Raw genomic sequence first — 138,022 nt, forward strand, 5'->3', positions numbered from 1 at the left:
CTTTCAAGTCGACAGGATTTAATTCCTCACTATCTCAGATGCCTCCCTACCCTTCTTGTCTCACAATTTTGAGTTTGGATCTATCTGTATCAGTAGATCAATGAACAGGAACAAGAAGCAAGAGCCATAAGGGACTGAGCTAAGTCTTGGATGCGAAGCTAGGTCAAAAGCTGTGAAGAAATTCCCAACCCATTTTATCAACTTAAGTCCTCAGGATTATTGGAGGCATCCTTTTTCTTCTGGATACCACTAAAGTATCTGACAGGCAACCCAGAGTAAAACCACATGCATTTCTCCACCAAAATGGAGAAAGGAGGAGTGGCTACCTGAGTCACCCCACATTCCCTGGACCAGTTACATCCAGTCAGATCTTCTACTTGTTATCCATAGATCTGAAATGACACTCAGATACTATGTTCAGCATCCCCAGGAGGCAAATCACTCCTACATCAAAGCCAAAGATCAAAAGCTTGTCAACACAAGAAAGGTGTAAACTGCTGCAAAAAGCTGGGTGATGGTATCTGCCACCCCTGGTATTTCACGTCATTTTGGCATGACATCATAAAAGCTACCATGAGCTTTGATTTATTTCCAGACAAAGTAGATCCTCAGGTGTCAGAAGATCCTTTATACCTATGTCTGTATTTCCTGCCATAACTGAAGAAAAAAAAAAAAGAAAAAAGAAAAAAAGGATTACACTTATTTTCCTTTTTCTGTTTTTGTTTGTTGTTTTTTTTTCCCCTGAAATGAGGAAAGCTACAGGTAATTTAACCAGTAGAACTCTGGACTACTCAAAATATTTCATCTAATATAACTTAGGTTCACATATCATATTTATGAGACAGGTTGGTGAATTCAGTCATAATGTCAACAAATATTCCCAGCTCTCTCTTCTCTATCATTTCTAACCTATAAACTTCCACTGTTCAGAAGTAGCTATAAATTTTTAATTTCCAGCCTTGTGCTTTGTATTACATCCAATCTCTAACACTTGGTACTACAAAACTCAAACACTGCATGTCGCCCATGCTTCCCAAATTTGTCACACCGGAAAACCCAGACAGTGCATGGCAGTTCTTGTGTCACGATCATTAGCAAACACACCCAAAATAATCTGTTTCCAAAATTAATCTTCAATCAACTGTACCACCCTGGCCCAAAAATTTGCACTTAGCGCCATCTATTGACGTCATTTAGGTGTAGTAGAAGGTAACACCCTGGGTTGTTCACCATGTGGCCCTGAACTGTATAATACACTTTACTGAACTTTTTAAATAGAAGCAACACTGGGATAGGCATTAAAAAAAACATTTGCTTAGTGTTAAATTCTACCTCAGTTTCTAAATAGCACTATTCTACTTTCCCACTGAAGTAAGGATGAAATAGTGAGTTGTCCAGACAGTGACTGTTGTCATTTCTTAATATCCTAGAGATCCTGAAGCTCTTCTCCATACAGCACACTAGCACTAGAGGGTTTTTTGCTGGTGGTTTTAAATCCTTATTAGGAGATCTGCAGCTTGGCATGTTACAATTCCCATTCATTTGGGATTATTACTTTAAATTTCAAATTAAGATCACTTAGCTCTTAGATTTTGCTTCCTTTTTCTTTATGGAAATTCACTTTTCTACATACCCACTCCTGATAAACATGCTTCTTGCTCAGATTTCTACAATGCAAAGGGGTAGCTCTGGTCTAGACAGATATCATCTAGAGTTATTTTAGGTAGAAACTAGGCTAATGTTAACTTCCAAATCTTAACTCTTAAAAAAGCAAATGGTTGAAGAAACCCAAAAAAAATCCCATATAAAACTGAGGCTTTAGGCAGCAAGTTCATATGTCAGGTACAAAGATGTTCTACAAGAGGCATCCTATCACCAAAACCCAGCTGTAGCCTGTGCCCATTACTTTAACAAATTGTATCAGAAATACATGGCTGATCTTCTAGTAAGAAACCTTGGTTAAAATGTTAAAAATATTTTGTCCAAAAGATCTGTTGCAGACACAAGCTGTTCATACATTTCCTTAAGGAATCTCCTACTGCCAAGAACAAATGACAGACTTATGTCATCCAAAACAGGCAAGGCACCTCCAGGACAGAAACCTATGCAGTGTGTCAGAAGGAAATCTAAGAACCAAACCAAATTTAATACAAGTTAATGTCCTGGAAGCAAAGAAAACCTAAAGTCATCTGAAGATGATTTTGGGAAAGCTCAGCTGCAACAGTTTTCTGGCTGTGAATTTGAGGTTCAGTAAGTAGTCAGTATTGTCATTGCAACACCATTTTCTGTTATAGGTGAAGTAAACAACATGTACTGGGTCCGAATACTGAGGTTTACTTACAAACGAACAAGATCAGCACTTTTATCCCAGATGATTATTTCATACACTCATCCACTCCAAAGCATTCCACTTGCTAGGGTCTCAACACCTTTTCCAGCATGGAGGCTTGCTGCTGGTGTGTCAAGGTCAAGCAGAAAACAGTGTCCCTTCATGCTGTACAATTAGCCACTGTTACCAGCCCAAGGCAGTATCAGCCAAGTTCCCAGGGAATCCCCTGGTGTTTTTCTCCGTATGTCTTCCTGATCCCCAAGATCTTTACTTTTAGGCGTCCCTTCCTTCTAAGGCTATTTTCCAAATCCTTCTTTTTTGGCACTACATCTACATTATAGAACCTCCAAGACCAAATCAAAGTAGCTTATGTGCCGAAGTACAAGACATGCTCAGACACCTAATTGATGGCTCTGTTAAGTCTCTTCATTAAGGAATTCAAGACATAACTTTGATTTAGTCCAGGAGTTATTAAATGTATAACCAGATTATACTGGCATCAGCCAGCAAGCAGGCTTGTTGTCCTGGAGAGCTCAGAAACTGACACATTCATCCCCACGTACATACACACTGAGTTATCTGTTGCCCATTAGCATTTACAATTTTAAGTTTTTCTTTTTGCCATCAGATTATAAAGAGGCCTTATTGTTTGAAGGTCTACTATATTTCAAAACAGCTCTTTGCCAGACTGTTGCTATCCCCATTGTCAACATGCTTTCCTACAGCTGCTCCTGTGGAAAGCAACACTACTGACCCAGAAACACTGTACCAGCAGCCACAGTTGTCTCTTCTTACCAGGCCCCACTGCATGGGCGAAGCGGAGTTACAGAAAAAGTCCAACATAACACCAGCACTGGCATCTCCTGGAAACGGCAACAGATAGTAACTGAGCTCTTTCTGTGAGGTACTGCTCATCCATTTAATCTGTAATCTCCTCCTTCCACATCTAATGTCCATGGCTAATTTTGCCTATGAACAGTGCACAAAATACTCAGTAGGGTTGGGATACAGATCAGGTGGATACCCAAGATTATTATCAGAGAACAGGTTCAAAGGAAAAAAGTGAGACTCCTAATGCATTAAAAGGAGACTACTAACAAAGATAATTAGCTCAGCAGAATCTGTGGGAAGAATAAAGCCAAGTCACCATCTGGACAGGAAAAGGGAAAAGGTGGTGTCCTGGTTTAGGCCAGGATGAGGTCACTTTTCCTTTTGCTGATTTATTTTTTTCCTTCAGCGAGCTTTAACTAGTAGCCCAAACCAGGACAGGTGGGGCCCAGTAAAACTGAAGATCCAAGACCAATGATGTTGCACCATCCGCTCTCCAAGCTCCTTCTGACTGTTCTGCACAGGCAATTTAAAGCAGATGTTTAAAGCATAGATCAGACAAGAGGATAAGGTCAAGTATTAATTAATCCATTAAGTTTCTCATAAAAATGTACAGAAGAGTGACTGGTCTCCAAAGTTTATTAAAAATCAAAGAATAGAAAACTTTACATAAAAATATGTCAATTTTAGCTTCCACATAGTTGTCCACACAAAAAATTTAAACGTGTTTTTTTAAACCTGTAGCACATAACCACAGTGATAGCCAGGCCAATTTATTTGGTTCACCATGACTGAAGTGTTACATGATACCACTTTTCAAATGAGTTTTGCTTTAAAATGGACACTAGTATAAGACACCAACTAAAGCCTTTGAAGGCTCTTTAATGTATTTATGCTCAATATTGCTAGTGTGTGAAGACTAAGCAGTACAGGCTCATGTAACAGCCCTTAGATATTATTTATGAATCAGCTCACAATTTTGAAAACTTTTTAATTGTGATAAGTTTGGAGCATTAAGACAAACTTTTTGCTAACAGATATGCACTACTCTACTTTGGAATGTTGCCCTCTCTCCCCTTAAGGACCTGTTTGTGTTTGACAGATTCAGTAATAACATGAACTACTTCTGCTTCAAAGGCATACAGCATATTAAAAAGCTTCATGCTTCACACCTCATTTTAATGCTCAGGTATCAGTTTTAAAACCTTCTATATCTGTACACAATATAGATGTCCTGTTAAGCAGGATTCTTCAGCTTTCTCTGCTACTGGACTTGTAGAACTCATCTGTAGTTTTCTTTATAGCTTAAGAACTCTCATTAAAAAAAAAAACACGGGAAGTCAGAGGGCATGAGATGTGACCTACTCCCAGGACAACTGTGGTGCTTTAAAAACTCAGGGTTAGGCAGGATGTACATTTTTCAAAAAGTTAAAGACAGTGTTTGTCATGGCAATACACACTTGCATAGTATACCTGTATGCATCTGTAAATTAAGTGCCAGCCACTCATACTGTGTACAACACTGGGCTGTGCTCTCCTGCAATACATTAAAAGATACTTCTCGTAATGCTTAGAGCAGCTGAAGTACTTTTATATATTTGCTCTTAACAGAACTAATGCATACTGCTATACAGATTCCTGAATGGAATCAACATATTTCCTTTCTCCACATTCCTTAAGCCGGGTACCTCTGTTTAATAATGTTGTTTGAACCCAAACATTAACAGGTTACGTTACTAAAATGCATCAAAGCATGTAGTTCACAGCTTTTTAATTTCCTATCAGGACTCAAACCAATCTTTTTCCCCTTCCTCTCAAAAGTTTTACTTCTGGTACTACAAATGCTGGATTTGTTGTCTAGTTAAAGGAATAAAATTAAAACTCATTGGTCAGAGCAAGACGACTGATAGAGGCCAGAAAATGAGCTAAAAAACACAGGGTCAAAATGCTTTGGAGCTCGATAACTTCTTAAAACCGTAAGCCAAATCGCACTTTCATTGTGAATCGAGAAGCCTCAAATATTACCAAATGTCATATTTGTAACACCGCTCAGACAACCTGCCAAAACTATGAACCCAACTTAGATAATGCAACCTGGGAAAGGATCTGTAAATTAAAAAACCTCTTCCCCTTAAATATAACTTATGTGACAGTATGAAATTAAATTAAAAATTCCAAGTTATTGCACAAATTATACTTCCAATATTTACAGAGCAAAAAATTCTGAACTTCGAAACAAAAACAGGAGAGCAGCAAATTTACTTTTGTGAATTCCCAACTTGATTTGCTGCAAAGAAAAAAAATAATTCCAAGGGGCTGAAGTTTCCTTCACTTCTAAAATAAAAAAAAACAGAACCCACAAAGGAATGGATGTAGCCACAGCATTTGTAAATGTCCTTGCAGTTCTACTGTCAGAGCTGCTTCGGCACTGTATGAACCATTGTGGGAAGGCAGAAAACAAACTTCCACATTTAATAAGGCTTCACAGATAAGCACAACTACTTCTTGAAGATGGACTGAACCACCACACAAAGAAACATGCAAAGAAGTCAGCTGCAGATATTTGGCAACACCAATAAAACGATGTGCTGGACGCTGGTCTCCATCCCTCAAGTCGAGTGGCGCTCACTCAGTTTGTCTGAACAGGGAAGGTCATTTTGGCATCTGCCATTATCTGCTCAGACTAATAGGCAAACACTCTCTATGTTTTTTTCTTCTCCATATATTACGATTGTACTGGTGGTGTCCTCGGTTACCAATTGGTTGTCTCATGCCTCCACTGCTGACAGGGCTGTAGCTGTTGCCTTGGTTATGAGTTCCTTTCATGGAAAACTTCATTCCACTGTGCTGCTAAAAAACACAAGATAAGCACTAGTTTAGACACACAAACAGCTAAAGCAAAGCACATATTACCAGTGGTATTTCCTCCACATACAAGTCATTCCCACAGAACACTGTCTGAAGCAACTGCTTTTTTCAAGTTTGTCTAATTTTAGCTGTGCAAGTCCAGTGGCACTAACAGCTTAAGAAGTGTTTTCTGAAGTAAATGTCCTGCAAATGAAATGGTGTAGATTTCCGTGTGTCCTTAATTAAGCCCTTGGTTCTCATTATGAAATACACTCACCATGCAGAACACTTACAAAAAGAGAAACTTTCCACATTAAATACTAATTATGAATGTCATGTCAATTTTAGAAGAACTTAAGAAGAGCATGACCAAGTGAGAGACTTTCAGAAGCATCATAGAGAAATATAAAGGTGTGATCATATGACCTGATAGATAGAAAGCTCAAGTTTGCTCTGTCCACAGTCTCACTGAGCTACAGGTAAACTAGCTATGGGCTTCTAGCTAAGGGCTTGCTTGTAAGGAAATTGTAAATTCTACTGGTTTGATCATAGGGCTACATGGCTCCAAGAACAAACCTCACATCCAGGCCTAGGCAAAACAAATCATAAGGAATGTAGCATGACACTTTCTTTGGGGGGAATCTCCAGTACCTTGGAAGAGAAACTACCAGAAAGGTTTAGTGGCAGCCTGAGTAAATCTATCACACACCAAAGTTAGTACAGGCATCCCAATCACTTAACAGAATACATTAAGTTGGTTTAATGTGTACATACTTAAAATAGGTAAGAGTTTCAAAAGATGAAATTGAAACAGACTTCCCAAGTACTGATAACTTCAATGCAAGCAACCTTTTCTGATGCCTGACAGTAATAACTGTCAGATAACTGCCTTCAACAAAAAATAATACATAAGTTTGCCTACCATAAGTGGCTAAACAGGAACACCAGAAAGCTAATGTTAGAGGCAACTGCTTAGAATTAAATATCTGCAGCTACTTTACTAACTTATATTTCCAAACAAGTTTGGAGTAGAATGCAATGTGCAGACAGCTAGCCATTGTTGCACTTGTGTGCACAAAACCAAAGCGATTATTGAAGGTATAATTCCATAAGCAACATTTTATTGTCAAATTATATTCAGACAAGACACTGAGCATGCAGGAGAGCAAACTGGTGAAGACTGATATTGAGAAATAATTAAAGTGAACAGCAAGGTGGTAAAACCCCTTAAACTGTTTGGTTTTTTATTTAAGTGTGTCCTACAGCAACCTTACCAACCTTCAATGTGTAACTTCTAGACTCCCAAGACAGACATGCTAATTCTGTCCTCAGACTATCAATGATAAAATATTCAAGGAGAAACTGAAAAAGGGAATGGAGCTGAAAATCCTTCATTCTTAAGAGGCACAACCACCTAAACCCTATTTATTGACATATATTGCTGAAACATGTACGAGAAGCTATTCATTAAAGTCAACATGAAGCTAAAAAAATCTGTAATACTTTTATATTTTTGGAAAGTGGTCCTTCAAGCAAACACACCATCTTGTCATTCTTGTGCAGTAGTCTCTTACTCAAGTCTCAAGTCTCTTACATCTGAGTCTCAATTATATAAACAGACAATTACTCATCTACACTAAATGAGATCAAAATATGCTGAAAAAAAACAGAAAAAAAACCTAGTTTTGCTGCTGTAGAACACGAACAAAACTCTGACCAAGGAGAATACAAAGTCTCAGAAAACCTATTCCCTTCAGCCGGAAATGTGAAAAATCTGGCAAGTTCATCCTCAGTTTGAGAATTCAGCACAAAAATAATTGGAGGCAGGTAGGTAGGTCACCGCAAGACTAGACAAGCACCACAGTAATTATGACATGACAATTAAGCCTATCTACCTGTATTGTAAAAGAAGTCACAACCCTGGTTTGTTCAAAACTGGCATAACCAAACTTCCAAATGATGAATAAATTAGCCAGTGATTTCTAGCTTGGCGTGAAGCATTTTGCATATTTACTTTTTTTAGGCATCAAGATAGACTATCAAACTATCAGAGCAGAACCCGGATCCATGAGCAAGTGCTTAAGGAAGCTGACTCAGGGACCTCTTAAATCAGAGACGATGCCTTCATATTTACTAGTTCTCAAGTAGATAGTTTGCTAGTTTTTTCAGATTTTTGAAACTGTAAATTTCTAAACATCCTGCATCCTGTGCACTTAGGACAAGTTGAGGGAAGGAGGAGGGGGTGTGGCGTGGAATTCTGTATCATAACCCAGGTTTGAGTTTCCAAGTATTTTATCAGAAATTTAAGAAAAGGATACTTCTGGCCACATACCAAGTAATTATTTGCTAAGGAAATGAAATTTTTATTCTTAATTATTGGTGACTTTACTATATAAAACTGTATACACGGAAAGACTGTCATTATTCAAAAAGAAAATATATAGGCAAAAAAAAATCACCTATAATTTGAAATAACACAAGTAATGTAACAGAGCTGATGTCCACGCTGGGTTTCTGAATTGTTTTGTTGTTTGGGATTTTTTGCCTGTTAGCATCTCCAAAGTAAGGAGAAAAATGCAGACAAGCATTAGTAATGAAAATGAAGCATCAGTACTCTTAACTTTAAAATAAAAGAGATCATAAACACAGCACTCAAAAATAATCAGTAAGGATGTACACAGTTAAAGAAAAAGTTTAGAAAAAGCATATGACAGTTTAGAAAAAGCACCTGCTTACTGTTTTGTTGTTCAGACTACAGGACTAATAGCCATGATTAAATCTAATCTGTGGTTCATTTGAATTGCAATCATACACTTCAAAATCATTCCATGTGAAATATCATGGACCAGTATTCAGAAGAACTTTACTGAACCATTAACATTTTAAGTATCCCCTTAAATAACTTTATATATCTGCAAAAAATTCAGAGCTTTTTTCAATTTCTCACTATATTTCCAAATTCTCTATTTCAGGCTTGCAGCAAAACAAACACACACACCCCTTTTTTAAGGACTTATGTTCTCTTTTCCACTTTGAGCTTACCAATATCTGGAAATATACTAAAAAAATGCATCTTGCATGTAAGCAAAATTTAACTTCTTGCTCTTTATGAGATAAATTCACTGTTTGCAGAGAAATAATAGGCCTAATCAACAGTTTAGCCATTACTGGAAAATAAAGATATCAAGTATTATGTAATGGTTCAACCTAGCCCAGTTACTTTAAATTACCTAACACGGTTCTACAAGGTATTTGGACCAGCTACCCCGACATACTCTTAACCTCGTAAGATTTTTAAGTAGTTTAGATTTCTAAGCTGAAGTATAGCAAGACCAAAAAAATTTCTTATTCAAGCTGTTTAAAACTGGCTATCTGGGAAAATAAGGCCCAAAGCACTGCAAATATCAAAGACACTTCACTTCCCCTCATTCTCCTTCTGGGCCCCTTGCTTATACCTACTGGCTACTTTCAGCTACAACTGAAAAGGATCTTGAGTCCTGAACAGATTTTATAAAACCTATTTCTGCTCCCATTGGAACAAGAAAACAGCATTTATGCAATCAGCTGTGATAGCAGCAAAGAAAAAAAATAATTACTGAGACTAGAAAGAGCTCAAAATGAAGAAAAGCTTTAAAAGTTTCTTATCTTCTAACTCTAGAGAACTGAAACACTCAATGCAGGTTATATATATATATATAAAGGTAGCAGGTTATATCTACATCAGCCCTTCATATCGTATCTTAGTGTGGCAGCCCTGCCAGTATCCTGTAACAAAATGCTCTTCACCTTTAACAAAAGGTTAGGCAACTATTAGTCCGGCCAGTTCAAAGATCACCTAGTGTTAGAGAGAGATCAGAGGGCCTAGTCCTCAGAATGAGTGACTGACAGTAGAGACTGCCATCTTAATCTGAGCATATATTGAACTACCTTACAGTAAAGAAAGTAGAATCTGACACAGGAAATAAATATCCTTTTTGATCTTGTCACAAGTCAAGTTTCAAAAATGAGAGGACAGAGTCAAAACAACACTACTAGATGACAGAACTCATAGTACCACTCAGCTACTGTTACGACATGGGCCATGAAGTGTTATCTGCACAGTTGTCATTAAGGAGAACAAGAGATAATAGCTTCTCTAGCATAAAGCTGATAATTTTAGACCTTAAAGAAAATCTTACTGAGATTTCCCACCTTTCTATTTGGAACAAAAAAGTACAGCAGAACCAAAACACCTTCCAGTTGATAAGCTGGTATCAATACAGTACATGTGAAAATCAGTAGAGGAAATGCAGATCTGAATATACAAATCAATCTCAGCTTGTGAGCAACAATCTGATTACAGTGACATTGGAAGATAAACAAACTACGCAAACAAAAAGCAGGTTCTAAACTTCCAGATCTTCCACATTCCCATAAGTCTGTCTTTCGTTTATGGTGGATTTATGTTCCTAGAAACTACTATTTAGACTTTGTGTCTTTCCTGTAACTCAAAAAGCACTCAGGAAGAAACCATCAAGGTGGCCAGAGGCTTTCATACAGTCATATAACAATACCCCCACATAAAGTCTGTCCACATAAATATTGTGCTCTGCATTCTTTAGGAAAGAAAATAAAATACTATGTTCTGTCATACAAAGAAGATGGGAGTCTGACATTGAGAATCAAAACTGATTCCAAAGTATAAAGCAGTATTCTCCTTCCTTTACCTAAGAAAATGCATAGACACTGAAAAAGTATTCCACTCTAATGACATAGCTCTAAATAAAAGCTAAGAAAAATAGTATTTAGTTGACTGAAGAAACTTTCAGTACCTGAACAGCTTAATAAGACCATTGAAGAAAAAAATCAGGTCACTTCTAGATTGAAGTTCACAGACTAAGATCTCTGAAGCATCACACTATACTAAGGGAAATTAGAATGTCTGTGCATCTGACTAGTTGATGACACCTGCATTCTCAGAAACATCTGGTAAAGTGGGCTAGAGTTCAGACCTGACATGAATTAAAATGAATTTTTACAAATGTATCCTTCATCAAAGTGAACAACACCTGCTTGCACTCATCAAAAAAATATTTTTTTTACTCAAGCCTCTGAACAGTGTAGGTTTTGTTCCCAATGTTAACTTCTCAGGAATCATTCCTGAGATACTAGCAGCATCAGCACTACCAGTGAGACAGACCAACACCATTAGCAATTGTGAAGCAAAGTATTTTAGCCATTGAAGTGCTGATAAAGCAATATAAACAAGCGGTTTATGTAAGTTGAAGTGTCTGGTCTTATATGGCCAAACACACAAATCTGAAGTAGTAGCTACTTCTTTAAGTTCTTTTAAGAGTTCTTTAGACTGTGGTATTTCAGCACTCAAATTAAGGTTGCATTTCTTAGTTGCCTCCTGTGCTTCACAACTGACCACTGAATGGTGCCATTGAATTTGCCATTAACATAATGACGACCAGGCACCATTCATCTAAAGGATGTTCAGTGGAGGTTTTCTTAGACACACTGGAGGCCAGAGAAGCAAGAGAACTGGTGCTTAGTGGCTTTAGGTATCTTTGAAACAAAAGACCATTCTTTGCGGGGGGGGGGGGGGGGGGGGGCGGGGGGATGGGAAATGCAACTTAAAAAGTAAAAGAAGGTATTAAATACTTTTCACCTAAGAATGTGAAGTTTATTCTGTCTTCACTGGGGACTAAGTAACCAGCAATCCAAGGAATGAAACAGGGGTTATTTAATCCCAAAACAACAACATGCATAGTAGTCCTTTCTTCTCCAAGCAATTTCTTCCCCCTCCATTCACCAGGACATGTGTGCCAATATCTGGTTTTCTGCTTATTCCAGCAGGCAGCACTGGTTCATAAACTGTTTTGCTCTCCCAAGTGAAATTTCAAACTGCTTGTCAGCAAAGCAGAATAATAATTACCATGGATAAATTATGATGATGATCCCAAAAAGCATGCAGATGTGTATCAGGATTTTAATCGGTCCCTGAACTACTTGGAAATTCTCCAATTAATTATACAGTATGTAAATAAAATCGTTAATTGCACCAAAGCTGTTTCAAAAAAAGAAAGTATCAGGAAGCTCTAATAGCAAAGAATTTGCCTGGGCTGCAAGTTGTTAAAAACACAGTTTGTGCTCTTGACGTTGGCACCTCCTGCTTTTGGGGGTAGTACTGGACACCTATGTATGGCTTCCAAGCTGAAATGAGGCAGAGAAGGTTGCAGAGAAGGCTGAAGACACCATACAAATTAATCCCTTTTGAAGTGTTTTTGAATATGAAGAACACTTGCTGTTAAGGAAAAGCCTTGCACATGTTCAAATCTATCAGGACTCCTCTTGAGCTCGTAATACGTGCCCCTTAAAAGTTATAAACTAGCATGGTCTCCAGTGACTTCAACTGTGAAAGCCATCAACTTTCACTAGTTCAGTCATGCTCCAGAAAGCTGCAAATGAAAAGGAAACATTTACAGTATTCTGCATAAAATTATTTCATTTCCCACTTTTGACTTGGTCATAATCTTTATCAAAAAAGAATGTTTCTATTTCATAATGAATAAGTTTTTGGTCAACTCGATGCAGAAAAACCATAATTCCATTTCTGAACTGCAGATAGCAAGAAATTCCTCTGATTTAAGATGAATCAAGCAAAAGCCACAGAAAAAGTTCCAATGTTAAAAATGCAAGTATTGTACAAATCACTAGAAGAACAGCTAACAAATACTGGAAAGGACAGCCAAGAAACAGAAAGCCAGAAAAAGTGCTATAAAACAGTTGTTTTCCAAGATTCAAAATTCCAGCAGAGATCCAAGATTCATGCAACACATTGCGTCTTCACAACTGAGGCAAAAAGTCCAGATGCCAACTTGTTTTGTACCAACAGCTCCACGTCTCAAAACCGGAGGTGTTTTTGTGTGTGTAATTTTGATGAAGCTCCAGGTTCCTTCTTCAGAAAGACAGTTGTTAAGGAAAAGAATAAACTAGACTAAGTCTGTATTTTAGATTAAGTTTAATTTAAAACCACTCAAGTTTTATTTTAAACTTCCAAAGTTTTAGATAGCACACGTCAATTGCAGCCACTAAAATAGGACTATACAGTTTCTCACTAAAAGAAAACATCTGTGCAGATAAGCTGTTTTACCGAGATAAGATTCAGCAGTGGGGGAGGGCAAGTAAAGGGGGGAAGAGGCGGGGAGGAATCTGTGTAATCACTTAGATTAAAACAAAAGGCACACCCCGAGATAGAAGCAGGGCTTGGTAGATGACAGAGGATTGCAGAGGTAGTGGGAAGAGCATCTGGTAACAGTTTCGAGAGATGGTGCCCCTTTCTACGTTAACCTGCCTGCAAGGAAATAGTAGAGCACCTACAGTATGCAAAGGGAAAAGTAGCCTGGTCTAAAGGAAAGAGGGTGAAAAAATTTTAGTGAAGCGCCTAAAACAAACACTTGTGTAGTAAGTATGAAGAATTTGGCCATCAATTTATAACATACCTCGACTCAATTACTGAACATCGAAAATCCTGTCCAGATGAAATTTCTTCATTAGTCATCTAAAAGTTTCAAAATTTAAAGCACTATCATTTTTTTAATTGTTTTTTGTTCTGTAGTAAGTGGCAGTTACCACCTCTAGACATATAGGCTGAATGAAAAATACTCCCTTATATGCCAGGGTCGAAGTATTTTGAGCAGCAAAAAGTCCAACTGGAGGTCCACAGCTAGTGGTATAACCCAAAGGCTGATACTAGTTAGCATCTTTGTTAACGACCTCAATGATGAGAGAGAGAGTGACCCTCATCAAGGTTGCAGATTATACAAAATTGGAAGGAGTGGCTGATCATTGAGTCACCATTAAGAGGGACCTTGTCAGGCTGAAGAAACAGGCTGACAGGGATCTCACAAAGTTTGCAAAAGGGAAATTCTGAACTCTGCCCTTGGGAAGGAATAATCCCCCACACCAGTACACACTGGGCACTGATCAGCTGGAAAGCAGCTCGGCATAACAAGATGAGGGATTCCCAGTGGACAAGCTGAACAGCCAGCAATGTACCTTTGCATCAATGAAGCCCAACAGCATCCTCAGCTGTATTAGGAAGAGTATCTCTAGCAAGCCAAGGGAGCTGATAATTTCTCCTCTACTCAGTGCTGGTGAGGCCACAGATGCAGTGCTGGGGCCAGGTTTGGGCTGACCAGTAAGAGAGACACATGGACAGAAGTTGAGTCCAATGAAGGTCCATGAAAATAAGTAAGAGACTGGAAAATTTGTCATACATGGAAAAGATGACAGAGCTTGAACTATTTAATCTCAAGAAAAGCTAGTTTGAGAAAAGTCTTGTTGATGGGTCTAACTAACAAGAGAGTGTAAAAAAGATGGAGCCAGGCTTTTCACATCGGTGCCCAGTAAAAGGACAAGGAGCAATAAGCATAAGCTGAAATACAGAAATCACCACTTATTTTTAAGAAAATAACTTTTTTACTGGAACAAGTTGCTCAGAGTGGTTAGAGAGTCTCCAACCTTGGAGATACTCAAAACCTGACTGGACAGCAACCTTCAGCAACCTGCCGTAGCTAACCCTGTTTTGGGCAAGAGGGTTGGCCTATGTAATTTTCAGAGGCCTCCACCAACCTCAACTATTTTGTGACTCTGCAAAACACTTATCTCAAGCAGAAACTGAAGCAATACATGCTGTGCCATGCCCAAAATGTCAAGAAGTGCTGAATCAAATAAAAAAAGACAATGTTATTAAAAATATCCTGGTCCTAGATTCCCAAGAACTGTGACAGAAGGATTGAGAGAAGTAAAACATTGCAAGAATCTGACCAAAATCAGGTTTCAAAGAAACCAGCTCATTATTTTGTTATCAAAGGCAAACTACAACTTGCATTAAAGCTCATGTGACACAGTTGTTTTGACTAAGAGTTTTAATACCGAAGATTGAGGGAGTATTTTCCATCAGATAGAGGCACTGAGGCTGTAAGAAAAACTGAATATTTTTCTTCTTGTTCTATAATGGATACATTAACTAAAATACTTCAGGCTCATTCACTAACATACAGCTTCCCTACATGTTCACCTCTCAGAACATTCAAGCACACATTTAATATTTTGGTAAAAATTCTTGCACACATGCTCATCATTAATTTCCTGTTCCTTAAGATGTACTGCAGAAAGTGACAAGTGTAGCCAGATCTAATAATTCAAAATCAAGACAACTGAAAAAGCCTAGACAGGTCAGTACTGTTCCTTCGGATTCAAAAACTAGCTTACAGATACACCACCTACATGAAGTTTTTGTTTTAAGAACAAGAAGCTAAATAGCTTAAGATCTGCCAGTATCCCACTGGTCAGGCACCAAGAGTCTTGAATACAACTGGAGAAGTCAGACATCCGATACTCTCTCTTCAACTTATTCCTAGGTGTCAGTGTGCTGTGGAAGGGCTCTTAAATTTCGATCTGGATGCATCTCAAACATCGAACCCTTTCCCACCCATTCTTCTTCCCACACTTCTGACATGGCAAATAAGTACTTTTATGATGACATGAAGTTCAGCACATGCTATATGAAAGTTATCTTCAGAGGTTTTTAGACTGACAGCCCAGCGCAAAAGATCTACGCTTCCATTTTGATCGCTTTCTCATGAAAAAGTTGCTCCACTTAGCTGGCTCATACCTGATTACTGGCGGCCATTACCAAGGCTCTCGTAGGCGCAGATTGGGGTTTACCACTTGGCATAGGCAATACGGGTGGTAAACTGGCCATAAGCCGAGTCGGTGCTTGCAGACTGAACTGGTAAACATTAGGAGCTGTGCAAGGTGGTGTATCAGAATCCTTTTGGCAGAGAAAAAGGGGAAAAGAAAAGCAACTTTACAGAAAGTACAGCATATACAGGCTATGCATGTGAAAATGCACCCAAATATCAACTCGTGAATACTGTAAAATTTGTATTTTTATGGTAAAAAATAAAATAAAAGCCAGCACTATGTTTATTTTACATGTCTAGCAAACGTTTAATTGAACCTGCACCAAGGAGACAATGTCAACAAGTCTATGGCAATCATAGATCAATTCCAGTCAGCACAACCTAAAGCCCTACTTGTAACTCTACCAACTTTGAATTAAAAGATGGGAACTATAGTTGGGAAAAAAAAAAGAATAAGAACAGCAACACTGTTAGTAAAACATGCCTAAAATTTTAGGTGTCTTGACAGAATCATTCCTCTACACAGTGTTTTGGATTGTACTTATCTGTATGGCAAAGTTACTCACTGTAATTGTTACAGTCTTCTCCCATTCTAACCAGCAACAGCAAAGTTAGGGCTCCACCTACCAAGAAACAAGGAGACGGTCTGCCAGTCAAGGCTAGTAGTATATGCACAACAGTCACCTACTTCACTGCTCTGTTCCACTCGCTTTCCATTTGAAATCTGAGTCACAGTTCTTCAGGGAAAACCAGATGGATGCAGGATTACAGAAAAAAAAAATAAATTGTGATGGAACTGGTATCACTGATTACCATTCCTCCTCCTTCTAGCCTGACCAATGGCAATTACAGTTGCATCATAACCAGTTATACCGCTGATGCTAAAACAACATAAGCCTGGAGCACTTAACAGACATAAACAAGGAGGCAAGCACAGATGCAGGGGCTTATAGCTAATACTTAGATCTGAAAACACCCAATTAACTGCCTTAATTCATAAATGACCAAGTATTTTCTAAGTTGAGAAAGCTGAAAAGCAATCTACAACCTTTTAAAACAACTTTGAATTTTGTAAATCAATCTTGTAAAACTTGGTTTGCAGCCATAACATAGTGGCAACAGTTAAGTAGCTTTCTCAACATTTTATTGCTGCTTTTACCTTGCCCTTAACTCCAAACTATTCTGAACTTCAAAATAATGGAAAAAAATCTTATTTGTCCAAAATCACTAGTGTTTCTTCCATTCCTATCCATCTGGCTCAAAGTATAGTAAGAGATGGGTCTTGGCCAATTAGTAGTTTAGGAGTTACCAAATTAAAATACATTACTGGCTCAGACAATTAAGAATTTTTACTGTAATTTCTGTAATATTTTGTTGCTCTTTCTCTGAAGATTGGAAGCAAAAACTCTTCACATAAATCAAGCAAACTTCAACCAGACTTCTACTACTACTACTTGCCCTCACATGGTCTTGCTTTCCAAATTATCTCCTTCAGTTAGAAAATAGGCTGTCTGAGAAACATTTTCAAGAACAGAAACAAGAATATATTTTAAAGCTTTTATTGGAGAAAGAGGAAGCTCATCCAGGAGAGAGTGACAGTTGTGAATATCAAGCAGCCCAAGCAATGATTTACTAGAAAGCAAAATTTGCAGCCCAGCTGAAGTGCATACCCCACAGTAGAAAAAGCCCTCAACAACATGGTCAGTTATTATAACAATCACTCCTTTTTCGGTCCACATAAAGTTGTGCCTACTGAAAACTAAGTTCTGGAAAGAAAGGAGCCCCTTCTTCTGCTAGGTCAACTAGTGGTAAAATGTACAGTATGCCTTTGTAAAGCAGTTTCAGATACTTGCATCACAAATTCATGACAGACCAACCATACTGGTAACAAGAATCTGTGCAGAAACCTAAGTCTTATAAGATCAGATGTTTACCACTTAATAAATACATTCACAGAGGGCAGCCACATGCTGTAGCAGTGATCAAAAAAACTTAGCTGACTGCCTGGATGAGATGGCATTTTCCTCCTTTGCCAAATCATACACAATATTAGCCACAGGAGCAGGATAATATCAATACAAAGATGAAGCTGATTTGTTCTTAACTGAGTAGGTGGTAGAGTCAGGTACAAGGGCAAAAAGTTGGATTTCTAAGCTGGTTTCCTTAAACACTATTGGTCATGGAATTTTAAAAAAGCTTATAAGAAGAGCTGTCTATTTGTACAGACAACTCCTGAGCATGCTCACAAGTAACCATGAACAGGCAGATGGGAGGGAAAAGGGGATCTTAACTGTCTATTTAATAGATTATCTTCTGTGATGCTGCCTCCACAAATCTGTTGAAATAATTTTAATTTCTCCACACAAAGAACCTCCCTTTCTTTTCTGCTTAAATACAGTTAGACCACCTGAAGATTCACATATCAAATGCAGATGGGACACTTCCTATTTATAAGATTTCCAAGAGGTTTTGTGCAAGACAAAGTTAACTCCAATATGGAAGCAGCAGCAGATGGAAATGGTAGCCATATGGTTTAACTGACACTAGATAAATTTCAACACTTCAATATTATTTACTGTTACACATCTCATACAAGTAGATTGTGTCCATCTTCTAAGGAAATCTGGGATTGCTAACAGGCTTACTGTATGGAGCTGATATACTGACTTCTCATCAGCATCAAAATCCTTTCTTCCTCGAACTGAAAGGTGAACCTCAGCAATCAGAAAATTGAGTCTAACATGAACAGTACTTATTTTCCAGAAGTACTGACTACACTGAAGGACTAAGTCTTACTTGGCCTTCTGAACAGGATTCTTAAGTGTAATGTGCAAACTTGAAGCATTACAGAAGCTCAGAAGACCTATAAGTAAGTAAATGCATAGAGGCAATACTCTGACACCTTAGATCCGTGTCTGGAAGACAACAGCTCTGACCCTTACTTGGGTTAGGGCTACAAAGGTCAAATAATCCAGCTAAAATCACTGCACTAAGATCCACTATGATGTCAGATGATCCTGATCTCTTCAATAATAATACTATGAATGCCAATCATATAGTCCCTCATTCTGCATGGACAGTATCTTCTAAAGAGATGCTTTTGGAACAGAGAGACCACCACATACAGGTTTATCCTATTGGGAAGATTCCATTTTTAAAACACACTCTTTAAACCAGTATCAACTTCCTAAGTACCTGGAAGAAAGATTTCTGCTATTCATAGCCTTGATTACTGAGGACTCTTCAATTTACCTTAATGTTGGAAAGAAACTGTGGAAGAAACAATGGTTGCTACTGATGCACTCTCATCTAACTCCAAATTTGGCTTGAGAAATGGGAATCCCTAGCCTTCTGTCTAGACAGAAACAGTGAAACACTGTAGCCATATGAAAGATGAAGAGCTGAAGCAATCTTACAATCCAAGCTTTCCTTCCTGACATCAGATGAGAATAAAAATCCTTCTGCAAAATGCATCTGTCATTATAAAAAGTCATTATAAAAGTAGAAGGAGTATAATTTACTCACCAGAAGCTCCTTACTAACTAGGTCTGATGATAAGAGTTTAATTCAAATCCATTAATAACTCAAGGCTAAAGATATAAGGTAAACTGTAGTGGTACATTCATCCATCAAGACAACAGTTAAGTTTCCACTAATTTCATGGGCACTCAATTATACTCATAGGCTTCCTTTTCATGACTCTAGATGCATTAAACAGTGGTGCCTTCTGTCTTGTTTCATGAGGTAGTCAGTTGAGCATTTCAACGTACTAACAATGGCTACTATTTTAGAGCTTTCAACTTCCAAGACAGAATTATTTAATTTTTTTTAAAGCTGGAGTGGCCTATGATTATTAACTCACCATCTCTAAGTTTTGGCCCAGTAGTAAACAAATCCAACTACCCTAGAATCAGTATTCAGAACACTAAACTTAAACAATAGAATGCAAGTTTATTGCTAATGTGCAGATTTCTTAAACTCCATTCCCCAACACCAGAAAATTAACTACAGAGGTCTTGGCAAAAAGGTTCTTATTGTATCCATCCTCCAAACTTCTCCCACTAATTTTTTTTTTTTTTTCTTCTACCCCACAACATTCAGGAGCTGGAAGCTCTGAAAGAACACTGACCACTTCAGTCAAATATTGTGCTCCATCTTTGAAAGCAAAGAACATAGTGAGAAAACTGATGTTTATAGTTAACACTTTACACTGTACAGATGTTTTCATGTAATTTCTTACAATTAAACTGATTTAACAGATTACTACCAGTCTTAATACTTTTTCCTCTATTCCTGTCCTGGCCTTCTCTCACTATACCTGCATTAGCATTTGACATTATTAGAAGCCAATTAATGGAGGTGAACCACAGAAACAGTAATCCCCTTTTTACTAGCTTCACCACCTCAATCAGCTCACCACAGAACTCAGGTGAACATCAGAGCAGAAAAGCAGAAGCAGCTAGTGAACAGAAACATCCCTGCCAAGAACATCTAAACCACATTCTTTGGAACCTAAGCCAACATCAGAAAATTTCACACATTTCATAGTTTGGGGGCATGTGCAGGAGCAGAACTTCAATGCATGCTCTCACTTGAATGGTTTTAGACCCAGCATACTTCACTCTGATAAAGCAACATACTTCAAAGGTGATTTAATGGATTTACACCCCCCATCTCATTTCTTTCACATCAGCTTGTGCCATTTCCCTCTTTGGTAGGTGGAGCCATATCTTTAACTATGGTGCAAATAAAGAAAAATTGAGATAAACAAAATTTCTGCTTCTATGGGAAGTCACAGGGTGGAGAATCTGCATCAATACAATAGCACCATCTCCATTTGCCAGCCTATAAACAACACAACACTCTTGAGTAAGACAACTGATTGGTTTTTGTGCCTTTAGGTCAACTGCATTACAAAAGGAAAATATCTTGATCATTATGCTTACAGGAGTGGAAAAGAAGAGATACAGGATACCCAAGAAAACTGAAAAATACACATCCTCCAAAAGTATTAGTGTTCATTTTACAGAAAGACAACTTAAAATGTAATCTAACTAGTATTTGCCAAGATTAAATACAAGGACAATACCCGTTGAACCTCACATCATTATATCCTGCCAGGCCTGTGGGCTGGAACACATCCCGCCTGTACCTTTTGCTGCTTAGAATAACTTGTTATTAAAGAAAATTACTTCATAATTTTGTGTTCAAAATTGTGCCTCCCACAGCTTTGCAGAAATTTATTCTTACTTCAAGTGGCTATAGGCAAAAGACTGCTCAAGCAACTGAGAAGAACTGAAGGGGAGCATGAGACAATATAAAACAGCATATGGTCAGAGACATGGGATAAAAAAAAGAAAACCAAATGTGGGACAATCTGGTGAAAGAGGAAAAAAAATGCTCTACTCTAGTCCACAAACTGTCAGTAACCTACACAGAAAAACAGGAGAAGCGAGTTTTAAAGGATTTGGGACTTAAACTCTTAATTGTCCCAAATCAAATGTCAATCAAATGCTTCTCCCTGGTAACATCAGGTTGTGTCTGCATGCTCAGGATTGCCCACTGATTTATTTGGAGACAAATGGGTTGCAAGCCAGCACATACATCTTGCCTAAAAGACTAAAGATTAAGAAGCCTACTTTTTAGAGCACTTGCCTCTATTTGTTCATGAAGGGCAAAGAGTAAGATAGACTCTGCATTCTTCTACAAAAAGATTACCAACATACACATATTTGAATTGTTACTTGCATTAGGACATGAAAATATTCAGGCACATGGAAAGAAGGGAGAAAATCTGTATAGCTCTCTCTCAGACTGAAAATTTTGTTGGGCCACTCCTCTCCTTACAGCAAACTGCAAATTATTCACAGTCATTTAAACAGATTTAACAAGGCTATAAGAGCCGTTACAGTAACTATTCTGAAGTGTCTGTTCCTCTACTGCACAGAAGCACATGCCCTACACTTGTAAATTCAATCACCTTAAAAAAAGCAACTTTTATCAGGACAAGATATATCATATACTCTATCACCTCTATCTGTGAGCAGGAAGTACAACAGTTTCTGCTAATAAGCTGAAATTCAGTCTTTGACTAACAGGAAGGAAGGGGAGATGATGGTAACTTCATTAAGCATGTTAAGTTCAAGTACTAAGCCACAATTACTGCAGAGCAAGTAACAATTCCAAAAGCAGTGTAGATCTTGTATGCATTCAGCAGAATGATAGGAATAATGAGTATTAGTCTTATGGTTATATCCTACTCCCAAAATGAAAGCATCTGTTCAAAGAACTAAGAACATGTAATACCTGAAGATAGTTAAAAGACATGTTTCATGAAACACTTAAGATACTGCTCAGCATATCCCCTATCTGATGATGGCAGAAGGGCAGGTAGATCAAGCATTGACATGTGATGAAAAGTTGTTATAAAAGCCTGAACAGTAACGGCGAGAGCTAAGATGGCAAGAACAGCCTGAAAGAACATCTTGTAAATGCAAAAAAAAGTTAGAGGCAAAGATTCTGTTCTCCCCCAAACTAGACTACACAGATACTTCATTCTCTGAAATTTCAACCACCTTGACAGAACTGCATGATCTTGAGACATCAGAAAATAATTTTGATGTAGAAGCCCAAAGAACATTATCACCAGAAATGCTGAGATAAGGCACATGAAAGATCTTGGATTCAAACTGCTAACCAACAACTTTGAGATTCTGTGCTGGACTGGATACAAGATTATACATCATTAGGTAACAGAAAAGAGTTATAAAACTTTCCCTAGAGCCATTACATCTATTACTGGTATGCAAATATCACTGTCACATAAAATGCTATGCTTTATTTAGCATAACAGCATCAAAACTGCAGAGCATACTTAATACCAGGAATTATACCAGACCAAAATGAGATTGCAAAAACACCTAGGATTATTTTTTACTTGGCAGAGACTGTTGATTAGGCAGCAGATATTCTCCAGCAATACTTTAGGACTTCCTGAGCTAATAAAAAAGTTTTCCACAACGCTTTAGCAACAAGAAAACCAGATCATAAGTTACAGAGTGCAGGTCCAGAATAAAAAAAACACCCAGGAAAAAAGGCATTTTCAAGAGGAAGTTGGTTACTGCTTAGATTCTCAGACTGATATCTGCAACCAGCCAGAACAAGCAGAGAGCTGGAAGTGAATACAGCTCATTCCATCTGGTCTCATAACAAACAATTAACTCAGTATGAAGGCTAAAGTGAGATTTCCTAATGCAAAAGTTTATCTTCTATTTTGGAACAGTTTGAATTTTGCTCCCATAGAGTAAAAAATAATACACTTTGCTCTGTCCTTGATGACAAAGATATTTATAAAGCATCTTCCATTCTTCACTTCAACATTTGTTGGATCATGTGGGAATGCGCAGTATTTTACAACTTACCTGTTAACATAAATAAGTGAAACATACTGCCTCTTTGTTAGGGCAGCAAATGATATTGTTACTAACTGAACAGAATAATACTTCATTGAGAAAAGACTTACTACACATATCAGTTTGATAATTAACAGAATCCAGAAAAATGTATGTGCAGTCAAAAACAGTCTGATGACCAGATTGCTTGTATCCACAGGCTTATTTCCATGTGTTCCTCAGTTTGCTCCGGATCACTAATATTTATATTCTTCACAGAACCAGGTAAACAAGTACTCAGTATTTTGCAAAGAACTTAATTAGAAGTGCCAGTGAGAGAGTCAGAGCTCTGTATTGACATGCACAGTAAGACAAACCAACAACTATACAGATATCTCACCAACAGTAATACCAAAAGTCAGACTTCTCTTCTATGCAGTCTCTGATCAGGAATCTACAGGTCTTTACAAAAGTTTTCTTTTGGGACTAAGATTTTGCAACTTCCTAGGACACTTGTAAAAAGACAGCAAAATTACGAGTTTCATCAGCCAGACAGTGCTAAACATAAGGCATTTTGTAAATAGCTTTACTGCCTTGGAAAATCCATAAAAGGATACTTTTTGTACAAGTTATGATTTGGTCTCATTAGATCCAGTTCTTGGCTTCTGGGCCGTGTAGACAGCTGGACCTACAGAGATGAATTTGCTCCTGAATTTGGGGAAGTGTACTGAGGAAAAGCATATACATCTAAAACATATGGGGGAAAAAAGAAGGCTGTCCTGGAAGAAGGCAGTTCTCTTGTTCCTCAGTGGTACACAAGTTCTCAAGATTACGACCAGCATGGTCCCCAAAGAAAGGAAAGTAGTAATAGGAATGGAAAGAACTCAGGGTAGTAACTTTAAGCTCTTATATCCCTACGCTTCCATTTTTCTAAACATGTACAAAAGCTGAGAGGCTGACTTCTAAATGTTAGCTCTTGTTAATGACAATCCAGTCTCTAAAACAACTTACTCTTTTTTATTGTTCTATTCCAACACCTGTTCTCTTGCTGCTGGAACAAATCTATAACCATTACTAACTGAAGTGCCCATAAGTCCAAGACACCAGGAGCCTTGTCTGTTCAGCTGCTGAGCCATATTTACAGAATGAGGCAAAACCTGTAATGCTGCCAGAACTTCAGTGAAGCAAATCTTTAAAAACAGTACAGGATGCTGTGCTACAACCAATTAAACTAACTAGTGCTACAGCCAACTGTTAAACTACAGTGTTTAATAAAAATTCCAGAATGCCAATGAGTGATGCTGCACTGCTTTGATAATGCTTGAATATTTAACTTATATTGCCAATATTGCTGCCAGGACATATTGACAAATTGCAAGGCCTCCAGACTTATGGCTGGAGTACAGCGAGGTGATGACTTCAGAACACAGCTTCCTCTGTGCTAGAATGCCTGGATGCAATATTTAACCCTCAATAAACATATAGATGTGGTGCTTAGCAACATGGTTTAGTGGTGTACCTGGCAGTGCTGTGTTAAAGGTTGGACTTTACAATCTTTAAGGTCTTTTCCAACCAAAATGCTTCTATGAAGTTCAGAGAGGGGCAATATGACCAAGTAAAGTCACAAGTTGCCAAGCCTATTTCCTCTTCGCAGACATATGTACATTGATGTCTATTATGTTGGTAGTCAAATCACAGAAAGGTCAAGGTGTAGCTGATCACTATTACCACTGAAATTTTAGCAGTACATTGAAAAGCAAATACACTATCAAGTCTCTATAATTTGACAGCTAGTATCTTGTAGCTGATACACAGCAAAAGATATTCTGCAGTCACACAAAATACATCTCCAGAAAGAGACACAGATGTTGCACTCAAGATTAACAGTGCCATAGTAGGGAGGAATATTTTACTATTAAAATAAAACCTTGATTATTGCTAAGAGATCAGCAAACTATCATTCTGGAATATCTCTGTCTCCTGCATTTCCTTTATAATCTGTAACTTGTTTTCAGTCTTCAGTATCAGAGAAGTTCAGAAGATTTGACTTTAAATGAATACAGAATCATTCCTAAAGAACAATCCTTCCACAGGATTAGAGCTAATACTCCATATAACTCTACAGTGACAAGATGCATCATATTCATATCCACTTTTCTGAAACTAATACCAAAGTTCACTGCACCCATTTGCTGAGCACTAGAAGTTTTGGCACAAGTACCAGTTGTCACACATGCTAGATGTTCATTTGTTGGAACCTGTGTACAACACAAATAGCCTCTGACTCCAGAACAGACTTCTCTTCCTGAATCAGGTGCAGTTCTCCACCAGAACTGTCTCATCCTCACATATCCAAGTGTCAGGAGGATGAAATTAAATTATTTGTCAGAAGCCATTCCAAATTAAAATACCTTGCTGGCAGTCTACTAAGAACATAATAACAAACAATGACCAGGGCTTAAGCTAAGGTCTGTCACAAGCACATAGGCACAAGGCCTTTTAGTCCGCTAAAACGGGTAGCGTTTCCATTCACTTTTTGGATGTCCAAACAGCCTGCAGGTCTTTCTTGTTGAGAGCTTCCTTTTCACTTTTCATTAATTTCTCTGGCATCAGACAATGAAGTTTCATCTTCAAGGTCAGGAAAAAAAGGGACTAAGGGAAGGTCACAACCACTTGCCACCAATCATATTGGGAATGCACAATATTATGTAAATACTTGCATTTTCTCATAAAACTTATTACAGCAATATCTTTCTCACCAACATACTCAAACCAGGAGTGTGGCTAGCAGTACCACTGGAAAGCATCATGCTGTTCTTTTTTCAGTAAGCCAGACAGTATAACTAAAGCATTTACCATATTTACTGGAGGTGGAGTGAAAAGACAATTCAACACAGAAAATTCTTAAGTGGAAAGGAATTACAGGAAGTAACCAGAACATATAAAAATGTATTTGCCCCTCAAAAGTTATCAAATTCTTATTGAATGCAATTCATAACTTTTAATTCCATATCTGACTAGTTTTTGAAAGCAGTCGAGAAACAGGTACTTGAACCTCTCTTGGCATCATCCAGTTACTCACCATCATAGTGAACTGGATATTACATCTTGCTCCAGTCAATCCTTCTACCTAGCTCAGAATGCTTCAGTAGATTTATAACGAGCACCTCACGCCATGCAATGCGATTTTGTGCTTTATAATCTGCACTGGCCGATTCTGTGTTAACTCCATACCCAAAAAACCCACCTTATAGACTCTTACGAGTCTGGGAACATACCTAAAGAAGCTACAGTTGTCTCCCCCAGGAAGATAAAAGAGAGCCCAGCAATTACTTTCAAAATGGCACTTTCAAAAAAGGAAGCTGACAAGCAAAACTTGACACACGAGGGCCCCATTACATTATATTATTCACCTTCAAAGAATGACATGATGTTCCCGTCAAATTTGGGGTGTGGGAAAAAAGGAGCAGAATTTGACAATGTACTATTTCAGCTTCATGGGAATATTTATGAAGAAATATTTCTACTCTTCCAGTTAGCAACTGTTAACTTGGGTTTTTACATTTTATTACACCTAACTACCACCACAAAGAGTAAAAAAAAATTAAGATGGAATTAAGACCTATTTAAGTTAATGGAAAAATATTTTATTTCAGTAATTTTTCTGAGCAAGGCAAGCCATTAATTTGCTGTAGCTGTTTACGGATAGTATCAGATTAATTTCTGTTGTATCAGCTGAGACTTAAAGGAGTATGATAAACCCTGCATCTTATTAGTTGAACCCATTAAAAGAAAAAGCTTACAATGTCACTGCTGGAGAGTGATGATACAGAAGAGGCAGATGAGCCAGAGGATAACTGTTGTGTACTAGTCAATGACAAAGCCAAGCGTTGGTTGTAAGGTGGTTCAGAGTCTCTGTTCTGTTGCTGTTCTCCATTGCACGGAGCTATCGGGTCTCTCATTTTCAACCTATTATCTGTTAACAGAAAACAAACATCATTTAACAGCACAGAACACAAACACATGGGCCTTGAAGCCTACGAAGACCTGCAGTTTAAAAAGCTAACTGAAAAACAGACTCAAAACTCACAGCAGGTTAAAAAGTCTTAAAATCCTTTTATTTTTTCCTATGTACCTGAAAGTGATTAATTTCAAGGCATGACCATTTTGAATTACATCAAATTCAAGAAAAAAAAAAGTTTGTTTTAAAGAGTCCTGCTATACCTACCAAGTTCAGGTGATAAATTAATTTTGCTCCCCCACTTCTTTTTAATCCAGGCCCTGTAGTCAATCACTTCTTGGGTCACTTTGATGATTCTACCTAATGTGCTAAAAAAATTTTTCAATTAAGTATTAAACAAAGACTGTTGGTTACATATTTGCAAGCATTTCGACAAGCAATCAATTACGCTAAAAGTCAGTTTAAGAGATCCCTACTCAAAGAATCCTTTTGAACTTCTATTTCATTAGCATACTGTTTAATCCACCGAAGCATCTCAGTTTTTAAATTATTACTTCATCTTCTAACATACTAACATGCAAACACTGACAGGTAGGTAAAATTTTTAGTTCTAAATGGAGTGCATCTTTAATTATCAAGAATATACATGCAGATACCAGTGTACTGGATAAAAACAATACATAGACTCTTGAATTTCTCTTTATATAAAATTTTCCACAGAATCTGGATTAGAACAGTTATCGGATGCACTGAAGATACTGATCTCAACCCTCTTGCTGACCTTCATGCTGAAGACAGACCTTCACTAGTCCTTCCTTACAAATTTACAATACAACTTAAAAGGTGCAAGATCCCCCAAATTATAAAGGAAGTACCATGGATCGTGAGGTAGTGGAAACAGGGAACAGACTGGCTCCAAGTCCAGAATAAGTTACAATTTTTAAAAAATTTGTAACAGTAGTTGGTTCAGAGAAAAAGCCTATCTGGTCCTGCTGAACAGTGACTAGTTATCAAGTATGAAGTAATTTTTCCAACATCCTTTCCCAGCATTCAGCTGGTTGAATTATGCTTTTTGAGCAGGAGTTGTGTACTTGTTTGAGATCTAAACTTTCAGCTTTCCTTTTATCAGGGACTAGTGGCTGAAACACTAACTATAAAGGTACATGAAGTACTGAATATTGTATAAAAATGGAGAAGGTAACGTTATTTTTTAAAAGCTTCAAAGGCTACAATAAAGCTTATTTTGTATTTCACATCATAAAATTACATTGTACCTGTATGGGAATTTTCTTTTTGTTTAGGTGTATAATAGGAAGGGAGGACATGCATAGCCTAAATGTATTTACACTATCTTTATTAGGTCATTTCATTGTAACACTTTAAAAAGGAGCAGTAATTCTCCTATTGGCTTAGGGATGACTATTTCATGCAAGATCAAATACCACAGATTTCATGTTTAGTCTTCCAACTTTATAGTGTGTTATTACTGAAAATGGCAAACCAGCATTCTAAGCCAACATTGAACCTAATATAATAATTTAAGTTACAAGTCCAATAGCTGCAGAAAGGACTTGGGACAGAATTAATGTCATCCATCATTCTGTTTATGTAATGTGGATAAAATTATGCATGTGGAAAATAAAATCGTGACATTTACATGCAGAATTAAAGGCATGATTGTCATCACACGGCAACTAAAGATCTTATAATTTGGAAATTATAGATCTGGCTTTGGAAATAACAATTCAATAGCTAAATGGAGCACATTAAGAAAGGAAAAAATAAAACAGAGGGTAGTATTTTGTCAGTGTTCATTTCCATGTTGTAAAGGCATTTTAAATACTCAAATTCTGGTTTCTCAGTCTCAAAAAGAAAGTTAAGCCAAGGGAGACAGAATGAAGACAGAGATGACCAACACTGCAAAGAATCAGCTGTGATCCTGAAGTTGGAGCTCCCAAGACAGCAATGCCAGTATGGGACTCCGACATACACACATGGTGGGCCTCTTCAGCACTGGGACAGAGGAAGACATCTTGCGGCTAAAAAGTTTAATCTGAGAATGCCTTCAGAGAGATTTGAACTTTTACTTCAGGATAACCTATAAATTTCACAATTATTACCAGCTGTGGTCTTAGAACCAGAACATGAACATGGACTGAATAACACAAGCTGCTATGGAGTTTGTCAGGTCTGAAGATTCTTGGAGTATTTTTCCAGAAGCAAATCAGTATTCATGCTTTCATATACCAAAAGGAAATTATATAGGATGACATTTTTATCAGCCTCAGTGACTAATCAAATAGATATAAAGGGTGAAACTACTGCTACACCAACTATGACAGAGTTGCACATACAGAACCTAGGAATCTCTTCTCTCACTTGCTTCTTTCACAGAGAATAGAGACCAAAGCCTCAGACTCTCATTTTCAGTAGAAAGGTAGGAAAAAAGAAATCTATTAATTTATCAGGTTGAAAGGCAGATCATTGCTATATTGCTCGCATGCCAAAATTGAAAACATTCATTACAAGACATCAGAAACTGAAGGGTGATTAAGGCTATGCTGCCATATACTTATTATAGCAGCAAAGAAAGAGGAAGCAAGCGTTACCAAACTAGATACTGCTCTCAAAAACACCACTTCGTATATATGGAACTCAAGAAATCTCATAGGATCAGAGAACAACTTTTTAAAATAAACATTTAAAAACTGTGCTTATATCTGTTCTCAACACTGAAAAGGAAGCATTAGGAACAAAAAAAACAACCCACAAAACACCACCATTGAAATCTGCCTTGCCTTTAGTAGGAGGAAACTTAAAGCTTTGGGGATTATTTTTTTGGCTGAGGACAGAATTTTTACAAATTTCTACACTCCCACAACTTTTCAAAGATGCTTCTTTGAAAGATGTGATAAAAACACAGTGAACTGATTCATAAAATTAGACAGCTCTCCTATGAAAATGCCCCTTTAGGGTTTTTCTCTTAATATTATCATACAGTAAAACCAAGAATATGCCATTTACATACCTAGTTTATTTTATGAGAAGAGCTTAGAAGCTTCTCTTTTTACACACTGCAAGCCCTAATTCCACAGGGACGCTTTCATTACAGCACAATTATGGTGCAAATAAATCTTAAAATTACTCTTAAAAGGCTCAGATTGCTGAAATAAGATGCAGTAAAATCAAATATCTAAGGCTCCAGCCAAGCTACACATGAACAAGTATTAGAGCAGGAAAAATCAACAGGCCTATGAAAGAACAAAATTACTGTCCTGTAGGCCTTAAACTTATGAATTATACCATAGTATTAAAAGGGGAAAAAAAACCAAACACCTGAGAAGGATCTGCTTGAGCATAACAACCAAAAAAACCCTAAATCTTTTACCCAGACAAATACTTTGTAGGAAAACTTATATTGCTGTTATCTTTTAAGAGGCAGCATCCATTCTAGTTACAGCCATCCACCATTCAAGATATGAAGCAAAGTAAGGACTGTTTCAGATCATACATTTCTGCCTTCTGTGTCAGCAGATCTAGCAGGCGAATCTGACATTCCCTTTGACTGCTCCCATAGCTATCTTGGCCAACCAGGGGCAATCCAAACCCAACCTTTCAGCAGTTAAATCATTTGAACTGTTCACTAGGAAGGGATCAAACAGCTTCCAAGAACAGACATGCAAGGATTACTTTATACATAGCCAAGCCTATTGTTGTTTTGAAGATTATCATCTGGAAACAATAACTCCAGACATGCGGTAGCAAAACCCTGCCAAAATTTCCTCAAACTCTCAACTCCAGCCTGTTGGCTTGACAGTCCCTTTCTCTCATCTACTTGCACCACATGTCTGGCACCAATAAGGAAAAACCCATTATCAACCTGCAACTCTAGGAACTGAAGTAAGGTTTCAGAAGACTTAGTTCTACTAGAAAGGCGCATCACAGCAGAACCAGTCTTCCATTCCTCATTTCAGTACTTCATCTGCCTCCCAAATACGGCTACACTGCTGTTTAGAGATGCAGTCTGGGCACACATTCATATCTGAACCACGTGACAGGCCAATATGTAAGCAAATATCCAAATTTACAGACATGTATTAAACTAAGGATGCGCCTTTGTCACATCCAGATCAGCATAACTTATGCCTGTCAAATGGTACAACAACACTGTCTTCCCCAAAATGTAAGCTCCTGCTACTTCCCTTGCTCCTGATCTGCCCATCTTGCAGCCAGAAGCTGGATCAAATTCTCAACATTACAAGAGTCTTGATGTATTTGTTTTCAGACGAGAGTTCATCTGACTCACCTTCTGACTGCAGGATCACTAGATCTGATCCAAGGCAAGAGTCATGAATATACAGACTGAGAAGGAAGAAAAAGCAGCTGACAGGAGATAGTCCAGAGATAGTCAGGCTACACAAAATATAATGTGAAATTGCACCTTATTTGAGAGACCACTGGCAGGGAAGTTAACAGCTAGTCCACTGTTTCAAAGAACATGAATCAATGAAGAAGTGCTTGTTGCCAAACACCTAAGGTTACTTATGGTTTATCAAGAAACAGAATAAAACTACAAAAGTGGTCACTAACTTGAAACTCTGTCCAAAGAGCAGCAGCTAAGCTGGTGAAGAGTCTAAAGAACAAGTTTTACAAGGAGCAGGTGAGGGAACTGTTTAGCCTGGAGAAAAGGAGGCTGAAGGTACACCTACGAGTATGAGACTCTGCAACTACCTGAAAGGAGCCTGTCACAGGGTGAGGGTCAGCCTTTTCTCTCAAATAACAAGTAACAGAACAAAAAGAAATGGCCTCAGGTAATGCCAGGGAAGATTTAGAATGGATATTAAGAAAAATTTCTGTACTGAAGGGGTTGTTATACACTGAAACAGGCTGCCCAGGGAGGTGGTTGAGTCACTAACCCTGAAGGTATTTAATAGACACTTAGGTATGGTACTTTGGGACACATTTTTACGGTGGGCTTGGAAGTGTTAGGTTAACAGTTGGACTTCATGATCTCAAAATGCTTTTCCAACCAAAACAATTCTATGAAAATAGCAGTCCTTGCAGACTTTGTTAGCTCACTTAAGACAACACACTCTTCTCTAGAGACAGGCTATGACCAAAGACCATACTAAAGCTGTTCGAAGCACATACCAACACTGATCCTTGAACAGGAGGTGTCCTGCCTGTAACCATACTTTACAACTAGACTCATGTCCCCATGGCCTCAGATATTAAGAAATCAATCAATTTTTGATCACCTTGGCTGAAGTCACAACACCAAATCTGACCTTGAGTACAAGCTATACAGATTTTAAAAGGATCAGTCTCCTCACTTCCTGCCAGGAAAACCACTCCTTCCGAGATGATAGGAATCTGCTTGCTCTAACACAATCTACTGAACTATCAATCTCTCCCGAACCATTCCTTAAAGAGGATGGGTAAGATTGACTGAGGACAAAACAACGTTAAAGTAATTTCTGTAGCTGTAAGAATTACTTTCAGTACTGTTTCCACTCAGAAGATAGCTTTCAACTCCCATATACTCCAGATACTATATTTGGAAGCTTTAACAGAGATGCTGGTAAGAATTATTTGAATCTATCCATTACTATTCAAAGAGACTTGTTACTACAGAACATGGGCAAAAAAAAGACCTATGCTGAAGGACCAAAATCTGACTTTTTTTTCCACACTGGGAATCTTAGAAGCAGCAGCTTACTAGAAAGCCTTCAATTAGCATAGGCTTGTGCTCCTTTAACTTGGAATTACTCTGAAAAAGAGAAGTAACAATGACCACCCAGAAAGATCTGAAATATACTAAGATTGTCATCTATAAAATAGTACTCTGTACATAGAAATTTTCCCTGGAAAGAGCTGACATGAATTCAAAGCCATGAACAAACCGTTCAACTTGGGGGACAACTAGTCCAAATCACAACAAAACTGAATAAACCCAAGTCAGCCTGTGGGGTTCAGCCTCCTACAAGTTTCTACCCTTTCAAGTGCTTTTCATATAGTCTTTGTTGATCCTTCTAGTAGAACGTCAAACAGCTAGCCACGACTGTTTAAGCAATCCCACTGTTTACAGTTTAACCTACCACTAACAAGCTTAGAAAAGTGAGGGGGAAAAACTGCTCAGGATAAAGGGCTCCTGGTGGCTATGGCATTAGGGCAGGCCCCCAAAAATGTCTATACAGAGCCTGGACCTCTCTGCCTAACAGATGGAAAAAGGATCTGAAATATACCAGGATTGCCCAAGCACATCAGTTTTAACTAAAACCTGAGACCGAACATCGACCGCTGCTGAGGTTCTGCGACAAACCTGCCACCATACAGCTCATCGTCCACCTACAGGTCCTTTGGCACTGACAAGACTGGAGTTGGGGGAACTGCCTGCATACAGGACTTTGCTGAATGCTGCTGCTCTCACAACACCACTCCACTTGACAGAATGGCAAGCTACTAGCACAACAGGTTCTGAGACTCAGACATCACTGGCACAGCCACAACCAGCAGAAATAAAGGTCAGATATATGACACCTGAACACACCACTGCTGCGACTTCTCCCCAGGTTTGAAGTTGTGACAAAATTCAAACATCTTCCTAAATTAAGAAGTGTATATATGAACTTCACGTATTACTGACATGAAGCTTCCATTAAATTCATTTACAAAAATACTGTTTGATGTCTGTAATAAATACAGGTATCTCATAAGAGAATTACTACATTCCTCAGTGAACAACAGAGAAGTTAATGAAGGCCAGGACCCAAGACACAAGCAAAACTTCAGGAATCCCTAAGCTGTTCTATCTATACTTCGAAGAATGAAGTTTCATTCAGCAACAAAATTGCCAACCAGCACACATTTAACAGATATATCTTTAAGCTATCTTAAAACAGCAGCCTCAGATGTCAGTGTGTTACACCTTACCACTCTTCCTGTACCTTCATCACAAGCACAAATATAGTCTATACTTTTGTGAATTTAATACCACAGAAAACATAAAATAGTCATTTTTAAATCCACAAGTGAAACACTGCATCTGGTTTGTGGTAAATTCACTACAGAACTATTTCACCTTCCAGTGACATTAATGCTGGAAGTTAACAGCTTGGCTAGAGTTTGGAATTTTATCTAGATGGCTTATGTGACTTCTTATAGCCATCCTTTCCTCTAATTAGCAGCGAAGCTCAAAGCCATTTGGATTCTAGGAAAGTTTCAGGGAAAAGATGTCCCCTGATCTAGCCCCACATTAATAATGAGGATTAGAGTAACAGATGCTAGAATAGATACAAGAACTTTCTTTCTTTTCCCTCTTTCAAAAAAACAGAAAACCTGCAAAGGTGAGTGGCAAGAAAGTATGAGCTGTACAGTGCTTCTGTGAAAGACAAAAAACTGCATTAAAAATGGCATTTGTAGAAGTATGCTACTTTTAATGGCAGTTCTGATACTATGGCCAAACTGAACTGATTCTTTTAACAGCTTAATTACATATCAAGTCTTCTAAAACATCTTATGGGGCCAAGTGTTAACGAAACTAGGGAAATTTCTAGGCTTGTTATCTAATTTTGTCTAAACAAGCACTTTGATCACACACATTTATTTCTGCCATAGTAGTGGCATACAGACATACATCATAAAAAGCATTAAACCAGCAGAACTTCCTTTTAAATACTTTAAGCAGAATGTTGAGGAAAGACCAATTATCTTCTTGCTCCCTTTCACACTAAGAGAACCTCACATTGGACTCATCCTGAACGCATACTGTCTTCATTTCAAGGCTGCACATTGAGATATTACACTCTCATACCACTGGGCCACCTAAATTTCTGGGCAAATTTCAATACAGCTGCAGTTAAACAATAAACAACAATATTTCTTTTATCGATTTAGAACCAAACATTCCTAATTGATTACACAGACAAATGTATATTCAAAAAGTGGACTAATTACCTCTCAGAATCTCTATTTGGATATGATCTTGCAAGTGGTGATACTGCATGGCTAAGAACAATGTAGGCATAATCAAAAACTTGTTTGACTTGCATGGCACCGTAAGAACTTCTGCCAACGTCGTTTCCTGAAATAATGTGACAGTCATCAGATCATCTTTTTTTAATATCAATAACCAGAAAATTATTTATACTTAAAGCTCAGAAGCCTTAAAAACACAGCTTAACTCTGTTTAAGTTGGTTAGCCCATCCTACTCATATTGAGAACAACTAAGTGTGCCTATCTCAGTAGAAGCTAACCTCAGGATTGGCACTTAACATTATGCATTTAATTTACCAGTTTTAAAATATTGACGTACCCGCATCTGAAACAAACAGAGAATACAGATCAGCTCAAAGGTGTTTGTAGCTGTCTTTAAGAGGAACCTACCAAGCTTAAATCATCATATCTCACTTACCAGTAAAGCTTCTGCAGGCCAAACTCAGCTTAAAATTCCACTTGCGCAATGACATTATCTTCATAGGGCCAGGTATACTTATCTTAACCTCTACTCAACCTTATCAAAACTACAGATTAATAAACCAGTTCACATGTATTATTTATCTCCACAGGATAACCCAGTTTGTCAAAACCTGTCACAGAGGATTCCAGAAGTTTGTACAGCATTGTCTTTTAATCAAGTTAAGTCGCACTTCTTGACTGCCTCTCTTTGAGCATCACTAACATTTATAGCAAAACTCCTTCCAAATCCAGTGCCATGTGTGAGGAACTGCAGACGGTAAGAACATGCTAAAGCTTTTGTATCAGTAACAGCATACAAGCACTGGTCTCCTATTTGACACCAAGAAACATACTGTTATCACTACCAGGAAGAAAAACTTGGGGTTTTTTTGGTTTATATATTTGGCACCAGACACCAAAAGTTCATTGTCACCACTAAATTTAAGAAACACAAGGAAAACTTCCTTCAAACTGCATAGCTAAAAAAAACAGACTAGATCTTGAATAGATCTACCAATAGATTCTACCAATAGGTAGAAAAGTAAAAAGCTTCCTCCTTCAGAATGACATTTGAAATGCTGTGAAAACACTGGAAAGGGATGAACCACTGAAAATGTGTATTTTAAGCCTGAAAATCAGATCAGGTTTTAAACACAAACAGGTTTTACTGAAAAATATGCTTTGAAAATTGATGGGTAACAGACAGAATGTACCCTTTGGAGGACTGAATCCAATGAGGCCGAATTCTACTTTTGAGGAATCCTTCACTTGGTGCAGTATTTTGTCCAGCAAGCCATTATAGAAAAACATGCTGAGGTCTGTTATCCACGGAAAAAACAAAACAAAACAAAACAGCCTTGGCTTTACTACTTGACAACAGAATTTAGTCTTTCAAGATTATCCAACCATAATGTGACTTGAACAGAAAAGCATACCAATGGAAGCAGACTGGGAACACAGAATTTCTTCAATACTTCATATGGTCAAAATCTGATCAAGAAATACTTCCTGTTTACTGAAGTAACTGAGTATCTTGTTAGAACAAGAGGTAATCTATAAACTTAAAAAGGGTACGTTTAGATTAGATATTAAATACTTTAGTGTGAAGGTGGTGAGACACTGGAACAGGTTGCTCAGGTAACCTGTGGCTGCTCCCTCCCTGGAAGTGTTCAAGAGTACGTTGAACAGGGTTTTAAGCAACCTGGTCTAGCAGAAGGTGTCTCTGCCCATGGTAGGGAGGTTGGAACTAGCTGATCTTTAAGGTCCCTTCCAACCCAAATCGTTTTATGATGCTTGATTCTGTGATTGTTCTGAATGCATCACTGCAGTATCCAGCAAGTACTAGGCTCAAAATTACAGAAGCCTCTTTCTAAATTACATATATGCAATTGGACTCTAACCTGACGTAGAAGCAGACACCAATGCAGGCGTAGGACAGTGAATCTAGGAGGAAACACACTGTAGTTCAGAGATGTACTAAAAAGTATCAGAGGACTTCCCAAAGGACCTACCCCAAAGGCAGCTGAATAGGGACCAAGGTATTACAGGAATCAAGAAATCAGAACACAAAAATGTGAATTCTGCTGCAAAAGCAATGATTAATTCAGGACGGATTTTCCAGAGGCAGGACACATGGTTGTGTCCTGCAACAATGCCACGTTCCACATAAAGACATGCTAAACATCTATGTAGAAGAGAATTGAATTGAGAAGCAATATGGAAAAGGAATATATACAAGTGGCTAAACACACAAAATTGCACCTACCACTAAATTTTAGCCCTACCACTAAATTTTACCCCATCTACAGTTGGACTCAAGGGTCTTTTCCAACCTAAATCATTCTATAAATTCACATAACAGGAATTAAGAATACAGAGGCAAACAAATTGCTTTAGTCTAAGCTGATCCTAAGACAGCTACATTAGATGTGCATTCTGCATGAAGCTACAGCAAAACGAAGACAATGCTGCTAAAAATTGTTGGTTACTCCTTTCAGCAGTTGTTGCCACCTCCACTGTTGTGCCAGCAAAAGACAGCACTTCCCTAATCCACTTACAGCAAACTCAGGCAGTTTAGTTTAAATAATCAAGGAAGTTGTGTATGAGTCTTGATTGAAGCAGATTTGAGAACAGAGTAGGGATAGCTTATGCCATAGCATGCCTAGGTTCCTGGATTGCCTCATTCTGCACCTATAATTAGTTCATAAAAACATCTGGATAAACACATTTTATTCAGTTATGCAGTCTGCAGAGCTTGATTTGCACTGCAGCTGAAAAGCAGGTATGGATGCCAAAGCTACCATGTGGGCTACTGTGAACTGTATAGAGGTGGTCCTACCCACTCCAGAAAACAACATATGTGATCTTCTGGCTTTTTTAATATTTGCATTTGCTGTCCTGAATAGATTGTCTTCTGAGTGATCATTCTCATTGGCAGATCACATCTTACATACCTAAGCATCTGTAGAGTGATCAAAGCACATAAACCAAATGCTCTCACTCTCTAAAACAATCAGACGTCAATCCTCAGAGACGTACACACAATGATGTGTGATTTCATGTATAATTCAATCCTCATTCTTTCTTACAAAGCCTGCATCCCTAAAAGAGCGTGCCTAAGATCTCCATTGCTATCAGTATTGCCACTCCAACAGGCAGCCTTCCACTACCTGAAGCAGTTTTAAGAACATGGCCTGGATGGAAGCAGATCCATTTATGTTAAGCTACTATGTAGTAAGTAGATTTTTGCAACATTGAGTGTCAAAGGGGTTCTTTCAGATGCTAATTTCACCGTATTTTTATAAGTGCATATATTCCATATACACATATATTTTCAGGTTCTGATGACAAACAGGATATACCAAAAAGCTGCAATGTGGGCAGACACTAAGACTAGAACAGGTAATCCCAACAGCTGTTGCCAATCTCAAATCTAATCACTTCTTGTGTACATGTCCTATCAGGATGCAGAAGCAACACAAGGCATAACTAGTCCTGCAAGTTAGTCTTTTTTCAAAGAAAACATACTGAATTTAAAGTTTAGAGCTTCTTAGTGCCCATATCAATTCAGAATGAAAAACAACCTCACTCATGAAGGGAGCAGCACAGGTAGAACTCCAAGTCTTACACTGCAATTTAGCTACTATGCCACTGCCATTCTGAACCAAGATCAAAATAACCCCTATTCTAAGCATCAGAAATGTCTGAAGGACCTTGATAATCACTTGGATTTACAAAGACATAAAATAATAGGCTTCCCCAGCAATCTGCTGAATAAATGCCAAGTTTGTCTCACATCCACAGATTAAAGATTTGTTGCCTGCAACCAGTCACGTCTTCCAAGACAGAATACTTCTAGACCAACTCCACACAAACCTCTTCTAGGATGATATCACCTACCTTTCTCCAACATGCTCCTCTGAACTGACTTCTGAGTGCCTGGCTTTGCAGTTCTCCTGAACTAATACTTGCACTTTTTTACACATGAAAGACTGGATAACAGCTTTGAGAAGCTTAAATGGTGGCAGCTACAATATGTTTGTAAAAACTCCCTTCTTTGGATGATGCAAAGGGGAAAATTTCCATCTCATTAGCCCATCCTAGGACACTCAATATTAAGAAACTTAGGCTATTCATGTAGATAAAGTATAAACTACCACTTAAAAAATGCATCACCAGCTAGATCAGTCTTGACATCTCAAATCCAGATTAGAATATGCTTCCCAATTCAGGTGCAAACTCCTGACATCTTTGCTGGAATCCTGCTTCTCAGATCACAGAAATTATAAACCTCTAGCATCCAAAAATCACTCCTTGAGAATCTCAGAGGGAACCTTAACAGCACCCAAGAGAATCTGAGCAAAACTCACTACCACCAAAAAAGCAACACAACAGGTTGATGCACGTTCCTTCCAAATCTAGGAACTAATAGAAGGTACTAAGCAGGTAGAACTGAAGTATCATATTCTCCTGACGGCAGAAATTATCTGTTAGCCAGACTTGACCACTTCACACTGAAGAAAAAAAACAGTTCTCCCAATTTAAGAACTAATCCCCCTCAATCCTGTCCCCTATAAGACTATTTAAAGCTGTACTTATGAGTTATACCTTTCAGCAATCTACTGCTGAACTAGGGCATACACTCACAGGGGAGACTTTTACACTACTTGGATAATCCTGACAAACTGAAAGGCTTTTTCATCCCTGCATTTTTTGGCTGATTTCTGGATTAGGAAATCATCTTTTAATGTCTTCCTCTAAGGCTTAACCAGAACTTTGGAGAAGCCATGATCAGGCTAAAAAAACATTCAGAAAAAAAACTTGTGCATTCAGTGCAAAAACAAGTTTGAGGGAAAAACTCTACAGCAGCTTATGCTAACTTAGGTCAAGAAACATCTGTGCCCACTCTACCAAAAAACTTTTTCCCATCTCCTCCACACTACTGGAACTTCTCCTTATGGAGTTAAGACACTGAGTGGATCTTACAATAAGCTAATTAGAGATGATGACTTGTCAACTGGGCAATGACCTGAAACCTTGGAAAAGTGTTTTGTACTAGGACACAAGAGTAACAGAACTAATTAACAGAATTCTAGACATTATCTACATACACTTGACAGGTACTTTTAGATACTGTAAGAATATGTGATTAACCCTGGATCTAAGGAGGCTGGATTTGTGAAATCTGGTTCAAAGAGCCATCCTATATGTTATATATAATTTTCCTCCTAGTTGCACCAGGCAAGTTTTGAAACTCTGTGGCAGATGCCAGAAAATACCCTGTGGGACACAGTGATCAGGTAACTTCAAGTTATCATTAGCTTTCACCTCCCCTGCCAAAATACTTTATGTCCTGTAGGAATCACCTTATCTCAGCTCATACAACTCAATCTAAAATTTAATTCCTGTCAACTCTTTGACAGTATATAACTAGGTATTTTTCTTCTAAACTGTAGTTATTTGCTTCTGCAAGATTTATGCTAGGATTAACAGATCAGAGACCCTACCAGACTTGCAATTTATTTATTTTTTCTTCTCTGAAGAGTCAAGAAGGAAAAATCCCAAAGCACTATAAGCAGCGATTAAAACATTGTGCAGTATATGTAATTTCTTTTCTTTCAGTCCTCAACTGATAGGAAGGAACAGAACTGAAGGACATCAAAGGCTAAAGAAATGTGGCTCATGCTGCTACTCAAATGGGTCTTCAGGAAAGTACACAGCTACTGAAGGCAATCTCAGTAACATAATGGAAGTTCTGCAAAATCACACTGATGTCTGGCCAAGTGCAAGAGTCATGATGGACACAAACTCTACAAACATATCAGATATGTGGTTAGACAAATGAGTATCTTAGCTTACAACCTGTTCTAAAGAATATTCAGTATATTGAGTATTTAGAAAAGTGCCAGACTTCAGCTCCTGATCCATGGTATTTGCTTTAGAAGTGCTGTACATAAGGAGTCTACCCACAAGACATGACAGTATGGAGTGTGAGTGCCAATTACATTCTAGAAATATTAATGCTGAAGTCCAAATTAACTGAAAAGTGACTCTGTTAAAAAGCTGTTTTGGAATTTCAGCTACTTCAGACAGTCTAAACAGAATCCAAACTGAGTACTATGAAGCTGGAACTTTTTTTCAGGAGCTCAGCCAAAATTAATCTTGATTACTTTCAAGGTTACCGAATCAAAACCAAATCTTAAAGAAAAAAGTTTTAAGTTAGATACTTTTAAAAGTACATGCAACTTTAACCGGCATCCTCTAAAGGTTCGTGTGCAGCACAGAAGCCAGTTAGGCAAAGCACTCTTCACACAAACACAATACAGCTGCTGCTCCCTTGCTACACATCCATGAATGTACACCCATGCTTCTGTGCAGCCTCTACTGCACTGCTCTGCAGGACAGGTACCTCATACCTGGGGTGTTTCTTTCCCATATGGTGTAATTTACCTGAAGTATGGCACCACAGATTGAGGTGGGAAAAGCTACATATACCTTCCATTCTCATTCTCTCATAATGAACAACAGAGAGCTGTTGCTACTAACAAACACCCTTCCAGGATTTCCTGGACCTTCAGCCTTCAGCATTGTTAGATATTTTTATTATACATTCAACACAGTTCTGAATCTCCAATGCATTATGTACTTGCATTGTTTGCAATCCAACCTACGCAGGAGAGTCTTCATGTCCTTATCCCTTAGCCCATCACCATAACTGTACCTCGACACCAGCAACAGTCTCTTCTCAGTGCAGCTTCTTAGCTCATTTGACAGACTTTAGGGACTCTAATGTAAGCTGTGAGAGCACAAGTTGAGCCAGAGCTCCAGAATATTGCAAGAAGTGTGCAATCTTACCAGGCAGGAGAGGATCTTCAATACATAGCATGGATGGTCTGTATCCATTAGTCATTACTTTCATAATTTCTTCTTTGGCAATATAGGCACCTCCATTTTTTATTCTAATACCAGTTTTCAAGTAGTTAAAATTCCTTCCATAAAGTTCAAAAAATTCTATCAGAAGCATTCCAAGGTTTTCATCAGCTCTTCTGGCATCAATTCTTGGATGCAGCTGCGACACAGAACAGTTGTAAATTATTAAAAATTATTGCTTTTCAGACCATAATACAGTGGAACAAAAATATCTCATTTAATCAGCTGAGTATAATCGCTTTACACAAGCCTGAATTGAGTCATCCATTCTTCAATTACTTAAAATACTGCCACATAACCAAGAGGGGGCAGCACTTCAGCGGTATCTGGAAGCCAAAGAATACCTTCTCTTCCAGCTTTTTGACGATTAGTAAATTCTTTTCCCTAAGCCAAAACCAAAATTACTTTACATCTTAGTAACACAGTAATATTTGATTTTTCAAAGAAAATCCATTTGACTTAATGTTTTCAGAAGCAGGGGGAATCCGTTTACCCAAATGAAAATATATTCTTCTCTCAATACCCTCCTATTATATATGATATGTAAAGTCTGTAGTAATACTGAAATCATTAACAGCAGCAGGATATGTAGGTTTTCCCATCAGCATATCTGCTGAGACACTCTGACATTGTACGTCATCATCCTCATACAAAAAAAAAATGTATTGAGGAAGTTATACCTCATTAGCTACTCCACCAGTTACCTACAGTATCTGCTAGATTTACGTATGTCGAAACCTAACCAACATGTAATTTAAAAAACCTGACTGCTTGATTTCTTAATTTTAACAAACACTGAATTAATCTACTCTGCACCAACATGTAATTTAAAAAACCTGACTGCTTGCTTTCTTAATTTTAACAAACACTGAATTAATCTACTCTGCACATTCAGCATCAGTAACCTAGGAAGCAAAAGACTAAAACAGCATCCTGGAAGATTTACAGTAGGATGATTCAGGTACTGGAATAGGCTGCCCCGGAAGGCTGCCCACATCACAGGCCCTGCTACAAAAAGCAATGCACAGCTTCTATGCAGTTCACAAGGCTCTTGCTGCTACTTCAGTTGAGACAGTGAGCAGTGCTTAGAGGTGCTGTCAATAATGAAACACCCAGAGCCGTAACAGTAAAGTTGTGCATTGCTATGGGAGTCTAAAGAAACCGCACCTAACAGGGCATAAGTACAGAAACCAAAGAGTTTTAATGAACATTGAAACAAGTAAGAAACAGACTTACCTGCAGGAAACTAATTGCCATTAAAATTAGGCTGTAAGAGCTAATTCCACCAGTAAAAACTTCATTCAAGTCCCTCTGGAGGAGGAACTGTTTTAATACTAAAATCAAGTAAGGCAGCAAAGAATATTTCTGCAAAGCAAAGTAAGTCTTATCAATGACAATGTCAACATTCTAAAACAAAGAACACACTACACAATTTCAACACAAGAAGATTGATTTGCTAATAGAAAAATGTTATTTGGTTGAGTGCTAGTGTTCCCACAACAAAAATTGAACCATGCATTTATTCTAGTAACAGACAAAGGGAGTAACTCTCACTTGATCAAACAGCTTACATATCAAATGTATTTCCTCCCAAACAGCAAGATTTTTATATCCTTCTTTCAATCTAACTGTCACTGATTATAGTCAAAGCTTTCCGTCTAAATAGTAGTTTTACTACAGAGCATAAACATAAGCTTGATTTTAAGTATGTAGCTACAGAATAATTGTTTTTAGATATTGTTTAGCAGGATAGTATTCACAATCAAGCACCACTTAAATTCCAGGTAAGCAAAACTTGAACAGACTTGCTTTACAAGCAAAGTTCAGTAACTATCTGCAGATCTAGATATTATTGTAGAAGTTCTTTCAGTGGACAGGTTTCTCCACAAACCTAGCACTTGAAGGCAACACTGGATAGATACCAGTAGAAAATAAAATACCCATGTTTTATTACTATTAATGAAAACAGTCTTCAGCAATAAATTTTCAAAAGTCTTAAGCCATACTAAGAAAGGTTAGCTAAGCATCTAGCACATTCTGAGTAAGCAGTATAACATTCGTCATATGGCCGATACCTTCATGTACTCCTTTATAAATCGAGCTGCCTTCACACCAGTTTCTACATTAAAACTGATGTCAACTTTAACTTCTGTCTCCTGGTCAGTAAGTTTTATTATTGGTACCTGAAAAGATTAAAACAAGGTTTTATGCAGCCCCAGAAAGTAACACCAGTGCTATTCTCCAGCCTACACACTTAAGACACCTGGATACTATGAGTCCAAATGAACGCAACTATCAAGACAAGCGTATTTTTGACATAAGATAGCAATCCTACCTTGACTGATAGGCAAGCTTTTTTAGTGAGGCAATTAAAAATTTAGCCCTGTATGATCACATTAATTTATGATCACTCATGTACTCTCCCACAGCTATTAGATACCTGCCTTCATAACTGCAATCAGTGTTTTGTAAGACAACTAAACTTACTTAATGATTTACTGCTGTTCATAGGAGACATTCTACTCTAATAACCTGAAGGAACTGCAGTCTTCTGACCCAGCACTGAACCATTCACTCGCTAAACTGACAGCACACTAGCCTAGCAGAAAAAATAAAGCACTGTTGGTTTAGCAAGCTGAACTGGTTTACTGTAGAGTCAAATGAAAGCCAGAATGGATAAGAGCAAAGCAGGAGTAGTGATACTTCCTCTTCTGGCAGGAATAAATTATTACAGAACTACTGAATATGTAGCTCAGTCTCACACCACCACCTTGAAGACAGTATCCTACAAAATCATCTTATAATCGTAACCTAACAGCTGATAGCATTTATTTTTAAATTAATTTATTTCATTTTTAATTTGAAATGGAAAACATTTTTACCAACAGCAGAAGGAATAAAGTAAGAAAGGCTAGTAAAATTGGTAAGCCTAACCTAGTGTCACTTCACATCACTAGTTTATCACTGACTCTGAAAATCCCAGTCATTCTCAAGTAAACCAAAGATTACCACAGCTACTGTTACTCCAACAGAAGCCACAGGAATCTTCTGGACCCAAGAGAGTAACTCATATTTCAGAGACCAGAAAACATAACAGCGTGCTAACAGAAGTTTGGAATACTCTGCTTAGTCTCCCTGGAGTAAAAACCACTTGCTCAGTAACAAAAGACTCAAAGTTTTTAGCATATTCAATGTGATCTGTTAGGCTTACAAGACAGATGCAAGAGATACTACGTATTACTGTCACAAAAGAAATAAAATTCTTATGTAGCATATTTTGGAAGGGAGAAACAAACATTAGGTTTAGAATACTTAACTATACTATCAGAAACTTGACAATCTAGAAAATCAGGATTTCAAGCTAGACAGCTCTAGTTACTGGCCCTTGGCTAAACAAAGTCTTCTCAATGGTGAGTGGAAAAATATTGTTCAAATAGTTATCTTATTTTAATAGATACATTGAAAATGTATCTATTGACTTTCAGGTCTTTATTGACAGAATAAGCACAAAATGTGGCCTTTCAGCAAGTACAGTACACAGAATCACCATTGTCCATCTAGAAAAACTGTGTGCTCTTGCTAGGCACATGCAGATTCTAGTAAAATCTTGCACATACAGAACAAAACATAGTGCTTAAGACAGTATCATCTGCTTCCTGAATTAAGAGCACTATTTATTATTAACATTTTAAGGGGTTTGGAAGTTTTTCAGTTCAATATTCCAAAGACTAACTTACCGTAGCTTTATCAAGTACTTTAATGGAATACGGCTCAGCCACGTTGTGTTTTCTTAGTGCTTGCTCCAGCAGCTGTAAAGGGGGCCGCTCCCATTTCCCAAAAACAACTAAATCAATATCACTAGACAAAAAGAACACAGCATGAGACCCATTTAAGCCTGAAGTGTAATACTCCACACCCCAAAAGAGGCAGAATTCGCATTCTATATAAGACAAGTCCTCCAGGGTGAACAGTTTGCAATTTTTATTCTAGATTCCCAGTAAGCTTCATTTAGCATTTTTAATTAATAGATGGTCAGTGTACTTTAGGACTCAAAGTAATATTCTAGTTTCTTGCTTCCAGTTCTCTGTTGAGTTCTTTGAGCTCCTCTCCCTTTTACTTTTCCTGCTCCCTTTCCTCTGACTTCCACAGCCCTATCCCATCCCTCATCTACCCATGTTGACAGGCATATTAATAGTCCAAACAGTTTTTATCAGCAGTTGTGATTCATAGAAATTAAATTTCCAGTGCTTTCCTACAGAAAATTGATGTAAAGACAACATAGTCCCTAAGGAACAGCTCATCTATCAAACCATTAAGCAACATGAAACACTGAATTAAATAAGACATTTTGCTCTCCAAAACAGGGAGAACACAGTTGTGATAACTCCTCTGACTTTGCACAGTAACTCCGTGATAAGTGACAGGCTCAGTAATTCACCCTAACTAAATACAATCTTTATACAGGAAATACTAAACATTCCATTTTACTGTATCTTGAAAACAAAGAGCCAAGGACTAATCCCAGACACAAGGAAGAAAAGGTAATTCAGCAAAGTCAGTAAGTACCTCAAGCAGTACAATGATATATCAAATACACATTAAAGTTCAAAAAATTCTTCCCTTTGTCACATGGGACACTGGGCAAAATGTCAGTTTGACAGCTTTACACTTTCCAGTCTGAACTCCCCTTTGAAATTTACCATTACTCTAAAAGATTACAAGCTTTTACATAGAAGTAGATTATTACTTACCTAGTTGGAAGATAAAGCCCTGTACTAAAGCTGCCAAATATCTGGACCTGAAAAAAACCCACACCAGTGAAATACCTTGTCATTATGAATGCTCACTTCATTTTACTTTCACAAGACTTAAGATTTTTCTGGACCTGTTAAGGATATAGCCCAGTTATCTAACTTACCTTACTACATACTTTGATAAGCCTGCACAAATATACTTTCTTTTATAGATGCAACTTTAGAGGAAACTTTTAACATGAAAAGACTAACAATTTTGCTAGAAGGAGATCAGAAGCCTTTCAAGTAAGTCCTTTTCCCTATTTCTTTCCAGTTTGATAAAAGTATAAGCTGTTACAAATTTCCCTTATTTCTGCTCCCTTCTTTCCTCATAGGACAGCTTTACTGAAATTGGAAGGGTTTAAGGTAAACGTTTTTCCACATTTGTAGGTTTAAAAAACAGCGAGTCTAAACATATAATTCAGATAAACATGAATACTTCAGATTTTGCTATAAGGATGACTATGAAACTGTGGTAGGTGGTTGTGTGTGGATGCCGTGGTTTAGGCTCAACACAGTGGAAAAGAAGGCACGCTGAAAGGACATTCACAGTCAACATTAAATATTTTTATTATACTTCCAATCTAAAGAACTGAAATGTTCTTTCCCCCTCTGCTACAGCACAGGCCAATTTAAAAGTTCACTAAATCTTATAGATACAGAGCAGAGGGACACGGTTTAGTAGTGGGCTGATAAAGCTGGGTTAGTAGAGTTAGGTGAAAGGTTGGACTGAATGATCTTACAGATCTCTTCCAACTCGAGCAATACTGTGATTATTTGAAGGAGGAAGTAATGATCTGCTTCTGCATCTAGACACTCAAAAGTCTGTGGGGCCTGATGGGATCCACCCTAGAGAGCTGAGGGAGCTGGCAGAGGAGCTCGCTAAGCCTCTCCATCATTTAGCAACAATCCTGGTCAACAGGAAAGGTCCCGGATGACTGGAAGCTGGCTAACGTGACACCCCTCTACAAGAAGGGCAGGAAGGAGGATCCAGGGAACTACAGGCCTGTCAGCCTGACCTCAATATCAGGAAAGATCATAGAGAGGCTCATCTTGAGTGAGCTCACACAAGCAAGTGCAGGGCAGTCAGGGGATCACAGCCATCACCATGGGTTTATGAAAGGGAGGTCTTGCTTGACCAACCTGATCTCTGTGACCATGTGACGTGCCTTTTGAATGACGGGAAAGCTGTGGATGTTGTCTACCGGACTTCGGTAAGGCCTTTGACATTGTCTCCCACAGCATTCTCCCTGGAGAAGCTGGCAAATCATGGCATAGAGAAATGTACTCTTCACTGGATAAAAAACTGGTTGGACTAGCCAGAGAGTTGTGCTGAATGGAATTCAATCCAGTTGGAGGCCGGTCATGAGTGGTGTTCCCCAGGGCTCGGTGCTGGGGCTGCTCCTGTTTAACGTCTTTACTGATGATTTCGATGAAGGGATAGAGTGCACTCTCAGTACATTTGCAAATGACACTAAGTTAGGTGGAGTGTCAATCTGCTTGAGGGCAGCGAGGCTCTGCAGAGGGATCTGGACAGGCTTGATTGATGGGCAAAGGCCAATTGTATGAGGTTCAATAAGGCCAAGTGCCCGGTCCTGCATTTCGGTCACAACAACCCCCAGCAGCACTACAGGCTCGGGGAAGAGTGGCTGGAAAGCTGCCCAGCAGAAAAGGGCCTGGGGGTGCTGGTGGACAGCCAGATGAACATGAGCCAGCAGTAAGCCCAAGAGGCCGAGAAGGCCAACAACATCCTGGCCTGCATCAGCAATAGTGTGGCCAGCAGGAGTAGGGAGGTGATTGTGCCCCTGTACTCAGCACTGGTGAGGCTGCACCTTGAGTCCTGTGTGCAGTTCTGGGCCCCTCACTACAGGAAGGACATTGAGGTGCTGGAGGGTGTCCAGAGGAGAGCTATCATGCTGTTGAAGAGTCCAGAGAATAAGTGATACGAGGAGCAGCTGAGAGAACTGGGGATCTTTAGTTTGGAGAAGAGGAGGCTGAGGGGAGACCTCATTGCTCTCTACAGCTACCTGAAAGGAGATTGTAGGGAGGTGGGGGTTGGCCTCTTCTCCCAAGTAAGTAATGACAGGGCCAGAGGAAATGGCCTGAAGCTGCAGCAGGGAAGGTTCAGACTGGATATTAGGAAGATTTTCTATACTGAAAGAGTGGTCAGGCACTGGAACAGGCTGCCCAGGGGGGTGGGGGAGTCACGATCCCTGGAGGTATTCAAGAAACATGTAGATTTGGCACTTCAGGTCATGCTCTAGTGGCCGAAGTTGTAGGGTTGTGGGTTTTTTTCAGTTGGTGTTTTCTGGGGGAGTGTGTGGTTGGTTGAGTTTGTTTGGGTTTGGTCTGTGGGGTTTTTTTTGTGTTGATGGTTGGACTCTGATCTCAAGAGGTCCTTTCCAGCTATGACAATTCTGTGAAGTGACCTATGAAAAGGCTGGCCAACACTGGGCCATTTCAGTGTTTATATCTGTTATCATACAGTAGAAAAATGCTATTAAGGAAAATTGCAAGTGAGGATGAAGTAAATGAGCTTTAAACTATCTTTAGCTCAGTACTATGGCCACAGCCCTCACTCTTCATCATGGAAGGCTACAAAACCACAGTGGTCTGAAATGTTTTTCTGCTTGTGAATGATAACACCACTACCTGGTAATCTGAAAGGTGATGCTAGAGATACAGTTTACATTATTTTGGACTGTTTTTGTTCAGAGGAAACACTCTCTGAATAATACAAGGTTTGTAAAAACAACAACTTGGGCTGCAAGGTATCTCAGGAGGTCAAGCTCAATTTTGCCACCAAAGCAGGGCTCAAGTAATTACCTAAATGTCAAATTTGTGAAAAGCACAAAAAAATCCTAGGGTTTTTAACTGCTTTTTGTAAAATTCTGTATTTACAAATATCCACAGAGTCAGAACTGGATACATAGGTATGAGTCAGTCTCATTTAATATTCAAAATGCAGTTACGGAAAGGTAATAAATTAAATATTACTTAAATTAATTAATTTATTATTATATTATTTTACTTTAAGAAATGCCCTTAAAGTGGATAGTTCTTCATATCCACAGTTATCAAAATGAAGGAATTATCAGTAGCCTTCATTGACCTGAAAACTAAGTTTTTTAATTTCCTCCACTTCTTAAAATAAACTGTCAAGTACTGCAAGAGCTGGAACATTAAGTCAATTGCCTTAAGTTTGAAGTCTTATCTGTTCATTTCTAAAACACAGGAAGGTAACAGCAAGGCTAAGTGAACTGCACTCTACAATTTACTAGAGAAGCAAATCAACACTTAAATTATACTCACATCAGCTGTAGGCCAAAGATCTTTGATGACCGTTTCTATCCTTTTCACCACTTCTCTTCTCATAGCTGCTTCTTCAGGACGAGGGGACATGAAGTCATAGAAGTCAATTATTTCTTCATGTAGCCTAAAGAAGAAAGAAGCATCAGTTACAATTACATTTTAACCATGACAAAAAATTTCAACAGAAACAGGCCATATGCTCTATTTAATATCATAATTTAATTAAAACCAGTAGTACTTTAAAGAAAGATGAATGCCACAACAATTAGGCTTTCACATGGGAAAATGGAAGATTTGGTATCTGGGATTTGGGACAAATACATCCATTTATGCTTTTGTCATTCATGGCATCCTATGAGAATTTAAGTATGTATCAGAATAAAATGTTTTACTTTCAACCGCTGCCTGTTAGTGATTTTATCTGATGCTCTTTTTCTTTAGGGAAAAAAGTCACTCTGGCAGTTCATCTCCAAGCACTTCTAAGGCTCTCAATATCCACTTGTCTCTATCCAACAGCTCTTCTTCAAGCTAGCAATCCTCATCTGTTTTGCTTTCCTTACACAGGAGCAAGTCCAAAGCTTGATCACTGCTAGCCTTCTTCACCTTGTCTGCAGTTAAACCAAGTCTTGGAAAAGGTGGTCAGAAATGCACATAGAGGCAATATATAATCACACCATTCAGTCCATGACACACCTGTTTTCATTTTACTGTCCATTTCTTTGCAAACATTGCTGCTAACTGCTATTGGAGGATATCTGAGTATACAGCTGCTCCTTAAAATAAACCATTATGAAGCATCAAGGCATTTTCTGAACAATAACCACCAACATAAAGCCCACCCACTGGGTATATTCGGCTTGAATTATTTTTCTTCAGATTCATGATTCCGTACTTATTAGAATTTTATCAACAATTTTATAACCTAATGAAAAATGAACTCCCACTGAGACTTTCTGCAGTCAGCTCTAGCTTTCTATGACCCTTTCTAGCCTTTCCTCATTCATTTCTTTCCTCCAGGTATTTGTGACTAGATCAAGCAACAGTCTTGAGTAACTCCACTGGTAACCTTCCCTTATTATAAAGTAAATATTTTACTATTTCCTTTGGTTTCTTCTAAGCAGTTAACCCATAATCCCAGCAAACCTGTGACTGCTGTTTTTACAAAGTCTTCAAAAAGGATCTCAAACATTCTTCTGGAAAAATTCCAACAGTTCTGTGTTATCAGATCAGCCAAAAGAATACAGATTAACAAAGACTACTTCAAGGAAATGAGACTTGTGAGACACAACCACCTTTATCAAAGCATGCACTAGCCTCTTTCTTTATGTTTGCTCACACAAGTAAGTTCAGTTTTGTTATGGTATCAATCCCATCCCACTGCAATAGATCCAGACATTCCTGAAAAAATTCATTTACAGTAGCCATCCCATATTAGGGAAGGAGAAGAATAAAAAGGATCTCAGTTCCCCTGTGCACTGCAGCCTCTAACATATACAGGATAGTCTTTCAAAACCAGCCTCCAGTATCAGCAGGTCAGAAAAACAGCAAGCACACAAGCATTCTCTCACTTCTAACGCCCACTGAGTTTCTCTTCAGATTATTAACACTGTTGCAATTCTTAATCATATCATGAAAGACCCAAAAGAATACCACCCATCACTACTCTATACTTCCTTGCCTGATCTACTTTTTAACAAGTCAGCTTCATATTTGCTATCTTGCACTGGCCAGGCAGCACTTCATTTAATGATTCAGCTTGCATGAGACAACAGCACAAGAGCTAGATAATCAAAACTCACTTAAAAGTTCAAACCATACACAGTGGTTTTATGGTTAAGTTCCTCTGGAATTCTTCAGGATATACCATCAGACACGGTTGTACAACAGTTACCATTCTGCTGATGGACAAAAAACAATGCTATTGTTCCAGTTTTTACTACCTGATCTGATTTCATCTGGGTGCCCTTTCAAGTCTCTATGAAACCTAGTGACTCTGTCAAGTTTCCTGCTTGAAAAATGCAAGGTTTTCAGGTTTTAATGCACTTCGCAAGCCAGTCTTAACAGACTTCTATTTTCTTCACTTTTTCCGGTTTTCATTAATTCAACAGCTTCTACTTCTTAGAGATCATCATCTTTCTGGTTTACATCCTTCTGGATAAGAATCTATACCATCTTCACTGTCAGCATATGACAACACTAATGTCTTAATAGAGCATTATCAAGCATTTTACCCTTTTGGCTTCCTCCTGAAGAAAATTCTCAAAACAGAGTTGCTTTTTCAAAATTTAATGTTACTGTAGTTTAAATTCTTCTAAGCATCTTTACTCAGACCAGGTTACACGCAGTCAAAAAAGCAGCTGATACATCCAAATCAAAATTCTGTACACTGCTCAGGATTAATCTCAGACTAACTTCTCTACTAGCTGAAGAAATAATCTGGTGTCTGAAAAAGCAGATCAGAATGTGATATTCACACAGCCAACACAGTGATAGTTTTCAGCTAAGTAGGTTTGCTCAGGTAACCTCTAGGATCTTCATAAGCAACTGTTACTTCTGGAGTCAGGACTGTGACAGTATCTTAACCATTAGGAACGTAATTTCAAATTGCAGCATGTCATGAACATGCAGATGTAAGTAACATCTTAACCAATTTTAAGAATAGAACTTCCTTCCACATATAGCAGGAGTCAATTTTCTCAATCTCCTTCAGGCTTCTGAAAGAATTTGGGCTCCAACACCATCCCAGCACCTAGCTATCCTTCTGTCACATGTTAAGATGCCTATTATACTACTCTACTAGCAAAGACAGGCATTTTAATTGACTGTTTCACAAGGCAGTTTTACTATATTTATAGAAACACTGGGAACGAAACTTGCTGGTGAGATTGTAACTGTACTCTTAATGCAAGACGGAAAAGATTAGAAGAGAGATGCAGACAAGAAGCTACCTGTACTTGCTACACTACCCAGCTTGTTCATTTTAATAGCCTAGAGGAACATACCAGTCACTAATGCTACTAGTGCTGAGCACAATAAACATCTGCTGTTTACAGGCTAAACTACACAATAGAACTGGCACCTTTTGTTTACCAAAAAGTACCCCTTTTACTGTTTTAGGAAAGACAGACAGACTTCTAGTCTTCAGGTTAAAGTAATCCTCTGAAGACATTCTCAGACTTCAGCAATGTTTTTCCTTAAAGGCAGGTTTCTAAGAAAGCTTATTTTACTCATTATTTACTCATTATATACTGTATATATATTATTTATTACTTCAAGGGCTAACTTCATTGCAGTGAAATGAAATTCTCAGACAGCATCAACAAACTAGAAAGCAAATCAAAAGCTACAGAGACTTTGTTCTCACAAGTTAGCATCCTTCTTTTCAACATCATGTCTAACTACTAAGCACAAATGTATTCTAAAGGAACAGGTAGAAACTTGACTGCTTCATTTACGTGGAACAATTATTTTTAAAAACAATAATTCTAATAAGCAAAAAATATTTTTCAAACTGAAAAGTCAAGAATCCTTATAAATGGAAAGAATAAATACCACAGTTAAACCACATGGGTGTAGTATTATGGCAAGTAGGAAAGGGAGGTAAAGAAATGGGAAGGCACAGTCAGCACTTCAACAGGAGCTTTGTTGAAATAAAGGTTACAAATTGCAGGATATGTTCCTTCAAATTAAGTGTGAAGTCTGAAACATGCTTGAGGAATCACAGAATCACCAAGGCTGGAAAAGACCTTTTAGATCACCAAGTCCAGCCTATGACCACCACCACCACATGAGCTAGACCACGGCATTAAGTGCCACAATTCAGCCTTTCTCTGAACACACCGAGGGACGGTGCCTCCACCATGCATTCCAATGCCTAATCACCCTCTCCATGAGGAAGTGCTTCCTAGTATCAAACCAAAACCTCCTCTGGCAGAACTTCAGGCTGTACCCTCTGATCTTGTCACTCATTGCCTAGGAGAAGAGCCTGACCCCCACCTGACTACAACCTCCTTTCAGGTAGTTGAAGAGAGTAATAAGGTCACCCCTCAGGTGGAGGACCTTTACCGTCCCAAAATTAAACAGTGAAAGGCTCAGCAGCCACTGTGTATATTTCTGAAATCTGCTGAACTACACACCTTCACCTACAACTACTACAAAGCACAATTTCATTGCTGTGTAAATGCAGGTGAAATCTTACACAACAACAATCAAATGCACTCACAATAGTTGAAACCAGTGTTGCAGTTTAAAACTCAGGAACACAGTTTAGTGAAATACAGGAGAATATATATATATGATTAAAAGCAATAGTATATTCTGAGATACAGACTTTTCCCAATATTATCTAAGATTAAGACATCAGTAAAAGCAGCAAAAATAGAACTGCAACCAAGAAGAGGAAAAGAACTTAAAATTCTTCTCTTCCCATCCCACTCACAACACCCATCAGGTGCCTTCACTTTTGTATACCAGTTCTCCTCCCTAGCAGTAACACCTAGGTAATAGTACTCTATGCCTTATGCTATGTTCTAGGCTTACAAATGAAACTATGAAAACCCAATGCTACATTCATAGACTGTACTGCCACAGCAAATCAGTCTTATTACTACATAATTCACACAGCAATTATCTTTGTCACTGTAATTGTACAGAAGGCAGCAAACTCAAAGACTGAGAGAATAAAAAACTCTCAACTATACAGAACTTATGAATCAGAGCTGTGAAATGTTTTATAGGTAGATACCCTAAACACTATATTCAAAAATCAAGTTAGCTATTAAGGAGAGAACGGAAGAAAAAAAGTACCTTTTTTTCTCATCTACAGAACAAAGTTGAGTTTATAAAATACATCGTACCTTTTCCACAAAAGAACATATTGTTCTTATTTCGTGTCTAAGCTTTCTCTTTGCCCCACACTCTTGCAAGTCAGAGCCAGTCCTAATTTTAGATTGAGTTTCTTGCCAAGTAGATTTTACCTCTTCGGAACACTCTGACAGTTCATACACTAAAGAAACTAAGCTGGCTGGACTGACTCACTGCACAAATTTCCACACCTAAGTAAGAAAACTTGTTTGTATTTTGGAAGATAAAAAGAATCAAAGACTAATGTATTTTTGCAAAGTATGTCACTCTAACAGAACTTGACCAATTGCCTTATTATTGTCTGAACATACTTTGAAAAAGCTGCATGGAAGCTGATATATACCTCCAAGTTAATACACAGCAAAACAGATCCACTATATTAAGCTTCTGAACATTACTTACTTGTGACTTAGGCTGCTGGACTTCAACACAGCACCAAGAAAACAAAGTAATTATTTTGTTGCATCAGTGAAGGAGCATACCATATGTTCAACCTTGGAACTGAATCAGAAAGCTCACTATGCCAATAAATAGAACCGCTAAACACTGAAATTCCTGTCTTAATACTATTCTTTTCCAAATGCCCAAAGATAGCAAGTGATTAACATCCCAGACAAGTCAGAAAGGTTGCAACAGCAGAAACAGATTAGTGATGAGAGACTCATTATGCCCATACATACCGGGTATGCATTACATCAAGTTAGCCACCAAAACGTTTAAGGGACGAATCAGCTCTTGACAATCTTGAAAAATAGAGTTTAAAATCAAATCAGCAAAACCTGCACATTCAAAGTCAAGTACCTATGCAAGGAAACAAAAACTAAAAAGGTCTTTTCTGGATTTAAGCACTCCTAGAGTTCATTATATAAAAGAAGAAGCTTCTTAATGTGAGATTTTTAACCAAAAGAATAATGTTTTTCAGAGCCTACTAAAGACACCACACTGGCTGTTTAGCAAATGCCTACACCAGTGACCAGGTTTTACGGAAATAAAAAAAGAGCTACTACTACTTTTTCACAGGATTCCATTGGAAGATGTCTTCAGAAACCCTGAAGCCAAGTACAAAGCAAGAAAAGAGGATTGGAAGATTAAGTATATCAAAAAGGATTATGAGGAACAACTTAACGAGATGCAAACCTGTGCTTGAGAAGAGGATAAACTAGCTCAGGAACCCAAAAACCTGCTTCTGTTAAGTGAATTATGTGATCAGAACAGAGAAAGTTAAGTGATCACAACACATGACAAGCAGAGAAGCTAATTTTTTATTTATATGTTTTTAACCCCTCAGAGGTCTGTCTCCCTTGTCCCTATACAGAGAAAACTTGTCCCAAACTGACTTTTCAGTAGAAAATACTTCACAGCAAGTTTACTCCTGGTAAGTTGGTATTCACCAAAAGCAGCATTGACATGATGCTGCATTCATAGCAGAAGAATATGAGGCAGCAATCTTTTTTAATTCAAAAACATTAGTTTTGACATTCATAATAGTCAAACTAGTCAAAAGTAGAATCAATGTAACATATAAATAGCTATGACTATATTAAGATGTCAACATAGCTTTATTAAATGGAAGTAGCGTCTTAAAGAAAACCATTAGGTTTCTTAAAGAAAGGTGTCTTAAAGAAAACCAAACTTGAAAGAATCAGTGAACCACAAAGGAAGTCTTTTTATCTACTTGGATTTCCAAACAGCATTTGATAATGGTCCCACATGTCCTTATGAAGGCTTAAAAAGAAACTAAGCTGATGTAGGATGAGAGGGAAGATCTTTATGTAGGTCAGGAACTGTTTTAAACAGAAAACAAGCAGCTGAAACTCTTAGTGTCCACAGGAAAGTAAAGTCACTAGTGAAGCCTCAAAGAGCCCTGTCCTAGTCAACATCCTTGTAAGTGATTTGGCAAGGGGACAAATTCTAAAGCAGAAAAGTCTGAGGCTGTAAGGTTATCTAGAATAAGCCAGATCAAGAACTGAAGATGGACATTAAAATACAGACTGCACAGTGAAGCTGAGGCAGAATTTGAGATAGGATAAATAGAAGCATGACAGAGGCATATGAGAAGAGTCTATCTTTACAAAGACGCAATGAGGAGCTCTGCAGTGGCTCTGAACACTGAGAATTAAGATCTTGAAATGAGAATTCTGTTAAGAGGTCTACTCAGTAGGCAAACAGAACATTAAAATTCCATGTAAGTGATCTGGACATTAATTGAGTACAAGATAGAACAAAATAGCCTAAAATGTAGGAATATTGTGACACTATCACACACACATCTGATTTGCCTGAACTATAAAGCATACAGAGGTCATAAACACCTAGAGGCAGGAAATAGTTTCAATAGAAGGAATTATTAAACAGACTAAGAAACAGACAACTGTCAGGTGATTCAACTTCTCCCTTTCCTCTTTCACATCAGCTGCAAAGAGAATTCATGGACTGCCTCATCAATGCATAAACCTGTGCCTGGCAGCAAATACAACCCTAGTGACAGCCTCATAACAAAAAAATAACCTTTACATAACACAAAGCTTAACTGAGGAGCAACCTGTCACAGGATGCTGCTGATCCGAGAAGCTCATACCAGCTCAACATGAGATGAGACAAATTCATACATAAAAATTCACAATAGGCTTAACAATGCACACTGCCTATAGCCCAAGAAGTTCAAGAACCATGGATCACTGAAATCAGAGATTATTCCAGGAAATATTACCACAGGTTCATGTTGACATATTCCTCTCCCAACATTTGGCATTAGCCTCTAATGGTCGTACCCAGTACAGCTGTTTATGTTCTTAGTGCCAATTATCTCTACTGCCAAAGCTTAACTGTGAAAAGCACTGTGAAGTTGATGCCAGGCTTAAACTGCTTCAAACACCTCCCATTCTCCTTTACACACAGACGTGTGCACCTGTCATGCAAAGCCTTTCCATATTTTACTAGTGCAGCTCAGCCCGACTCCTAGTACTATGCTAAGTCTACTGCTGCCAAAATATTTCTTCTTTCCAGTATCAAAAGCATCAGTCCCTACCACTATGCCAGGCATCAACTTCACAAGGAAACTCTGAGCTATACCCACTCTAGCTAACTTAGTTAACTGCAAAAAACTTAGTTCTTTTGGTAGTTCATCCAGCAGCTACCCTTGAAGTCTGCTGTGTACCAGCCTCTAGGCATGAAAACAATCCATTCAACCACATCCTTATACTCTCCCAAGTTTCTCTTTGGATATTTACAATTACTAAGAGGTAACTACTCCTACCCTCCTCCTTGCATACTGTCTAGTTCTGCCCTGATTCTAAAGCCAAATGAAACAAGAATTAAGTGTACATTGCCAGCACTGCCTGCCTCTTACACTAAAATCCTCACTACAGGTATCCACTTAACATTGCAGATAACAGTCTCTAATGTTTTAACAGGTAAAGTATAGCCCGTTTTGTTGATTTTTTTTTTTTTTTATTAGAAGGTACTAAAGCAAGACACCACAATACAGGGAGGAGATACCACCCTTAAGAATCCCTTAAACCCCCTACAAGTGCTGGATATCTCAGTGCAGACAGTAAAAGCTTCACAGAGTTTCCAAAGCCTGCATTTTTACAGCACAGACAATGTACAAGAAAATAAAATTTGCAAAAGGAGCTGACAGTGTGGCATCCCTATATATTAATTTGCATTGCCCACCTCTGACAACAGCATAACGCGAAACAAGGGTTGACAGACATGGAACTAGAGCTACAGAAAGTCCTGAATGCAGTGCATTTTTCATACTGCATTGCACAAAACCCAGTAATTCAATTTATCTTGGCCACCAAAGTTCAGCAATATATCATAAAACCAAAAAACCCAGGAAGACTGGCATCAGAAATACTTCAGCATACAGGCAAAGAAATAAACAAAACCTCATACAGACTTAGTATACAGTAACACCACCAACCACATCTGAGTAGCTACAGAAATGAATCTCTGGACATCATTTTTGGTACACAGTATCCTTCAGCTGCAAACTGGTGAACACTGAAGCAAGTCTTTTGGGGAAGCATCGTCATAACCTCACGTTGATTATGAGAACTCTCCCCAGGTATCTGCTACAGTCACCAGAAAATGCTGGCCTGAATCCTCCTTCAGCCTAACCAAATGTGGTGGTGTTTGTGGTCTTGTGCTCTACAACAGAACTTCATGTCATTATCACCAGATAGGTAAAGACAATGGGTACGAAGGGGAGAAAATGAATGTTGTAAATCATCAGATGCTATACAATGCTAATTAGTCCAGGAAAAGCATCATTTCAAAGTATCATAATACTTCTGGTATCCACACTTATCCTCAACAAGCCAGTTTTGTTGTTTCTGTAGAGCACTCTAATGTACCGAGCAGATACGCCACGTATTTCAGCACTGATCTCATTCAACATCTACAATTAATCTGAAAACTTAATTGACAGTATTTAGCAGTACAGGCTCATATTGATAAAAATGCCTTAATTCTTTACTTTGTTAATTTATATTAAGAAGCAGAAGAATTAAATCAGGTATTTTACACTATTCATACACTATTAGCTACAGCTTAAGAGAAAGTGCCCTATTAACTATGTACCCAAGCAATGCAAACCTAGCAGCAGAGTCCTAAATGAAATCTCAGAATAGCTTGATTTCATATTTTAAAATAAAAATGCAGCACTTTTTAACTCTGGATTGTTAAGTTACTCAGATATCTTTAAAAATACTAATTTACAGAAACAGAAGATATTACTTTGATGTAAAAAGAAGGCAGATCCTAAGATGCTACACGTAGTTTTAAACCCCTCAAGAGGATACTTTAGTGGCAAGAAACCATATGTAGTTTTTGAACAGTCACAACCTTGAGCCAACCTTATAATACTAGACAGTATTATCTGATTCACATCTGAAACCAATCGTTTTGTCATCTCTACTGTACCGTATTTCTAACCTAAACGCAGGTGTTTAAGAATGTACACTATTGCTATACTAATCACTCTGTTGAAGCAGTGGAATAAATACAGCTTAATTCTCCTCACTCCTTACCTTTCAAAAATCTGGAAGAATGTGACACAGGTCAATTTACAGACAATCTAATCCAGCATAGCTAGTCACACTTGTTTATGACAGGGAGAAACTTCTTTAGAAAGACTGGCATGCTACTGTCAGGTGTTAAAAGCAACAGGTGTAAATCCATTGAAAAAAAGGAATACTGTACAAAACAGCAAAACACAGCCTGTAAAACAAAGCATTTCTAAACATCACCACATCCACCATCACAACACCACTCAATATGATTAATTTGAAAAAGAACGGTGACAACCTGCAGCAGTGCAGACTATCTCCAGGTCTGAATGAGAAAGTGGAGAGAACACAGGACTATTTAAAGCATGCAAGTTTTTTATCAAAAGTACTACTACAGCCTGGGAGAGAGCAGAGATTACCCTTCTTAGTTTGTTACCAAAACACACTACACTAGCATCATGAACTACTGCATATGACATGGAAATTTCAGTGTGCTGTAGAACATTCTGCAGAGAACAATATTCATGGCAGAGTAAATTCTAACTTTCATGTATAATGTAAGCACAAGAGCATCAATTATCAAGCTCTTCCTCCTATAGTCTGTCCAAAGCAGATCACAAGTGAAGATTTTAAGGATCATATTTTTTGACAGTTGCATACACCAGTTAAATACCACTGACGATGCTCTGTCGATTGACCATCACTTATGCAAGTGATGCTGCGGGACTGGGCTGACAGTTCCAAGTAACACCATGCAAGAAATCTGCAACATAAAGGATCCAAAATAAACTTCTTTATGGATCCATTCCCACCACAGTCATTTCAGTGCATCTTTACTTCAAGATCCAAATAATACACCAGCCTGCCTTCAACTCACCAGTAGTCAGGAATTACTGCAGAAGATGGACTCCTATAGCCATTCTATCAGTGAAAATATTTTGGTTATTTTAATCATGTAAGTACTTAATAAAAAATAAAAAACACCAAGCAGAAAATTGCTTGAGAATAGACACTTGCCCAAGTTTCACCTTGGGTAACAGAACTCAAAAGTTTAAGGTAGAAACTACCTATCATATTTATCTATGGTCTATACTTCCATGCTCTCCTTCAGCAATAGGTCCCTGCTACCCTAAGGAAAGCTATGACATTTCTAGTTTTTTGAAGCTTAGTGATGTGACTAACTAATCATGAGACAGTCTGGAACTATGGGATCATATATGCAGTCATTACCAGTGTCCCACTCCTACCATCAGGTTGTGCTGTAGTAATACCGACCCTTGACAGAGGATAAGGAACTTCTACTTTGAAAGATATTTTGGCCAAAACTTGCCAGTTAACCCATCAGAACAGTGAAACTGAAGCTTGGAACTGAATAGAGCAACTGAAGCTTCGCTACCCAAATTTCCTGCATATGGATTCTATATAAACTTATACTTGAAACATGGCTAAACTTTAGTAAAGGAAAGCCAACAGAAAAAAAAGGGCAGAAGATGAAAAGCAAGGGTATGGGACTGCCATAGGTGGTGCTGCCTAACTACCAGAGGACAGAACCGGCAGCACCTGGATTACATTCCCAGGTTTGCCACAGACCTGCTGAGTGACCTCAGGCTAACTCCTTCATCTGCCTGCCTGGAGATGTCCACGGCAGTGACACTGACTTGTCTTACACAGATAAAACATTAACTCAGTGTTCTGCATCTCTATGGAAATAAAACAAAGAAATTCACACTATTTTTAAGATAATATTGGAATTTTAGACATATCTTATTAGTACTGGACCCAAAGCTCCTAGCATATGACATCTCTTAAACATTCAGGTCTTAGCTTCCTGTAAGCCATCCTCATTTTCAGTGTCAGTTTGGAATTAAAAACCAGCAGACTCAAGTCATGACCTCCCCCAGGAGAGGCTATGGTATTAAAAAAAAAAAAAGAAAAAAAAAAGAAAAAATGCCACAGAACTTTAAAAACATCTTTGAATACTTCTAGATTACTTTGACACAGACAACACGTCATAGTACCATTCAAAAGAGAAAAGGAATACACTGTTCTTATGTTAAATCTCTCACTTAAATTTCTCCAGCTGTGAAAGCATACTCTGCTATCTTTACCTATTTCCCTCTACAAACATTCAGTGCCTTTACTCCATGGGCATCCAAGGTTCTTGGATTTTAGGAGTTCCAAGAAACTATTTTTGAAATTACATCAGAAATATGCTATGGTCAATCGATGCAGCTTGCACTTTGTCCATTACTAAACTAACATTCACATTAGAAAGCAACTTATAGCATAGAAAGCAACCCTGACTGAGTGAAATGTGACAGAAACCTCGCAGAGCACCCCAGAACTGCTTTGTTCAAGTTTAGTCTCTTGTACATGATGATGGGACCAAAATGAATACTCAGCCTTACTAACTCTCCATTTGTATTAAAAAGTTACTACCACAGAATGGGGCAAGTTTCATAGAAGTGTCCTCTTCAGAAAACCAACATTTCAGTTCAAATATTGGCTAGTTCAAGTGATCCTACAGATAGATAGGACACATCACAACATTTTCAAAATGTAAGACCACATTGACCTTAATGCTCATTTCAACCCGAACTGGGCACTTGGCTTTGGACTTAAGCTCCTAGCGCTCCCCAAAGCAACCTGTCTGTTACAGCCTCAACAGAAACATTTAAAAAATACTGCAAGAGTGTTCTGTGAGCTCCTCCGCATCGACGCCTTCCGCTTCCTCCTTACAATCTGAATTGACCCCTACGAAGTTGACACGCATTCCCCACTCATCTTTGCTTTAACTAATTTAGATGCCCTTTGATAGCGGCCCTTCGACATCTTCACCTCTCAACCTACAAGGCAAGGCCTAAACCCTCTGTATCTGTGGGTTCCCAGGCTCTGCCTGCATCGCTGCTTCGGCCAAGAGCCACCCAACCGGCACAGCCCCAAGGTGATTTACAAAAGAGCAGAGTTTTCTGCCCCGCCACCCCCAGTCATCAACCTCGTTGCCGTCACCGGCTCCAGAGGAGCATGACCCCCAACCCTCCCGCCTCCATGCCTGGAGGGGCTGCCGGAGAGGCCGCCGAGGTCCCCCTTTTCCTCTCCGGCTGCAGCAGCCCCAGGAGCCCCGGCTGCTCACCCCTGCACGCCCGGGCTGTATTTCCTGGTCTTCCAGGGTGTGCCGGGGCTCTGCAGTGCTGGCTGAGGCGGCTGCCGCTGCTGGTGGGGGGAGTTGTTGATGGCGACACCGCGGCTACCGGAGAGCAGGTAATTCATCCCATAGGTGCTGGCTTTATTCTCTCGTTTCCTGCGGCTCGGGTGGTACTGGTGCTGCTGGGGGGAGGCCGGCGGCGGCGGGTGGGGGCTGCGCGCCAGATGCGGGGGCTGGTGATGCCCATTCACACCGTTCACTTTGTTCTCGTGGAAGTTAAAAAAGTCCCCGGGTCCGGCCCCGCTGCCCAGCAGCCCGGGAGGAGCCACCGCCGCCGCCCGGGGGCCGCAGGAGGAAGAGGAGGAGCCGCCGCCTCCGCCGCCGCTGCACGATCCCGAGGAGGAGAAGCCGGGGCTCTCGGTGCCGGACTCCACCGACGAGCAGGAGGACGAGGAAGACACAGAAGGCGACTTCTGCAGCCGCCGCCCTCCCTCGCCGCCGCCGTTAACCGCTGCGGGGCCGGCGGGAGCAGCGGGAACCAGTCCGGCCAGCAGGGCCGGAGGGGAAGGCGAAGGCGAAGGCGGCGAAGACGAGGAGCAGCAGGCACCGCCGCCGGGCGCTCCCAGCCGCACGCAGCTGTGGCCGCGGGGCGGGGAAGAGGAGGCGGCGGGGTCCAGCGCCGGGGAGTTGAGGCAGAGGTAGTGCGGGAAGCTGGCGCCGCCCCGGCCCCCCACGCCCTGCGAGGTCTCCCAGATCTGCATCCAGAGCGCATTCGCGGGGCCTTTCTGCTCGGGCTGGATCCAGGCCACGCGGGGATCCATCCACGCCCGCCCGCCTCCGACCCTCACGGCCCAGCCAGAGCGCCGCCCGCCGCGCACTGCCTCGCCTCAGCCCGCCGGGCCCGGCAGCGGCGCTAGGCGCGGCCCGGGAGCAGCGGCATGTGGCGCGGGGAGGAGGAGGAAGAGGAGGAGGAGGGCAGGGCGGAGGCGGGCGGCAGAGCCGGGCCCGGCGAGCGCGGCCCGGGAGGAGCGGAGGCGGCGCAAACTGTACCCGGCCCGGCGCTGCCCGGAGCGCTCCCCTCGCCGTTCCAATGTGGCGTCCCCCTCGCCAGGGCCGGAACCGGCACTGCGCATGCCCCGCGGGTTTTAAACCTTCGCCGGAGACGGCCGCCCTGGCAACCGCGCATGCGCAGTGGCCGCCCGGCCGGGAGCGGGAGGGAGGGAGGGAGGGAGGGAGGGAGGGGGCCGCCCGGGAGGCTGCCCTGGCATGCGCGGCCGGGGGGGCCGGGCGGGGCGGGGCGTCAGGAGGGCTGGGAAGCTGCTCTGCCGGGAGCGGGGGGTGGGAAAAGGAGGGGAGAGGTCGGCGGCCGTGGCGCAGGCGCCGAGCGGCCTTCCCGCCCCTCCGCCGGGCCGCGCCGGGGCTGGGCTGGGCTGGGCTGGGCGGGGCGGGACGGGGCGGGGAGGAGGGGCTGGGCGGCGTGGGCGCTGCTGCGGCTGCGGGGCGGCGGGAGGGCGGTGGCGGCCCTGGGCAGGCGGAGCCGCGGCCCCGGGGCGGTGCTCCGCCCGAGCCGCCTGCCTGCCTGCCTGCCTCCCGGCCCGGCCCGCCTCGCTGGAGAGAGCCCGGTCCCCGCAGGCGGGAGAGGGTGAATTCTGAGGAGTAAGTGAGGGAGGAGGCTGGTACAGGCAGAGGTGTTTCTGGAGGGGCGGATGTGCGGGGCTGGCGGGGCCGCGCTGAGCCCCTGGATGAAGGAGGAGGCTCTCACTCCGGGCTTTCCAGCGCCCAGAGGGCACCGCCAAGTACCGCGTTCTCGCTGGGTTTGTGGGGTTTTTACTGGGCTTGGAATCTCAGGGGGCCGTCGGTGCCGGTTCCAAGAGGGATCTCTGGCGATGGGTGGGGTTCAGGTGTGGCGGTGACTGGGTAGAATGGGTACGGCTGTTGGAGCGAGATCGAATGCAGATACACAGCATTCCTACCGTGCTCTAAAGATTTACTTTAGCAGCTGTTCTTCCAGACTGATGCTTATAATTGCTCTCTTTCTGATCCAGTGATTTGGCCTTTTCCTTGAGCAGCGTCAGCATGTATGTGCATCAGTTGTACTTCCAGAGCCCCCAGGGGTCCAGGAATGAAGAGCCCTTTCCTGACTGCAGAACGGCAGAAAGAAGGGTTGTAAATGCATAATGACAAATACTGTCAGGGAATCCTAGTTACAGCAGCCGTCCAATGCAATCGAGTAGTGCATCTTGGGTGATCTCCATAACCCTGCTGCTCCCTTTCCCTGCTCCCTTGCACAAGCCCTGATATTGATCAGCGAGCCAGTTTAACTTGTTAATTCAGCAGAAAACTGCACTAGGAAGAAAAGTAATAGTTTTCAGCAGTTCGTTTTGAATGAGCTTATTGTGTGAGCAGAGCTGAGGCTAAGGAGGGGGTGGAGAGAGGATGAGAGAACAGGACTGTCATTTGTTAGCAGAAGGCAGTTGTATTCTCTAACTATACCCTTAGACTGCAGGGCAAGAGAAACTGATTTGAGAGTGACAGCCTCGTGTTTATTGTAGGAAGCAATTTAGAAAGAGCAAGTCATTAATTTGTTAATAAACAGATCTGTGTTCAGCCAAACTACACGTAAATATGCACAATAAGCTAACCAAAACCAAACCACATGAAGGACCTGTTAAACTTATCTCATTTTAAGGTGTGTTCACGGTGGTTTTCATCTGATGAAACCAGAGTGGCCTTCTAACTTGCATGATCAACTAGGTATACAGATTTCAGCTGCTTGAGTCAATGACAGCAGTCTGTGGTTTTACAGCGCCTCTTCTCGAAGGGTTTTGGATATTTTTTATTTGTTTTTACTTGAATGGAGACAAATAAACAAGTCTCTCAGCACTGTTCTTGTTATATGAAATAAACCACACAATTATACTGTGTCTTTCTTCTTTTAGCCCTGAATAGTTTGCATTCTTGCATCTATGATGGCCCAGGTTCAGCAAGGAGAGGCAAGTATCAGCAGTATTTCCGCAAGCCTAGCTGGTGTGGAAAGCTGGTGGTTAGAATGGTTACTTTGTAGATGCTCTTTGAAGTACTGAGAAGACTGAGGAAGCTGTAGTGCCCAGATCTCAACTTAATTCCACATTCTGACTTTTTACACAACAGATGAAGACCACATCTTCAAGCTGCTGAGTTAAAAATTGTAATAAAAAAATACTGATCAGTGTCTTTGGGGGGGGGGGGCGGGGCGGGGAAGAAGACAGAAAAAAGACACAAGGACCATCTTATGGAGGCAATTCCAAGCTCTGCAGTTTCATGGCGTGTTTTCTTTATTTCCTTCCTTGCTCTGCTGACGTGTTTTAAAAGTCAAGAGGGCCCAAGATCCTGCTTTTCTAAAATGATCTCCAACTTCGTTCTGAGGTCTACTGGTAAAGACCTCTGCCTTTTAAGAAGCAACAAATCAAAAGCAGCTTTTGATTGAAGAGAGACACTCACCAATCCCAGCACTACCTTGGAAGGGGCTAAGCTGTTTCCTGAAGTAGCTACAGTCTTCTCAGAAGGGGTTGCCTCTCACTGCCTTAAACTGGGTTCCTGTAGACAGAATTTCTGAAGCTAAAATGGTGCTTTGTCAGTTCCCTCTATAGGGTCGTGTACTGGTTTTGGTCCCAACACAACAACAAAGATCAGCCCCATGGCCACTCACTCAACATCCCCCCACACACACACACTCTGGGATGAGGAGGACAACGCTCATGGGTTGAGACAAAGGACAAGGAGGGTTCTTCACTGATTAAGGTCTCGGGCAAAACGGACTCAACTTGGGGAAAAAATAATACTTTAATTTCACACTAATCAAACACACCCAGGACACAGACAACACACAGAGCAGGGCTTGCATATGTTATCCCACCCCTCCCTTCTTCCCGGGCCCAAATCCCTTTGTTCCTGGTTTCTCTCCCTCCTTCCCCCCAGTGGCACAGGGGGACAGGGGATGGAGTTTAGTGTCAGTTCACAGGCTGGTGGTTCCTGCTGCTCCTTCCTCCTCAGGAAGAAGGATTCCTTACAGCCCTTCCCTGCTTCCCCACGGGGTCCCTCCCTCCCACGGGAGAGAGTCCTCCACCAACCTCTCCTTCATGAGTCCTTTCCACGAGGTCCGGAGCTGCTCCAGCCTGGGCTTCCCACAGAGTCATGGGCTGCTTCAGGAACAGCCACCTCCCCTGGCGCTGGGGTATTCCAAAGCTGCGCAATCAGAGACCTCTGGCAGCAAATCCTCTGGCCACAAAATCCAAGTCCAGTGGCCAAGTTGACCTCTTCTGGCACCTTCAGGGAATGTTCCACCACGTTCCTCCATGAGTGTAGCGGGACAGCTGCCATCTCACCATGGGTTGCAGGGAAACTTCTGCTTGGGCACCTTCTTCCCCTTCTTCCTCACCAACCATCAGCACTGCTCTCCTACTGCACAGCTGTTCTTTTTCTTTAAGTGCTCTCTCTGCTCAGATCTTATGTCAGTTCTTTCATATGTTAATCACAGAGGAGCACCTATTGTCTCTCTGATGGATCTTTAGCTGGGTTTGGAGCAGGGGGAGCTTCTCAGCTTCTTACCGGAGCCACCCCTGTGGCCTTTCCCCCACTACCAAAAAAAGCACCAAACCAAACCAGAACAGGTCAAGGCAGCAAATACCATGTGAGTTTACTAGTGGGCGTGGGATGTAAGTTTTGGGCACAACCTGTTCAGGGATCCACATTTCAAGAACACGGAGAAGAAGGAAGTATCCGAGGAGTCTATAGACAGTGGTTTGTTAATGTGCCTGTTGACTCACATATCCCATGGAGATGCTTTGAAGCTTGTCACGAGTCACTGAATTACTTCTGCAAAGTAGGAGATATTATGTGTTTTCTTTGTAACTGTGTACAATACGAAGAGAAAACACCAAATGGCCTGTTGTGATACAAAGACAAGAAAAAATTACTGTCTTCTAACAGCTCTTAATCTCCTCTGTTTCTAGCATCTCCACTGAGAAAGCTGAATAAAGTATGTTTCTAATCTTGTCTCCTTAGAGTGAGAATTTCCTTTGCAAGGATTGATTTTTTGAAAAGACTGGTTGATTTTAATTCAGTTGTCCTTTACTGAATGAAACTATTCACTGAAGGTAAGACTCAGAAAGTTTGAAAGTCCAATGTAGTTTTGAACTTCAGAAAAACTTGCTTTATTTTCAAAAAAGCTTCCTTCCTGCTGGTGATATCTTTCCATTTATTGAGAAGATCCTAACCTCAGGAGACAGAGCCTTGTTTGCCATGGTGAAGTTCAAGTGCTTGATCCAGATTAGTAACATCATATTGAAATGCCTCATACTGGCATTGCCTGTCTTGTGCCAATAACACAGTGTCCTTATATCTGCTCTTTTTTTGTGACTTCAGTTTCTTTAAGGTGGTATTTAACTTCAAAGCTACAAAACTAATGACTAAAAATGTAGTCTAATTTCTTCATAGGTCATTTAATTAATTTGTTATAAGGTGTTTTAATCTGTCTGCTTATCACAGAAAACACAACCACACCTCCCTCTTGGATGAAGATTCTATTTCAGTGTCAGCTTCAGCCAAATACATTATTCATTCGGCAACAGTAGCACTGCGGAAGTCTTTGGTAACCTTGTAGTTGATGACTTTCATGTCCTAATGACTGCAATTCCAAACCTGTAATAGTTCATATGTTTTGGTAAATAATGACAATTGACTTGAATACCTAAGTGGATGTATACAGGGCAGTGTTGCCCAATGCTTGCTATTAATCCATTTTTTTTAATGAACCCTCTGAACTCATTAATGCAGGTAAAGGGAGACAGTTTCCCATACCTTTAATATTGCTCAGTTTACATCCCTAGAAATTATGAGATGTAAAAATAGCATAGCCATGTGATGCAACCTCAGTTCTGTTCTCTGAAGATGGGAATTGCCCTGGATGTGTTTCCACCATGGCGAAACAGTGGCTGAGAGGTGACCAACAGGTTCTCCAACAGTTTGAACTCTTCAGGACATCTCCAGGACTTTGTCCTGTGTGACCTTCATTCTGGTCACCCACAGTCTCACTGCAAGCCTCTGATGCATCACCTCCTTCATGCTCATCAGCTCTGATCTCCTTCATAGTCTTTGTGACCCACAAGATGGATGGATAAGGCACAGAGAGTAGTGTTTGGCAGAATTTCTGATCAGTCATGTATCTGCTGAAGGTGGGAGGAGGAAATAAGTGAAAAAAACATGATCTTGAGCTGAATGGAAGCATGAGAGAGGCTGTCCAGCCAAGGCAGTGCATCTCTAACAAATGACCTTCAGAGTATGCTACTCACCAAGAGACAGTGTTGAGGAGGAGGCAAAGAATAGGCCTTAGCTGCATTCTTGCCACCGTGGTTTGTTGTTGTTGGTGTGTGTGTGTTTGTTTGTTTGTTTGTTTGTTTGTTTGTTTCTCCTGGCCAGGAGAGCAGAGATAGAATTTTCCTCTGTCAAACAGAGTTCATCACAATGGGGAGACAAGTGGAAAGGAAGATCAAAAGTTTCTGGTTCTTAATAGGCATGATTAGGGCACACTTGTAATCTGTCCTCTGGAAACATCGTCTTTTATCTTCTTCAAAATGGCTTCTCTCTCTGGCACAAGAAACGCTGAACAGACTAAAATCATGTCACATGTCATCTTTTCTTCCTCAAATCTTCCACTGTGCTCAGTCCTTCCTCTGTTCATGGCTTGATGATCTCTTCTGGTGAACACTGAGCGTCAGCCAAATTTAGGGTGAGAGCGTGTTCAGAGCCCATTAAAGTGCAGAGGCTGGAACAGCTGTCAACCACCATCCATCTCCTCATTCCACTCCGTCTTCCCCCACTCTTACGACAGTTGCCAGCCCCATGTCAGAGAAGCTGAACAGATGATAAATCAAAAGCTGAGCAGCTGCAGCTTCCAGCTAGGCATGTTCCTACACATGAAAATCCTTTTCTAGCTGCCTGCACAAAATAGCTGGATGGTAAATGGAGGAAAAACCTGGTAGGCACGTCACTAGCTGTTCAATTACACTTGCGGTCAGGGTGCACCTTGGGGCAGAGGGATTGAATGGGCAGCCAGGTGTGTCTCTTGTCTCACACTGCTGGATGTGTGTCAATGCTTCTTGCAGTAATAGTGTATTAGAGGCCTTTCATCACTGTGTATGTAGCACATATTTGCAGTACTACAACAGGAGCAAGATAAATGTGTCACCTTGGTATACCCACATTCTGTTTCCATTTACATATATTCAGGGCTCTGGCAAGGATTACTTTAAAAATGCTGCTTTATTGTGACTATTTTTATATTGGTTTCTTGCACAGCAACTGAATAATTAACACAATGTGTTTATTACAGTTTTTTGTGGCATAAAACAAAAAATTACTTATTGTTCTATTTCAGTAACAGAATATGCAAATTTTTACATTTTCTTGTTTTCTATTTTATTTGTCTTCTTTATCTAGAGAAAGTTTGGAAGGATACAGATTTTGGAAGGCTTCTCTTTTAATTCCGAGATTAGGAATTTTTGCCTTTAGGACTTGTCAAAATTTTTAAGAGAGAATATGTTGACAGCACTAACACCTAATTGATGAGAATTAAATCTTACAGACTTTATTTCTTCAAGGGCTTATTAAGACAAGGACATTAAACTGTGCTGCCAAGAACAGAGAATAATTTTAGGTGTAGAAAATAATCTGTGAGAGAGATCATAAACAAGTAAGTTTATATTAAATATCTATAAGGCTCTTGAAAGCTTTAGTACTGTTCTGAGTATGGTTCTGAGTGAGATCTGAAGCATTTAATGAAATCTATCTTCCTGTCCTGGTTAATGCAGAACCATGCAGAGTTGGTTTTTTAAGAACAATCACTTGCCCTTGAGTGACAGGTTGAGGGAACCCATTATGGAGACTCTCATGAAAGTTCGTGGAAGTGAATTCCTGGAACTGATCATGATTCCTCCATTAGTCATGCATGCAATCCAGGAGGTCCCGGGATCATCTTTAAGTGTCATTCTCCAGGCTGCTGTGTAGAGGACAGCTGAGGGCATATAGATCCTGCTTGTGTAAATTGTGACAAAGGGAAGGAATCCTAGTTCACAGCATGTGCTCTAAAATGGAAGAAAAAAGTAGATCCATCTAGACCTTCTGCTAGGGAAAAAAATCTGTAAGCAATGCATTCCTCCTAGGAACAATATTACAATAAAAATGCTTTTCTTCAGATCTGTTGAATCTGTAAGCTTTCTGCTGAGGAGAGCAAGACACTATTCAAAAAAAAAGCAGGACTAAAAAGTGCTAAGAAATATGGGGCAAGCTGTGAGAGAGCTGATGTAAAATCTGCTTAGTGAGGATATGTCCTGAAACCCTCATCTACCATGTTAATACGGCACATAGGGCACCAGCTGCTTCTCTACTAAACTTGAAAGAATAATTTATGACTGAATGACTGTGGAAAGAATTAAAGAAAAGTTACATCACGTGTCAGCCAAGACTACCACGGTGAAAGATGTAGCCCAATTTATTAGCTCCCAAGCTAGATCAAAGCCATATTTGATCTTGTATAGATTTCTAGAAGCTAATTTATCTTGCATGCTCAGATGCCTAGGTATTTTTTATTGGTTCATCCTGCCCACTAGTCCTCATCCATAGGCAGCACATGCACATACCTATATGCATTTGCTCTTTAAATAGAAACCGCACTCTGTTGCAATGCACCTCACTCTCCTAAAGTATGTCTATGTTCTGCATCTCCACCTTCAAAGCTATTTTTTAACTGTTCTTGGTCCACAACTAAATCACTTGGACACCTACAAAAGAGATTTCCAGAGGAGAAACAGCTTGATGTCAGTATGAAAGTGCTGACCCAAGCCATATCCACATTTGCCCATAGATAAGTGAGCAGAGGAGTACAGAGATCAAAAATTTTTGGCAGGGCGTTTAGGTAACATTAATGTGCAGCAGCTGTAGAATAGATTAAATAGGGACTGACAGGAAAAAATAATACAATTTAGCGAGTCCTTTAGAATTAGGATAGGAACAAGGATTGAAATAGTGTGAGTCATTAAGAAAGCATGGCTGAACGTTTAATTTGATATAGAGAAAGATCTGGACTAGGAAAAAGGAGAAAAAATTAGGTGGAGTGGACAAATGTGGGTGTTAGGGGGGCAGGAAGGCTGGCAGAGTGCTGGTTCATCCACCAGCACACACATTGGCCATTTACTCTTTGAAGAAGCTGAAGTCAAGGCTAGGGACCAGAACAGTATTCAGACACCTCTCTCCCAGACTTCCTATCAGCACTTCAGCTTTCTTGCACCAGATCCTCCTGAGCTCAATACAGGAACCATACAGCACTTCACCATTTTCTTTGCCTCCCTTGAGACATGATAAAGAGCCTCAACATCATTTCTTTAGTGTGCACGAACATACTGTGGATGGAGATCAGCTGGGACTTCTCCAGGACTTCCTCAGTTTGTCAGTACCTTTTCATCTTAGGATCTTACGCATATGCAGTGGAACAGATGTGCCTTTGGCATCCTGAAGGCTGTAGATGAACACGACATACCTGGATATCCCAAAGCCCCTTTGTGATGGCAGTGTCTGCGTTTCCTGTCTGTGGGCAAGGGCAGTGAACATGATGGTCATCTGCAATGGCTGTCTCCACTCCACAGCCACATGAACTGAGTTCCAGAGTCTGTTCACAGTATTAGTGCCCTATCTGAGCAAGCATATGCTCCACAATAAGGCTGTGGCTCTGAGCTCCTGGGCTGATGAGCACCCTATAGACATGCATGTAACATTGCAGACACAGCATTCATTTACTGTAGTGAGAGCACAAAAGGCACGAGGAAGGAGGAGTGAAACGTCAGCGTTGAAATAGACCAGGATTTCTGGTGATTTCTACAATGACTCTGCTTAGGTTGAACTAGAAGAACAGCTGTTGCCCCTGCAAGCAGGCCATGGGCTGGAGCCAGGAGAGGCTGCCATTCCTGCTGCTATGTGCCAAAGTGAAGCACCCATGTAACTTCATTAAAGGGCAGCTTCATATTTTTTCCCCAATACCTCACAAACACCATTGCCTCAAAGCATCCAGAAGGCTGAAAACAGCTCCATATACCTCCAGTGTGGCCTTATAGGCTGGTGATCCTGTCTGCTGAGTCCTGGTGTCCAGATGGTTCACTGATGATGTATTTCCCAGCTAAGTGAAAGGTCTGACTGCCTCGCAGCCAGGAGCCTGCCTTTGAACAGTCTGGCCTCCAGTACTACAGCTCTAATCTAGAAACTGTTGGTTTGTTTGTCGTAGTTGCTGCCAGATGAGGCTCACAATGGGATACTCTTTTCTGCCAGAGCGTCTGGTAGAGCTTGTGATGTAGTATTGACCAATACCATGGAACAGGCAGATGCAGGTAGAAAATCAAAACTTGCTCAGATGTCTTTTTCTGCTAGTGTGGTGGCAAGGATGTATGGACCTCCTTCTCATTGGAAACAAATTTATTTGGACACAAGTCGGATGTGTTTGTGGCTCTAGGGCTGTCTAGTGGGACCTGGAGAGCTTCTTTTCATCTCCAGACTGTAGTTGTTTTCTCATTCAGAGTTACCTGGTGATATCTTTGAGGTTTATCGCAGGTAGTTCCTCATGAGGTGGTGACATATGTAGTTCATCAGACCTGTTTTTGCTGGATGGAAATAATCTCTTTAGCATGTACTCAGAAGGTGACATTTACATTGTGTTAATGTCTAACGCAATGTAAACTCCAAGCTTTTTAGGATTGTGCAAAATTCTCAGAAGCTCACAGAGCCATGTGACTACCAGCGTGGAAAGTTAAGATCCATGCTGCCAATAAGTCTTGCATAGTGGGAGAAAACTCTAGAACAAAATGCACTGAATGAGCAACTCTTGTGCAGTCTCTGCCTCTTCTTTTCTCAGTTCATTTGCCATGAGTTAGGAGGAATTCAATCAGACTGGCCACGCAGACAACTCCACAGAAGTGATTCTGAGCATAAACCCTTGCTACTGCACTTTCGAGCTGTGTATATATTTAACTTACTGGTTGAAAAGTGCCTCTCTGACAAGTTTGTTACCATTTCAAAAAATTGTGTTGATTTCTTCCCTGGTTGATAGTCTAATTCATGCTGTGTAGAGGCTATCCTTTCTGACAGTAGTGTTGTCTGGATGCAGTGTCAGGGACCTGGCCAATTCCTACATGATACAGTCATCCTCCTCTAGCTCCTTGTTTGTATAGATTGACCAGTCCCACTACACTCTAGTGGGGACTCTTTGTTGATCATTCTCTACCCTAACTTACTTATAAGAACCAGTCTTTACCCCATACTACCCAGAGGGATGCTTCAAGAGTGCCATTGCATAAAGCTGTGGCCAACTCTTGGCTGTGAAGTGCAGACCACTTCAGAGTCTTCCCTTGGACTGTATCTGTTAGGAATGGAGAGTAAAAACTATGAGGATCCATCTACAACTGCTGTCCTGAGAATATGGAAGCTGCATCTTTCACCTTTTGGCCTGTATTTTTTCCTGCTGTTTTGTACTTTCTGCATCCTTGTGACGAGGGAAATCCCTCTCCTGCCCTAAATGTAATATATTTCTAGTTGATGTCAGGTTACTGTACATCATGCACTACATAGCCTGGCTGTAAGGATCTATTGCCTGGTGCTGGCCTGGAAGCCATCTGTCATTACTAGTGATTGTGCTGGCATAGATCTAGGAGACAGGGTGGAAGTGGTTTGTCCTCAATTGTGCCATTTATGATATAGACAGCTCTGCCTCAGTTTTCTGTACAGTTGCTAAGAACAATTTCTTGACATTTGTACTGCATGGTCTAATTCTTTGCTGGGCTTGATTCAAACTATCTTGTTCATTTTCAGCTCTCTCATTTGAGCCACACGGAACCCAGCAAGAACTATGTTTTGGTCTCACAGAAATTACATCTGCAGTTATGCACAAGGAAAAAGAAATGGTCTGTGATGTCTCAGAGCAGATCTCATCAATCACCCAGGAAAGTTTCAAATGAGATCTGCTAGAACAAAATATTTACAGTATCCATTAGGAAAGATGAAACCTTTTCTGGATCAAGAGGAGCTCTGGCTGAGTGCTCAGCCTGGCTGCCAAACAGCTGGCTTTGCTGTTGGAGCAAAAAGTAGAAAAAGGAAGTACGTTTCTCTGAAGGAATCTATACAGAAGGTTAACAGAGGTAAAAGACTTTGTTTCTGCAGACCAAAATTACCTGGAGACTTCACTGATATCTATTCCAGATGCTTGCTGGAGAGCCTGGATGAAAACTGATTTACTTAAAATGAAAGTCCATTCAAAGGCTGCCATTCAAGTGCCTGTAGAAGAGTATTTCACTGGGCTGAAATAGAGGGTATTAGAGAAAACAATTTCTATAAACAGTAGAGCTGGGATTTGCCTTTTGTGTTTTCCCTCCACACTTTAGGCTACTCTGACATACTTTAGAATATATTTAAGTTGTAAATCACTAATAAATGTAGAACCACACTCTGCTTCTGATCAATACCAGCATTCCCCTTTCTTCTCCTCCTATAAACAGTGCTTTGCCTAAAATTCACCGGTGTAAACACAAACAATTCTATGTTAGAGGCTTGATATTATTTTTAGTTTGTTTTTTTTTTAAAAAAAGGTATAAAACAAAAAAGTAAAACTTTGCTTCAGTAATCAATCTTTCACGTGTAGTTATTTTCCAGATAGGGACTAATATTGTCACAGTAATGGGAGCAGTCATGACAGACTAATACAAAGTCATGTGAGTGACTTACAGAAGCTTGCTTTTCCCAGCTGGCCACAGGTCACTTGCTGTGCTTTCTGTTGATGTTTGGAAGGCACCTCAGCTCAGCCTGTACATATATGGGCTAGTCTGCATAACAGTTATTTTTACATATGAACACTTCACTTCTGGGCAGTGGATAGAGAAGTTAAATTCCTTGTGTGAACATCAGACAGTAACTCTGTGCAAATGCTTGTAGAGCAGATTTTGTCTTTATGTCTCCATTTCCGATTGCAAAGGGAAAAGTATTTTGCTAAAAGGAAGTAAATTCAGGGCAAAAAATACATTATAAAAGCTAGAGCTCCTTAGTCAAGAAAAAAAAAAAAAGGATCCTTAAAATGACAAAGCACAACGAATGATTTTCAACTATCTGGTATCCAGTAACTCCTTTTGTGATCAGTTCATAAGATAGTCCATAAATTCACTACATGCAAAACAATCGATTTTTAATTGTTTTTTTAAAGTGAAGATGTTTAGAGAAACTCTGAGCAGAGAACAGACTAAATATACCAGCAGGTGGAACGGAGCTGTGGGCCTCAGAGTTTTGAATACCCAGGTACTGTCAGCTGCCGAGAATAAGGATCCTGAGCCATCTGCTGGGTGCCAAGCTAGTGGTGGATCCACACTGTGCCTCCATGCATGCTCATGTGTGTGCAGGGCTGTAAGGAAGGGTGGTCTGCACCAGCACCTCCAGCAGGTCGGCAGGCTCAGGGGCTTGCATGCCCAGGTACCAGTGAATGGGGAGACTGGGATCCAGGGACAGCTACTGGGACAGACTGGGAGCCTTGAGCCCAGCTGCTGAAGGGATCCACCTTGGCCATTTGTAAGGACGTATTTCCCACTGCCAGACCTTCATCCTGATCAGCCAGAGCGGGGAGCAGGATGAGGCCATTGGTTCTGATCGTGGTTGTGTGTGTGCTGTGTGAATCTGGCTGTGCTGATTTGTGTGGCTAGCTATGTGTATGTATGTATATATGTGTTGCAGATGGATGTTTCTGTGTGTGCCTACTGGGAACACATGCTCAGCCTCATTACCAGTTGAACCTGGGGACATGGAGCTGCAGGAGCCTCACCATTCTCATGCTGCCGGATTTGGCAACCCAAAACATCTCTACGTGACAAGTCTGTTGTGCTTATATTTCATCATACATCCATGAATATTTAGGAAGAAAATTAATCCCTTATGTTTGTAACATTTATGTTTCAACAGCTGCAGCAGCGTGCCTGAAGCTTAACCCTCAGGGTAGTAGCTGCAGATACCAACTATTGGGTGAAATATAGCTGCAAGTGCTTTATACTTGTTAGTTTCTTGTTCTTTTCTCCATCTGATAATGTTGTTGATATTTTCATCTGCTGCAGAAAACAAAAGTATCTCTCCCTCTAAATCCTGAACTGAAAAACTCAGTTGTCCCCTACTCTGCTAAGTCTTAAACACACTGAAAAGCAATTCCTGATCAGCAAGCCGTGTCAAACACTTTTTGCCTCAAAATTAAGCACTTTTAGAAAGCTGCAACTGTGTATACCGTGCAACATTTGGACAGATCCCTGGTTTCCCACCTATCTCATGGGCCTTCAGGAAGCCTGTTCACCTGGATGTCTCTCAAATGCCAAATACATGTTCTGCTTCCAGCACCTCTGTCCCATGCATAGTACAGTAAATAATGAAATAATGAAGTTCCCTCTGGGTAAGACAGCTCACCTCTCCCCGTCTACCCCCCAAAAAAAACCAAACCGAAAAAACAATCCCCAAATCAACAACAACAAAAAAACCCACAAAAAACCAACAACAACAAAAAACACCACCAAACAAAAAAGCAAACCAACAAAACCCCACAAAAAACCCCAACAAAGCCAAACAAAAATTGTAAGCCTCTGGAATCCTGAATTTAAAAATTCTCTATGTGGGTTTCCATCTTTCCTGGCCTGCTTGGCTGGGCACTGATACCAGATGAAGGTCTATACCTTAGGTACTAGCAAGGAACTGGTCTACTAGCAAATTTATAGAGGCTGGTGTACCTCACTGAGGGCTGCCATATTTGGGGCTGGAGGAAAAGGAGGATCACGAGCAGGAAGGTTAGCATCTCTTGTTCTGTACACGTTGTGCAACAAAGTCACAGATGACTGGTGAAGACCTCTGCTGACCAGATTTGGGTGCTTGTTTGCGGGTATAGTCTTGTCTGCTTCTGTGGTTCACATCTGAGGGAAGCACAGCCCTGAACTTGAGGAGGGGACTGTCCTTGAAATTGCTGCTGTAACTAGTGATTTCTGCTCCAGGCAGTGCTTACTGGGGACTGGAAGCTATGATGCAATAGACCCCCAGAAAGCCCACATCTGTGCAGTGCCACAATAAGACAATTGAGAACAGTGTTTGACTGGATTTTACAGAGAACAAAAAAGTTAGATAGTCAGTCTCTAGTTGGTCTGGTGTTAATCCAGGCACCAGGTGCTAGAAGATTACATTATTACTTGATTAAAATACAGCATGGTTTGTTCTCTGCAGTGTTACTTGTAATTTATCTTTTTTGATCTGCATCAGAAATGGCAATATTCAAGAAAATCTCTGAGATTTAGCCACAGTAGCATACAGGGCTACATTTGCAAAGGACTTGCTTGTTTTGTCTACCTTGAATTGAAATTAAAAGCTGACAATGACAATTCACCTACTATGAAAAATTATGAAACAAAGTACAATTACTTCACTTTTATAGACTTCTGCTAATAACACTTTTAAAGACAGTAATTATAGCATATTACCCAGTGAGGTCTGAAATGTCTACCTTCCAAAACATTGCATGAGAGTTTCTGTTTAAGAAAACTGCTTAAAGCAATTCACAAAAGGCACTTGCCTACAAGTGCCACGTAGTTGTTTTGTTTTGTAATTTTATAAAATAAAACTTTTTGTTGGGTTTGCATGGCAAGGTTGTGGTAGCAGGGGGGCTTGCAGGGGTGGCTTCTGTGAGAAGACACCAGAAGGTTCCCTCATGTTCAACAGAGCCAATGCCAGCTGGCTCCAAGATGGACCCACAGCTGGCCAAGGCCGAGCCCATCAGCAATGGTGGTAGCACCTCTGGCGTAACATATTTAAGCAGGTGGAAAAAAGCATAGACAACACCATCACCAGCTAGAGAGAGGAGTGAGAATTTGTGAAACAACTCTGCAGACACCAATGTCAATGAAGGAGGAGGGGTGATCCAGGTGCACAAGCAGAGATTTCCCTGCAGCCTGTGGTGAAGACCATGGTGAGGCAGGCTGTCCTCCTGCAGCCTATGGAGGACCCCACACTGGAGCAGGTGGATGCTTGAAGGAGGCTGTGACCCCATGGGAAGACCACAGAGGAGCAGGTTCCTGGCAGGACCTGTGGCCCCGAGAGGAGCCCACACTGGAGCAGGTTAGCTGGCAGGACTTCTGACCCTGTTGAGGACCCACACTGGAGCAGTCTGCTCCTGAAGGAGCGTGCCCCATAGAAAGGACACGTGCTCAAACAGTTTGTGAAGAACTGCACCCCATGGGAGGGACTCCTGTCAGAGGAGTTAATGGAGTACTCTCCTATGAGAAGGAGCCCATGCTGGAGCAAGGGAAGAGTGTGAAGAGTCCCTGAGGAGGAAGGAGCAGCAGAGACAACATGTGATGAACTGACCACAACCCCCATTCCCATCCCCCTGCACTGCTGGGGGGAGGAGGTAGAGAAATCAGGAGTGAAGTTGAGCCCAGGAAGAAGGGAGGAGTGGGGGGAAGGTGTTTTAAAATTTGTTCTTATTTCTCATTACCTTGCTCTGACTTTTGATTGGCAATAAGTTAAATTAATTTCCCAGAGTTGAGTCTGTTTTGCCTGTGACAGTAATTGCTGAGTGATCTCTCTCTCTCCTTATTTCAACCCACAGGCCTTTCACTGTATTTTCTCTCCCCTGTTCAAGTGAGGGGAGAAGTGATAGAGCATCTTTGGGAGGTACCTGGCATCCAGCTAGAGTCAACCAACCACAAACTTGCATAAACATTTGCCTAATCAGGAGCAAATAAGCATTCATGTGAAAATTTGATAGCAACACGAATGATGTGTTTTATAAAAAACTTCTATAGAGGAAGTTACAGCATAATAAAAAAGACACTGAACAGAGTAAAAGAAAAAAGCCATACACTTTTAACCAAAATTTTAAGGTTAGCAAATCAACGAAAGCAGGGAGCTGCAGAGACTAATTTACAAAGGAGACTTGCATTGGAGGAAGAAACACAAGCAACAGCCACAGGGCATCTAACGAGGACACCAGCCCTCAGTGAGCAAAGGAAATAACAAACTTAGCACTGGGAGAATCACGTATCATGGGTACTGCAATTTGGAATTGAACTTGACTTTTTATACCTAGTTTTATTAGAAAGTGGACTGATTTATTTTTTTTTTTAAGAAAACAAAACAAAGACATGAAGTTATGAGCGAGTTAAAAACAAAAAATATATATACATATAAATTACCTCAGTGAACTTGTCTAGTTAGAGATAAACTTCAGTTTCACAAGCATGTTACTATTCTTGCATGGTGATATTTTGGCAGTGGGAAGGTGTGCTGTGCCCCAAGTGCCTCCATCCTGACCACTCCAACAGTACAAATGAACCTCTCCAGAGCTGTTATAGGTCTTCCACCTCAGCACACTAAATGGCATCCCTTCTCAGAAACAGCTCTGAGTGATCTAAATCGATCTCCTTAGAGACATTGCTGAGAACAAGCTAGGAAGCAGTGAGAAAGCTGTGCTCAATTCAACAACTATGCCTCAGATAAGAAGGGCTGCTGCCACATGCTCCAAGACAACCTCCTTCTTACCACTCCAAGCCATGGATCTAAAAATAATGTCCAGGAATAATGCTACAGGAATACTTCTTAGGGAACATTTAGTGGGAATTAAGCTATTAAGGCATGAACACCTTACCTAATCGCACCTAGAGATCATTGTTTCAAGGAGGGTTTTGAGAGTCCTCAGATGGGAACCTCTGGAGCACAAGTTCAATGCATAAAGCCAGATTTTTCATTTACTGTTTTAATGACTAACATGAAATTATCACAATCTAAGTAATAAAACATATTACCTTATCTTAATTTAAAATTAATAAAATATATATCCTGTTCATTAAGAAACTAGTTCTCTTTTTGCTTATTAAAATATCCCAGCTAATTTTTCTCTCAGAGTTGCCGTTTCTTTGTCAATTTGCTTTTTAATTCGTAAGACTATGCTGCCATGTGCAGTTCGTAATTTCTAAACTACTTTTCCTTGTATTAATTCTAACAGTAATGATCATATACTGTGTTGTTTTGTGCTAAATATTATGTTTAATATATTAGTCTTCAGTTCTGAGGCCTAGTAAAATTTGAAAGGATCATTTGAAGCATCCTAAAGACTATTTTAATCTTTGGTTACTGATGTTAGAATATATTAATGACTCTGCTTTACATTTGAACACTCTCAAAATACTATTAGGGACTTTCAAGTCAGTACTTCTGATACAACCACCATTTTCAAAGAGACAGGCAGAGAATGAAAGAGGAAACATATTTGCCCCTGTAAAACATCAATATCCTGCAACTAATCCAGAGCAATTAGCGCTCTTGGCTTCCTTCTCACAGGATTTCCTCCCTGGGCCACTTCCATATTATCAAAATCCCAGCTCTGTGTAGCATCCAGTTCTTGGTCTCCTGCAGCAAACAACACTTGGGGCAGGGGGACATAACTGAAAACCTCTTGGACAGTTTACAGGTACCTTGACGTGGATTACAAAGGTTGGATCTCAAGCCAATACAGCAGCCAGCAGGACACAATAACAGCAGGTACCTGGGGTAGCTTCTGGTAGCACACATTGGACAGGACTTTATTTAGCCTTGACAGTGCTGCTCAGCATATGAACCCTGATTCATGGCTATGTCAAACCGCTCTTGCTTTTCTGGTACTAGTTTATATCAAAGTTTGTACTGTTTTTTCCCTTCCATTAGCCCAAGAGAAATGGAGCATTCCCTCCTAAAACAGCAAGAACACATGACTTCACTAGTGCTCCCTCTTCAGAACCAAACACCCATCTTCTCTCAGAAACAGGACAAGTAAGCAGGAACTTCCAAAAAAAAAAGAGGCTGTATTAAAGAGCAGGGACAAACATCACTGCAATACTCTTGTGAAAGCACTGGTAATGCATCCTGGAGAGGCATTACCCCAAATGTTGTACCAATCATTATATAGGTGTTCTTTCATCTCTGTGAACAAATAAGCTATTGCTTCCACTATCCACTTGTACACAACAAAACATAATGTATTGGTTTTGCTTTCAAAGCAACCTTGGTACATCAAGCAAGGGACTTAAGAGATGTGGTTTTTAAGACATTTTTTGCAACTCTCGCAGCTGCAAACCTTACTTTCAACTTATCCTTTCAACTGTCTTGCAGCAAGAACGTCCGTAATTCACGTGTTTTTGTGTGGACCCATAGATTGTGATAGATCACTCCATTGCTGCAAAAAGTGATACAGTTTTACCCAGAGGTCTGTTTTCATCACAAAACTGACTGATGTATGTGTGAAAGGCTACCCTGAGAAGTGCAACTGTTATTGGTAAAACTTAGTAGGGTAGAACAGGCTAGGACATTCACATACTAATACTATTAATTTATTTAAATTAACAACTGTATATTAGAGGTGTTTTTCCCAAACAGGCTGTAAAAACTCTGTGGTAGGCACTTAGGATTTCTTGCCTGCCGAAAGAATAGAAGTTTACACGACAAGTCACTTGTACACTATCTTCGTTCCTCAAAGACACTATGCTGCTGAACCACAATTGAAACAGCAGATGCTAAAGCTGTTCCAAATGAAAAGTTCACCATGACCTAGAAGCAGGAGAGGAATCCAAATGAGTAGTATCTGCTTCTGTTAATCTTTGCTCTAACTGCAAGTACAGAATATCTCAGCCATGTACTTTGGTTTACATTCTTAATTATGTATCACTAGACAATTTAATCTTGTGAGTTTTAATAATTTGAGAGCATCTTGTCAAGGTCACATATGCATCTAGGTTATTCTAATACAGCCTTATTATTATAGTCCTGATGGCCTCAGTTGGGATAATGAAATTGCTAGTGCAAAAGCCTTGGTCAACCTCCACAAGTTATAGCAAGGATGAATAACAGAAAAAAAAACAAAAACAAACAAGTATTCAAGCAAGACACTGCAAACCATATTTTATTAGTAGAGGATTTTTGGGAAAGATAGTGTCATAGGAATAGAAGTGTCTCTGTTAAAAATTGCTACAGGTATTATACCCAACAGCAAGCATACATGTTTTCTCCTTCTGGAATGGGCAGAACATGGTTTAGCTTCACACCACATACTTTCAATAAAAAACTTTCAGTATCAGGTATTTCCTAACACAAAAATTCTGTCAAAGCTGCTGAAAGGGGAATGAAGCACAGGTGAAGTGTGACAAATAAATGAGATATTGTTTAAATAAAAGCCAGTTCTAGCGTTCGACCAAAATTATCATATGCTTTTCACCAACGTACCTGGGTCTTGAAATCCAAGAATCATAGAATCATTTTGGCTGGAAAAGGCCTTTAAGATTATCAAGTCCAGCTGTTAACCTAGCACTGCCAGTTCCACCACTAAACCATGTCCCTAAGCACTACATCTACACGACTTCTAAATCCCTCTAGGGATGGTGACTCCACCACTTCCCTGGGCAGCCTACACCTGTGTTTGACAACCCTTTCAATGGAGAAATTTTTCCTAATATCCAAGCTAGGTTTCCCCTGGCATAACTTGAGCCCACTTCCTCTTGTCCTACCGCTTGTGACTTTGGAGGAGATCAAGACCCATCTCACTACAACCTCCTTTCAGGTAGCTGTAGAGAGTGCTGAGGTCTCCACTCAGCCTCCTTTTCTCCAGACTAAACAACCCCACTTGTTCCTCATAGAACTTGTTCTCAGATGAACTGCCTCAAATAAATTCTGTACTTTACTTATGAAAGGTTCCAGCAGTACAATGACAATATAAAATGTAAGCACAAAAACAAAACCTTCCTTTTCTTTTAATATTTTTTTTAAAACAATAAAAATAACTAGAATTTCTAAACAGACTGACATTTGCATCCCAGAGACCTTTAGGTCTTCCTTTTCTGTAAAAAGAGGAAGAACACAGACAAGCTGGCAGAGCACCATGTTTCAGATTCTCATAGTGCTACATATAAACCATAGATTAACATTATGTGAGCAAACCAGCTGAACTTTTAGTCAAAATATTTAGCAGCACAGCACCAGAGCAAAACTGAGGCATTCCTACAATTCTCTGTAAACTATGACAAAGACTACTGACTACAGAGAGCTACTGCTCTTGAATATAAGGAGACATACTGAACACTGAGCAGTTTCTCTCCTTATTTACTCTTCAAATAATCTTTGTCTTTTCATAAAAGGCTGAAAAAACTCCAGATGGATTAGAGACTAAAGTGCTGCAGCCAGAGTTTTTCTTTTACTGATTGGTTGTGCCACTAGTCTTTTTTTTTTTTTTAACAGATATCCCTAAAGAGATAAGATATTAATTCACCAAAAGCTGTGCAAGTACTTAAACAACTGCAGCAGATAGTGCTCCATGAATCCTGTCTTTTTTTTTCCTAAACCAGATTTTGATAGCTGGATGATTTAGATACCAAGATTTTAAAAACTGCCACAGGGATTTAAAAACTGCCACCCTGTGATAGGGTTTGGAAATATCTCAATTTATAAGATTAGGTTTCTAAAATTCTCTTCAGAATATGCTTTAAATGGTCCTATTGAACTTTTATCATCCACTATCTCCACTTTAGCATTGAGGGAGTAAATCATCCTCCCCACTAGGGAACTTCATCATGAAGTGTTCATCAAAAGAGCTAGAATCAAATGTCAAGTTAGAATATAACAACAAAAATAACAGGGGAAGCCTCAAACTTCCTGTAAAACACTAAGGAAAGATTTAAACACTACAGAAACAATTAAAACATTTGAGAATCAAGTAATTACAGTAATGTCAAAGGAATGGGCATTCCTATGTTCTCCCAAAGCTGAATGTTTTGAATATTGGCTGAGAGCAAGATGGGTCATCCCAGTAAACATTATAAGAAGCAACTGGCACTACAGGGGCTTAGCTGTAGGTATGTTATCATCACTGTAGGACTGCCAGTTTCTCTCCCCTCCTTCGACTACCACAGTCAACAGCTGTAGAATTTTTTGTTACAATTATTTCCACCACTGAGTAAATCCTTAATGATAGCAAAGACTTCAGTGCAGTAAGTACTGTATAAACATGGTGAGAAGGAGAAGGAGGAAGAAACAACTGTTAAGCAGAAGCTTGATCACAAAGTCTTTTTGCACTGCCCATTTCCTGAATATACTTTTTTTTTAAGTAATATGTAAAACGTTAAAGTTAATCAGATGTTACTTTGCTTACTATAGCAGTGTACTGAACAGCAAGGACAGAACTTTAAGCTTCAGACAAAGCCTCCTGTAATACCATACTGCAAAACAGTATCTAGCAAAATGATATTACCAATTTGTTTCGAAGAACATAACCCATCATACACAGTGTAAACAGATCAGAAAACACTTGTCAAAAGTTTGATTTCCATTGATTTCCAAAGAATATTAGCAGCAGAATTTTTGGGGTTTGTGGGAAGAATTTGTATTGGGTTTTTTTGTTTGTTTGACCTTTTATGTTGTTTTTTGGTGGTTTATTATTATTATTATTATTATTATTATTATTATTATTATTATTATTATTATTATTATTATTGGTTTGGTTTGGAATTAAATTTTTTGTGTGTCTGTTTTGTGTTTTTTTTAAGCTTTCTGTAGAATTTCTTATTTCTTTTTTAGCAATTCTAAAAAATTCTTTAATATCACAAGCATACAAAGACACAGATATGCCTGAAAATCGCAAGTCAGTATCTTTTGATTTCACATCATGTTTTTGAAACCATTCTGGAATCCTTCAGGAGAAAAATGTAGGGGTATGAGAACCAACATTAATAAAACAAACAGCACTAAAAGATTCCAGATTTTGGAATATAAAATCATCTAGACCACTACCAACAGGAGGATGACTTCATTTTTTAAAAAACAGCATAGTAAGGATTTTGTAAACATCTTAAGGTCTTTTTCTATAAATCAAGTTAGAAAACATTACACAATTGTTAACAGTGTTAGACTGGCCTAAGTATCCCAAATAAAGAATTCCTTCCAAAACTATAGTTTAGTGATTGAGAAATAACATATTGAATATTGAGATAGTTATCAAATTTGAGAGGTAGATGACAATCTTCATCTGTTATTTGGGAAAGGCAGCACTACAGCTGTTTGCATAAATGGCATTATCGGTACAGTGTCCATAGCAGTATAAGAGTGCAAAGGGGAGGACGAACACTGTCTCTCACCTAATAGCAACAAAATTAATCTAATACCCTTGGTCTGCATCATCAGTTTTCCTGGAAATGCAGGTGTGGAAAGAAAGGATTACAAGGCAAGGAAAAGATCAACCCCATTTGTGTATGCAGGCAAATAACAACAGGCAGAACAAACCATCCGGATTGCAGTGAAGATGACTGGGTTCATGGCACAATCCTCAGGAGAGTGTGGCTAGATTGAGTTGAAGCAGCAGAAGTCTGCAAGGGCAGAAAAGGAAGAACCAGAAGTCCCATACAGTACTTTCCACGATGTGAATTCAAGCTCATTGCCTCATGTACTCATGATGGTGCTCCACTGCTTGATAAGCATTTCTGTTCCTGTTCACCATGTCCATCAGATTCTGGGTTTTCATCAAGAGGAAAAGCAGTAACTAATAGCAGCACTGATACAAAGGCTTTGTCACAGTGATGATCAGAGTAAGTTGTTAGCCTGCCAATACCTGTAAAGTGTTACATATCCCAAAAAGCGGCCACTTCAAAAACAATGTTAAAACGAGGGCTTAGTACACAAATGGGATCACAATTTTTCTGTTCTTTGGGTAGTCTTCAAATTTCTCAAGGTACCACCTGAAAAGCAAAGACAGAAATCTGATTAATATTGAGTCTTCAAAATGCTGTTGAGGAAATTAAGTAATTGTACCATGTGTTCAATTTAATCCATATATTTTCTGGCTACAAACCAGAAAAATGCCTTTAGAACCTACTCTGGATAGAAAACCTCCATTTACCACCTTTATACTAGTGACACTCATAAACCAAACAGCTGCCCACAATAGGAAATTAAACCAACAGAGGTGCTGAGAGCAGCCAGGGAAGGAACAGGCTGTTGTTGCAAAATGTATGTTGTTATGCATCCCGAGTATTTGCATTTTAGAAGCAGAGGTGAGGGGGGTGGAAATCAAGAACGTTCAAGGTGATAACATGTCCAATTGTATAATGACTTCATGTGGAAGCAAGGGATACTTCATATATCGGACAGTCCTGTTCTAACAGCATTACACTGTCTTTTTCAGTAGTTTATTCCAAGTTTTTCAAGCTGAACAGACTACACCAAAATATTTCTTCACTTATATGGATTTGATATTTTTATTTGATTTGGGGTCTTTATGTTCCCCCTCCATTTTTGCACATTTTTCCTTTAGTGGAAATTACTTCCTCTAACAATGATTAGCTTTTCATAAAGCTCCATAAATCAAGAGCTCTGAAAGAATGCTGTCAAGGCTTAAGACAGATGGAAACCAACCATGGAATTTGAGTCTGAAGAACATAACATACAAGGAGAGGCTGAGGAACCCGGGTTTGCTTAGTCTGGAGAGGAAGAAACTAAGGGACCCTGTTATTGCTACCTACAGGTACTGGAAGAGGAGTTATTTAAGGCAACAGAGCAAAAATATGAACGAAATGTAAACGCTTGCAGGCCAGGGACTGTCTGGCTAGACGGTCGCTCTGCACAAAAGGACATGGACATCCTGGCAGACAAGTTGAACGTGAGTCAGTAATGGATGCCCGCAATGATGAAGGCTAACAGCATGTTAGCCTGCTTTAACAAGCACAGAGCCACTAAGTCTAGGGAAGTGCTTATTCTCCACTATTCAGCAGCTGAGACCTTGCATCTGCATTACTGCCTTCAGTTTCCTGTGCAACAGAAATAACCACAAACTGGAAAAGAATCCAGCAGATGCTCATTAAGACAACTGTATAGCTGGAAATATATATAAAAATATTTAAGAGGAGACATTGAGGGAACTAGGCTTGTTCAGTCTGGAAAGGAAGTTAAGAGGCAGATCTAATTGCAGTCTTCCACTACTTACAGCAATTTCAGAGAGAAGGCAGAGCCATACTTTTCCTGAAGGCACAGAGCAAGTGGACAGTGCAAGCCCTGGTTGGAGCAGGTCACCACCATATGACTGAACTATACAACCTTGCAATGCTCCTCCCAACCAAAGATAGTTTGTGACTCTGCTAAGTAATAGCAGGTGGTAAAACAAGGAGAGATAGTCACAGGTGACAGGCTTGGAAGGTTCAAGTTGGATAGGAGGAAAAACTTGTTCTCTGGGAGGGTGATACAGACCTGGAACACTCTACAAACAAAGTGGAGAAAAACCTGTTTCTGGAGGTTTTTGAAAACTCCGCTTGGCATAGCCATGGCTGCCCTGACAGACTGTTGGCAATGGCATTTTTTTCAACCTATTTCTTCCATAAACTCATATTTTTTTCCTGTTGTGCTACTAAGTTTCAGTATAAGAATGAAAGCAGGAAGCTGAAAATAATGAAAATAAGATCAGGAAGTTCAAATTATTTTAAACATGCTATTCCCTAGAGAGTCCTTTCAAAAACCAAATCTTCTCAAACTATGATCCTTCTATTAACAGGAAAGCCCATCATGGATACAGTACATCAGCAGTCAGACTGTTTAATTACAGACCAGAGACTTTATTCTCATCTACCAGAATTGTTTTCATATTGTTTGTACACTTAATTATAGACAGAATGACTTGACTATAAATCGTGCCTGTTACAGAAGGCTTGAGTGATTTTCAAAATTTTAATATTACAGAAGCAAGTCTGAGCTGCAAGTGAAAGTATATGACCAATAAACACATTTTTCCCAAACCTGTCTCTAGTCTTTAGAGATCCAGGATTAACTACATTCATTTAAACATTATTTTGACCACTTCATTGTACGTTGTGTCTATTTATGCTCAGTACTATCGCCCTGAAATTCTGCAGTGCTTAATTCTACTCAGAGTATTCTCTTTCACATTCTCCACTGCAGTAGCACAGTCTTTCACAGGACTTGTTCTGCAACATCCCTATGGGATGAGACATCATAATTTGTGAAAAGGAAATGAAGTGTGGCATAGAGACAACAGAAATTAAAAAGACACAAATACTTACTGGTGGTGTTGTCTTGCCCTTGAACCCAAGATGAAAAGTGTACACAATGCAAATGCAAGGCTTTCAGTGGTGCAGCACGCAAGGGCAAATCCAAACCATTCCAGGATCTCTCCAAAGAAGTTAGCTCCACTGACATACTCAAACATTCCTCCTGAAAGCAGGACAGTTATTTTAAAAGCACCTTAATCAAGGAGATCTCCAAAGTTATCTTTTACAGTAAGTCAAATAAGAGCTATATCATCAAAGTCTCTATATAATTTTTAAAGGTAGTGGAGGCAGTGTTTTTCAGTTCAAGCTGTACATGGGGAATTGCTTCATTCTAAGATAGACCTGCTCCAGCTCCATTTTTCCTCTTCAAACCACAGAAGAAAAGCAGTTTTATCAGTATTAGATGTGTTCACACCTTTGTAAATAATTACATAATCAAACTGGCTTGTTGATCGTAAACCAAACTTTAAAAAAACATTTTAAAAATAGAAAATATGCTTCCCCTTAAGAGTCCCAGAAAATACCTACAGCATTAGTGTCCTGGTTTGAGCCAGGATGAAGCCAGTTTTTCTTTTGCTGATTCCTTTTTTCATTTAAGTGAACTTTCTTCAACTAGCAACTGCGTATTCTGCTAGGTTGATAAGACACTGGAATGTTTTTGTAATTGCTGGGCTCTCAAGGTCGTGCCTTTGCTCTGCCGGCCCAGACACTACGGGGGGATTTGTGGCCCCTCTGTGGGAGGCTGGGTTAGACGAACAGCAAAACTGGCCAGAGATATTCCATTCCATATATCTACGTAGGCTCGGGGGAAGGTCGGAGATGACAGAAGAAAACTTCCTTCCTTCCTGCTTTGCTCTCTCGCCGCTTCGCTTCGCCTCTGTCTGCCTTCCTTCTTCTCTCTCTCTTTCTTTTGTTCGTGGCTGGCGTCTGGGAAAACACCATCTGCCCATCATCGTCGACCCATCGACCTCAAGCCCTCCTGACCCTCGTAACTCTCTGCCTTTCTCCAGGAGCAGCTTCGGGATTCCTCGGAATTGTCTCGTCTGAGGGAAGTGGTGTGGGAGTTGCTGGGGGTGGGGGGAGGCGAGAGGCTTCTACCACACCTTTGTACAATCACATATATATATACACTCTTGTATCACATATTAGTATTCTAAATAAAGTTGCACGGTTCAGTTTTCAATCTAGACAATTCTCTCTCTTTTTTTCCTCTCTCTTTCCCTACCTGGGTGGGAGGGGGAGGGGATCGAGAGCATTGTTGTCAAACTGAGTCAAACGTTGACAACAATTAATTGGCGCCCAACGTGGGGCTCGACTTTTAAGCCCAGATTACAAATTCCATCTCTGATGGGAGAAATCCCTCACATGGCAATGGCAAGCAATTTTGCTGAATTTCCTGATGGATTGAAAACTGAACAGATATTTGCTGCAATGAATCTACTGGATTTTCTTTCAAGCCTGCAGCTGTACATGTGCTATGCAGCCAAGAGCATTCTGCTTTTTGTGGCTGCTCTTGTGATCGTTTTATGGTTTATTGATAGAACTAGCCATTATCAACCGTATAATCACTGGCTTGGTCATTTTAGGGATTATGATACTGTTCTTTATGGGGGCACTGCATATGTACAGCCACAGTACAAGTTCTAGCTGGTCCAACTTTAAACCTCTGTTTTCTTTCAAGTTGAATCTCCCAGCTTTTGATCTGAATAGCATTGTCACAGTAGGGATGTTTTTGCTGAATGTTTATAATATAATGTGGATGCGTAGGGCCAGCTGCTGTTCTGCTCACTGCCATTCCCCCACAGGCAATGTTGCTGCCACTGCTGCTGCCAACACCACTGCTGCCGATACCACCACTCCTACTGCTACAAAAACAACTGCTCCTACAGAGATAGAGTCTGATCCATCACAAATCAGGCTAGTTGATCCTGTGACCAGGAGCAAGGCAAAGGCAAAGCGCTCCACCCTTTTCACCCGCTCCCGTCTGAGATGTCCAGAGTTCCTTAAAGCAGCAGAAGGTGAGGGTGAGGAAGAAGAGGATTCTAATACAGTTGATGGAGCGGGTGCCTCTCAGACAGATAAAAAACCAGGCCACTCTCAAACGGATAAAGCGACAGCAGGCCCTCCTCAATCAGATGACGACGACGACGATGACGACGACAACCTTTTCTATCCTCACTTTATGAAAGAACTGCGCCTCAGGAGAAAGGACTTTACCCGCATTGAGGGTGAGGGAATTCTTCCATGGTTGCTCCAATGCTTTGATAGTGGTGCTGAAACCCACAATGTGGACGAGAGAGAAGCCAAGCAGTTGGGATCCCTGGCCAGAGATGCTGGTATTGACAGAGCACTTATTACTAAGGTGGGAACTACCACCCTGTGGGACCGACTCCTTTCAGCTGTGAGAGAGAGATACCCCCACAAGGGTGACATCGAATGGCGCCGGAGCAGAACACCCCCTCTTGAGAAAGCCATCACATACTTGAGAGAGATAGCTGTGAGAGAAGTTATCTATGATAAAGACGGACTTACAAATCCTGATGATGTTGAGTGTGACACACCGATGTTCCGGAGATTTGCTCAGGCTGTGCCAGCAGCACATGCCCATATATTCTCCTTCATGGGATGCTTTAATGAAGGCACAAGACCAACTGTGTGTGAGGTGGCTTTCAAAGCACGACAGTATGGAGACATCATCTCTGATTCCCTTCAGTTCCAAACCTCAGCCATTGAAAATGTAACTGACAGAAAGAATAGGATGCCAAATGGATGGGGAAGCAAACCCCAGATTCTCCCTAGAGACGACAGGCCACGTGTTGCAGTCATTAATAAGAGACGTCCTGCTACGAGACAGCAGCGAGGAAGACAGGACTCACTGCGACGCCACCTGTGGTCTCTCTTGAAAAATCATTTTAAAGAGGACATGAGAGTCTGCGATAAGAAACCCACTGATATTCTCCAGTTGCATGTGCAAGAGCTACTAAACAGAACAAACCCAGGAGATGGTTCTTCCAAGAGGAAGGTTGCATCGGTCAATAATCAGGATGGTTCATCGAGTTCTAATGCTCAGCCTTAGACATGCCCTGTCTCCGGCCAGGAGGAGGAGAGGGATAACCGAGTTTATTGGACTGTGTGGGTTAGATGGCCTGGCACATCAGAACCACAAAGATATAGAGCTTTGGTGGACACGGGTGCACAGTGCACACTGGTGCCGTCGAATCATGAGGGAACAGACTCCGTCACTATCTCTGGAGTGACAGGAGGCTTTCAACAGCTGACTGTTGTGGAGGCTGATGTGAGCCTTACTGGTGAAGAGTGGCAGATGCACCCTATAGTGACTGGCCCAGATGCTCCATGCATCCTTGGCATAGATTATCTTAAGAAAGGATACTTCCGTGACCCAAAAGGGTACCAATGGGTCTTTGGTATAGCGGCTGTAGAGATTGAGGATACTGAACAGCTGCGTACTTTGTCTGGCCTATCAGATGACCCTTCTGTAGTGGGGTTGCTGAAGGTTGAGGATCAACAGGTGCCAGTTGCTTCTTCAACGGTACATAGACGGCAGTATCGCACCAACAGATTCGGTGGTCCCTATTCATAAGCTGATCCAGCAATTGGAAAGCCAAGGCGTGATCAGCAGGACCCATTCACCCTTCAACAGTCCCATCTGGCCAGTGCGAAAGCCTGATGGCGAGTGGAGGCTGACAGTGGACTACCGTGGCCTGAATGAAGTGACACCACCGCTCAGTGCTGCTGTACCAGACATGCTAGAACTTCAGTATGAGCTGGAGTCGAAAGCAGCTAGGTGGTATGCCACTATTGACATTGCACATGCATTCTTCTCTATTCCTATAGTACCAGAGTGCAGGCCACAGTTTGCTTTCACCTGGAGCGGAGTCCAATAAACCTGGAATCGACTGCCCCAGGGGTGGAAACACAGCTCAACCATTTGCCATGGACTGATTCATGCTGCACTGGAGAAGGGTGGAGCTCCAGAACACCTACAGTACATTGATGACATCATTGTGTGGGGTGACACACCAGAAGAAGTTTTTGAGAAAGGTAAAAAGATCATCCAAATTCTTCTGGATGCTGGTTTTGCTGTGAAAAGAAGTAAGGTCAAGGGACCTTCATGAGAGATCCAAATCCTGGGAATCAAGTGGCAAGATGGTCGTCACCAGATCTCAATGGATGTGATTAATAAAATAACAGCTATGGCCTCGCCATCAACTAGAAAGGACACTCAAACCTTTTTAGGGACTGTTGGTTTCTGGAGAATGCATATTCCATGTTACAGTGAAATTGTGAAACCTCTCTATGAGGTGACCCGAAAGAAGAATGATTTTAAATGGGGTCCTGACCAACAGAAAGCTTTTGAGCAGATTAAAAAAGAGATTGTGCAGGCAATGGCCCTTGGACCAGTTCCAACAGGGCCAGACATCAAGAACGTGCTCTACACTGCAGCCGGACACAATGGTCCCAACTGGAGCCTCTGGCAGAAAGCACCAGGGGAGACTCGAGGTCAACCCTTGGGATTCTGGAGCCGGAGCTACAGAGGTTCCGAGGCCAACTACACCACAACTGAGAAGGAGATACTTGCAGCATATGAAGGAGTTAGAGCCGCTTCAGAAGTGATCGGCACTGAAGCGCAGCTTCTCCTGGCGCCCAGATTACCAGTGCTAAGATTCATGTTCCAGAATAACATCTCTCCTATTCATCATGCCACCGATGTGACTTGGAGTAAATGGACTGCTTTGATCACCCAGTGAGCTCGAATAGGGAAACCTAATCGTCCAGGTATTGTGGAAGCAATTACAAACTGGCCAGAAGGCACCCACTTTGGAATGCCACCACAAGAAGTGGTGAAACGAGCTCAAGAAGCTCCACCATATGATCATCTACCAGAGACTGAGAAACAGTTTGCCCTTTTCACCGATGGCTCCTGTCGTCTTCTAGGGAACCGCCGGAAGTGGAAAGCTGCCGTGTGGAGTCCTACACGACTGGTTGCACAAGTAGCTGAAGGAGGTGAATCGAGTCAGTTTGCAGAGGTCAAAGCCATCCAGCTGGCCTTGGATGTTGCTGAGCGAGAGGGGTGGCCGAGACTCTATCTTTACACTGACTCGTGGATGGCAGCAAATGCCTTGTGGGGTTGGCTAAAGCAGCGGCAGCAAAACAACTGGCAGTGAAAGGGTAAACCTATTTGGGTTGCTGACCTCTGGAAGGACATTGCAGCTCGGATAGAGAAATTGGTGGTAAAAGTACGTCATGTAGATGCACACGTACCTCTGAGTCGAGCCACTGAGGAACATCAACACAACCAACGAGCAGATGAGGCTGCTCAAGTGTTCCAAGTAGACTTAGACTGGGAACACAAGGGTGAGCTCTTTCTAGCTCGATGGGCCCATGATGCTTCAGGTCATCAGGGCAGAGACGCAACATACAAATGGGCTCGTGATCGAGGGGTGGATCTAACCATGAGCACTATTGCGCAGGTGATCCACGATTGTGAAACGTGTGCTGCAATTAAACAGTCAAGACGATTGAAACCGTTGTGGTATGAGGGAGGTGGTCGAAGTACAGGTTTGGGGAGGCCTGGCAAGTTGACTACATCACACTGCCTCAGAGCCGCCAGAGTAAGCGCTATGTGCTTACAATGGTGGAGACAAGTACAGGATGGTTGGAGGCATATCCTGTGCCTCATGCCACAGCAGGAATACTATCTTAGGTCTTGAAAGGCAAATTCTGTGGAGACATGGTACTCCAGAGAGAATTGAATCAGATAATGGGACCCATTTCAAAAATAGTCTGGTTACTGATTGGGCTAAAGAGCATGGTATTGAGTGGATATACCATATCCCATACTATGCACTAGCCTCAGGGAAGATTGAAAGGTATAATGGTCTGTTGAAAGCTACCCTAAAGGCAATGGGGGGTGGAACTTTCAAAAATTGGGATAAAAATTTGGCAAAGGCCACCTCGTTAGTTAATACCAGAGGATCCATTAATCGGGCTGGGGCTGCTCAATCAGACCTTTTGCATACTACAGATGGGGATAAAGTCCCTGTGGTATGTGAAAGAAACTTGTTGGGTAAAAGTGTCTGGATCTATCCTGCTTCAGGCAAAGGTAAACCTGTCCAGGGTATTGCTTTTGCTCAGGGACCTGGACATACTTGGTGTGTAATGATGGAGGATGGTGAGGTACAATATGTACCTCAGGGTAATTTGACGTTGGGAGAGAACTCTTGATTTAGCAACTGGTAAGGTATAGAGCCTGTACGTAATGTATGGTATGGAATAAGGGGTGGAATGTCCTGGTTTGAGCCAGGATGAAGCCAGTTTTTCTTTTGCTGATCCTTTTTTTTTATTTCAGTGAGCTTTCTTCAACTAGCAACTGCGTATTCTGCTAGGTTGATAAGACACTGGAATGTTTTTGTAATTGCTGGGCCCTCAAGGTCGTGCCTTTGCTCTGCCGGCTCAGACACTACGGGGGGATCTGTGGTCCCTCTGTGGGAGGCTGGGTTAGACGAACAGCAAAACTGGCCAGAGATATTCCATTCCATATATCTACGTAGGCTCGGGGGAAGGTCGGAGATGACAGAAGAAAACTTCCTTCCTTCCTGCTTTGCTCTCTCGCCGCTTCGCTTCGCCTCTCTGTCTGCCTTCCTTCTTCTCTCTTTCTCTTTCTTTTGTTCGTGGCCGGCATCTGGGAAAACACCATCTGCCCATCATCGTCGACCCATCGACCTCAAGCCCCTCCTGACCCTCGTAACTCTCTGCCTTTCTCCAGGAGCAGCTTCGGGATTCCTCGGAACTGTCTCGTCTGAGGGAAGTGGTGTGGGAGTTGCTGGGGGTGGGGGGAGGCGAGAGGCTTCTACCACACCTTTGTACAATCACTATATATATATATATATACACTCTTGTATCACATATTAGTATTCTAAATAAAGTTGCACGGTTCAGTTTTCAATCTAGCGAAGTCTCTCTCTATTTTTCCTCTCTCTCTTTCCCTACCTGGGTGGGAGGGGGAGGGGATCGAGAGCATTGTTGTCAAACTGAGTCAAACGTTGACAATTAGTTAGCACACAATGCTTAATTTATTTAAGTACTTCATTAATTAACTTAATTATGAACAATATTAGTATTATTAGTAGAAGAAGTTCCAGATTCATTCTCTAGCTTGAAGTGTGTTGCCCTTTTGTTCCCAGTCCCCCCTGTCAGGTCTACTGCTTCAGCCCTCATACTCAGTGAAAGAAGTAATTAGCAGTCTATGATAAAAGTGTTTTACAGCCAATTCAGTGTAAACAATCGGTACTCACCTGCTGGGAATTTTATAAAATAAGAACTTTCACCCTAATTCCAAAGTTAGTGTACAATTAGATAACAGTATGCAATTTACCAGTCGGACTAAATAACCAAGTATTTGCCAAGTGTAATAAAGGACATGTTTTGACCTTGTTTAATTACTTTGCTTTTGTGACAGAAGCGGAATTCTAGCACTTAAAATTGGATAAGATATATCAAAAAGACCAGCTCCTCCTGATTGGGCAGCAAATAAAATCTCATTTCCTTCACAATTCTTTTTTGTACACTGAACATTGTCCAGAACATTCATATTAATTTTTCACATGGGCACTTGGATTTACATCTATTAAAATTATAAAGTTACTGCCTTGGTGAAAAATAAATTTACTGCCATATATATGTTAGTTCTTCCAGTTTCATTGAAAATTCTCACTAAAAACTAAGAGAGTAACAACCAAATGAAAAACTTAGACAACAGCAAAATTCAGAGGTAACCATCATTTTTCTGCTCTCACTGAGTGCAACGTACCTGGAAGAGTCTAATGTTTCCAAAAGTCTCAAGAAATCTTAACATTCAACTGTCTCTCTAAGAAGACTTTTCATATTCTCGGTTTTCTCATGAAGACCAGAATTTATAATGCCTAACTTCCTTGCTGTCATCTTTTCCCTGTATCTCCCTTACCACTGCAGTTGTTGCTCTCTGATTACCTAAGATCCCTCCTTCTTCATAAATGAGACAACATAAGATGAGCCAGCTACCCTCAGTTGCTGAGTACTTTCTGCCTTCCTCTTCTGCGTCCACATTAAGATGATAATTTAGGTCTTCTTTCTCCACCAGCCTATGTTACATTTTTATCACTTTTCAAAAATACAGCCGAAGTCAGTCAGGAAATTCAAAGACTCACACAAGTCATGTGATATTGTGAAACAGATCCCTGGAGTACTTAAGAGTCAAGAGAAAAAAATTTAAAGTATTTCCCACACTATGAAATCACTTCTTGAGATAGGCAACCACTATTTCCTGTTTCCTTTTACATCATACATTATTATATTCCCTAAAACACACCAAGCTTTAAGAAGCCATCTTTACACAGAATAATTTTAGAGCAGGCTGCCCAGGACCACATCTAGTCCATTTTTCAGTATCTCTATAGATGGAAACTCCACAACCTCTCTGGGCAACCTGTTCCAGTGTTTGACCACCTTCACAGCAAAAAAATGCATTCAGATGTAATTTTGTGTGTTTTGTTCCCAGTGCCTTTGGTCCTGTCACTGGGCACCACTAAGAGTCTGGTTCCCTCTTCTTCATTCCCTCCCATTGTGTATTTTTATACACATCAGTAAGATCCCCCTGAGCCTTCTCTTCTCTGGGCTGACCAGTTCAGCTCTCTACACCTCTCCCCATGACAGATGCTTCTTTTGCTGTATAAATTTCTTTAACATTTTTACTTACCTCTTGGTATCTTGTAACCAGTCTCCCCTGGTTTTCTTAGATTTCTGAGAATATGATCAGAATGAATATTGATTGCCATGCCAACAAACCAGCCTATAAAACCTGAAGAGAAACATTTAAAACACTCTCTTTAATACACCAGCCAAAGTGCTTGTTCAGAGAACAGACTACAGTCATATAACACATATTAGGCATTTTATCTCAAAGAAGTAGCAATGTAAGCAGTATAAGCAATTCTGGTGACATCATGCACAATCCCAATTCCCCATGGAGCTCTTCAGTCTGCAGAACTCACAGTGATCAACAGGTCTCTGTCTAGGAATAGTATTCTAAGTATAAAGTTTATTCTTATGTTTCCAGACTTATATAAAAAGCATGCATGAGCATATATACAGGTGTAACACGTATATTTCCCTAATTTGCGCATAGAAAAACAAATACACTAAAATTTCAAACATTAACTGAAACAGCCTTTCTCCTTCCTGCCAGAGGAACACATCTTCGTTCCCCCTCCCTTTTTTTTTTTTTTGGGTTGTTGTTTTGTGGGGTTTTTTGTTTGTTTGTTTGTTCTGGTTTTGGTTTGGTTTTTTTGTTACTGTTCTGGTTTGGCGAGTTTTTTGGTAGTGGGGGAAGGGCCCCATGGGTGGCTCCATTAAGAAGCTGAGAAGCTCCCCCTGCTCCAAACCCAGCCAAAGAGCCATTACAGGGACAACAGATGCACCTCTATGATTAACATACGAAAGAACGGAGGTAACACCTGAGCAGAGCAGTGCTGGGGGAGAAAACCTGTGCTGGAAGGAAGAGGAGAGTGGTGCTGGACGCCGGCGCCAAGGGAGGTGGCTGTTCCCAAAGCAGCCCGTGACTCTGTGGGAAGCCCAGGCTGGAGCAGCTCTGGACCTCACAGGAAGGACTCATGAAGGAGAGGCTGGTGGAGGACTCCCTCCCATGGGAGGGACCCCGTGGGGAAGCAGGGCAGGACTGTAAGGAATCCTTCTTCCTGAGGAGGAAGGAGCAGCAGGAACCACCAGCCTGTGAACTGACTCTAAACCCCATCCCCTGTCCCCCTGTGCCGCTGGGAGGGGTGGGGTAACATCTGCAAGCCCTGCTCTGTGTGTTGTCTGTGTCCTGGGTGTGTTTGGTTAGTGTGAAATTAATTTATTATTTTTTCCCCAAGTTGAGTCTGTTTTGCAGGGACCTTAATCGGTGAAGAGCCCTCCTTGTCCTTTGTCTCGACCCATGAGCTTTGTCCTCATCCCAGAGTGTGTGTGGGGGGGAGTTGAGTGAGCAGCCACGAGGCTGTTCCTTTTGTTGTTTTGGGCCTAAAACCACAACAGTTACTGACAATATACCAGTTTCCACAGCAGACTTCCGAGCAATAAAAGAAGTAAAATTATGAAGGAATTCATGCACCGTTTACTTGTGTTATTTAGCAAAATGGTTTAACCACTTATACCAGGCTATCAAAGAAACTGAGATTATTGTTGAATCCTGCATCTTTATTTATGTCTTGTCATAGTTGCATGGGATAAATCAAAAGGAATTTTTGATTGAAACTCACTCTTTTCACCCTTTCATTTTAAGTCTGGCTACACAGAACTTATGTTTCTTCCTTTGAGGGCAGCATTCCTTATTACTATGAGCAGACAAGATTCAGGTTTTGAGAGAAGATCCATTGTATTTTTGGAATCCACCTCCAAAGTTCTTGATTTGCATTAACATTAAAAAGGAAATGCCAGTGATGTGCTTCTAGAGCAAAATGACTTCACATGCCAGATAAAGAAAGCTTTCCCTTTTTACACCCATAACTTGAGTCTTTCAGATGGTTCTTGTTTAATACCGAGAAATCAAATAATATGACCATCTCTGCAGACAAGAAGTGGATACCCAGATGTAAAAAGCCACATGTTGCAAGACTAGTAAGTTGTCAGAGCATACTTTACCAAAACTTAAGCTATATTTCAAAGTGAAGCTACAGATGTAAGGGCACCCTGCCTCTCAAACAAGTTGTTAGATAGGCAGCTTTCTTCTCTCAGTCACTTGTGGGCTGATTACACCTAAAGGACCTAGCTGTCTGCTTCCACATGGATTAGGAGGAAATGACTACTCTGAAGAAAAATTGAGGTCTCTGCATGAAAGCTCTCTCCATATTCACCTATATAAATAAAAAATGTTGATTAGCTTGTTACGTTCTGCTTACACCAGTAGCAGAATTTAGTCCATTGAACAAGCATGTTTCTTAAGCTGTTTATCATGCAGCACAGTGCAGTAATTTCCATTAGCAAGGTGTGTAGATGCCAGAAGTGTATTCTCTAGTAAAATTTTACCATAACCCTTTCAACTACAGATACAACGTAATTATATCATCATGAGATAGATTAGGTCAATGCAATGAGGAATTTACAGACCAATAAATATAACGACAACATTCAAAAACAGTGTGAGTTATTCAAATGGTGTTGAATTCTACTTTTAGGAAAACAGATAATTTTAACTTTTTTCCTTCAAAGCAGATCTCTATCCAGAGAATATTGAATCCCCAACACATCCAGCAATAAAAGGAGTTTGTTTTCTTAGCATTAGTAATTATGTATCAATATGCTAATTGACAGAGAAGATAGAGTACTTTGGGAAACAAGGGATGTTACTCATAAAACAGAAGTCATTATCTCTATAGAGACAATAATTTCAAAATAAATTTCCTAAGAAGTACACAGATTACAGCAATATTTATACTAATTTACTTCCGTATTAGCATGAGGAAAAAACTACACTGAAAGTTAGTATCAGTTCTAGGAAGAGTACCAGATTTCTTCCTCATGAGATGAAATTAGAGACCCTTTGATTTCTCTGAAAAGCCACCATTATTTTGGAGAATGTTACCTGTGTATTCTGTATTGCTATCTGTAAATTAGTACATGAAGTACTAAGAACTTCAGATAATGCAAAAAGACTGGAGCTTGCTTTAAGAGATCCCAGTTGCTATGAGAGATTAGTTTGATTCACTGCAGACAGCCTTTTCATCAGTGCTCCCAGCCAATGGGAAGAGGCTTGAAAGAGCAAATTGAGCAAATCAGTAATTGGTTACAGAAGTGGTGCCACAGCCAGGTCTTCATCTACTTAGATCATGGAACTAGCTTTGAGAAACCTGGTCTCCTAGGGGCTGATGAAGTCCATCTCTCAGAGAAGGGGGAGAGCATCTTTGGCCAATCTAGAAAGGGAGCTTTAAATTACAGTTGTGAGGGAAGGGAATCCTCAATCCATCCAACTGCCACCACTTTGAGGCCAGTGCCAGTAATAGATACGCTGGACCTGGAGAAGGATCACAGGCCAGCAGAAGAACACCTGAAACAGACACTCTTCATAGACAACAAGATGATGAACATAGGCGCTTTTCACAGCACTCCTCTTCGATTTGAAGTTCTGTTTTCCCATGAAGTGCTTCATAACCACCTTTCCTGCACCTACACTCTGTGGGCACTGTCCTCATCTTCAGATGCTCACCATGGCCAAGTCCTAGGACTGTACACTAGAAAGCCACGAGCTGGGTATGCACTACCATCTGCATGACTTGGCTTCCACCTATGGCAAATGCAGATATGTAAACATCCAGATTATCTGAACTACAGGATGCACCATGCAACATAAATGACTTAATAAGATTATTAAAGTTAAGAGGCTTTTCTCCTTCATCAAGGCAAACCTGGGGATTAAGGTCTACTTGCATAAGAAGGACAGTAACTAGGCCTGTATTACCAGCCTAGTGCAACAGAAGAGCACGTGTGTGTTGTTGCACCAGTGCCGTCTTCACCCTCACCCATATAGAATCTCATGCAAAAAGACCTATTTCTGTTCTGCAGGTTGTATGATGATAAGGCAACTATTGTCTGGCTCACCCTCCTCACTCTGGCTTCAAGAATATGCAGTGCAATATGCTGTACAGAAACAACACGAGGCCAGTTTCTACAGCTGCACTGAAAGTACCTGGTAGACACTTCAAGTGAACCAGTGCCTCATCTCAGACTGCATGGTTTATCTTTCCAAGAAGGGACAAGATCATTTGGAGCATCCAGATGCATATAGATATCAGGAGAGATACTAATCCACAATCCCTTGGTCACAAGATGATATCCAGATATGGACAATGCACATGCTCTATTCATGTCTGTTTTGTGTAGAGAGCAGAGGTAGCATATGTGCTTGGCTGCCTGACTGGCAGATAAAAAGCCTCACCCAACAGACTAGGTGCTTATGTTCCACCACTGGCACCTTCTGAGTTGCAGGTCCTGCTCTGCTTCACAGAGCTGTTGTGAAGAAAAGTTTTAATGTGCAGAAGGGTTAGCCACTGGGTGTAGGACACCTCTCCACAGCCCGCTCTACACAGGACAACTCCATGTCACCAACAGATGACACGGGTCCTTCTCACACCCTATGAGGTCAACAAAGCCCTTGAACATCAGCAGGGGCCCTGCGGGGTCTCACATGGGAGCCAGAGGAAAGACCACAAGTAAGCTCATTCCTGCCCTCCCTGGAGGCATAGGGGGAAGCAGTGGGGGAAAAAGCAGTGTGGGGAGAAGCTGCTTAATCATATGCCCTCATTGTGCTTGGTCATCAGAGGTGTCTACCTTGATCCACATTTGTTTCCAGTGATTCATTAATAAAGTAATATTTAAATTAATTACTAGATAAAGGCAACAGTGAGATAAAGGCAACTACATCAAACATGAAATGCCAATATTAAAATAACGGCAATGCAACACCAGGAGATAATATTAAAAGTAATTATGAGGTAAAGGCAACAATGAGATAAAGGCAAATAAATCAAACATTAAATACAAGAAACTAAGATTTTGGCTGCCATAAGTACAGCCAGCTAACATGCAGGCAGGGTGCAAGGCAGGTGGGGAGGACTACAGGAGGGTTTTCCTCAGGAAGCTGAGGAGCACGCAGCTGCCCCCCTGCACCTCGTGGTGCTCCAGTGCTGGTCCTGCCATGTGCACTGTGCAGATGAGGAAGAAGCGCTGCCCTGGCAGGCACTACTGGATCAAGTTCCCAGTTGCCCAGGGCTGAGGAAGATGCTGGGGGTGGTAGGTCACCGTGCTTGTTAAGTCCCTCCATTTAAAAAACACCACCCACCCCCCCCATAAAAGACAAAAGAAAAAAAACCACCACAATAACCAAACAAAACAAGCCGAGGCCAACAAACAGTAGGCTCTTACATGAGGCAGTGCTCAGGCAGCCAGCTTCTCCCGCATGCCTGGGGATGCTCTCCCCAGCTTGCCCCCCTACCTCCACGCCTCCTTCTCCTCCCCCTAATGAAATGTACTCTGCAGGCAAAGCAGGAAGCAGATCACTGGCACTTCCCCCTTTGCCTCCCATGAGAGGCTGTTTGCTGCTGGGAGCCCTCACCTCGTGCTGGAGAGAACCAGCAGCACCTGCTGGTAACGTAGATCTATGCCCTGGAGGGTTGCTCTGGTGAGAGTTGTCCCATTCTGTTAGCCAAGATGAGAAGGGAGTAGTTGAATGGGGACTTAAAGGAGTAAGAAAAGACATACAGCATACTGCAAAGGGTTTGACAGGGCTAAAGCAAGCAAAGGAAGATGTTGAAACAGAAAGTGCAGACAGATTAGAGAGAACACAAGCATGAAACACACAGGTGCATATGCCCTTGTTTGTGGCATTCACCACTTCAGGGTATCATGGGTACTCTTGCTAAATTCACAGGCTCTTTATTGGCACACGTGTAATATACAAGCTGAAAGATTATGAAACTAACGCCACCTTGTTTTTCAAGTTCATGGATTTATCAAGTGTTGTCCTGTATCTGAAGCAGAATGGTTCCTCTGAAAACCAGTGAGTTCACTGCTCTGAACTAAACAAATGCAGTCCAGAGAAACCATGAGGGAACCACATCAAAACTGCATTGCTGCTCTAAATTAATTGCTCATGTTATAAGCTACTGCTTTCTTAAAACTAACTCCTAAACATCTGAAAGCCAACAGTCAATCTGTATACTAAGGCTTCACAGAGAACATCAGTTTTTTGAAACATCCCATGATGGTTACTTAGCCTCACTTCTCCAAATCTGTCTTCGTGACAAATTTATTTCCTTTTAGCTCCCAACTACTGAACCTTGTTTAGCTGCTACCTGTAGCTTTCTGTTATTTCTCTTCCACATGTAGTTTCATGTAGACCAAAGAAATGTCTTGTCCCTCAGCAAAAATGTTTCCTTGCTATTGTTATATTTTTAATCTTTACTCCTTTTTTTTTTTTTTTTTTTTTTGCAATTTTAAACAGAGGCTTCAAGACATGGCCAGATGTTTTTGAAGAGCTACAACATAATAGTCCAGTTATTCAAGGAATATCCAGTGTACAATAGCACTTCTGCATTTGAACTGACCAAGCATGAACTACAGATATTCGGAGGTATCCAGCTGGGATGAATACCAAATAGCAGTTATAAATATGCACTATATTCTGATTATGTTTATGTGCATGACAAAACAAAATGAAAAATCCTGAAAGATATTCTAGTTACAGGAATAAAAGAAACAAGAAGTCTTAGGTTTGGCTGCTTTATAGTCATGCTAAAGTTTATCTAAAGACTTATTGTAACAGTCTCAAAAAAGCCAGCAAGGGACACTATTAAAATGGTTGCTATGTATACCAGGAATCTGCAGCTTCTTCGTTTTCAGGGTAACTTTTTAAAGCAGTATTTTTACTTATAATAGTCATGAAAGCAACACTTTGCTTATGATTAGCAGTACTAGAAATAAATATACAGAAGCATATTATTTGAGGGGGGAAAAAAAAAACAACAAACAAAACACCAACAAAAAAAACTCAAAAAAACAAAACACGAAAACAAACTCAAACCAAACTACTTTATAGACAGAAGTATTCATACCTGAAGGAAGATGAACCTAACTATTATCATTTATACAGTTACATCTTTTAGAAACCCTTGAAACTAAAAAAAAAAACCCACAAAAAAATAGAACCAACCCCAAGGAAACCTGAGCAAGTGTCTTACTACCTTAACTTTTTAAGATCTTTCAGTGAGGAGGAAATGATTGATGGCTCCTGACCCATTATTTGTTTACAGCACTGTATTGCGATACCTTTTGATTAAGGTATTAAAGTAGGACATTGGAAACAAAGTCTACATTGCATCAGTCTTCAACAGTTTTGATCAACAGATCTTTTAATCAGTGTCTTGTTGGACCCAAGTTTAAGGAGACTGGAATTTCAGAAGTACCAAGAGAATTTCAAGAATATGCAAGTGCCTGACATCCACAGAAGTCATTCCCTTGTGCTTCAATTTCTCAATTTTTAGACCACAAGCACTACTGTCCCCTAATCTTGGCAAGACAATTTATTTCAATGTAAATTTTTTCAATCTTGTAGTCATGATAGCAGTTAGCACAGTGGTTCTCTATTGTCATCTGCAATCTGTAATAAAGATGAAAACTGCTTATTCTTGCTGTAAAGGGCTTGGGAAATCTGGGAGAAACACTAACGTGCTCTGATTCCAGAATAACAAGAAGGATGGCACTGGGTCAGATCAAGGATCCACACAACCCAGTATTCTGCCTTTGGCTGACAAGGCAAAATATCCTGGTTTAGTTTCAGATCAAAAAGATCTTTCTGCAAAGATTTCTGTGGAAAATTATACTGTATTTTTGACAGTAGGCAAAAGTAGATGCCTAGGAAAGAAAAAATAGGGCAAAGACAACACTTGCCCACTAAACACCTTAGGCATTTAATCATATGCATAGCTTCAAGTATAAATGTAACCTCACTTCCTGATAGGGGTGAATGAACCATCAACCACTTCATCCTCTTTCTTGTGGACGAGTTTTGTTCTTTGCCAAAGGCCACTACTGTTATGAGGGTGGGTGGGCTGGTGCATGTGTGGATGCATATGTAAATATCCTAATGCCATGGACTTTTGGCATTAGAAGTTGTATTGTGGCATTTAGCAGCTACTGTTATTGGTTGTTTACCCCATTAATTTATTCACTTCTGTTTGACAACACACAAGTCTTTAATACCCACAACATCAAGAAACAAGATATATCAGTTAAATCAACATGTCATGTGGAAAATCTGCTTTGTTTGTTCTAAATCTGTATGCTGCTGCTCCCACTTAGAGCCTCAAGTTCCCATATTGAGAAAAAAACCAACTTGATCTATATTTATTTTGGTGTTAAAGAACGGGAATGACAGTCAGCTGATCTAGCAGTGACATTGTCGGAAAAAGTGTCATTTCCTAGTTCTAAAATAAAAAGGGTTAAAAGGCTTCCAAACTACGACAAAAGAGAGAATTAACTATGAGGAAAGATGCAAAGTGGGCCTACTATAAAATTATAAGGAAAAATAAAAAGCTGTGAAGACAACCTTCTAGTAACACGTTTTAACTCACCTGTAATAAAACATGGATGTTTTAACCAGCCCGAAGGGTATTTTGCATAGTTGCTTAAGCTTCGGCCTTGCAAGTAACCATTGTAAACACAGAACAGAAGTGCCAGTACAAAAGTAAAAAATGGTGTTGGTTTGCCTTCCCGGATCAGAAGAGGAAATATGAGTGCCCTATAGCAAACAAGGAAAGAAAAATTGTTGCATTAACAGACAGAAAAAATACTTTTGATGTCCAAAACTGTAATCCACAGTCCATATTATCCTGCTTTTCAAGTTCTCAGTGGAATCTTGATCCTGTTTCACAAGGACAATTATAGTTGATTTAATACCTAAACATCAATTTTGTTGCCTATTGGAATTACGAGGTCAACCCTCTCTCCCCTTATGATAGAAGTTTTGAGCCTTGTATCCAAGGCAATTACTTGGACATGAGCAGTAAGAACAACTGATAGGCACAGTGTATTTTTCCCCCCCTTTATTCCTAAATCCTCAATGTTAACCATCAAGCTTTCTGAAGTGATCTCAATCCCTACACCAACTCCATCAGTAGATTCCAGAGGTGGAAGTCAATCCCCTTGAAATGAACCTAATCAAGCTCAAGTTTCCTCCTTGCCCTAAAAATCACTTCAAAACATTGATTGATTTGCCTCAACAATTTTGTTCTACCCTTGTCCAGTTCTGAGCCAGGATGAAGCCAATTTTCCTTTTACTGATTTTTTTTTTTTTTTTAAGATCCCAAGCCAAAGCTTATCTCCTTACTCTTAAGAACGGAAAAAGAGGGAGTAAAGATATGCTCCTGGGTTTGCAAACCAGTCAGCCACCAGGCCAAGTGCACGTTGCATCCCTCTCAACAGTGAGGACGCGGAAAACCTTTGGTCAAAAGCAACAGCCTCTCACAACAAGCGCTGGAAAAGAGCTGCAGATCAGCCACGCACTCAGCTTAAAATCAGCCTGACAAAACCACCTCTGCTGTATGAGCACCGGGGCAAAACTGTTTGTGGAGTATTAGCTGTAGCTATTGTCAGTGACTGGAAGGGAACAGCAAAGCCTTATCGGAGCTGCAGCCAGGCTGCCTTCTCTCAGTTCTACAAAGCACCCAAATGCCAACAACCATGTGGTGACATGGGGCACTCGGCCTCGGCTTCATCAGTGTTTTAATGGATCACTGAATATCCAGAGTTGGAAGAGACCCACGAGCATCATCAAGTCCCAACTCCTGAAATAATGCTACGTTGAAAGGCATAATTTATAAATAGCTACACACTTGCACAATATTGAAATGATATATCAGCATCTGGATCTGAACCTTCTTTGTTGGAAGACCCTGCCTTTAAAGGCTGCCAGACCAAGCCACTTCTCGAGCGAGCGTCATCCCAAGAGCTGCAGCCGCAGCCCCCGGGCGGCGCGGCCCCCGCAGACCACCCCCCGCAGACCACCCCCCGCAGACCACCCCCCGCTGCCCGTCTGCTGCCCTTTCCCAGAGGCGCCGCTCATCGGCAGCAGACCCCCAATCCCTGCCGGCCAGACAGGAGCAGCCAGGCGCTTCCCTCGGGACTGACCCCCTCCCGCCCCAGCCCTGCACAAACCCTGCCCACCACCCTGCTCCCGAGGGAAGCCCCCCCCCCCCTCCCCATCCCCATCCCCATCCCCGCCGGTGCCCGGTGCCCCCGCCCCGGGGCCGCACCTGTGCGCGTAGTGCAGGACGAAGCAGCCCAGCAGCAGCCGGTTGGGCCAGGCGGCGCCGGTGTCGCCGCCGCAGGCAGCCAGCGCCAGCGGCACCAGGAGGGAGGGCAGCTCCTGCAGAGCCCAGGCGGGGCGGGCGGGCAGCAGCCACCCGAAGCGGCGGGACGAGTACCGGCCGTAGGGCATGGGGACGAAGCGGAGCAGCAGGGCGGAGGCGCCGCCCAGCCCCACCAGCCCGCAGGAGAGGAGCTGCAGCAGCCGCTGCTCCTCGGGCCCCGCCACCCGCCGCCACCACGCGCACCCCTGCTCCGCACCCATCCCGCGCCACCGACCGCCCGCGCGCGCGCGCGCCGCCCGGCTACCTCCATTCCCCAGCCGGCCCGAGCCACGCCCCCCCCCCCGCCGCCGCGACAGCCAATCGGCGCCGGGGGCGTGGCCAGGCCCTCCCCACCTCTCGGCCGCTGGGGGCGCCCAAGGGCGGGGGCGGCGCGTGGCAACGGAAGTTGCGCCGGGGCGGCGGCGGCGGGAGCGACGTGACGCGACGCGACGCGACGTGCGGGGCCGCCGGCCGGGAGGGAGGGAGGAGCGCGGGTGGGGGCGGGGCGGCGCCTGCGCCCGGCGGCCTGAACACGCGGTGCAACCTCCGCCGCTGCCGCTGCTCCCGCGGCCCCTCCGGGCGGGCGGGACGGTGAGCGGATCCCCTCCCCCCCCCCCCCCCCCCCCCCCCCCCGCCCCGGTCACGGCGGGGCGGCTGGTGGGGCTGGGCCGGCGCCTGGCCGCCATGGGCCGCCGCGCGCGCGACCGCCGGCGGCAGCAGCAGCAGCAGCAGGAGCGGCGGCGGGAGCGGCAGCAGGAGCGGGGCGGCGGCGGCGGCGGCGACGAGCAGGCGGTGAGAGGCGGGCCGGGGAGGGGCGGGGAGCGGCAGCGCCGGTGTGCTGACCGGGGCGGCGTCTTTCAGGGCTGGGCCGGCGGCTACCCCGAGATCGTGAAGGAGAACGAGCTGTTCGAGCGGTACTACCGGGAGCTGGGCATCGTGCCCGCCGGCGAGTGGGACGCCTTCATGGCGGCGCTGAGGGAGCCGCTGCCCGCCACGCTGCGCATCACTGGGTACCGCAGGTAGGGGGGCGGGGGCAGGGGTAGATGGGGGGGGAGTGGGGCAGCTGGGGGTGGGGGGGGGGTGTCTGGTGGGGCCAGAGGAGCCGTGGACAGGCCGAGGGAGCAGGGGCGGGATGGGGGACGGGCGCTCCCCGCTGCTCACCCGGGTGCCCGGGTCGGGCAGGTACCCGGTGTTTTCTAGCGCAGAGACGGTCTGCGGTCTGGAGAAGGTGAATTTCCGCCTGTCTCTCTTCTCTCGTGCAGCCACGCCAAAGAAATCCTTCACTGCTTGAAGGAAAAGTACTTCAAGGAGCTGCAGGACCTGGAGGTGGATGGCCAGAAAGTGGAAATGCCGCAGTCGCTGAGCTGGTGAGTGAGCTGGAAGTGAAGTAAGGCACCCGGCACGTTGCCAGCACCCAGCCTGGCAAACTAGATTCTTGGTTTTTTTGCCTCTGCCCCATCTCTTTTCCCCCAGGTATCCAGAAGAGTTAGCCTGGCACACGAACTTGAGTAGGAAAATCTTGCGCAAGTCACCGCAACTTGAAAAGTTCCATCAGTTTCTGGTCAGCGAGACAGAATGTGTAAGTTTGTGATAGATCTTGGGTTTTTATTTTCACTTCGTACCCTGAGCAGTGTTTTATTTAAATGCGTTGTGGGAAATTGAACTGAAGCCTTTCTCTCAGAAGCTGAGTGGCTCAGAAGAATCTGGATTTTATGTTGCTGTTGACAGTGATTCACCCCATGACTCTGGCACATAATTGCAGTTACAGACATTTTTCCTGAACTAATTGCAATTTTGTTGTTGTTTGACAATGTGAGAATAAGTTCCTGTAAAATAATCAGTTGCTGTTAGAAAACAGATGTTTGAGCCTGGTAAAGAGTGCATGTATGTGCATGCCAGGACTGGTTGCAGCCAGGTTCTCATCCCTTGAGCAGAGGCTACATCTCCTGAAGGAATAAAATTGAAGTAAATGTGGAATTACCAGAAATTCAGTTGGGTGAAATACTGTGATTTGGTTTGTTAAATGCTAAGAAAACGCAATCCTAAGCTTATAATAACATCATTTTGTTTGCTTTATCGTTTTGCTACAGAGGGGAGTTAATTGCAAAATAAATGCATTCTTTTGGAATTGAATGAAAATAAGTTTGTTTTGGTTTTGCTTTTTCCTTTCAAGGGAAATATCAGTCGCCAGGAGGCTGTTAGCATGATCCCACCTCTGCTGCTTAATGTTAATCCTCATCACAAGGTAACTGTAGAATATACTGTGTACTAGAGTATTTCCTGGAAGATACTTTGATTAAACTACAAATTTCAACAGCAGTATCAATTATGATGCAGAATTCCATTTCGTGTTGATATGTTTTATGCTTTCTGCATGTAAACCACAGCCATCAGCTGGTGTTCAGATCACAAATACAGCCTCAGGGGAACATCTGCTTTTTCAGTTTTTTGTAATACCCTGTAAAAAAAACCCAGTTTTTAAGTAGTTACATAATCTTGCTTTCAAAATGTCAATATATTTACCTTCATTTAAGTTATATATTTATATTTCAACCCCCTTCTAAAGCAAGATGACCATTTTTAACTTTTTGCTGTCCATCACACCATGAACAGACACAGTTTTTCCAGATCCAAATGATCATGTTCTCTGCCAGGTAGTTTTCACCCCCCTGCCTTTTGAACAAGTTGCAAACTTCTGCTTTATAAAGATATTAGGTAGAATATTTTGGGTGACCTGAAAGGTGCTGTTGATGGTAGTTAAAGAGTATAGATTTCTTAACTGCAACTGAGATGTCTAAGGAATGCCCATGATACTTTCCAATGGCAGGTTGTACAAATGGAGATACCTGGTTGCCAACTTTCTGCTATAACTTTAGTCACGTTTCCATACACTACGTTTGTGTGCAGAATGAATGGGCCAAGTGGCCTTATTCTCTTAATCCTGTAAATTAATGAGAAAGTTAGAAATGTATTGCTATCTCAGGCAAACATGTTGTACACTTCTTTCTTAAATTTTTCATTACATATATTAAAATTTCGAGGTTTTCAAACTTCTGACCTGTGTGTTTTTGAGACTTTTTTTGTCCGTACTTGGTTTTATATTGATATTACTTAGCATACAGAGCTTTACAATTTATTACCTCCTACACATGGCTGATAGCTGTGTTACGTGAGGCAAGGTCTTCTCACCTCTCTTAAATGAATAATTAATGGAGTGATTCAGTCCTAATGCGACAACTCCAGTTTTGTTTGGAGTTGAACAGGTAGTGAATGTGTTTGACTTAATGTAAAACACAAATTGTGATAGTGTTTTTGCACACAACATTGCTTATAATGCAAATACTAAGATAGTAGCATACATTTTTTTGCTTTGAATGTTTAACTTCAATGACTATATTTCAACAAGCACTTAGCAGAAATGCCTGGAAGATTTCAGAAATTTCCTTATAAATCAGGCTCAGAAAAGGTTCTTGTGTCCTTTCTGGTGACAAGATAGCAAATAGTAGCGGTAATGAAGCCTTAGCTTTAGGACCTTTTATGATTCTTAGTGCCTTATTTTCTGAGCTGTTTGTTATGACCAGAATTGCAGGTTACTTTTCATGCTTAACCAGCATATTCTGTACATCGTATCTTACATGCTGATTCCTGTCTTATGCAAGGATCAGCTTGATGACTGTCAAACCTCTCTATAGTTGTGAACATTTTTAATCTTTTAACAATTCAATTTGCCCTCACCATGGGTTTTCAGGGAAATTTTAGGGTATGTTAAGGCTTGCTTGTTCTTCATTGTCTTTTTCATTATCTACAGAAGTAAGTAGAAACTGCTAGTGTCACAACTGTTACTTTAAACAGCAGAGATGATGCTGTTGTTGCATCAGAGATGAAACTGTCTTTCAGTTTAGTCTTGTTCATGCCAGGGCTTGCAGGAGGATCTGAGCAGATTCATCCCCATTTTCAGCTAACTTTTACTGGAGCTAGAGGTCCAGAAAATAGTAATATGTTTCTGAAAATCTGTATTTTAGAGGAAAGATTCTAAGCTTCCTTACTTAAGTAAACAGTGTTAGCTGTGAAACAATTTGCTGTGAAAGTGACTCACTGAATCACTCCATCACAAGCCAAGTTTTTGATGAACCAGGAGGGAGCAATATGCTAGAAAACAGGTGTTGGTATCTGTGCTGTTCTGTTCTGCTGCCTGATGACAGTCCAAATACTTCCAAAGTACTTCTTTCCAGATAGAAGAATGGACAAATTATGCTGCCCTGATTTTTTGCATTAAAATGCAAATGTGTGAGGAGGGATAGCAGTTCTTTTTCATAAAATCTATGTGATCAACTGTGTCTGATAGTCTCTGATTAATTTACTGACAGTTGGAGTACAGCTTGGTTTTGAATGTAACTTTGCCCTTAGTTTTGTATGTATATGGAAAGTTCCAGTTAACTTCAGTTGAAATGACTTGTGAGCTGATAAAAGCACCACATTCCTATCTCTACAAATGTTTTTTTCTTTCAAATTTCTGCAGCTAATGTATTTGTTCCCTACAAACCAAAGTCCTTGTTATATTTTACACCTGAGAGAAAGCTGCATACAAAGAACAGAACTGTACTTTGTTTTTTTGCAAGTTGGTGTTCTGAATGATCATAATTCTGCAATTGTGTGCAAAAGTATTTAATTAAAACAAGAACACACCATAAACTTCTCAAGTAGTTTAAAAATACAAGGTAGGACTTTTTTTAACTCCTTGGCATTTGTAGATTCTAGATATGTGTGCTGCACCTGGATCCAAGACTGCTCAACTCATTGAAATGTTGCATGCAGACATGAATGTTCCTTTTCCCAGTAAGTCTGGAAAAACTACCAAAAAGTTTTGAGTTTGAATTTCCACTTTGTTTTTTGTGTAGAGGATTACTTTTAATATCACAGGGAAGCCACTGCATTTAATAACTACATGTTGAATTTCCGAAGTGGTTGAGTTAGATGGGAAGTACCCCACCTTTTCCTTGAAACGTTGTAGGCTTCCTTGGCTTGAAGGAGAGGGGTATATTTTATGTATGTATCTGCACAGTTCAGACTACAATAGATGTGGTATCCTGCAGACACCAGATTAAGCTGCTTTAACCTTAAAATGGTCATGATATTTATCTTTTTGTTTGTTTTTTAAGCTGCAGAATGTTTACTTTCAGTTAGAATCTCACAGAAAGTACTGCCCCTAGAAATTGTGAAGTTGAGGGGGAGTGGATTCTTCCTGTGTTCTACTGAAAATCTGATGTACAGAGATTGTCAGTGGTGGAAACAGGTTTTCTCTGATGCAAGGGCTGTACTTTTGAGACTGAAAAGTTGAAGGGCCCTTCATTTGGTCTTATTTCCATTGCATGGGGGCTAGAACTCTTGAGATTATATTTGACACATCACTTAAACCTCAACATACCTTGTTATTTTATCTTTGTTAAGGGCTCCTCTGTTCATTAAGTAGTCTTTTAAGTAAAAATCTCTAGTGAAAGATTTACACAGCTTTGAAGATAAGGCAATAAACTATAAAAATTTCTTTAGCTGTTGAAGAGTAAAGCATCTTCTCACTATTTTATGTTCACAGAGGGTTTTGTAATTGCTAATGATGTTGACAACAAGCGCTGCTATTTGCTGGTTCATCAGGCTAAGAGGTTAAACAGTCCATGCATCATGGTAGTAAATCATGATGCCTCCAGTATTCCTAATCTACAAGTAGATGTCGATGGAAGAAAAGAGATCCTCTTCTACGACAGGATTTTGTGTGACGTCCCCTGCAGGTATCTTTCATGTAATCTCCAGTACACAGATTTTATTGTACTAAGTGCAATGCTAGAATTTTTGTGTTACCGAGTTACGCTTTTTGTGTTGCTTGGTGAGTTATGGTTTATAATCACTTCCAAACTGTCTTAGGTAAGAGGATACAAAATCAAATTGAACTTTTTTCTTTCCAAGTATTGTTCAGTATAAGGGCTACAAATTTTGAACACACACTTGGAATATTGAAATACAAAGATAGTGTAGAAACGAACAGTACAGTTTAGGAGAACTGGTTACAAGGGAGAGGGACTGTTAATTTTTTGCTGCTATAAATTACTTTGATGTGAAATTAATTTTACCAGGAAATAATACAAATCTCTTCAAACTCTGTTACAGTGGAGATGGAACCATGAGGAAAAACATTGATGTATGGAAGAAGTGGACAACACAAAACAGTTTGCAACTCCATGGGTAAAAATTATGATTACACATCTGCACTGCTTTCCTTTTTCTCCCCTCCTTTCACTATATCTTAAACATCTGCCTGCATTCACATGTTAATATATGACAAAGTAGAGACTAAGATGAGTCACTTTTCCCTCAAATCTAGAGCTTATGTGCTATTCAGAGAGTCTGGCGTTTCAGATGTGAGGTCAACCTCAGGTGGAGTGTGTGAATCTAAATTGCTTGTATTCTTATGAATACTGACATACTAGTATTAATTTAGACAAGGTAGCTAATAAAACAGGGAACAAATAATTTAACTGCAAGTCTTAGTGCTTAGTCAAGTAAAATACTATTGAAAAATACAGAAACTTGTAACATGTAATAGTAATGTTTTAATGTCTTTAGAATATTAGAGATTAGACATGAACATTTTTAGTCACCTAAGACTGATTCAAGATAACTGATGGTGAAGGAGAACTCAGACTAGTGCAGGTGCATGGTAAAAAGCAGTAACTTAAGCACAGATGAAAAAGCGTAGAACATTTTGCTGTGTATTTGTAACAAGCTGAGAGGGCAGTCAGTTACTGTGGCTCAGCTGACCTATGGTGACTTCTAACGGCTTAGTAACTCGTTCATGATTACATTTTTTGTTATAGTTTTAAGTATGCAGGTAGAGTATGAGCTGGTGATCCATCACATTGATATTTTTCTCAGGAGGCCAGTGTTAGCTAAGCTAAGTTGTCCATGATGTCTGTAACACTCATATTGCTCCTTATTTTACTTCTAGATTTCTGAGAAGAGTAGCAAGGTTTTGGGGTGTTGTCTTTCTAGTGTTAAGTGCTTTAACTTGATGGGACACTAGAAAGAACAAAATATAGAATATTATGTTAAAAGGTATCATACAGTAGTGTTAGTGTTTCTGTTTTAATAGCTGGGTGTTACTGTGTTTGCAGTATAGACTGCACTAAGCTGACTTAGTTTAAAACTGTCTTTAATTTGTGTACTGGTGAGAGCTCTGGAACTCGGTATGATCTGACTTAGTCTGTGGACAGTTACGTGTCTGCAGTATACCTTCACCTGTAAGAAATTTGATGGCAAATCTTTCTGGTTCCTGAATGATGCCTGGCTAGACCAAGTGTGTTCTGTTAGATTGCAGTTAAGAATTGCAACCCGTGGTGTTGAGCAGCTGGCAGAAGGTGGCAGAATGGTGTATTCCACGTGTTCGTTGAATCCTATAGAGAATGAAGCTGTGATCGCGTCTCTGCTGGAAAAGAGTCAAGGTGAGAATGCGAGCTTGGATAGAGCGGGGACATTTTTTTTTTCTCAGTCTAAAAAAGGATATGTGTGTGACAGTCCTAGTAATAAGCTTATTGTAGGTAATGTGCTCCTAGTTTGCAAAGCTGCAGCAATTTTCTGGTACAGGTAGGATTTAATTGGTGTTGACAGGAGCAGTCTTCTTAAATGGACGTAAATCGGGTGAAAACACAAAAGTTGAAGTTCTTCTGATGCAGGAAAGACTTCAGAAGATCTGTGGAATTCAGTCTGTTATCTGGCTTCTGCTAACCAGTTGCAGTGGTTGTAGTCCATCTCATGACATTTGTATTTCCTTTGGGAAATCCTGTGTGGGACATTGCTGCTGAATGCCATACGAGTAAAAAGGCTAGAGTGTTCCAGGAATGTTATTGTGCACCAGTAGGTGGGAATCACTGATGCCTTCATCCACATTGTGATATGCTTGGGCTTTTAATGACTTCAAGCTTATGAGGGTTTTTTTTCACTCCTGAATTGTGGAAGTAGCTGTTAATTCTCCATCATCTGAAGTAGTAAGAGGTGGGAAAAATTGATATGAACTGGGAAGCTCCATTGTGTCAATTTGTGATAATAGGGCTTAGTAATCCAAGTTCCTAGTTTTGAGCTGATGGATGCAGGGGTTTTTTTGAGTGAATCAGTAACCTGAAGTTTGGGGACATCTAATTGAATTTTGCAGTAAATGTTCCACAGAGTTTAAGTTGAGCCTGTTACAGAGCACAAGCAGCTTTATTATTCCTGAAGCTGAGCTGGTTGTGGAAGTAGAACAGCCTGTTTTGTTTTTCTTTGTGCCATTCACTATTCTGGCCTCAAATTATGCATGAAATTTCATTGTCTCCCAAACAGCAGTTTAGCAGATAATTAGGAACTATTTCATTTCCACTCAAAGGACATTTTTAGAGGTAAGGTTTGGGGTTTTTTTGCAGGCTGGGTGAAAGACCTGTATAGCTGTGTTTTCAGTAAATTATACTATGGTTGGCTTAATGAAGGCTGTAGTGGACCAGAGCTAATTTTACCCATTACAATATTGGAAAGCAGTAAGGACTAGGCTGGATAGGAGCTCAGCAGTATGGATGTTGATGTACACCAGCAATTGTACTGTTTGGGGCAAAGTCAGTCCTTGGAAGTAAGGAACTTGATTGCAGTATTGGTTTTTGGCATTTGGATCTTGTCTCTGCCCAGCGTGGGTATTTTGAGCCTTATTTGGAGGCTATGGTGTGTCCCAGACAGCAAATGTTATTCTTGAGACTTGAACATAGGTGTAGCTAAGGAAGGGCGAGGCAGTGGAGTGGCCTGCAAGGGACATCGGACCCCAAGGATTTGCTCAGGTCAGTTCCGAAGGTTTCTTAGTTCTTTGGTGGTAACTTAGTTCCTAGCATTTTGTTGTGCTGCTGCCTGTGGAGCAGGTCAGTTTGCTTTCACTTTGGTTGGAGGAGTAAGGAAAAGGAGTTTTTGTACCATGTTTGTCTGCTGGGAATTGCAGTGCTTCAGATGGACCATGTAATGGCTGCTCGTTCTAACGTAGTTTAATCAGGTTTGAAATGTCATTTGAAGTTTATCTATGAATTCATTAATCACTTTATAATTTATTTTAAAGACTTGCTTAAATGGTCACTGCAAGAGTAAGTGGTGGGTCATGTAGGACAGGCTGATAAATTTGTGTACAACATGAGGAAAAGTCGACCTAATTGTTAAAAAAGTATTCAGAATCACCGGAAAAAAAAAAAAAAAAAGGTCATTCCTGTCTAGAGAGATCACCTATTTAAACATTAAGTTTTTATATTGTTCTTTCTGGACTTAGGGCATCTCAACATTTTTATTCAGTAGATTAAATTATACTCTGTTGATGTTTTTGTAATAATCTGACTTATTTTAGGCACATAGCTTTTTGTCTGTTAGGTTGATAGTACTTAACCTTCCTGTTAAACAGTTTGGAATTTTTCTTTTCCATTAAAAAATACATTCTTTTTCCTCACACACAAGACTGTAAGTCCATAAAATCATAATAATAATTTTTAAAGGCTTAGTCATCACAAAAGAATACTTCTCTGAAAAATACTTAATTGGTGTAGTAAATCTAAATACTGAGTGAGAATAAAACTTAGATGACTGCATTGCCTGGGGCACTGTTTAATGATACAGGTTGTAGACTGTTATTCTATTGCTACAAAAAGGATCTGAACACAATATTTTGGTTAATTTACAGGTTGCAAACTTATGTCGTTACTATTAACAGTTCTTACCATCTTTCTTGTTAATTTGCATAGTAATAACTGTGTAACATTTTGTTCCTTGAAAGGTTTAAAAAGTGATGGTCTTAAAACTTAAAAAAGGAAAACTATTTTTGTAAATGTTAATTAGGAGCACAGCTCTCAGTGAATGTTTATATTATTGGGCTTTCAGGTGCCTTAGAACTTGCTGATGTCTCATCTGAGTTGCCAGGTTTGAAGAGGATGCCAGGAATTACGAAATGGAAGGTACTTGGGCGGGGAGAAACCTGATGAAGTTCAACAAGGGCAAGTGTAGAGTTTTGCATTTGGGGAACTAAAACACCATGTACCAGTACAGGTTGGGGGCTGACCTGCTGGAGAGCAGTGTAGGTGAGAGGGACCTGGGGGTCCTGGTAGACAGGAGGATGACCATGAGCCAGCAATGTGCCCTTGTGGCTAAGAAGGCCAATGGCATCCTGGGGTGCATTAGAAAGGGTGTGGTTAGTCGGTCAAGAGAGGTTCTTCTCCCCCTCTATCCTGCCTTGGTGAGGCCACATCTGGAGTATTGTGTCCAGTTCTGGGCCCCTCAGTTCAAGAAGGACAGGGAACTGCTGGAAAGAGTCCAGCGCAGAGCCACAAAAATGATTAAGGGAGTGGAACATCTCCCTGATGAGGAAAGACTGAGGGAGCTGGGTCTCTTTAGTTTGGAGAAAAGGAGGCTGAGGGGTGACCTCATCAATGTTTACAAATACGTAAAGGGTGAGTGTCAGGAAGATGGAGTTAAGCTTTTTTCAGTGATGACCAGTGATAGGACACGGAGTAATGGGTGCAAATTGGAGCATAGGAGGTTCAAGGTGAATATCAGAAAAAATTTTTTTACTGTGAGAGTGACAGAGCACTGGAACAGGCTGCCCAGAGAGGTTGTGGAGTCTTCTTCACTGGAGACATTCAAAACCTGCCTGGACACGTCCCTGTGTGATGTGCTCTAGGTGACCCTGCTCTGGCAGGGGGGTTGGACTAGATGATCTTTCGAGGTCCCTTCCAACCTGTAGCATTCTATGATTCTACTTACCCAGGGGTTTTTTTGTAGTTAGTTTTTGGTGTATTGTAGTGTTAAATTAGGGACATTTTGAAATTTAAAATTCCAAAACATTAGATTAAGCTGAAGTAATGGCAGTGATTTGCTGTTCAGAGTTTAGGACAATCTGGCATTGTAAGGAAGAGGGCTAAAAACCTTATGACGGTTAAGTTCTTGTCTCCTCATCCACTCTTTTTCTCTAGCTTTCTTTGCTTTATCTTCTGTACTTCCTTAATATATTGTGTGCAGCGTGTGGCCTGTAGATGGCAACATAACTTCAGCCACTTTTTAGGTTGCTCCTCCTCCTCTTAACAGTCTGTGTTAAATTCTCCTGTTCTTTAGCTGGTCTGTTTGGAAGTAAAAGCTGTTAAACTTTTTCTGGAAATAAGCTATAAAACCTGTCATGATGTAAGTAATCCTGGAATATTAATAGAACCCTGTATTTTGTTCCAGGACTTAATAATTTCAGTTCTGGAAACAGACTGGTAGGGGGTGGAAAAAAAACCCAAAGCTTCTTCAGTTTCCTGTTAAGGGTGTGATCAAGAAGGCTAGAAGGCCATCCTGATAGTAGAGAAAGAAGCTCTGATTAGGTATTAATTATGAGCATGTGCCTTTTTAAAACCATTGGTTGTTCTGTCTTCTCTCACCGTTTCTCTAGTCTCTTGCAATGGAATTATACGGACTTATGCCTTTCTGTAGGCTAATGAATTAGATGCAGGGAATAAAGATGTGCTTATGTTCTGCCACTGGAAATAGAGCTTAGAAGCTAGCAGATTTCTTTCTTCTTACAGTTCCAAAAGTTTAAATAGTAGGCTTGTACTTGAAGGATAAATATGAAATACGTAACTGTGGCTCTATAATTTTAATTTTACTTTTTCTTGGTACTGTATAAAGCCACAAAATACAGCTATATAAAGATCACTATGAGTATATTATATAATTTAACATTTATTTCTTTGTTTGCAGTTGAAATATAAATTTCCCTAATGGGTATTTTAAAAAGCAGGCTAATAAAATCTGTTGAAAATTTTAACAGAATCTTGTTGAAACTTTATTCAACCTTTGTTTGCTGTATTTGTTTGATGTATTTCTTCAAGCCTCACTGGCCAGCTCATCACTGAATGTATTTGCTTGCTTTGGTTCTCTTTCACTTGGAGTAGTCTTCTGCTTCCTGCTGAAACATCTGTTCAGTGGGACCTCTGTGACTTAGAGATCACATTAAATATTCCTAAGCATCAGTAAATATCTGGAAACAGCAAAAAAAACCCCAACAAAAACAACAAGGTACTGTTCAGGGGGCACTTAGGTGCGTGGAAATAGCATTCAGTCCTCTCTTCTTAAGCCAGACAACGAGTGAACTCCAATGGATTATTTCAGAGTCATGAAAGAAGAGACATTTTAACTCCAGATCTGGTAATCTGCTTCTGCAACACTTCTTAGTCTTTGCTCTACCCTAACAAGAGGCTAGTGAAATGTGCAGTAGAGAACAGTTAAGCATGGTCTTCGGTGCTTTGTCATTCTACCAGTTACATTGTGTGGTTAGGCTGGTAAACCAAAGCTGAACAGAGCAGGGTTGTGAGGCAATTATTCTTCTATATCGAAAATCGTTCCAGACTTGTTTGTTCTTCCAGTTGTTTATCAGTCCCATTGTTTGTTTCAAACTGAACTTGTGACTTCCAAAGAATAGCAGTTCAGAATCATAGTCTGTCTCATCTCCATCTAGCAGTAGAGTATTTCAACTTGAAGTACTAATTCTGGAAATACAGTAATTTCTATTTTCAGGAACATGCAAAAATACAGTATTTTAGGTGTGATCTTATCAGGGATGGAATAATGCCAGACTCCATGATGCTGAAATCTTCTGTTTTAACTTTCTTAGTGAAATCATAATCTAGATAAATCTTATATTTCACTTTCCAGTACAACACTTAATTAAACCTTCAAGTCAATCACAGCAAGATGTATGAAAACACTTCATTGTACTTACAGGTCCTGAAGTTACCGTGACTTCTCTGTTTTGGTGCCTTAACAACAAAAACAGGGCTTCATTTCAGCCATTAATTTTACGTGTTTGTCCCCCACATTCCTGAATGTCACCTCTCGTACAACACTAGTGTCCAGTACAAACCCAGCCATTTAGCTCTGAATTAAAATTTTCCCTGATTTTTTTTGTTTGTTTTTACTTTGGTATTTTTGCTTAAAGAGCATTCAGAATACCTTGCTATGGGAGTTGTGGCTCTAACCTTCTGCTTGTGTCTTAAGAGTCCTTTAAAAGCTTTAAGCCATAGACTGAGATCATGTTACATCCACACAGTATCTTATAATGGATTTGTAGATATGTTCTGAGTCCTGGGTAAAGATCCAGACACCAAAATTCACAGGGGTATGGTTCTTCAGTAACTTCCCTTGGAAACATCTTTGTGGCCTGTGCATACCTGTGTCGTGGGGCTCCATGCTTACCAAGCTGTTGAGTTGCACTCTTGCATCTTCCTTATGTAATGAAATTGGGATTCCTCATTTCTAATCTCTATTATACTGCAATAGCTCTTTTCCTTTCTATACTGCCTCGAAGCTGCTTATAGCGGAATGTCTCACAGCCAGTCCCATAGAGAAAAAGAAGTAGTAGATCCTGAATCTGATGGCTTACTAATCTTCTTACATATTCACCACTGACCTTCCTTTGGATTTTGGTGTTCTGTATGTTCTAGCAAACCACTGCAGTTGATTCTGCACCAGTCTTTACCTGACTGCACATTTTTTGAAACATACGAAGTGGAACAAGTAAGTACAGCTGGCAAGAATCTATTGCTCTTAAGTGCACACATGAAATGCACAAAGAAACACTATGCTTTAAATAACTTAATTTACTATACCAGAAAATATCTTTTCTTTTTTTGGCATCTGAACCTTGATTTTCCAGTAGTTTGATTAAAACTTGTAAAATGGTGATCTAGATTCTTTACAGTATTTATATTTACTCCTTTAAAGGTAATGCTGAAAGATGGACAGTGGTTTGAAGAGTGGAAAGATGTGCCTTCAAATAGACAAACACAAATACGTCCCACTATGTTTCCAGTAAAAGATGAAGAGAAGCTGAAGGCAATGCATCTAGAACGTTGGTGAGTTTTCCCGGAGTGGATTTTGTGAGGTTTTGATGATTACCTTGTACGTTGATGGGCAAATTAGTGTTAGGAGGTCAGATTAGGAATGTGTTGCAATGTAGATCTATGCTTGTATAGATCTGAGTGTATTTTGCTTGCTGCATATGTGAAGGCAATATGCAATATTTAAATTCCCGTGAACCGAGATAAATTACTGGAAGTTGCTTCCAAGGAATAAGTACTCACACAAACAGATGAAATTCTTTGCCTCCAATAGAGATAAATAACCAACATTACTGAAAAGCATGTAAAGCTTTAACATTTTAACAGTTTGACTGATTTTCTGTGAAATACTTTCAGCAGCTATAATAAAAAAAGTGTTTAGAAGTGAGTCATTAGATCTCATATTTGAATGGTGACAGGAATGCATTGCACTGATAGAAGTTATTTTGCCAGAATGCTATAATATAGATGCTGTTTCTAGCTTGATAAATTAAATCTGCACAATCACAGTAAGAATGCTTAGTTCTGAAAGTAAATATAAATGTGACATGTCTAATACTTTGTGAGAGCCTGAATGCTGATGATGAATACACTGCAATGTTTTAATTTTTTTTTTCCTCTTAGTCTTAGGATATTGCCACATCACCAGAACACAGGAGGTTTCTTTGTGGCTGTGTTAATAAAAAAATCTCCAATGCCATGGAATAAACGCCAGCCTAAGGTAACTGCTTTTAAAAGAGAAAAAATAGTAAATTTTAATAACATTTCTGGAATTTTTTTTAAACTTTATATAATAGAAAACATACTGTAACTGTTTTGTATCTGTCCTTCAGTTACAGTTGTGTCAACTAAAATTAAACTAAATCCCTTATGAACTTAAAGTTAAAATCTGCTTTTAAAATAGAACAGAAAAAGGTGGGGGGCATTTTGAAATCATAGTAAAATATCAAGATAATACTTGAACCTAAAATGAAAGCTTTGAAAGAATTACTGAAGCAGATTAGATTGAGTAGCTAAAGCTGTGGCTTCCTTCAGCTGTGTGTGGTCCCTCTGCTGAAGGTTTTTTCTGCTGCATTGTAAGCTCATTCTGATACTCAGTTTAACTTGCTCTATGGCTGGTTGCTTAGGAGTGATTCACAGCAGATTAGTCTAGCAGATCAGCAGCAGAGGGAACGGATGTAAAACTGTTAGGAGAAACAGCAGCTTCAGCCATCTGACTCTAATCCATTTGTTGTCAATTGTCTTTAAAATCCTGTCAACAGGATTTAAAGTTGACATTTATTTCTTAGATTGTTCACATCTTTGAAAAAAACTTCTTGTGTGAATCCCTTTTAGCTGTTTCTATTTATTTTGTTTGCTTCATTAGAACACTGCATGAATAAAATGTGGCAGTAAGGAAAAAGCATTTATTCAGAAGCAAGCATCATCCAATCTGTTTATGGTGTTCTAAGTTTAATGTTGTGGTGCTCTTAAACAAAGGATGCAGCAGCAGGATGCATGTCCCTTTGAGTGCCAGGAGGAAAGCAGCAGATCCTGACTTAAGATAGTCTTCTCTTTAGAGTGCTTGAATAATTTTGTAAATTGTACATAAACAGCTTTCTTGGACAGCTGGTAAGAAATTGTCCAGATGAGTACTAGAGGTAAATGCAACTTATAATGGTATCTTGACTTACTAATCAGATTAACTCTCTGAGTTGATCTGTTTAAGCTTACATAGAAATTAGTAAGAATTAAGCACATGCAAAGAGAGAACATAGTTTGCTTTTGTTACAAGTTAGATACTACTTTTGCTTTGTTGAAAATCCTATAATTTGAAATAGGTTCATCAGAAATTACCACAACGAACAGGAGATACTGAAGTGGCAGCAGCTAATGCAGATAATGGTTCTGAATGTATTACTGAGGAACCAGCGCTCACTGAAAATGATGAGTCTAAGAAAATGCAAGAATTGCAGAATTCAGATACTGAGCAAAGCAAAAAGGAAGGAGTATGTGGGTAAGAGACCATGTCTAAGTATTTGTCCTGTGACAGCTTCGTAATTGCTGATATTTCTATAGTTCTTTTGCTATTGGACTCATTTAGAAGTCAATCAAAAAGAATAACTGGATTTGCTCAGTTGTCCTACGTTTACACATTTTCTGTCTTATATTTCAGCAAGTTAAAAAAATAACCACTTTCCTTCCTAGCATATGCAAAGTCTGTTAGTCCTTTCTTCTCTGTTAAGGGAAAAAACTACTTTCAAAAGTTAACCTCTGGAGGATTTTTACTGTCCTTACAGTTTCTTCATCAGAAATCTCTGTTTACTTGTTTTTGTTGTTTCTGCTTTTGAGCACTGCTTTCATTTTAAGTGGTTGAACTGTGGGTAGCGTTGTCTTAGTGAAGCACAGGAAAATGTCAGTATTCTGTTTGGCATACTGTTGTTACCATAAGGCAAATGTTGACTAAATGAACTAAATATATATACTGATTTTAAACCAAGTACTTTTACTAAAATTGACAATGTATTGGTGTTTTATTTTTAGACCACCACCATCTAAAAAAATGAAGTTGTTTGGTTTTAAAGAAGACCCTTTCGTGTTTCTACCTGAAGATGATCCATTGTTCCTTCCTATCCAGTAAGAAAAAAAATGTTTCTGTTTTGGCAGTAAGATTCCTAGTAGTTTAGGAATATTAGTCATTCAGTTAGTCACAAAAGATGGGTCTAGTTGGTCATACATAAAACCTTTTCCCTAACCTTGCACTAGGTGCATATCCTCAACACTTAAACTCTTCTTAAATGAAGTAGCTAGCTGTAGTTTGCACAGGAAATTGTTGACTGTATCTTAGTGTCTACAACAGCTTGTCTTTTCTGATGTCACGCATCCTAGATAGTCTGATCTTTGTGTTCTGGAGCCAAAGCAGTGAGTGTTTGCAGAGGTAGCTCGAGGAAATGGACTAACCCATGCATTTTGAGTATGTAATTTCACTGTTCAGTTAATAAAAACAAGTATTGTGGCCACAGGAAATTTTATGCTTTGGACCCATCATTTCCCAAGATGACTTTACTAACTCGAACTCAAGAAGGAAAAAAGAGGCAGCTCTACATGGTTTCTAAGGAGCTAAGGAATGTGCTTCTGAACAACAGCGAGAAGATGAAGGTATGGTTCATCTCTTCAGGTTTTAATAATGGAGACCATAAACATCAACCTTGAACAACATCAACATAAACATAAACCTTGAACTTTATTGCCTCTGTTTATACAGAGGATTAGCTTTTTCACAGGCCTCTGTTTCTGAGAGGTAAATAATAATTCCTAAGATTAAGATCGGTATGTTTTTTGGCTGACGGAAGGAAACTTAAAAGTGGAGGAAGGGAATATATGACTGCTGTGTGCATACTGACATTGTTCTCTGTTCTTCAGGTGCCTTGACAAGTTTACATTGACACTTGTATTTATGAGTCCCTTAATTATAGAAGTATTAAGAGCTTTGAAAGCCTACCAAATATAATGGATAACTTCAGCTGAATTATTAGCTGGCTGTGTTACATGGAGACATTGTTTCAAATAATTTCAACAAGTGAACATTTTGAAAAGTTTTTAAGCTGAATGATAGTGAGACAAGTGGCTTTTTGTGAATTAGAGGAGGAAATAATTATTTTTTTATATGACTCCATATAGAAAATGCCTTGCAAGTGTTAAAGATTTGTCTTAAGTAATTTAATTGTTCAAGTTGGAATGAGGTAACCTAGTGTGACTTCCTTCCAGCCCCAAGCAGAGCTGACTTCAAACCTAGATCACATACAGTTCAGGGCCTTATCCAGTCAAATCTTGAAAATTTCCAAGGATGTTTATTACATCTTTGCAACAGATCTCTGAGATGGATAAATAATTACCCTTTTATCCCACATGCAGGAAATGCTTACAGAATTGACAAAATTTTAAGAAACTGCTGCATTATATTAGGCAGTGAGACTTTGGGTACCACAAAGGATATAGTGTCCTAATATTAAGCCCTTGTGCATTTTTTAAATTCTGTCCTTGGTTGACTTTCCCAGAATCACCCAGAAAATTCCAGCTCAAGCTAAAATTAAAATTAGGTTTTAAAAGTTCATTGCCCTTGTTTTAAGACTGCCACTTCCCCATAGTGTTTGGTTTTCGAAACGGAAAGGAGTAAAAGGTGTTGATGTTGAGGGAGAGCTAGGTTTTGATAGTGGCAATTCCTTTTTCCCTTGAATGAATTTTTACGTTTATTTAATTCATTGTCCAGTGCAAATGAGGAAGCATTATGGTAGAAATTCACAGTGGTAATTTAGTATTTATACTTCTTCATGATGCTTATTTGCTTTGCTGTTTGCAGGTTATTAACACAGGGATAAAAGTTTGGTCTCGCAGCAGCGACGGTGAGCAGTTTGGATGTGCATTCCGATTAGCACAAGAGGTAACTACGTAACATTGTGTTGTCACAGACATACTTTGGTTTCCTCTAGAGTGTGTAGGACAGCTGGCATTAACTTTTGTCAAATTAATGACAGTCTGTATTTCCAGTATGGTTTAAAATGCCAAAATTGTTTTCTGATGTTAGCTAAGTGTCGCAAGCCGATGCCAGGGGCACCGGCTCTCAGGTGCTTCGGTGAGTTCCCCCCAGGGCGGAGGGGCCGCTGGGTCAGACCGAGGGTCACACGTGGCGCTGCCTCTCCCAGCGGAGCGGCCGCTGCGGGGCCGTGTTTTAGGGGGGAGGTCAGAGTGCAGCCCCAGCGCCCTCACAAATTGCTGCCGAGACCGGTGTTTACTTCACGGATTCACCGGTTTATTGAGGGTTAACACAGACTGAGGGGTGAGGCTTAGGGAAAATGTAAGGATGGCAAATGGCTACCAGGGATGTATATATGCAGTACCAATGTGTCCTGTAGGGAGGTAACGCAGAAAGTGCCCTTAAGGCGTTCTCTCCGAGAGAGGGTTGTGGATCAAAGGAGAGGGAGGGAGGGAGGGAGGAGGGCAAAGCCGACGCAGTCCTTCTTGAATAGGTCGCGCTGTGTGTGCAAGAATGGGGAGAGGAAGCAGAAATTGTGTTGGAGTTGTTCCCCTCCCGCGGCGAGGCGGCTTCTTCCCCAGCGGCAGAGGCGGCAGCGACAGTGGGTGCCCCCTCCAACAGGCAGCAGCGGCTCCTCGCCTTGGCAGGCAGCTACCGCAGGGGCTCCAAATCCGTGGTTTCAGGGGGCAGCCCCTCGCAGCTCGGCAGCGGCGGCAGCGGTGGCAGCAGTTTGGTTTCCCCGGCAACCGGCAGCAAAACGGGGATGGCTCCGGCCCCGAGGGCTGCGGGAAGGCCCCGGTGCTCCAGGGGTCAGAACCCGGCACGGTCACTGCTGAGGCTCAGGCTCGATCCCCAGGCAGGCAGGCAGAGTCCTGGCACCAGGCTCCGTATCAGGGAAAGTCTGAGGAAGCATCCGAGCAGGCCTCCCCCTTTTCATCTGCTGAACTTGGTGCCTTTTATACCCCAGTGACGCCCTGTCCAGCCAGTGTCACTGTCCAGAGCCAACTGGCACCCATGAGCCCCAGGTTAGGGCAGTAACTAGCAGGGCAACGCATAACTTGTTGCCCATCCTTCCTGCCTTGTACCACACCTGTTGTTTTGCCTTCGTTTGTCCCTGAGCAGCAGGCCTGGTTTTGGTCCCTTAGCTGGGAATAATCAGCAGGAGGGCTTTGCTGGATTAAAAGGCATTTTGTTTAGACTTACGTGGGGAAGAAGAGGAACCGTTTCCCACCCTAAAGCACATACTGTTTTTAACATTTTTCCTTCATAAAGTTGAGATTATGTTTTGAAATAATATTATTTGTTTATTAAACAGGGAATCTATACTCTGTACCCATTCATTCATGCAAGGATTATAAACGTCTGCATAGAAGATGTTAAAATTCTGCTAACCCAGGAAAATCCATTCTTAAGTAAATTTAGCAGTGAAACACAGAAGAAAGTCAAAGATATGGGTAAGCCTCTTCTAATTTGTGCTGTGACAAAATTATTATAATGCAGTACATGGAAGTCTATAAAAATTCTGTCATATAGGCTGTTTGCTAAAAATTCTGAGTAATCTTAAATTTGAGTTATCTTAAATACACTTGTTAATTAAGGAAGCATTACTGAAACTTATTATGCTACTAGAATCTTTAGTCCTTCTTGATCACATCCTTTAAAATTTATGAACTCCAGAAGAGTTGCCAAACTTGTGACTGCTGTGAGGCAGCATTTAAAACATCTGATGAACAAATACTTTTATATACCCTACTGATCTTTACACCTGATAGTGCTTGAGAAGAAAGTGTGTGTTTGTCATCTGTAATTGTTTGTCATTATTTTATATATCAAATATAGTTATGCAGATTCCATTTTCTTAATTATGGGGATCAATGTCTAGTCCTATTAAATTTTTATTTCCTTTATGTTGGATGCTTGAAGAAGATAAAACTGCTTTTCAGTCTTCTGTGAATGTTGTTCCATTTCCAAGTCATTACTAGTCTTCATACTTAGTGTTTGATAAGACAAAATGGGAAGAACCATTTTTCTAAAGTTTGGGCTGCCATACTGTTTATGCTCATTTCACTTTAGTAAAAGTTCTGTGCTAGATTCACTGAGTAAATTAATCCACTATGTGGTTTTGTATTTCAGTTTGTTTGGGGTTTGGGAAGGGATAAGGTTGACAGTTGCTTTTGTAACTATATCAATATTTTAGTCTTTAACAAAAAAACCCACAAAACTGTAGTTTACTGATGTAGATAACTGCTAACCAGCTGATGCTGTGTGGCTGTCTAAAAACTTACATTCTTGAAGATTTTCAAACTACAATAATTTTAACAGTGTACCTAGTAACACATCTGTTTTGGTTTTGTTCCCCTTCCCCCCTTCCCTGTAGCAATGGGAAGTATAGTTCTGAAGTACGACCCAGACCCTGAGTAAGTAGATATGTTGCTTTCCATTTATACAGTTTTAAAACTTGCACAAAGAAATTATTTTCACTCAGCAAAAGCAGAAGTGGATGCATAGAGATGCAGTGAGGTCAACAGCAAAGCTGGACAGGATACAAAGAATGTAACAGGGAAAGAAGCTGTCTTGCCTGGGTATTCTTAAAATAATTGTAGTATTCAGCTTTATAAATGAGCTAGAAGTTCTGCCAGAGGTCCACAGTATCACTGCATGTGATTGATTGGTTGGTTTGTTTGTTTCCCTGCAAAGTGTCCAGCATTTGGAATAGAAAACAAATAGAAAAAAATTTTCATTGATCATTTTTGTTGACAAAGTAATATCTGAATCTTTTGAGAACTTCTCAAATGTAGACTTTTATCTTGCTGTTGCTTATATTAGTTTTGAAGCCAGAACCAGAAAATTATTTTTGCATTTTACAGGAATTCTAATAGCATTGAGCATTTTTTTTTTCTTGTTGCTTGTAGACAAGCAGGTACCTGTTTAGCTATTGAAGTTAAGACAATGTACTTGCATCTTCTGTGAAAGTTAAAAAACGCATTGACTATTAAAGATAGTGCACTTATGTATCAGGGTATGGCTATAAAATTAAATTATGCAGATTCGCTTTCTAATAGTTAACCAAATGTAAATTCTTGTTTGTAGAAAACCTGATGAACTTCAGTGTCCTATAGTGCTTTGTGGATGGCAAGGAAAGACATCACTCCGTGCCTTTGTGCCCAAGAATGAGAGACTTCATTACCTGAGGATGATGGGAGTTGAAGTGTTTAAAGCAAAGAGGAAAGAAGAGGAATCAGAAAGTAAAACAGAGGAAGAAGTTCAACATAGGCTAGAACACACAGAGGAAAGGATGGATGTAGAAGAACATGATTTAGTCACAAAAATGGAAGCAGAAATAGATGAAGAATCTTACCACAGTCCTGTGGAAAGCAGTGCTATGGAAGTAGAAAACAAAGTGGAGGGTTTAGATCAATCTAGTAAAAATGTCAACAGTCATGTAAGCCAGGAAAGCAAAGACACGGATACGAGTAATGTGAAAGATTAAGTTTCTTTCTCTGTTACTTGGCAGCTTCCATGAGGCTCACATCCAGACTTTTGCTTTTAGCGTGGAAGTGTATTTTAAAATTTTGGTTGGAATGGGATGTTCCTCTTTTTAAAGTTTCACCTATTTTATTTTTTAAATGAAGACTATAAAGAATTTTCTCTTCAAGTGTGTTGTCTTCTTACCATTTTAAGCTCCATATTACTGGTGGGTTTGTGTGTCTGTTGCTGGCAATGGACCATGAACCACTAAAATCTAAAGCCTGTATTTGAAACAGAATAATGGTACGTACAGATGAGCTGCCCATGTAACTGGTCAAGAATTCCTTCAGAATCAAAAAGTGGGGTTTCATTAAAAGTACTGGAGTTCTAGAAAAACACTTATGATTTCTTAACTGGCTATCACCCAACCTGACTGCTGCTTAAACAGGTTCTTTACTGGATATGGAAATCGGTGTGAGTATGCACACATGCATGTGTAGGATGTCTAACTGACAACCTAGTTAACATATTCCAAATAAAAATGTATACAGCATCCCAGGGGGGTGGGAAAAAGCAGACTGCATTTTGCTAGAAACTGATGTCTGAGATTCTTCTTCAGAGTGGTGAACTGCTCGAAAGGCACAGTTTGTAAATCTCTAGTTAATGATCTTTAGGTATGCTGAGCATGCCTTAAGCTCGTATCTTGAAATGTGCCTGTTTAAGAGTCTGTGACTGTCATATCTGCTGTGGTCATCTTTCTCTGCCATTTCTTCAAGTGGGAGTCATCTCTAATTTTTGCAAGATACCTGTTTATAGATGAAATAATAGTTGATTTTTAAAAAGTGTGGTGGTATATATATTGTTGCATAGTAAATGTTTTTAAAAGGCTGTTTAGATCCAAAAGGGTAATTTACTTAATCTGACTTAAAAAAAAAATAAAAAAAATCAGTTGGCTACCTCAGAAACTTACAATATAAATTCCATCCTTTGTGGCTTAGTTTGAACAGTACTTTTTGTCCTCATGTCAAGTTGACCTGAAAGTGTCTAGTGGTAGAAGTTATTGTCCTTCACTTGGACCACAATGGTACAAAGCATTGTATTGCTTGTCAAACTAAATTGTATCATGTATTTTTTTTCTGATGAAGTCCTAATGTGGCTTGGATCCATTTGCTGTACCTTGCTACAACAAACTTTCCGATGCCTGCCCTTGAACTACTTCATCTAATGGAGTATTCCTGAGGGAGAGATGTAAAAGTGAAATAATGCCATGTCCTCTGGTAAGATATTAGTCTCACGCAGTGAAGAACCATTGACAGGACTCATTTTCCTCTTGAGAGTCCGTAAAATAGGTTAATAAAAAAACAGTTCTTCCCGTTTTGTTTTGCCAAGGTTTGAATTTGTTCTTTGAACTGGGAGCTGCAATTGGACAAGTTCTTTTTTGGCAACTCCCTATGAGAGTGGCATAGCAGAATTTTATTTTGAATGGAGGTGTATGCAAAGTGTACTTTTTATATGTTAAAGTAAATAAGGAAACAAATTATAGCAACTGGAAATTTCAAGCATGAAGCTGAACATTGGTTTTCATATCTTTGCATTTATTCTGACATATTGGGCATTCGAAATTGAAGAAGAGTGGAAGATCAGTGTCATTTTTAAGTCCTCATCACCATCCCAGTCTGCAGTACTCAGTCCTGAGGATGACTGATTTTAATCCACCTAATATTTTTATGCTCTAATGGTCTCCATAAATTATCAGAATGTCAAGTGTTAAAACTCGTGTGTAGAAGCCATAATTTGTTTTGAATTATGCCTGCTGTTACTGGATCTACTGATCTCCCTGAGCAGCAGTTTAAGCTTTGTTTCAGTCAGTGACTGCTAAGGATACAATTTTATGACAAGTTAAGCTGATAAGAATACTTGTTGATACAGACAATCCAGACAATTAAATCAGCAAAAGCTAACTGAATGGAAAATGAACAGTCCTGATTATTTTTTTTTACTGAGCTTACCACTGGCAGACTAAAATGAGAGCAGAAAGCTTTTATCTGGGTGCTAAAGAAAACTGGGTTCTTGGATCATAAACTGACTGAAATTTGGTATAATGTCGGCTTGTAATAGAATGTAATGCACATCTGCATAATTTTAAATCCTTTGAGTAGTCCCATTTTTCCTGCATTAGCTATGCAATTTTGCTTAGCTCTTAGCTTTTTTTGAGGTTTTTGGGTGTTGTTTTTTTTTCCTGTCAATGCAAATGGGAGATTTCAGCCAAGAAACTGGAAGCCTAATTTTCTTGTAGTGATCAGCAGTTTTACTCCATATATCAGAAAACCCCAAGAGACTGCAGTTGTGTTTTGTTTTTCCTTGAATGCTGCAAGTTTGCTTACACAGTTGCTCTGTCCCAGTTAATCTTGCTTTGACTGCCAGAAAGGAAGATGCCCAAATCTCTAGGTAGTGGCAGAAAATACTATCCTGCCTTCCCAGGCTGGATGCACAATGAAACAGGGTGTGTTTTGATTGTCTCTGCTGAGCTCTGCGCTACTGTGGCTCTGATGATCAGGTGGCTGAACCTCTGCTGGGGTGGTTTTGAACATGGGTTGCTGCAAATCATTTAAAAGGAAAACAAGAGAGAAGTGACATGCAGTCGTATTCAGTTTGAAAATGTACAAGTCTTCAAAATCACTAGGTTTGAAATGCACACATTAAGTCCCTGTTAAAGATTGTGAGTTTGCTCCAGTTAACATGTTTTTAGAAACACAGGGCTGTAGATGTGTGCACTGATGGTAGGGGGTTTTATATGTGATAGAGGGGAAACAACAAAACATTTTCCTGCATCTAAATGGTCTGATTACATTCAGCTTAGAGATGGTCTCAGGAGAAGGTGCTGGACCTGTCAGAATATAATCTGTTACCTGAAAAACCTAGAAAGAAAAGGGGGGAAAACAACACATGGAATACTCCTCTGTAGCTTTTTCTTCAGTGTTTACCTTATATAGCTTTGGAAGTTTGTTAGATTTTTGATACTGCAATTTGCTGCAAACTGTACCGTTATCTAGTGCCACCAGGCATTTTCTTAAATGTCTGAATCCTAATAAAAGTTGATGGGACTTCTCAAAGTACACACAGACCGCTGGAAAAATTCCTGCCTATAAACTTCAGATGTATCCTTAGCAGTTAAAGAAAGCACTTTAGCTCCTGTAACAACTGCAGCAAAGGGAAATGGGTGCATTCCTTTCTTCCAGTGGGAAAACTCCAGCCCAGAAAAGAAGCGGCGGTGTGCTCGTGCCAGAGCTCAGCTGGGCATGCCGTCTTTCCCTGCTGTCTCTCCAGGACAAATCTTGTAAACAACCCCCAGAGAAGCGGAGTGGAAACAACAGCGGTTCTGTTACTCCCAACAATCGTCCTGATGAAGTCGGCTGGCGCGCTTGTAGCACCGCATGGTTTTGCCACCCTGCTTTGCAGCTGGTGTTGGGGATGGTCGTCAGTGCGTGGCCTGGGGGACCTGCAGCCCACACAGGGGTGCAAGGCTCCTCCCTGCCTGTTTCAGAGGGACCCAGGGCAGCCTGGAGCTGTGCCTAACCCAAGGCTGCAGTATTGCATGCAGGGTGTCTGCACTGCAGTCACTCCAGGTGGATTTACTACTTCTGGTATGGCTGCTTGTGCTATGAATTGAAGTTTCGTCTGTACTTGGTATTCCTTCCTATTCAGTTACATTTAAGCAGGCTGCTGGCTACATAGGTATCTGCCTGTAATCCTGCTTTTTTCTTTATAGGAGTTAGTCATGCGTGGCTTTGGCAGGATGGGTAACTCCAGGCACTCTTGTCACCAAACCATCCCACAGGAACATGTCCCTACGTTCCTGCCTCACATGTATACCTCTGTGTTTCTGATGCTTTGCATTTTCCACTCCTGTTTTCCATTTGTCATCCCTTGAAATTACTGACTCCTTCCCAGTTTTCTTTTTGTGTAGCTCAAAGGCTTTCAGTTGTGTTAGCAATGGACTTTTGCCTGTTCCTATAGGGAAAACCAATATGAACAGTAGCCACAACAATTCTTACCATTTTTATACAAAGATGCTTGCCCAGAATATTCTCCAGACTCCAGGGTTTTCTTAGACCAGAGATTACATCTTTGGGTTTAATGATGCTTTGTGTATTTCTCCTCTAATTTGCCAGTTGCTCCCTGAGACCATGTGAACTTTAAGCGCCCATCCTGTGGCAGGGAGCCCCAAGTTCCTATCTGTTGTGAGAAGTTTTACCTCCTTTTGGTTATTTTGGCTCCTAATAGTTTTGTTCAATGACCCCCACTTGTTGAATGGGAAGAGACAATGTGTAAGCAATCCCTGATTAGTTTCTTCAAGAACTCTTGTGATTTTATTTTTGCCTTGTCATACTCCCTTATCAGTCGTCTTTTGTTCCAAGCTGAAGAGTCCTATCTTACTTGTTTGTGCCCCGTATGGAGACTACTTCAAACCTTTCTCCATCTTTACCAAATGTCTCTGAACTTTTCTGGATTTATGTCCTTTTCCAGGTGGGGGAGAACCCATGACATGGCATTTGTGCACGCATGCACTCTCTGTTCTGTCCTCCAGTTGTCTTGTGTTTTTAATGCTACTAAATATCAAGCTTGATGTTTCAGTGGAATTGTCTATCATAACCTCATTATTATGTTCTGAGTGGTGGTTGAGAATCTGTTGTTTTACCTGTGATGTTAGCATTACTTTTCCCCACATAAATTAAAAAAAGTTCAGTATCTGTCCTCAAAATACTCTCATGTAATGCATTTGTTCTGGAAAATAGCAGCTTATTGGAGGGGAAAAAAGTGTCCTTAGGAAAATACCAGATTTCTGGCAGCCTCCAATGAATGTTTTCAAGGCCTTCTCAACCTAGAAATCTGTCTGGAAGGCTCTTGAGAACCAACCCCTAAACTCCTGTTTCCTGTGGCTTCTCAGGCTTCAAATTCACCAACTAGCTTGTGTGACAAGGCGACACCCTGAACATTGTGTTGACGGGATTTCTTGCCCTTGTAGGTCTGAATGTCTCCCTGGCCAGCTGTCACTTTGGTACTTTGTCCAGCTGTCTGCCCGTAGCTTCAGCTGACTTTCTAGGACAGCAAAGAGGGAGCTGCAGAAATGGCCTGGAACTCTAAAATTGTCTGTTTCAGATGTTACAAACTGATTTTTTAAAGCCTTTTTACTCTGTAGAAAACTTTGCATTTTCAACTCTTTATTTATTCTTCATCATCTGAATTTCTACTAGCACAAATCTCCTGGGAAATAAAATTCCAGGTCCTGCATGGTAGCAAACAGCAGGATGAACCTAACACTGAGTTATAACATTGCATTAAATCAGCATCTCCCAGTAAGAAATACAAATGTAACGATAACCAGCATAATTTAAACTTCCTAACATTTTCTTTGAAACTCACTTGCTAACATAATGGCATTTGATTAGTTTCTTCACCCAAAGTGAAAAGCAGAAGTAAAGGAGAGAAGGGGAGACAGAACAGAAAACGTTCAGTACACCCAACACCCATGGTGCTGGATGCAGATCCATAGAATGTAAAGCCAGGTGGTGAGTGACTTAAATTATTCAAGGTGAGCTGGCTGAAGAATGGTTCTCCACAGCTGTTTTTGAAATGTTACAGGAATTTTATGTTCAATTAGGCAGCCTTGTAGGTTCCACATATGCGACGCAGAGAGGTGATCCAGTTTGAGCTGGCAGATGAGTATCTGCTACAGACAGCAGCTGAGGACAGCATGTCAGGAGCCAGTCAACCACTGAGAATCTTTTTGTTTATAAAATCACAGAAACACAGGAGGACTTAGGTTGAAGGGGGCATCTGGAGTTCCTGCTCAAAGCAGGGCTGACTTGAAGATTTGGGCCATTTGCTTCTAGCCTTGTCCAGATCACTCTTAAAGTCCACTCTCTGGACCAGTTCTTCTAATCCTTAGCCATTCTCATGGGGAAGAAATTTTTCCGTAAGTCCAGCTGGAGTTTTCCCTGCTGCTACTTCTGCCTATTGCCTCTTCTCCTATTACTGTGCACCTTTAACCATCTTCTCTGCAACTACCTCTTGGGATGTTGAAGAGAGCAGCTGAAACTCCCTTAAGTGTTTTCTCTTGGCTACACAAACCTCTCCTCCTCATTCATCATACATTCTAGCCTTCTGACCATCTTAGTGGGCCTTCACTGGTGGGCCTCTCTATAGTTTGTTGGCAAATCTAATGTGGGACCTATGCTGGAGACAGTACTGCAGATACAGCCTCACAAGCAATGGCTAGAGGGGAATCATCACTACCCTCAAACCCCTGGCTACTTCATGACTGTTTTAAATTTCAAGACCTTTATGCTGCTGCAATTATTCTAGAATGTTCTTGGTGTGTTTCTATGCCTCATAACTTCATTTTCAAATTCTAGTTTTTCAGATTGCTTGTCTCTTGATGACAGAAAAAAAACCTGTGCAGCTGTGCAAAATGTGCCAGCTTACTGAACAAGAAGATACAACTAACTGTGCTAAGTTCTTTTGAATACAAAAAGAAAACAAAACTAACTGCAAAGATTTCTTAGTAATCGTTGCTTAAGGGCTTTTTCTGTGGGGATGCACTCATGACAATAAAGAATGTACATTATTTTGAATTATTATTTTTAAAAATATAATTAATTTGTGGATCATCTTTACTGCAAAGATGCATACCTTCTTTTCTGTCTCAAAATACGTACCTCAATGCAGAAAGGCAGTGGAACTCACGGGACCACATTGTGATCTCCACTCAGTGGACCAATAAATTGTTCTAGAAATATGGACTATGGAGGCAGAAAACATGTTTCTCAGCTCTGCCTGCAGTACAGAATGCAGTCAAAGAGCATGACTGCATCATGGTGAAAAAAGAAACAGCCAGAAGCTTCCAGCTTTGTCCACTGCCCACACAAAGACAGATAGTGTGTGAGTGCTTTGAGTCTCGCTGTCTGGGTTGATGTATAATGGATCTGCTCTCGGGAACAATCTCAAAGTACTAGTGACACAGCAATGCAAACTGCTTCGCACCCCTTAGTCTGAGGTGCTGTCTAGATTTCTGAGGGGTGGATCTCTGCCTTAGCTTGAAATCCTCTTAAACCTTCTGGTTAGGATTTTACATAATGGAGTTTCTGATCCCAGGGAGGGTTGAATCCAATCAACTTCTTTCCCCTCCTAGAATAAAAAAATAACTAACTGAAAAGGGTAACTATGATAGAAGGATGGATGGTGGATAATGTGTTTTCTTAGGTTTGGTCTGTTGCTAAGAGGCCTCTAGATAGCCAGGGTGGCAGAGTATGTACACTGGTTGGTGTAAGGACCTTGTAGTGATGAAAGAACTCTAAACCATGGAGAAAGAGGAGATCTAATGTCCTGAGCTTTCACCTTCTCCCACAGATTGCAGGTGGAATTGGTTGTTAGTGGCCCATAAGTAGACATCCATCTTTTCTGAAGAAACCTCCTCCTGTAATGTAATTTTTTAGTGCCTACAGCACCTTAACCCTGAATCCACAGAAATGGGTGGACACCTTCTTCCTGAATGACAATTTTCAAGGACAAAAAAAAAGCAATCCCCCATTTCCAAAATGGTTGAACATTCCTACTTCTCTTGTGCAACTTCAGTTGATCCTTTGAACATTTTAACACTACCTTGAGTTTTGCAGTCTCAGTCAATCTGTTCTCTTGTCTTTAAACTGGTCATTTCCATAGGCACAGAGCTTACAGTGTTTTTATAAACTTATTTTTTAGTGTATGTTCTATTTGTATAATTCCTAGCTTTGAATCTGAGGGGGTTTTTTTTAATTGTAGAGGGATAAGTACACTTGTAAAGTTTGAAGTGGTCTTCTTAGAAATACTTGTTCCTTCATACCTTAGTAATACATTTTCATGGGAAGGAGGAGGGGGAGATGAAATCAATTGCTACAAAATCAGTTTAGGTTATCTGGATTTTTATTG

General features: G+C 40.6%; 3 protein-coding genes across 9 annotated transcripts; 1 reads left to right on the top strand and 2 right to left on the bottom strand.

The window, feature by feature from the left end:
- Nucleotides 1-3,778: 3,778 nt before the first annotated feature.
- Nucleotides 3,779-64,172, bottom strand: TENT4A (terminal nucleotidyltransferase 4A). Of its 6 annotated transcripts, none has more exons than XM_051609999.1 (12): nucleotides 63,055-64,172; nucleotides 50,044-50,167; nucleotides 46,690-46,736; nucleotides 45,676-45,796; nucleotides 44,014-44,121; nucleotides 43,175-43,303; nucleotides 41,864-42,077; nucleotides 35,008-35,134; nucleotides 27,319-27,419; nucleotides 26,894-27,066; nucleotides 15,669-15,827; nucleotides 3,779-6,004 (listed from the first exon to the last, which is right to left on the bottom strand). In XM_051609999.1, exons 1-12 carry the CDS (start codon nucleotides 63,885-63,887, stop codon nucleotides 5,828-5,830), a joined length of 2,313 nt encoding a protein of 770 aa, XP_051465959.1. In that variant the 5' UTR covers nucleotides 63,888-64,172; the 3' UTR covers nucleotides 3,779-5,827. The 6 variants fall into 6 exon arrangements, with proteins under 6 accessions (XP_051465959.1, XP_051465958.1, XP_051465961.1 ...); XM_051609998.1 differs by having other exon boundaries at nucleotides 3,779-6,007; XM_051610001.1 differs by lacking the exon at nucleotides 15,669-15,827.
- A 22,064-nt stretch (nucleotides 64,173-86,236) lies between these two features.
- Nucleotides 86,237-108,418, bottom strand: SRD5A1 (steroid 5 alpha-reductase 1). Its single transcript, XM_051610017.1, has 5 exons — nucleotides 108,068-108,418; nucleotides 106,388-106,554; nucleotides 97,966-98,067; nucleotides 89,223-89,373; nucleotides 86,237-86,891 (listed from the first exon to the last, which is right to left on the bottom strand). Exons 1-5 carry the CDS (start codon nucleotides 108,382-108,384, stop codon nucleotides 86,825-86,827), a joined length of 804 nt encoding a protein of 267 aa, XP_051465977.1. The 5' UTR covers nucleotides 108,385-108,418; the 3' UTR covers nucleotides 86,237-86,824.
- A 265-nt stretch (nucleotides 108,419-108,683) lies between these two features.
- On the top strand, nucleotides 108,684-130,241 carry NSUN2 (NOP2/Sun RNA methyltransferase 2). 2 transcript variants are annotated; one of them, XM_051609995.1, is made up of 19 exons: nucleotides 108,684-108,955; nucleotides 109,025-109,182; nucleotides 109,426-109,530; nucleotides 109,637-109,742; nucleotides 110,337-110,408; nucleotides 112,915-112,999; nucleotides 113,754-113,946; nucleotides 114,323-114,397; nucleotides 115,523-115,653; nucleotides 118,085-118,158; nucleotides 121,958-122,088; nucleotides 122,698-122,794; nucleotides 123,894-124,069; nucleotides 124,597-124,689; nucleotides 125,076-125,211; nucleotides 126,413-126,493; nucleotides 127,902-128,040; nucleotides 128,964-129,003; nucleotides 129,677-130,241. In XM_051609995.1, the coding sequence occupies exons 1-19, from the start codon at nucleotides 108,848-108,850 to the stop codon at nucleotides 130,074-130,076; spliced, it is 2,400 nt and encodes a 799-aa protein (XP_051465955.1). In that variant the 5' UTR covers nucleotides 108,684-108,847; the 3' UTR covers nucleotides 130,077-130,241. The 2 variants fall into 2 exon arrangements, with proteins under 2 accessions (XP_051465955.1, XP_051465957.1); XM_051609997.1 differs by lacking the exons at nucleotides 127,902-128,040; nucleotides 128,964-129,003; nucleotides 129,677-130,241 and adding an exon at nucleotides 127,080-127,893.
- The last annotated feature ends 7,781 nt before the right edge of the window (nucleotides 130,242-138,022 follow it).

The sequence above is a fragment of the Apus apus genome, chromosome 2 (assembly GCF_020740795.1).
Source record: "Apus apus isolate bApuApu2 chromosome 2, bApuApu2.pri.cur, whole genome shotgun sequence".
Classification (NCBI taxonomy): Eukaryota; Metazoa; Chordata; class Aves; order Apodiformes; family Apodidae; genus Apus; species Apus apus.

Coding starts and splice junctions, on each gene's coding strand:
- NSUN2 (XM_051609995.1), top strand. CDS start 108,848: ATGGGCCGCCGCGCGCGCGACCGCCGGCGGCAGCAGCAGCAGCAGCAG. Junction 113,000..113,753: donor CATGAATGTTCCTTTTCCCA/GTAAGTCTGGAA, acceptor TTATGTTCACAG/AGGGTTTTGTAATTGCTAAT. Junction 122,089..122,697: donor GCAATGCATCTAGAACGTTG/GTGAGTTTTCCC, acceptor TTTTCCTCTTAG/TCTTAGGATATTGCCACATC.
- TENT4A (XM_051609998.1), bottom strand. CDS start 63,887: ATGGATCCCCGCGTGGCCTGGATCCAGCCCGAGCAGAAAGGCCCCGCG. Junction 46,737..50,043: donor ATCTTTGGCCTACAGCTGAT/GTGAGTATAATT, acceptor GGTTTTTTTCAG/GTCCAGATATTTGGCAGCTT. Junction 44,122..45,675: donor AAGTACTTGATAAAGCTACG/GTAAGTTAGTCT, acceptor TAATCTTTTCAG/GTACCAATAATAAAACTTAC.
- SRD5A1 (XM_051610017.1), bottom strand. CDS start 108,384: ATGGGTGCGGAGCAGGGGTGCGCGTGGTGGCGGCGGGTGGCGGGGCCC. Junction 106,555..108,067: donor GTCCTGCACTACGCGCACAG/GTGCGGCCCCGG, acceptor TGTTTGCTATAG/GGCACTCATATTTCCTCTTC. Junction 86,892..89,222: donor AGGGCAAGACAACACCACCA/GTAAGTATTTGT, acceptor TTTGCTTTTCAG/GTGGTACCTTGAGAAATTTG.